Source organism: Chrysemys picta, chromosome 25 (assembly GCF_011386835.1).
Source record: "Chrysemys picta bellii isolate R12L10 chromosome 25, ASM1138683v2, whole genome shotgun sequence".
Lineage (NCBI taxonomy): Eukaryota > Metazoa > Chordata > Testudines > Emydidae > Chrysemys > Chrysemys picta.
Window position 1 is genome coordinate 2,662,891 of NC_088815.1, and position 116,098 is coordinate 2,778,988.

General features: G+C 49.3%; 2 protein-coding genes and 3 long non-coding RNA genes across 10 annotated transcripts; 3 read left to right on the forward strand and 2 right to left on the reverse strand.

The window, feature by feature from the left end:
* Positions 1 to 17,862: 17,862 nt before the first annotated feature.
* On the reverse strand, positions 17,863 to 92,560 carry MARCHF2 (membrane associated ring-CH-type finger 2). Of its 6 annotated transcripts, none has more exons than XM_065578275.1 (5): positions 92,401 to 92,559; positions 73,847 to 74,076; positions 55,895 to 56,090; positions 31,798 to 32,007; positions 17,863 to 21,528 (listed from the first exon to the last, which is right to left on the reverse strand). In XM_065578275.1, the coding sequence occupies exons 2-5, from the start codon at positions 74,020 to 74,022 to the stop codon at positions 21,370 to 21,372; spliced, it is 741 nt and encodes a 246-aa protein (XP_065434347.1). In that variant the 5' UTR covers positions 74,023 to 74,076; positions 92,401 to 92,559; the 3' UTR covers positions 17,863 to 21,369. The 6 variants fall into 6 exon arrangements, with proteins under 6 accessions (XP_065434347.1, XP_005283836.1, XP_042697320.2 ...); XM_005283779.5 differs by having other exon boundaries at positions 92,349 to 92,521; XM_042841386.2 differs by lacking the exon at positions 17,863 to 21,528 and adding an exon at positions 24,921 to 25,352 and having other exon boundaries at positions 92,401 to 92,560.
* On the forward strand, positions 21,528 to 23,850 carry LOC135977418 (uncharacterized). Its single transcript, XR_010594898.1, has 2 exons — positions 21,528 to 22,851; positions 23,570 to 23,850. It is a non-coding gene; the product is annotated as an uncharacterized LOC135977418 (long non-coding RNA).
* On the forward strand, positions 60,188 to 64,863 carry LOC135977419 (uncharacterized). The gene is made up of 2 exons (XR_010594900.1): positions 60,188 to 60,301; positions 63,746 to 64,863. It is a non-coding gene; the product is annotated as an uncharacterized LOC135977419 (long non-coding RNA).
* A 173-nt stretch (positions 92,561 to 92,733) lies between the features above and the next one.
* LOC112059968 (uncharacterized) lies at positions 92,734 to 101,335 on the forward strand. Its single transcript, XR_010594899.1, has 3 exons — positions 92,734 to 92,912; positions 98,467 to 100,026; positions 101,002 to 101,335. It is a non-coding gene; the product is annotated as an uncharacterized LOC112059968 (long non-coding RNA).
* LOC135977416 (uncharacterized) lies at positions 94,868 to 98,458 on the reverse strand. Its single transcript, XM_065578274.1, has 2 exons — positions 97,534 to 98,458; positions 94,868 to 96,942 (listed from the first exon to the last, which is right to left on the reverse strand). Exons 1-2 carry the CDS (start codon positions 98,075 to 98,077, stop codon positions 96,440 to 96,442), a joined length of 1,047 nt encoding a protein of 348 aa, XP_065434346.1. The 5' UTR covers positions 98,078 to 98,458; the 3' UTR covers positions 94,868 to 96,439.
* Positions 101,336 to 116,098: the final 14,763 nt, after the last annotated feature.

Below are 116,098 nucleotides of genomic sequence, written 5' to 3' on the forward strand. Positions count from 1 at the left end.
GTATTGTACAGTATTGTACAGTACAGTTCTGGGCGCCACATTTCAGGAAAGATGTGGACTAATTGGAAAAAGTCCAGAGAAGAGCAACAAAAGTGATTAAAGGCTTAGCAATCATGACCTATGAGGGAAAATTGAAAAAATTGGGTTTGTTTAGTCTGGAGAAGAGAAGACTGAGGGGGGACATGATAACGTTTTCAATTACATAAAAGGTTGTTACAAGGACGACAGAGAAAAAATGTTCTTCTTAACCTCTGAGGATAGGACAAGAAGCAGTGGGCTTAAATTGCAGCAAGGGCAGTTTAGGTTGGACATTAGGAAAAACTTCCTAACTGTCAGAGTGGTTAAGCACTGGATAAATTGCCTAGGGAGGTTGTGGAATCTCCATCATTGGGGATTTTTAAGATCAGGTTTGACAAACACCTGTCAGGGATGGTCTAGATAATACTTAGTCCTGCTTTGAGTGCCGGGGACTGGACTAGATGGCTTCCAGTTCTATGATTCTATGATAAAAGCCTTCTACTGAAACCAGTTACTCCATGAGCTCAAGACAACTGTGCTGTGGACCTACAGATCCCAGCCTGTTGGTGACACCCGGGGAGGGGTCAGTGTGGTTCCACGGGATGGAATTTTTGTATTTGTCAAATTCTACGGTTTTTAAAAGAATTAGGAAATCACATTTAAAAAAACTTAAAGGAATGTTAAGGTTGCAAAGTCAGGAACTCAAAAATAATGAAGTGCCAGATTAAGGATACCTGTTCAATCTTAATTCAGCCCCCTTGTGTGTATGCATTATGATACAGTCTGTAATTACATGGTCAAATGCTATACTTCCACTGGACCCTGCCTGCCTTGAACAGGCACGCAGCAGTGGGATTATGACTCCATGGGCTGCCGGATTTCAGGTTCCTGTCTGGTTCTCCTGTTCTCCCACATGCACACAATGTTGTCCTTCTCAGAGAATGCCAGGTCAGTGTCCCAGCTAGGGTTGCCAGGCATCTGGTTTTCGCCCAGAACACCTGGTCGACCAGGCCGTTAAAAGTCCAGTCAGCGGCGCTGCAGGGCTAAGGCAGGCTCCCTGGCTTTGTGCGGCTCTGGGAAGTGGCCACCAGGTCCCTGCGGCCTCTAGGCACGTGGACAGCCAGGGAGGCTCTGCGCGTTGCCCGCACCCCGAGTCATTCAGTCCTGGTGCAAATGGTGCCCCCCTCCACCTCATTCCCCAGCTGAATTTGGCCCATCACATTCAATTCCCGAGGAATGAAAAGCAGCCCAAAGCATTGCCTTGGGCTGGGTCGTGCCTCTCCCAGCTGGAACAGCAGAGCCCTGGGGGCATCAGCGCACTGGCACTAGCAGGCCCTGGTTTAACTGAGATGGGGCTGGAGGCAGGTAGAGTGACCAGATAGCAAGTGTAAAAAATCAGGACGGGGTGTGGGGTAATAGGAGCCTATATAAGAAAAAGCCCCAAATATCGTGACTGTCCCTATAAAACCAGGACATCTGGTCACCCTAGAGGCAGGACATACCCTCTGGAATGTGCTTCCTGCTCCGAATCTCCAAAACCTGGTGGGCAGAGGAATGAAAAACAAAATAGAAATAGGAGGAATAAAATTTGTGATTCAGCTCCATCAAGCTATGTTCGTCCCAAGCAGGGGGACACCCTAACCCGCTTGCCTCGCTTACCCACCCCCACTGCTGTCATAAATCAGGGCCTGACCCTGCAGAGACTTAGGGACTCCTCACGTGAGTAAAGCAATGTGCATGAGCCTTGTAGGATTGGGCCCTTGGGCTCTAAGGCCAGGAACTGTGGGCTGGATTCAAATGCAGAGACTTGAATCCAGCTCCCAGGTGAGTGCCCCTAGTCACTGGGTGACAGAGCCAGAGCCCAACTGTTTCATTATTCATGCCAAGAGGGATACCTACAACAGGAGAGACCGAACGAGAGCCAGCCCAGAACAACCACCAGGCCGGTTCAATCAACTGTGCTTGATTTGGAGCATGGATTGGAGCCCGGGTCCCCCCACTGGCCCCTGGGCAACGGGCCTGGGGCTCTCGCTCACTCTCTGGGTGTGAGATGGGGCTGACTTGGAGAGGGTTTGCGGCTGAGACTCCTGAGCAGATGGAGGCGCTTCTCTCAGGCCTGTGTGTCAGCTCCTCAGGTTGTGGTCAGTGGGAGTGAGGTGTCTAGGTCCCTTGGGGGATCTGGGCCCTAAGCCTCCCCCTGTCCTTGGCATTGCTCAGGCAGCTCCCAGCGCAGCGTGCTGGCTACTGAGAATCCCTTTCCTAGGCGCTGACTCTCCCCAGGCATCATACAGGGAGCCTAGGTGCCCACCTGGGGCTGGGAATCACACTGGGCAGCAGTAGGAGGGAGGTGACTTCTAACAGCGTCTAAGTCCCGTTGTGATTGTAGCTCCTGTCTTGCCATGCGTTCATACAGCATCTAGCGCAGTGACTTGGCCTGTGTGTCCCAGGCTCGTAGGGATGTCTTCCCCCAGGCTTTTCCTGGGAGAGGGATGAGCTGGGGGGAGCAGAGGGAGGGCTCTGGGTGGGCTCAGACTGGTGGGTCTCAATTCCCAGTGCAATGCTGGGATAGTCAGGCCCATTGATACCTGGTGACTGTCCCGGCTGCTCTCCTTGCTCAGCTCTTCCTCCCGCTCCCCCCGCCAAACGCCCCGCTGTCCTGACTCAGGCAGGAAGGAGACAGGGTTTTCTCTGGCTTTGTTATCTGCTGGAGTCAGGTGCCAGCCCAGCCCCGCTTCCTCCCTTGGTGCCTGGAGCGGCGGCTCAGCAGCCAGCGCCTGCTGTCTGTGCTCAGGCGTCACAGGTATCCGCATGGAGCAGATCCCTTCCTGCAGCTCTGGCTCAGGCTGACAGGACAGCGAGTCTTGCTGATGGGAGTGGTGCGTTCCCCAGGGCATGGGAACTGGTAACGGGGGTCCAGTTGCTATCCTCCCCAGGGATTATAACTAGAATCCCGGAATACTGGGGCCTCCAGGCAGGGACCTTTGACCCCGGGGCAGAAACCATCTGGGTGTGTGGCCATGTGCTGATGGGGGGATGTGATGGTACATGCCTAGTCCCACCACCCTGGGGACCCACAATACAGGGAAGCCAGTGAATGGGTGGCACACAGAGATGGGGGCATGCGCAGCTGGGCTAGGGGCACTGTGTAAGCACTGGCAGAGGGTCAGAGCTGGGGTCTGCATGGGGGAAGCTCCCCTCCCCAACCTGCTTTACCCAGGGTTAGCAGTAACTCTGCTGGTAGAGGTGCAGGCATGGGCCGTTCTCACCCTGGATCGGCAAAACAGTGGAGCAAACAGCTTCATTGGGTGTTGAGGTCAGGCAGGGGGAGGACGTCTCTGGTTTCGCTTTTTAGATCTTACTTCCAAAGCAGGACGAGTAGAGAAGAGCCCAGCCACGTCTCACTCCGCCCCTGAGAACGGGAATTCCCTGATGGCCAGGGAGCAGCAGACAATGAGCACATGGGCACACGAGAACCACCCAAATGCAAAGGAGAGCGATTGCGAGGCAGAGGCTGGCCAAAGGAAAAGACCCTCCTGAGCTACGGCAGGCCTGCCGGGGTGGAGGGGAGATGGGAAAGGTGCACTGGCTAAGAGGTAATGAGCAAGGGCGGGGACTGGGTAAGTCTTGCTGTTGGCCCCAGCACTGGCAGTCTCGTGCCTAGCACCGCTGATCCAGGCCATCTCCAGTAAGATGGACACGTGATGTGTGTGTATGGTGAGGGGGGGACACAGGTGTGTGTGTTTAACCGGAGTCAATGTACAGAGACATGTTGGATTTCAGGCTCGTAAAGTGCCCTCTGCATGGCTGGGTCCAGGCACAAGGTGCTGACACTGAAAGGGACGCAGGTTCTGGCCACCAGTAGCAGGAGGGTGGCATGCTCCATGCACCTGCTGCAGAGCTGGGCAAGAGGGGCCTAGGTGGCCCCTCAGGGGTGGCGAGTGAACAAGATGGCCCAGGGCCCCAGGGGGATGCTGGCACCTTCCTGGTCCCGGCAGTGCCAGGAGCTAGAAAAGCTGTTCAGCTGGGCAAAGCGCTGGGGGCCCTGGTTCTGAGGAAAGGCTGAAAGCTCTGACAGAGGGAGCTGCGGGACTGCAAGGGGGAGGAGGGGGAGCCACCTAAGAGGATCCCAGGGATTTGCAGGAGGATGGATTTGAGCTCAGCAGGGCAGGACAATACGTGGATGCCCTGGCAAGGTTTAGAAAGGCAAAGAAGCTGGCTGTGCGTTGCCCTGCAGAAGCCAATCCCCAGGCGCACGAATGCGTGGACAGTGGCATGGGCACCAGCGGCATCGGGGGCCCCAGCTGGGATTCAGAGACAAACGCTAGTGAGGGGCAGACTGCTCTCCACAGCCAGGCTCCACAAGGAATTTTCACCCATGACATGGGCAGGGCCATTGGCCCTGGTGCATGGGGCAGCGCTGGCAGAGAGGCCCCAGCCTGTGTCCCTGATATGTGGGGCAGCTCTGGGGGAGGGGCCCTGGCCCATGGGGCAGTGTTGGGGGAAGGTCCCTAGCCCGTATACCTGGCGCATGGCAACTCTGGGGGAGGGCCCAGCCCATATCCCAGGCACATGGAGCAGCGCTGCGGGAGGAGCCCTGTGATGGGGTAGCTGCCCCTCACTGGCAGAAAAGGGGTTAAAAGCAGCCCTAGGGAGGCCACGCCCCGGAGGCAGCCAATCAGAGAAAGGCTGAAGGGAGCAGCCAATCAGGTCAAGCAGGCCCTTATAAAAAGTCAAGCTTACTGGCCTGTAATTTCTGGGATCACCTCTGGAGCCCTTTTTAAAAATTGGCATCACATTAGCTATCCTCCAGTCACTGGTACAGAAGCGGATTTAAATGATTGGTTACAAACAACAGTCTCTCAGTCCCCACCTGTAGCCCCTTCCTGCTGACACTGAACTGGAGTCCCAACCCACAGCCCCTTTCTCTTCCTGATATGCTTAAGCTCAACCTGCAGCCCAAATCTTCTACTGATTCACCACAATCCACCTTTAAAAAGCGACAAGGGGTCCTGTGGCACCTTATAGACTAACAGACGTATTGGAGCATGAGCTTTCATGGGTGAATACCCACTTCATCATCCAGACTAACACGGCTACCCCTATGATACAATCCACCTTTAGTTTCTCTGCCCCTCACATGCCTCAATCCCAACATACAGCCCCTTAGTTCTTATGAAGTTACACACCAGCCCTGACAACTTGACCTCTGCCCTCTTTGAGCAGTGTCCCAGCCAGCCCCTGCCAGACATCACAGCACCTTATCTGCCTAAAAGATATACAGCACTGCAGGGATCTTTGACAATCCCCACCTGCCAGGGCTGCAGAGCTCCGTCCCTGGCAGAACTGGCTGGATTGGAATCATGGCCCTGTGCACAGGGGCTGTGCTGTGTCGCCGGCAGGTCTCTCGGTGCTGTCAGAGCTCTGGGATGCTGGAAGAGGCTCCTCTTGTTAGATACAGAATAAGTCAGAAAAGTTCAGTCAGGAACATTTCTACCTGGGCAATTCTCCATTGAGATCCCCAGAGATAGGAGGATTCTCTGTCATTCGGACTCTTTAAATCAAGACTAGACATTTCTCAAAAGATCTGCTCTAGCTCAACCACAAGCTATGGGCTTGGTACAGGCCCCCCTGGGTGAAACTCCATGGCAGCTGGTCAGAGTGGATGGTCATAACAGTCCTTCTGGCTCTTTGACTCATTGATCTAGGGAAAGGTGCAACATTTCTCCCTGGCTCTGCCTCGCCCAAGTTGTACTGGATAAAGTCATCCACAGCTGCCAGTTCTGCATGAACGAGCCACTGTCTGAGCAGCGGCCAGGGAGGGACCCTTCTCCGAGATGCACCAGCTCCCCACCGTGCTTGGCTCTGGCTGACAGGTAAAGGGTGGCAGCCAAACCATGTCATGTACACTGTGTTCACGCTGTAGCCACAGGGTGAGTTGAAACAGAGCCCTGGTAATGGGACAAACTGGGGGGGAAGCCATGTTTCATGCACAAGATTGAAGTGGGGGGTGGGGAGAGGCTTTAGACCAGAAGACTAAAGGCCAATTCTGGAAGTGGTCCCTGATTTAAAGTGCCTCAAGTTCTGGGCACCCAGGTGTCGTCGAGTCATTGCTTCCTAGCCAGGCAGGACCATTAGACCCTGTAGTCTGACCTCCAGCATCACACAGGCCAGAGACGTGCCAGTGCCAAGCCTGTGACTTTGGTGAATTGTAACTTCAGGAATAAACAATCTCCTGCTTTCCTGTCCTGGGCCGTCTCACTGACAGTTGGGGGGAGGGGAGGGTTGGAACCAGTGGCTGAATGGGGAGGCTTGTCTGCCGAGTAAAAGGCTTTTAGACAGTTTCGCTGAGTGTCCAAAGTTTCATCATATCCCTCCAGCTGCTCAGCAACATCCCATCATCCACAGCATCTGAGACCCAGGAGATGGTGACACTGACTTGCACAACAGGCAGTTTTCAAGGGCAAGAACAGGAAGAGGCTGCAGAAATTTGAGACTTTCCTTTAAACTAGACATGATTTTCCATCAGCGAAGCAGCTGGAGCCAGAACCCTGGTGCCGGAGAATGTTTTCCTAGCTGAGCTCGTAACCAGCCAGGGCTGCTTTTCAGGAAATGCCGGGAGCTGGGGCGGTGACTCACTTGTCCTGTCTATTCAGGGATTCATTAGCTGCAGAAGGGGAAAAAATATAAAACACCCGGCTGCAAACTGGGAAATTTCCTAATCAGCTGGTCCTTCCAGCTCCGTCTCTCCCCAGCTGCGTCTGCACTAGGCTGAAGTTGCCTGTGGTGTGAGTGCCTGCAGTGGGGGCCAGGTGCAGGAGCTTTGACTGCTGGGTTGTCTGGTTTAGTGGAGACGCACCCCTGGGCTGGCAAATGGCGCCATTTCAGCCGCTCAGACAAACTGTGACAACCACACTCAGTCCTCTCTCCTGCGATTGCAGTCCCAGTGCATTGTGGGACCTATTCCACAGAGGCACATTGCGGGACTACACAGGAGGGTCAGTGCAATGGTCCCCTCTGCAGGGGTCCTTTGGATCCTCATTAGAGCAGCACAACGCCCAGCACGGCACAGCTCCCAGGGAGGGAGCGGAGCCGGACTGCAATGGAACGGGCAGGCCCAGAGGCTCCCGGCTCAGTCTCTCCCCAGAGTAGGCTGATGCTTCCTGGGGGAAAGTCAGGAGTAGTACGGGAGGGATGTCTCTGAGGGAGGGACAAGACATGTCTGTACAATGGACCCCCAAGAATGGTGGCATCTGCAGTGTCAGTGATGCCCAGCAGGTGGTGCTGCAAGGCAGGCACTTGGATTCAATGTCTGTTCTGGGTCCCTCCCCCCGGCTAGTGCAGCTTCTGAGCCAGCTGGGAGAAGGCTCTGTCTGCACTTGACTTTAGTGGAAAACCCCACGGACTGCACTAGCTCCAGCACCTGCACAGCTGCAACTCCAGCTGGGGGCGCTAGTGTAGACAGGCTGCTGGCCTCATTGCACCACAGTAGATGCTGTTACAGGCTGCATGTGGCCAGGGGTGAAAGTAACTTAAAGGACTTGCCAGTACTCAGGAGTCCTGAGGAGGGGCGTGGCCTCCACCGGAAGAGGCGTGGCCTTTAAATCCCCAGGCCCTTTAAATCCAGATTTAAAGGGCCCAGGGCTAGGGCTGTGGTAGCAGCAGCTGGGAGCCCCAAGCCCTTTAAATCACCCCCTGAGCTCCCAGCTGCAGAGGTGGCTGGGAGCCCTGGGGTTCGGGGGTGATTTAAAGGGGGCAATTTAAAGGGCCCGGGGCTCTAGCTGCTGCTACTGCAGCGGAGCCCCAGGCACTTTAAATTGCCGACGGAGCCCCGGGGCTCCAGCAGCAGGGCCCGGGGCTCCGGCTGCCGCTACCCTCCAGGGCCCTTTAAATCGTCTCTGGAGCCCTGGGATAGCGGCGGCAGGGCTCCGGTGGCTATTGAAAGGGCCCGGGATGGTAGAGGCAGCGGGAGCCCCGAACCCTTTCAATAGCCACCAGGGCCCTGCCACTGCTACCCCAGGACTCCAGCAGGCTCCAGGGGTGATTTAAAGGGCCCAGGGCAGTAGCAGGAGTCTGGCCGCAATTTAAAGGACCCCGGGCTCCAGCCCTTTAAATTGCTGCCTCAGGAAGCCGGTCCATCCCAGTATGGCGCACCAGCTCTTGCCGGCAGGGGTGGCAGGTTTGTAGAAATTTTGGTGGTGCCCAGAACCTGCCCCTGCCCAAACTCCACCCCCCACCTGCCCAAGGCTCTGGGAGGAAGTTTGGGTGGGGGAGGAGGTCTGGGGTGCAGGCCCTGGGCTGGGGCAGGGGACTGGGGTGCAGGGTGTAGGCTCTGTGAGGGAGTTTGGAGATGGGAGGGGGTGCAGGGGTGAGGGCTGTGGGGTGAGGCTGGGGGTGGATTTGGGGTGTGGCTGGGGATGAGGTGTTTGGGGTGTGGGAGGGGACTCAGGGCTGAGGCAGAGGGTTAGGGTACCTGGGGATGAGGGCTCTGGCTGGGGCTGGAGATGAGGGGTTTGGGGTGTTGGAGAGGCTCAGGGGTAGGACAGAAGGTTAGGGTGCAGGGGGATGAGGGCTCTGGCTGGGGGTGTGGGCTCTGGGGTAGGACAGGGCTGGGGATGAGTTTGGGGTGCAGGCAGGCTGCCCTGGGACTGGAGCCAGAGAGGACTCCCCCCAGCCCTCTCCCTGCCGGCAGCAGCGAGCTCTGGGGTAGGGACCCCCTTCTCCCCCCCGGCAGCACACTCACTCCCACCACTGTCACTGCATGTGCTCAGAGGGCCCAGGTCCAGGAATCCCCCTCGCCTCCCCTGTGGTGGGTGCCATGCCAGGGGGGCTGCCATCACATGTGCGCCTCCTCCCCTGCTACTGCCCCTCACTGTAGCCTCACTGGGGGTGGGGGATGGGGCTGCCCCTTGCTCAGTGTGGAGAAAGAGCAGTGACTGCGGGCAGGGGGCGCGGCTGTACTGGTGGAGGGTCCCACCAGAAAATGAAAGGGGCTGGGGGGGAAGGGCAGCCTGCCCTGGCAGTAGTGGAGCGGGAGCACTAGGACCCTGTGGGGGCAGTTAATGCAGGCAGGCAGCATGGAGCTTCAGGGGAGAGAGACAGCCGAATCCAGGGAGGTGCATGGGGGCAGCAAAGGGGGGCCGGGGCACACTCAGGGGAGGCGCGGGGGGGCAGCAGGTGGGGCTAGGGGGGAAACCCGGCCCCAAACATTCGAGGAGCCGGGCCCCCAGACCCTCAATATTGCTGGAGCCAGGAGGAGGAGTCAGAGAGGGAGAGAATGCTCCATTTTTCTTACCGGTCCTCCATACCGGTACGGACCGGCTTACTTTCACCTCTGCACGCGGCCCTCACTCGCTCCCAGCCCTGGGGCTGTCCTGGCACTGGTGGAACAGCAGGCCAAGTCCCCAATCTGCCTGGGGTACCTACAGTCACAGAGGGCGCTGCAGGGAGCTTCCAGGGCATTTTGTTACCAGTGGCCGTAGTGTGAAGACCCCGTCTCTCTCCAGCTGCGTCTGCCCCAGGCTGAAGCTGCCTGTGGTGTGGGTGCCCGCAGGGGGGGCCAGACACAGGAGCTTTGACTGCTGGGTTGTCTGGTCTAGTGGAGACGCACCCCTGGGCTGGCAAATGGCGCCATTTCAGCCCCTCAGACAAACTGTGACAGCCACACTCAGTCCTCTCTCCAGCAATTGCAGCCCCAGTGCATTGTGGAACCTATTCCACAGAGGCACGTTGCGGGACTACACAGGAGGGTCAGTGCAATGGTCCCCTCTGCAGGCTACACTGGCCCTGCGTTGTGAAGGGGGCCCTGAGGGAGGATCCCGTCCTCGTGAGCCTTCCTCTAGGCACTGGCTATTACAGCAGGACAGGGTGGGGCACCACTGCGGGCGCTTGGGGGCGGGGGGGAAACGAGGGTGCCATAGGCGTGTCAGGAACCTCCCTCTGCCTTTCACATTATAAATGGGTTGGGGGTCCCGGCTAGGTCCTGGCAAGTCAGGAAGGGGCTCCAGGGACCCCGGGTGGAAAGCCTGGGTGGCAGCAGGATACTCTTAGCATGGAAAGACTGAGGAATGGCTGCCCCTCTGGACAAACACACCAAGAACCGCCCCAAGCAGCCAGCACGTCCCTCTGCGCTTGATGCTCCATCGCTGGGTGTGATTGTTACTAGATGTGACCGGAATGGAATGCTCCAGGGTCTCTGCTCCTTTGTGGGGTCAGCCGGATGCTGCGGGGCTGAAAGGCCCAGTCAGCGGCATCTCACTGCTGCTTCCTCCTGTAACTTCTGCTCTGCCAGCCAAATGTCGGTTTCTCTCTGTGCGGTAGGCTGCTGGGCCCTGCTGCTGCTTGGATCCACCTGGCACCTCAGTGTCTGGCGCTACCAAGCCAGCAGGAAACTGGCTTTTCTTGTTTTGTTTCTATGCAAGGTTGTTGTGGAGGGTCAATTGCAGAGAAGGGCCAGCATTACGGGGTGTGTTCACTCAGCTCTGTTCAGCTGCCAAAGCAGGATGTTGTGTGCGTCCCAGGCCATCCCCATGCTGCGATCACAGAACAGTGTTGCTCAGTGGTTAAAGGAAAGGCCTGGGAGCCAGGAGACCTGTGGACTAGTCCTCCTCCCTGGGCTGTGGTTTCCTTCTGGGGAAGTGGGGCAAACACCTGTCCCTCCTCATAAAGCCCTTTGAAACCTTGGAGGGACGGGGACTGCAAGCACCAACTGTTGCCAAGAACATACCGAGCATCAAAGAGGGACTGGACATTTACATGAAAAACAGGAATTGTCAGCATTATAATGGGTGACACTAAAACACAGAGCTTGGCAGGAGAGTGTCCACCTCTTGCTTAAGCCAGGCTCTAACTACTAGAGGCCAGATGAGACCTGCATCTTCCCCTGGGTCATCTGGTGTCAGTCACACAGACAGGACGCTGCACTCGGGGTCTGATCCAGCCTGGCAGCTCCTACCTTCTGAACCAGCGCTAGCACCACAACCCAGGTGCTCTCAGAGGTGAGGCAGGTGCTGGTGGGAGCAGGCCCAGGCCCCATGGCAAGGGCCAGAATCGACAAGCATTAGGTGAAATGTACAAGGAGGTCAGTATTTGCCACAAGGAAAGTGGATCAGTTTGGGAAGCTTGGTCCATTGGTTAAAGCTCAAGATTGGGAATCAGGAGAATAGGTCTATTCGCAGATCTGCCAGTGACTTGATGGGTAACCCTTCCGCCTCTCTGTGTCTCAGTTTCTCCACTTGTGTAATGGGGATGATGCTACCTCCCCACTTCACAGGGTTCTTCGTTCATGTTTGCAAAGGGCTGCAAGGTCCCTGCATGGATGGTGCTGGAGGAGGGCAGACCTTGTAGCTTCTCACTGAGGAGGCCAGCAACAGAAGCCGGTCAGAAAAGGGAACTGAGAATCATAGAATATCAGGTTTGGAAGGAACCTCAGGAGGTCATCTAGTCCAACCCTCTTCTCAAAGCACGACCAACCCCAATAAATCATCCCAGCCAGGGCTTTGTCAAGCCGGGCCTTAAAAACCTCTAAGGACAGAGATTCCACCACCTCCCTAGGTAACCCATTCCAGTGCTTCACCATCCTCCTAGGGAAATAGTGTTTCCTAATATCCAACTTAGACCTCCCCCACTGCAACTTGAGACCATTGCTTCTTGTTCTGTCATCTGCCACCACTGAGAACAGCTGAGCTCCATCCTCTTTGGACACCCCCCCCCCCCAGGTACTTGAAGGCTGCTATGAAATCCCCCCTCACTCTTCTCTTCTGCAGACTAAATAACCCCAGTTCCCTCAGCCTCTCCTCGTAAACCATGTGCCCCAGCCCCCTAATCATTTTTGTTGCCCTTTGCTAGACTCTCTCCAATTTGTTCACATCTCTTCTGTAGTGGGGGGACCAAAACTGGACACAATACTCCCGGTGTGGCCTCACCAGTGCCGAATAGAGGGGAATAATCACTTCCCTCGATCTGCTGGCAATGCTCCTACTAATACAGCCCAATATGCCATTGGCCTTCTTGGCAACAAGGGCACACTGCTGACTCATATCCAGCTTCTTGTTCACTGTAATCCCCAGGTCCTTTTCTGCAGAACTGCCACTTAGCCAGTCGGTCCCCAGCCTGTAGCAGTGCATGGGATTCTTCCTGCCTAAGTGCAGGTCTCTGCACTTGTCCTTGTTGAACCTAATCAGATTTCTTTTGGCCCAATCTTCCAATTTGTCTAGGTCACTCTGGACCCTATCCCTACCCTCCAGCATAGCTACCTTTCCCTCCAGCGAACTTGCTGAGGGTGTAATCCATCCCATCATCCAGATCATTAATGAAGAAGTTGAACAAAACCGGGCCCAGGATCGACCCCTGGGGCACATTGGTTGATACCAGCTGCCAATTAGACATTGAGCTATTGATCACTACCTGTTGAGCCCGATGATCTAACCAGCTTTCTTTCCACCTTATAGTCCATTCATCCAATCCATACTATCCACAGAGCCAGTTATCTCATCATAGAAGGCAATCAGGTTGGTCAGGCATGACTTGCTCTTAGTGAATCTATGCTGACTGTTCCTGATCATCTTCCTCTCCTCCAAGTGCTTCAAAATGGATTCCTTGATTTTTCCAGAGACTGAGGGATCTGCAGTTCCCCAGATTCTCCTTCTTCCCCTTTTTAAAGATGGGCACTATATTTGCCTTTTTCCAATCGGCGGGACCTCCCCCGATCGCCATGAGTTTTCAAAGATAATGGCCAATGACTCTCCAATCACATCAGTCAACTCCCTCAGCACCCTCGGATGCATTGCAACTGGCCCCATGGACTTGTGCATGTCCAACTTTTCTAAATAGTCCTTAACCTGTTCTTTCAGCACTGAGGGCTGCTCATCTCCTCCCCATACTGTGCTGCCCAGTGCAGCAGTCTGGGAGCTGACCTTGTCTGTGAAGACTGAGGCAAAAAAAGCATTGAGTACTTCAGCTTTTTCCACATCATCTGTCACTAGGTTGCCTCCCCGATTCAGTAAGGGTCCCACACTTTCCCTGACCACCTTTTTGCTACTAACATCCCGGTAGAAACCCTTCTTGATACCCTTCACATCCCTTGCTAGCTGCAACTCCAATTGTGCTTTGGCCTTCCTGATTACACCCCTGCATGCTTGAGCAATATTTTTAGACTCCGCCCTAGTCATCTGACCAAGTTTCCACTTCTTGTAAGTTTCCGTTTTGTGTTTAAGCTCACGGAAGATTTCTCTGTTAAGCCAAGCTGGTCGCCTGCCATATTTGCTATTCTTTCTGCACATTGGGATGGTTTGTTCCTGCGCCCTCAATAAGGTTTTTGTAAAATACAGCCAGCTCTCCTGGACTCCTTTTCCCCTCATATTAGCCTCCCAGGGGATCCTGCCCATCAGTTTCCTGAGGGAATCAAAGCCTGCTTTTCTGAAGTCCAGTGTCCGTATTCTCCTTTCTTCTTTTTGTCAGGATCCTGAACTCAACCATCTCATGGTCACTGCTGCCCAGGTTGCCACCCATTTCTACTTCCCCTACCAAATCTTCCCTGTTTGTGAGCAGCAGGTCAAGAGGACCATGGCCCCTAGTTGGTTCCTCCAGCACTTGCACCAGGAAGTTGGCAGAAACTTTAGAAAACTCAGGGAGATGGTAGGTAAGATCCCATGGGAAGCAAGTCTAAGGGGGAAAACAGTTCAAGAGAATTGGCAGTTTTTCAAAGAGACATTATTAAGGGCACAAGAGCAAACTATCCCACTGCATAGAAAAGATAGGAAGTATTGCAAGAGACCACCCTGGCTTAACCAGGAGATTTTCAATGATCTGAAACTCAAAAGAGAGTCCTACAAAAAGTGGAAACTTGGTCAAATTACAAAGGATGAATATAAACAAACAACACAAGTATGTAGGGACAGAATTAGAAAGGCCAAGGCACAAAACGAGATCAGAAACAACAAAACATTTTACAAATACATTAGAAGCAAGAGGAAGACAATGGACAAGGTAGGCCTGTTACTCAATGGGGAGGGCAGGGGGGAGAAACAATAATAGAAAATGTGGAAATTGGAGATGTGCTAAATGACTTTTTTGGTTTGGTTTTTCCACCACAAAGGTTAGTAGCAATTGGATGTCTAACATAATGAATGGCAGTGAAAATGAGGTCGGATCAGAGGCTAAAATAGGGAAAGAACAAGTTAAAAATTACTTAGACAAGTTAGATGTCTTCAAGTCACCAGGGCCTGATGAAATGCATCCTAGAATACTCAAGGAGCTGACCAAGGAGATATCTGAGCCATTAGTGATTATCTTCGAAAAGTCATGGAAGATGAGAGAGATTCCAGAGGCCTGGAAAAGGGCAAATATCCTACCCATCTATAAAAAGGGAAATAAGGACAACCCGGGGAATTACAGACCAGTCAGTTTAACTTCTGTACCGGAAAGATAATGGAGCAAATAATTAAGCAATCAATTTGCAAACACCGAGAAGATAATAAGGTGATAAATAAAAGCATGGATTTGTCAGGAACAAATCATGTCAAACCAACCTACTAGCTTTCTTTGGCAGGGTAACAAGCCTTATGGAAGGGGAGAAGTGGTAGATTTGATATATCTTGACTTTAGTAAAGCTTTTGATACTGTCTAGCATGAGCTTCTCATAAACAAACTTGGGAAATACAACCTAGATGGAGCTACTATAAGGTGGGTGCGGAACTGGTTGGAAAACTGCTGCCAGAGAGTAGTGATCAGTGGGTCACGGTCATGCTGGAAGGGCATAACGAGTGGGGTCCTCCGGGGATCAGTTCTGGGTCCAGTTCTGTTCAATATCTTCATTAATAATTTAACTAATGGCACAGAAAGTACACTTATAAAGTTTGCAGTTGATACCAAGCTGGCAAGGGTTGCAAGTGCTTGGAGGATAAGATTAACATTCAAAATGATCTGGACAAATTGGAGAAATGGTCTGAAGTAAATAAGATGAAATTCAATAAGGACAAATGCAAAATATTCCACTTAGGAAGGAACAATCAGTTGCACACATACAAAATGGGAAATGACTGCATAGGAAGGAGTATTGCAGAAAGGGATCTGCGGGACATTGTGGATCAATATCTACATATTAATCAACAATGTAACACTGTTTCAAGAAAAGCAAACATCATTCATAGCAGGACTGTTGTAAGCAAGACACAAGAAGTAATTCTTCCACTCTACTCTGCGCTGATTAGGCCTCAACTGAAGTATTGTGTCCAGTTCTGGGCACCACATTTCAGGAGGGATGTGGACAAATTGGAGAAGGTCCAGAGAAGAGCAACAAAAATTATTAAAGGTCTATAAAACATGACCTATGAGGGAAGATTGAAAAAAATTAGGTTTGTTTAGTCTGGAGAAGGCAGAGTGGGGATATGATAACAGTTTTTTCAAGTACATAAAAGGTTGTTACAAGGATGATGGAGAAAAATTGTTCTTCTTAACCTCTGAGGATAGGACAAGAAGCAATGGACTGAAATTGCAGTAAGGACAGTTTAGGTTGGACATTCGGAAAAACTTCTTGTCAGGGTAGTTAAGCACTGGAATAAATTGCCTAGGGAGTTGTGGAATCTCTGTCATTAGAGATTTTTAAAAGCAGGTTAGAGCAACACCTGTCAGGGATGGTTTAGATAATACTCAATCCTGCCTTGAGTGCAAGGGACTGGTTTAGATGACCTCTTGAGGTCCCTTTCAGTCCTACGATTCTATACATTCACATTTAGCCATAGTAAAACCCATATTATTTGGTTGCACCCAATTTCCAAGCAATCCAGATCGCTCTGAATCAGTGACTTGCTCTCTATTATTTGCCACTCCCCCAATTGTTGTGTCATCTGCAAACTTTATCAGTGTGATTTTATTTTCTTTCAGGTCGTTGCTAAAAATATTAAATAGCATACACAACCAAGAATTGATTGCTACAGGGCTCCACTGGAGAAACAGCCTCTCAATGATGACCTTGTTTACAAATACGTTTTGAGACCTATCAGTTAGCCAGTTTTTAATCTATTTAATGTGTACCATGTTAATTTTATATCACTCTAGTTTTTTAACCAAAACATTGAGCAGCCCCAAGTTAAATGCCTTGTAGGAGTCTAAGTATATTATGTCAACACTATTACCTTTATCAACCAAACTTTGTAATCCCATAAAAAAAGTATCAAGTAGTATGACCGAATCTATTTATTATAAACCCATGCTGATTTGCATTAATTACATTACCCTGCTTTACTTCTTTATTTATTGAGTCCTGTATCAGCTGCTCCATTATCTTGCCTGGAATCGACATCAGGTTGACAGGCCTATACCTACCCAGGTCATCCTGGTTACCCTTTTTAAAACCTGGCACAACATTAGCTTTCTTCCAGACTTCTGGAACTTCCCCAGTGCTCTAAGACTTACTGAAAATCAACATTAACAATCCAGTGAGCTCCTCCACAAGCTCTTTTAAAACGCCTGTGTGCAAGTTGTCTAGGCCTAGTGATTTAAAAATGTCTAACATCAGTAACTGCTGTTTAACATCCTCCAGAGATACTAGTGCAAGGGAAAGAGTGTTACCACCATATGATGAGACTATATCATGTTTTTCCCCCAGCTACAGAACAGAAATATTTATTGAAAATGTCTGCCTTTTCTGCATTATTGATAATTTTACCATTTCCACTAGTAATGGACCAATATAATTGCCAGGTTTCTTTTTGTTACTAATATATTTTAAAAACTCCTCCTTATTGTCCTTAACTCTCCTGGCCACAGATTTTTCTTTGTGTCCCTTTTCAGTCCTAACTTCTGATTTATAGATGCCAACTCTGCCCACATATCTACACCAGCAACACCATCACAGGACCTAACCAGATCAGCTACAACATCACCGGCTCATTCACCTGCACGTCCACCAATGTTATATATGCCATCATATGCCAGCAATGACCCTCTGCTATGTACATTGGCCAAACTGGACAGTCACTATGCAAGAGGATAAATGGACACAAGTCAGATATCAGGAATGGCAATATACAAAAACCTGTAGGAGAACACTTCAACCTCCCTGGCCACACAATAGCAGATGTAAAGGTAGCCATCTTACAGCAAAAATACTTCAGGACCAGACTCCAAAGAGAAACTGCTGAGCTCCAGTTCATTTGCAAATTTGACACCATCAGATCACGATTAAACAAAGACTGTGAATGGCTATCCAACTACAGAAGCAGTTTCTCCTCCCTTGGTGTTCACACCTCAACTGCTAGCAGAGCACCTCACCCTCCCTGATTGAACTAACCTCGTTATCTCCATACTGATTTATACCTGCCTCTGGAGATTTCCATTACTTGCCTCTGAAGAAGTGAGGTTCTTACCCATGAAAGCTTATGCTCCCAATACTTCTGTTAGTCTCAAAGGTGCCACAGGACCCTCTGTTGCTTTTTACAGATTCAGACTAACATGGCTACCCCTCTGATTTCTGATTTATAGTCATTACTATCAACTTTCCCTTTCTTCCATTTGTTATATCATTTTTTAATAGCTGCCATCACTTCAACCTGGTTTAGAAGAGGTTTTTTAACCAGTGCAGCCTTCTTCCTCAAGTGTGGTTTTGTGGGCTCTGACGCAGAGGAAGATGCTTGTATTTGCATGCCTTTAGCCAGAAGGCAGCTTTCAGCTCTGGCTTAGCAGCGCAGGTATCTAAACGCTGGGGCTTTACAGAAGCCGGGCTGCGACAATCTCTGCAGTACTCTATAATCATGGCCTGGCTAAGTGAGACTGGAAGGCTGTTTCTTTCCAGCAAGCATTTGTCCCTGAGCACATCCTGCCTCTTCCAATAACAACACAACCACCACAAAAGTTGTTTCACTTTTATTTACATAATCACACGGTGTATTTCCTCCGGGACACGAGAACGTGCGAGAGCAGAGACGCTGATTTTCCAGACTCCACAAGAGCTAAATGTCTCCGCTGGGAAGGAGGAGGCCCTAGAGGATTCAAAAGTGGGTAACACCATTTTACAGGGGCACATGCAACAACTCAGATTACTTGGAAAGTACTATAAATACAAGGATGCAGAGAGAAAATAAAGCTACACTGCCATGGGAGAGGATCAGCCACCCCTATCACCTGAGAGAGGGACTCCCAGGTTTCACAGTTGCAGATTTGTATCAACGCTGGGTTTCTATTTGAAAGACTGGTTACATTAGAGTCATTACTATTATCATGACTGCACATGACTATGGGCTGAATTTTGAGACTTAGGTCTGTGCTAGATGTGTCATAGGACCCACCTCCCAGGGGCTGGTTGGATCTGGGGAGGTCAAAGAAAAGGGAACACATTTGGAGAAAAATGCACCCAAGACATGGGTGTCTTCACAGTGAATGGCTGTAACCAGATCTCACACCCCGGGGAGGAATGGAGCAGCATGTGCGACACACAAATGCAGAAAACAGCAAGGAGTGGGCGGTAGCTTGTACTTAAGAGCAGTTAAGCCTAGAAGTGTGGCTGTGCTTTTCCAAGAACCCAGCAGCCAGTGTCAGGGAGTTCCGGTGGCTCTTGGAAAGCACTAGAGAGACCTGGCCAAACCTGTGGCGCAGCCTGCAGCTGCATTCAGGAGCTGCCAGGAGTCTGAATGGGCTCCTCGTGATTTCACACAAACGCTAACGGGATTTTGATTACTGTTGTGCAGCCACCCACTGGTCCCTCAGATTGCACCTCTGCTGAAGGAGCCTTTCATGTCTCACAAAGAAAAGGAGTGCATATAGAGTGCATCCGAAGAAGTGGGTTGTAGCCCACGAAAGCTTATGCTCTAATAAATTTGTTAGTCTCTAAGGTGCCACAAGTACTCCTTTTCTTTTTGCGGATACAGACTAACACGGCTGCTACCCTGAAACCTTTCATGTCTCACAGGGCTGGAAGGAATTCAGTAGGGGATGCCAGCCTCCTTGGAGAGTCTAGATTGAACTGAAGGGGTAAGGGAAGGCTGCTCCTAGAATGAAGGGTAACCAGCAGAAGGGAAGAGACAAGGGCCTTCCCAGGAAGTTGGGAAGAAAGGCAGCAGTGGGAAGAGGGGAGCAAACCCTCTGTCCTGTATGGATGTGACAAAGGAGAGAACTATTGTCCCAGGTACCCAGGAACAAGGCACACTTGCTCAGCTATCAGACAAGAGAAGAGACTTTCCCTCAATCAGTGATGGGAACATGCACAAACCCGCAGAGAACCCTCGGAGAAAAGAGTGAAAGACGTTCCACAGCAACCTATCGCCCAATCACAAATGAATAGTGCAAGGCAGACACAGGAGGGAAGCCTGCCACACAGCAACGCCCTGGCCACATGGAACCATCGACTCCAGTAGAGAGCGGAGCATTTCGCATGGTCAGTCAGGCCAGCATTGCCCATCAAGGATTTCTTTAATTTGATCCAAACCGAAAGGGAGGGGAGAGGGGCCGCTCTGGCGAAAGGATCCAGCTCAGCCAGGCAGGCGAGAACACGGAAAAGGGGAGGTTGGATTTAGAATCCAGCAATTTGGGAACTACGGGGCTAAGGCCCAGAACTCTGCTATCCCAGCTAAATCCCATCTCTGGGTTCAGCGACTCGAGTCCCAGAATCATGGTGCATGGATGCAAGTATAGGGCTACAATTCAAGCCTGCCTACTCTTTGTTATTTCCCTTAATAGTTGCAGTATTTGGATCTCAGAATATTGCTCTCCAAAATAGCTCTCTATAATTAGAGCACTTGCCAAGGCTGCATTCGCCTAGACCATGGTTACAGAACACCTGCCGACTAGATCTGTTCTGGGATGTGGAAGCAAAGCACTGTGTACAGTAGAATATTAAATAGAGGAGGGATTATTTGAGGGTCACAGAAGTGGGGGATGGAAGAGGATGAGGCAAGGACTGAAGGCCAAAGCCAGGAAGAGGAACTTTTACACTAGCTATTAAGGAAGAGTTGCTGGAAATCCCTTGGCAGATCTTCCACTGCAAGGTGTCAAGGGCCATTTGCTAAGCTTATTGCAGAGGCAACTGGATGCACCAGGTGGCAAGAAGAGGAACCCATGCCCTAGACCCATGGACTAGAGAGTGACCCAGGAGGCCATTCAGCCCTGAAAACCCAGGAAAATACCTGTGTTAGGGCCACCAATGGTCCAGGCAGCGATTTCAGTTACTCTCCAAATAGCAGCACCAGGGGCTGTGTGTACAGAAGGTCACTATGCAGGGAGTCCTAAGGCTTTCCCGACCTGCTGCTCGGGCTGCAGAACATGAACGTGTCCAGTAAGGTACATGCAGGAGCTAATGGTAGTGTATCTCCGACTTCTAGCAGGGTACATGTTGATCTTAGGGAACATGAACAGGATACATTAGCCAATGAGAACCCAACTCTGCTCTTTTGGGGGTGGCGACAGCTCCTCTCTTAGCCTTTAGTAGTTTTAAGCAAATAAGGGGCTGTCTCTGGCCCATGCAGTGATTTTTAGGATCATATCCTCTTAGCACCTAGAGTCAATCACTGTGTTATTTTTAGCGGGAATAATATTATACCAACAGCTGAACACAGCAGAGTCCTAGGGATAAAGTGATAATTTCATATTTTATGAGCTCACAGCTTCAAGTGAGAGTTTTCATATTCTGAAAGATTGAAATTTTCAAGATTACAGTATTTTACAATACAAAATGTCTCCATTCAGTATTATGTCATTTTACTCCTTCTGGGATTATAATAATTATTAAAAGCACACACAACCTTGTCAAAAGGACAACACCACCACTACAGAAAACAAAGGAGAAAACCTGCTGCGATGATCTCAAAATCCATGTAGTGCAAAGGAGACGGGAACTTTTAGCAATGTCCAGTGAGAAGTGTTCTTTATATGCTCATCTTGAGAAACAGCCCAGATTCAACCTCTGAGTGAGATCAGGCTGCCAGCTTCTATACTGAAGCTTAGAACAATGTCTATATCAACACAAAAAAGGACTGAAACACAATATGCATGGCCATTAAAAATAATATTTATATATAGCTATATAGAGGGATTTTTTCCACATAACGTATTTAGTTTTAAGAAAGAATTCTGGCAGATAAACACATATGGCTTTCTGTCTCTGTGGACTCAGCCCTTTGGGGCCATCTCACACAGCCAAATGTTTATCATCTGTTTGTTTGCCTCAAACTAAAGTACTGTACTCGCTGAGTGCAAAGTCCCTTTGGTTGGGATGACTGTTTTGCCAGGTCGCTGCAGCTTCCACACATCTTGTCCACAGAAAAAGATTCAATCCGCTTCTCTGCCGACATTCCTGCAAAAGCCGCTCTCGTCCTCTCCTTGCTCACAGCTGCCCCATTCGGAGGATACCTGGCATGGGATAACTCACACAGTTGTTTCATCTGCATTCTTCTTCATGAGCTTGGTGGAGAGCAGGGAATGCTGGACAGGATGAGGGCTCTTGGAGTCCGGAATCATTAAGCGGACTTTCTGATTTGTCCTTCTCCACTCCGAATACAGCTGGCAATGATAACGGAATGAAACCTGATGGACAACAAAGTATCAGTCTGATTACTGAGCTGCCTGGGCCTGCCACAGAATGGATGGGAGGTGAATGTCTGTGCCCAGTAGAGGACAATGCTGGGAACAGCTAGGGTGATACAATGGCAGCACTAGCTGCTTTCCTGAGCCCTGCAAAATGTATTCCTGCACTCTTTCCACAGCCCACTGAAGCTAAGGGAGACAAAGCTGTGCCTGAAGTGGCTGGGACACATCTCTTCAGGCCTTGAGCTTCAGGCCTTTGCTGAGGAATTTCACTGATTGTTTGTAAACTCAAGACCTTGATTTCTGTTGTTTTCTTATTTTAAGAAATTGTCCCTAACTAGTAATACAGACCAGCTGGATTTGCTGAGAGCACACATTCCTGGGCCAGAGTTTGCTTGATTTGGTTTACACCAGTCCCAGTGCCCTCTGGAGAGGATCTATGGAGATACCATGGAAGTACAGGGTGTCTCTGTAAGGGACTGCAACAGGAATCTTAGTCCTGTGCATGAGTTAGCCGGAGCGCCAGATCTGGGGTTAGAATAAACGTCCCACCAGGCATTCTGGGAGGAAACATTCAGCAAGGCGGGTCTATAGCAGGATCAGGAGAATGAGTGAATCTCATATGGTCAAATCCCTACAATTGGCAGGCGATGGTGGAGCTTGGCCCCAAGCTCTGTTTTTTGAAGTTCTTGCAGTAACTTGTTTTCCTGTCTGTAGTTACTACACTTCGGTTGCGCTTTCAGCCTTTCCTCATTTCCCTCTGAAAACATCCCTGCTCCCAGAGGGACCTGCATTTCCTCCCACAGCTGAGCCCATGACTCAGCCTGAACCAGAAACGAGGCAACTGAAGTTTGCCAGGCCATATGGCTGGATGGAACTAGAACCCCTGAAGCAGGCTGGGATGACGGACATGAGACTCCACAAACTGTTTCAAATCAGGACGCTGCAGCACAATTTGGGCTAAGTTTTCACACCAGACCTGGGGTTCCCAAAGCTGAAGGGGAGGGGAACACTCTTGTCGTGGCCTACCCACAGAGTTGTGAACCATCACCTGCCTATTTGCTCCCCACCTCCAATTTTCTCCCTTTCTGGCCATACGGCAGCAGAGACAGCGTGTGTGTGTTTGGGGAGTGGAAAAGGGATGGAGAGGGAGAATGAAAACAAAATAAAGAGCCACATCCACAAACCCACAGAGAAACTGGTCAGAAAACGGAGGAACCACAACACAGTGAGGGGCATAACACTGAAGAAAGGGGGCAACAATCTATGTGGGGAGGGGAAGGCTCCAACCAAAGAAGGCTGGGAACTATGCCCGAGACTTTGGTCAGTTCTTTGTGTTTCAGAAAGAGGGGTTGGGGGTGGGCACACAGATACAACATGACATGACACTGCCTTTAGCTGTCAAATTCAGACTGATTTTTCCCCTCTTTCAGGCCATGTGCTCCTGACTGACTTCTTCAACATGCCCTGGAGGTGGGCAAATGGGGAGCGTGCATGAAGAACCTGTTCCCAGTAACAATGCCCAGAGCATCCCATGCACAGCTGAGGCAGAGAGCCCAGAAACAATGTCAGTTACAGATTCCCAGTAGTCTATGGTGCCTTGTTAACTCCAAGGCAGTGACAGACAATTTTAAGGCAGTATTGCTAGGCTGCTCTGCTATAACAGAGAACACTGCGTACTGTGAGTAAGCAAAAACGGTTACTAACCTTTCGTAGCTGTTGTTCTTCGAGATGTGTTGCTCGTGTCCATTCCATGGTAGGTGTGTGTGCTCGCCACATGCACTGGTGCCGGTAGTTTTTTCCTCAGTGGTATCAGTAGGGGACTGGCTCTGGCGCCCTCTGGAGTGGCATGTGTATGCGCTGGTATAAGGGGCACTGCCGGCCCCCTCCCTCCCTCAGTTCCTTCTAGTCAGAACTCCGACAGCAGCGAAGGACTGTGGGTCATGGAATGGACATGAGCAATACATCTTGAAGAACAGTTATGAAAGATTAGTAACCGTTTTTTCTTCTTCAATGATTGCTCATGTCCATTCCATTGTAGGTGACTCCCAAGCAGTACCTCTGGAGGCGGGCAGGAGTTCATGGCCGTGTCGACTGCAACACAGCTTTGCCAAATCCAGCGTCATCTCTGGCCTGCTGGGTAATGGTGTAGTGCGTGGTGAACGTATGTACCGAAGATCATGTGGCAGCCCTGCAGATGTCCTGGATAGGATCATGCACCAGGAAGGCAGCCGAAGACACCTGAGCTCTAGGCGAATGAGTCTTCACTATCTGTGGAGGTACAGCCTGCGCCAACTCGCAACAAGTGCGGATGCAGGTGGTGATCCAGTTTGAAATCCTCTGAAAGGACACCAGACGACCCTTCCTCCTGTCAGCTATTGCAATAAAGAGCTGAGTTGATCTGTGGAAGGGCTGGATGCACTCAAAGTAGAAAGCCAGGGCACGCCTGACATCTAGAGCATGCAGGTGTCTGTCCTCGTTGGTCTTGTGAGGCTTGGGACAGGACACTGAGAGGAAGATATCCTGATTGACATGGAAGCGCGACGCCACCTTCGGCAGGATAGGGTTGCAGCTGCACCTTGTCCTTGTAGAACACCGATTACGAGGGCTCCGAAGTGAGGGCTTTAATCTCGGAGACTCGCCTCGCCGAAGGAATGCGACCTTCCATGACAGGTGTGAGAGAGAGAGAGAGCAAGAGGCTCGAATGGAGGACAAGTAAGCCTGGAAAGGACTAGATTGAGGTCCCATTGGGGAATCGGATCCCGGACCGGAGGAAACAGCCTCTTGAAACCCTTGAGGAACCCGATCATCTTATGTGAGCATACTGATCTTCCCTGGACGTGCGGATGAAAGGCTGATATGGCTGCCAAGTGCATCTTGATCGATGGCAAGGCCCTGGCGCTTTAGATGCAGGAGGTAGTCCAGGATGGATTGTAAAGAGACACTAACGGGAAATATTCCGCTCCAAAGCCTAGCAAGAGAAGTGTTCCCACTTCGCAAGGTAGTCAAGTATCAGAGGGGTAGCCATGTTAGTCTGAATCTGTAAAAAGCGACAGAGTGTCCTGTGGCACCTTATAGACTAACAGACATATTGGAGCATAAGCTGTCGTGGGTGAATATCCACTTTGTCGGATGCATGTGGTAGGTGGCTCTAGTGGAGGACTTTCTGCTTTCCAGAAGAACCTGATGGGAGCAGGCCTGCTCCTTGGGGCTCAGCCACGCAGCATTCATGCTGTGAGGTGGAGAGAAGTGAGGTTCGGGTGCAGCAACCGTCTGTGATCCTGAGAGAGCAGGTCCGGATGGCCAGGAAGAGTCCATGTGGCTGCCACTGCCAAGTCCATGACAGTGCCAAACCAATGCTCGCGAGGCCAGGCCGGTTCGATCATAATGACTTATGCCTGATCCCTCTTGATCTTGGAAAGGACCCTGCTGATTAGCAGGTCTGGTGGAAAGCCATACATGAGACCCTCTGACCATGACAGAAGGAAGGCACCCGACAGCGAACTGCTGTCGAGGCCTTGTAGTGAACAGAATTGGTGGCATTTGTACTGTCTGCTGGCAAACAGGTCCACTTGGGGAGCTCCCCATCTCTGGAAGAGCATCTGGGAAACCTCTGAGTGGAGGGACCACTCGTAGTGAGAGAAGAAGGACCTGCTGAGGCGATCCACCAGCGTGTTCCGGACACCAGGGAGGTTTGAGGCTTCCAGGTGGATAGTGTGCTGGATGCAGAAGTCCCACAGGCGAAGGGCTTCCTTGCTCCCCCTTTGTATGTTGACACAGAACATGGAGGCCGCGATGTCTGTCAGTACCTGCACCACACTCGACTTGGGATGTAAAATGTTACATGGTTAATCGATAACCATAATACCTTACCGATAAGACTGATGCTTAACGTTTAAACTGCTGCGGGACTCCACTGCTGGCCCCCAGCACCCTGGCTGTTGGCCTCCTGTGCCCAGAGTCTCAGCTGCCAACCTGTGCCCCAGCATCCTGGCTGCCGGCCCCGCGTCCAGGGCTCTGCGTGGGGGACGCGGCGCAACCAGGATCCCAGGTGCGTAGGACAGCAGCAGAGCCTAATGGTTAAACATTTAACTGGTACAATTTTAAAAGTTTAAACGTTTACTTTTTTTAACCACTATTTACATCGTTACACTCGACCAGATAGATGGGGGGGAGAAACACTTCACACACCAGGCAAATGGCCCTGAGCTTTCTGACCTTTATGTGAAGCGACAGCTCCTCCCATGACCATAGTCCTTGAGTTTTGAGGGCACCACGGTGCACTCCCCAGCCGAGGTTGGACGCATCCGACACCAGGGACACTGTGGGCCATGGAGCCACGAATGGAACCCCTTCCATCACCGGATTCGTGTTGCACCACCATTGGAGGGAGGTGAGTAACTGGGCCAGGATCATGAGGAACCCCTCCCAGGGGTGTCTGGCTGTGGAATGACAACCACATTTGAAGGGACTTCAGCCGCAGTCTTTGATGCTGGAGTATGTAGGTGCACGCAGCCATGTGCCCTAGGGGTCTGAGACAGACCTGAGCTGTGGTGACTGGGTGTGCGATGACTTGGGCAATCAGATCTGACATTGCTCTGAACCTGGCTTGTGGTAAGAACTTCTGGCTTGGGTAAAGTCAAGGACTGCTCCGATGAACTCTATCCTCTGAGCAGGGACCAATGTTGATTTTTGTTTGTTTATCAACAGGCCCAGGGCATGACAAGTGGCTTGCAACACCTCAATACTGCACTGCACCTGCTTGTGGGAGCAACCCTTAATGAGCCAGTCATCCAGCCAGGGATTGATCTGGACCCCCTGATGTCTGAGGTAAGCTGCAACCACTGCCATGCACTTTCTAAACACTCCTGGTGCTGTTACTAGGCCGAATGGGAGCACTGCGAACTGGTAATGTGTCTGACCGACCACAAAACGTAGAAATCTCTTGTGTCCGGGAAATTTTGAGATGTGAAAGTAAGTGTCTTTTCGGTCGAGGATGGCATACCAGTCTCCAGGATCCAGGGAGGGGATGATGGAGGCCAGGGAGACCATGCGAAACGTCAACTTCTTGAGATATTTGTTGAGGTCTCGCAGGTCCAGGATGGCCGTAGCCCTCCTTTGGCCTTCAAAATGGGAAAGTACCGGGAGTAAAAACCTTTCCCTCTTCATTCTGCTGGAACTGCCTCCACGGCGCCCAGACACAGGAGGGTTTGCATCTTCTAGGCGAGCAATTGCTCGTGAGATGGGTCCCTGAGAAGGGACGGGGAAGGGTGTTGGAAGGGGGGATAGAACCAAATTGGAGGATAGACCCCGCTGCCACTGTATTGAGGACCTAGCGGTCTGTAGTTATGGAGGTCCAAGCGGGAAGGAAAGATAACAAATGGTGGGAAAATAAAGGGTGAGACAGATCCTGGTTGCAGGCTGGGAGGTCGCCCTCGAACGTCCCCTCACAATGATTGCCTGTTTTTGTGAGGGGCACGGCTCGAGCCCAAATGCGGCCCCACTGCAGGTGACTGGCTTTGGCAACGCCTATATCCCCATCTCTTTCTGCAGTACGGTTCCACTCTGGTCTGGCCCATGAACCTCTGCATTTGCTGAGGTTTAAATCTCTTTCTAGCATGGGCCGGAGTGTACGGGCCCAGCGAGCAAAGAGTGGCCCTCGAGTCTTTTAGGCCGTGTAATCTGCTGTCCGTTTGTTCAGCAAACAGGGCCGAGCTGTTGAACGGGAGGTCCTGAATGGACTGTTGGACTTCTGCCAACAGACTGGATGATTGAAGACATTATGCCCTTCTCATGGCCACCACAGAGGCCATCGCTCTGGCTGCAGAGTCTGCCACATCTGAGGTGGCCTGGAGGGAGACTCTTGCAATTGCCCTGCCCTCCTCTAGTATGGCATCGAACTTCCATTTGGTGTCCTCCGGGAGTGAATCAGCAAACTTGGCCATGGACTGCCATACACTGAAGTGATACCTGCCGAGCAGAGCCTGGTGGTTTGCGATGCGAAGCTGTAGGCTGGCTGTTGAATAAATTTTCCTGCCCTACAGATCAAGTCGTTCGGCATCTTGATTTTTTTGGGTCGATCTGGGCTGCCCCTGCCTGTCGCGCTCGTTGGCAGCCGCGACCACCAGAGACCCGGGAGAGGGCTGTGTATATAGGTACTCAAACCCCTTTGCAGAAACGTAGTATTTGCACTCTGCCCTCTTAGAAATGGGTGGCAGGGATGATGGGGTCTACCCAGGGCCGGTGCAACCACTAGGCGAACTAGGTGGCTGCCTAGGGTGCCAAGTGGTTGGGGGCACCAAAAAGCATGCTGAGGGGAGGCGGTGGAGTGGAGGTGAGCTGGGGTAGGGGTAGCGGGGGGGGGGGCATGCAGGGGAACCGCTCCCCACCCCAGCTCACCTCCGCTCCGCCTTCTCCCCTGAGCACGCCACTCCCGCTCTAATTCTCCTCTCCTCCCAGGCTTGCCACGCCAATCAGGTGTTTGGCGCGGCAAGCCTGGAGACGGGAGAAGTGGAGCGGTGCTGGCGTGCTCAGGGGAGAAGGCAGAGCGGAGGTGAGCTGGGGCGGGGAGCTGCTACAGAGCTGCCCAGGCGGAGGGGAGGCGGGGGGGCGCTGCAGGGCGCTACCGCGGGGGGGCTCCCCGGGTGGAGGGGGGCACCGCAGGGCTGGGAGCTGCCGCAGGGGGGGCTCTCTGGCTCTTCCCCATAGCCCCGCCCCTGCTCCGCCCCAACCCCACCTCTTCCCGCCCCCACCCCCGCCCCCACTCCCCTGAAGATTGCAGCCAGGCCCGACCCTGCACTCACTGCATGGTAAGTGGAGCGACCCGGCCCCAGCCGCAAGTGCTGGGGGGGCGGTTCCCTCCTCCCCCCAAGCCTGGGAGCCAGGGGAGCAGAGCAGGCTGGGGGGCTGACTACTTCCTGGGAAGTGGAATGACCCGGCCCCAGCCTGCTCCGCTCCCCTGGCTCCCAGGCTTGGGGGGAGGGGGAACCACCCCCCTGCACTCGCATTCGGCACGGTTGGGAGGCAGGGGAGCGGAGCAGGCTGGGGCTGGGTCACTCCCTTTCCCACAGGAAGTGGCCAGCCCCACTCCCCCCCGTAGGCCTGGGACCAGCCCCCCCATCCTGTGGAGGCCTGGGACGGGGCCCCACACAGCCCCCCTGCAGAGGCCTGGGCTGTGTAGGGCACCAAAATAGCTAGGGCGGCCCTGGCTCCCTGGGCCGGAGGGGGGACGCAAGGTGGAAGTTTCATCTAGGGCACGAAATATCCTTGCACTGGCCCTGGGTCTGCCACAGGGCTTTTACGATTTTTTACTACCCCATCGTGCACGGATAGAGCCACCTTTTCCGGGGCTGCTGCCGCAAGACATCAAATAGGGAGTCCGTGGGTTCGGACATCTCCTCCGCCTGCAGTCCCAGGTTGGCTGCCACCCGTTTAAGCAGCTCCTGGTGGGCTTTGACGTCATCAGTCTGCAGTGGGCCAGCTACTGCCTCATCAAGCAATGAGGCGGCAGCGGCCAGCCCAGGAAGAGGGGCGGGGAACCCCCACTGCCTGGCGAACCACGTCCACTGGAGGAAGTAGCTCTTGGGCCCCTTGGACTGATGTGACATCCGAGCCCGTGGCCGGTCGAGACACTAAGGTTGAAGGTTCTTCCAGTGCCCCTGAGACTGAGCGCTGGGCCTGAGGTCCCCCAGCCTGGGGAACTGCCCATGTGTTATAGACTTGCCAGGGCCCAGGCCACTGACCCTGCGGCCGCATGCCTGGGAAGAACCCGCTTGCTGGGCAGGTGGCAGTTGGTCCCTTGGGGGCCATCAATTCCTTACTCTCATAGCCCAAGGAAGGAGGAACAGTCTTCCTCTGGTGACCACGGTGGCGCCACCGTAGGGTAGGCTTCCCCACTATGTCTGGCGGTCTTGTGCCTGCCAATTGGGCAGTGGTATCGGGACCCCACTGAGCTATGTCGCATATCCGGAAATCAGCAGCACTACTCATATGCCTGGTAATAATCTGGAGAACGACGCCACCCGCTTCCGGAATGGTGGGATCAGGAGCGCAGAGATTGTCTATGACGCTCCGGTGACTGACGTCTGGATTCCGGTGACCGGCAATGGTCCGGTGACTGGCGATGGGGCTCCGGTGACTGTGCCCGGGGCTGTGGAAACCAGTGTCTCTCCAAAGAGCGGTGTTGAGACTCCAGGTGGGGCTCTGGTGAGCGGCGCCTGTGAACCAGGGAGTGGCACCTTTCGGGTGACCGCTGCCGGAGTTCTGGGGACCGGTGGCGCACCTCTGTGGCCCAGTCCCGCAGATCTGGTGATCGATGTGTGGATCCCAGAGATTGGTGCCTGGAGCTCGGCGATCGCCGGGAACCTGCTGAGTTGTCGCGGGTCTGCAATCTGGTCCTGGCAAGTGGGCCGGGGTACGGTGCCGCGGGGGTGACTTCTGCAGGGGTGCCATTGAGGGCTTTCCCTCAGAAACGGGTGGGCAGGAGGGGTCCTTAAGCCTTTCTTCCTGAGGAATAGGCGGCACTTGGAGAGAGAAGATGTCTTTTGCTGCTTAAAAGGCTTCTGGGGTGGACGGAACCATGAGGTACCACACGCCTCTACCACTCCCTGGGGTAGGAGGCAGGTCACGGGATGGACTAAGCCCAATAGGCGAGGCTGCCACCTGGCTATGCTCCTGTGATGGCGAGATGGCCCAATTCGGTCCAGGCTCCTCTTTTCCCTTATCTTTACCCTTACGGGACCCTGCGGAGTGTCCCTTCCTTGTGCCTTTTGTCCCGTACCGGTAACAAGGACTGGGGTCGCGAGGCAGCCAGTGCTGGGGACACACTTCTTGTCGATGCCAAAGTACTGGCACCGAGTCCAGATGTGCAGGCTCCGAGGGTGGTGCAATAGCAGACCTCATGAGGAGTGCATGGAGCCTGATGTCTCTCTCCTTTCTGGTCCAAAGCTTGAATCCTTTGTAAATACAGCACTTTTCACGAATGTGGGACTCACCCAGACATTCAAACAACCAAGATGTGGATCTTTGATTGGCATAGGTTTCTTACAGTGATTGCACAGCTTGAAGCCCGGGGAGCGGCTCAGTCCCTCGGGGGACTATGAATAACTAAATACACTAACCCCTGTCTACAACTATTTACACAATAAAAGTTCAAACAACTACTGAAAGAGAGCAACTTGATAGAGCACAGGGAGCCACGGGGCACTGGCGGTAAGAAGGAACTGAGGGAGGGACGGGGCTGGCAGCGCCCCTTATACCAGTGCATATGCGCGCCACTCTAGAGGGTGCCAGAGCCGGTCCCCTACGGATACCAATGAGGAAAAAACTTCCAGCACCGGTGCATGTGGCGAGCACACACACCTACAATGGAAGAAGAAATGACTGCTCTGCTACAAGAGAGACTTACTGTTACAATTTTTCAAGTGAGAAGAGGAAGGCAGGTCTCCTCCAGCTTCGCTGGAGTCTGACTTTTAAACAGAGCACTTTGTGGCCCCTGGCCATTTTCTCAGAGCTTTTAAGAAATCCTTTTGATAGCTTCCTACTGGAATTTCAGTGACCCCAGCTGATCTCCAAGAGGAGTCCCACAAACCATTCTAAAGGCTAGTGCTCCTTTTCCCTCTTCGCCATAACAGTGCTGCTCTTGGACAGAGCCTGACTATACCTCACTGATATCTTTTATAGAGCCTTTGACCAGGCTGACAGGAGTGCAGATTCCTATGCTCTTTGGGTGGCTCAGACAATATTTTATCCACAGTATTGTTTTTACCATAGTGCCAAGATTCGGGGATTTTTATTTGAAAACAGGAAGACAAAGAACAGCTGGGCTTCTTACTCCTCTCCCCATGCTCGCTAACCACACCGGTCCCCATGCTAATGTCAGGCTTGGTCTGTCCACTTCTACATCCCACACTGCACACACTACACCAAAAGGGCATGTTGCCCTAATGTCCATCTGCAGACGTTCCTGATGATGTGCAGTGAGTTAGCATGCACGGGCAGAAACTCGTTTTCAAGTGTCATTGACCTCAGCAGGTTACATTTTAAACTTTCATTCATTTGTATTTAATGGGAACAACCAAATATTTGCCCCTTGGCAGCTATGGAGGAAGTGCAGACACAGCCATGACTGAGCTCTGGGAACATAAACCATCCTCCTGGGATACTCTGCTTTGAATTCCTGTAACTGAGAAACCCCTTTAAATGTAACAGGGCCCTGGGCTCAGGTACTGGGTGGCACTTGGCATCTATTGCATGTTGCTGTTCACTCACCAGTGTCCAAAGGACGTAGATAGTAAAAAGTGCAATAGTAAGTGCTATCAGTCCGATGGCTTCCAGCCGGCTGTTGAATTGCAAGTGATCCTGGGCACCACGAAGACACAGCCAGCCCGAGATTGCGGCCAGGGGAGTAATGAACAGAAAACACACCATGTCACAGAAGAGGGTCCTCTTCTCATTACGAGGGCCAGGATCCTTCAGCCACTACAGGAAGAAGAGGAAAGAGGTGATTAGGCAGTGGCACAAGAGCTAATACATACGCATGTGGGGGAGCGAAATAAGAGGCTATAGTGTGTTTGGCTTCTCATTATTTGCATCCTATAAATGCACCTGGTGCTTTATAACAATAACCCACAAGGCCTCATAAAAACTGGTTAAAAATGCAGAGCATGTTTTTTTAAACACTAACCAAGCATACGGGAGGTGCTAACACATCTGCATGGGCAGAGGGGAACACCTGGCTAAGAGCGCTCAAAGCAGGCTGCTGCTGGCAGACAAGGCATCGTAGATCTTGCTAAGCGATGCTTACTGTAATCGTACAATGCAAATGGGCCAGCCTGACAGTTTGTGCAGGATTCATTGCTTTAGCAGCGAGGATTCATCTCTTGTATTAAGAAGTTTTGTTTTAGGCCTGCAATCCAATCTAGCTGGCTCTGGGACCTGGGCAGGGAGCTGAGAGGAAGCAGGAGTTCCTGTTCACTCTGCCAGCAGGAGACATTTCTTTCACTGAATTAGAGAGAGCAAATACATCCTCCAAAGGTGCTGAATCTGAGTGATATCAAACATGCCACAACAGTCAAATCAGAGTAGAGCTGGTTAGAAAATTTCTGACAAAACCACGGACAGTTTGATTTTGCTGAAGGTTGGATGGAATTCGGGCAGGGCTCTGATGGAAACCTACCTGGTTTTCTGCCACTTGCCCACCTGGGTCCTCTGTAGCGTGCCTGGTGGGCTGTTGGGGACCCTGGGCTCCCAGGTCCACAGCCACCAGCCGGACAGCCCGGAGGTGGGGCACCATTCCCATCTGGAGAATCTAAACATTTTTGGGTTTTGTTCTTAATTAAACCAAATTTCGAAATCCTCCGTGAAATGGAATCGCCTTTCTAAAATGGAGAGATCTCCAAGACTTCGCTTCACCTTGGGCCTCTCCTAGGCCCTGCAGTCCAGTGCCCCCACCGATGCTTACCCAGACCCTTCTGTCTAGGGGATGATTAACTCCAAATAAGATATTCTCGATGCTGTCATCGCCTCAGAGATGGCAAACGGAGGGGTGGGGGGAGGGGGGAGGAGAGAGAGAGAGAATCCCTGCTGAATTAACTAAGTAGGAAATCAGGATGAGAAAAAAAAATCAGCACGCAGGATGTGGACTGAAAGCCTCTTGCCTGAACAGGGCAGGCTGGCTGCTGAGCATCAGAAAACCAAGTACAGTCAGGGGAAGGCGACTCAGACCCACCTTCTCTTATAGCGCATCCTGTGTCAAAAGCTCTGACTCAGCTGTAAAATGATCCTGTTTACTAGGGAAACCTTCCCCCCAAGGGACTCGACTACTCTTTCCTCCAGTCTCAGCCCAGCCACATAGGCCGGGGAAGGGATTTTGCTATTTGCACAAATAAACTTGTGGGCAAAGGAGCTGAAATCTTTGTTTCACCCTGACAAAGCTCAAAGTCAATGGCATTTCCATTGTGTGAGGAGCCATTGGCAGCTGCTTTGCACAACCATCCGGAAGACACTGTCAAAGCAAGGGCTACGGGCCACAAGACACTCACCAGCCAGATGCTCTTTGTCAGGACATTCTCCCTTCTTTACAGACTTGCTCCCTTTCTCCCTCTGTGCATTTGGTGATGCAGTGATTCCCCCCCACACAATGAACCCTTGCTCTGTGTTACGAGGGTGAGCCTCTGTAAATGTTCTCTTTCTAGTGTACCAATCAGAAGGTAGGAAGCTGTTTTAGTAAGAACCCAGCTCTTTCTCTCCCTCCAGACAGAGGGTGCTGACATCTCATTATTTGTTTCTTGCAGAATGGTCTTGATTTAGTAAAAGTGCTGGTTAATTTTTATGCTGGACACCAAGTTTTACAACAGGAGTTGCTCTCTTCCGAGGATTATACTATATTTAACCTTCTTTAAAGAAAAAAAGAAAAGAAAAGAAGGAAGGAATCTGTAGGTGCTAGCCATACCCAAGGTTTTTATGATGAGGTGTAATGCAGACCAAGCTTTTGGTTTCTTGCTTGGTCCATGCTCCAGAACTGTTGGGTTTCTTCTCATTCAAAAATGATTAAACAGACAACAAAACAAGAGACCAAACTAACAGATAAAGCACCACAGAGAGTGAGTCACAGTCCCGGGAAGGGAAGACACGCCAAGAGAGCCAGTGGCCATCCAGGCATAAGAACCGTACCAGAGAGAATTGCAGTGGGGTGAGTTCCATGGTAGGGTCACTGGGAATAAGAGAGTCCCAAAAACCAGTTATGCTGTAGGTGACTGTATAATTAAACACTGCAGGGTAATGGCAGCTTAAGCGAACGTAATCTCTGTCTCAGTGGGAGCTCCTTCCGCAATGGATTCCCTGGGTACCCACTGCTGCAGAGGCAGACTGAGGTGACAGCGCAGTGGTTAGGCACCCCACGTGTACAGGCTGAGGACCTTGCAAACAGGGCTGGCGATTTGCTCAGAGAAGGGGAAATGAGAGTGGAATTAATACGACAGAGCCACTTAAACCGACAGCTGCTTAGAGAAGTGGTTTGCACTAATCCATTTATGTCTCTGTTCTGAAGAAGTGGTTTAAGAGGATTACGGCTCAATAGACCACTCCTCACCCTGTCCATCACCACCACCCTGTAGGCCATCAGACACCCATGTGCTGCCGAGTTAGGGGAGGGCTGGTTGGAGGGGTCCTGGCACATCTCTTGGGCACTGGCATTGGTCAGAGAGCGGAGCCCCAGAAGCAGGCCTTTGTTCTGCCCTCTTGGAGCAGCTGTGCCACTGCTCTGGGCCGTGCGATAGCAGTGAGCCACAGCTCTCTGTCCCCTCCCTCTCATTGCTCGAGTACTCCGCCTGCAGCATGGCTACTCCCTCCACCTGGGCACTGCTTGGCCAGGCTCCGGCAGTGACACACTCATTCTTCCCTCTTCCTGGAGTATTTTGTTCCTCACCACGCTAGAGAAAGTGGGATCCTGCTCATTGCCCTCCTCCTTCGCAGTGTGCTTCACTGGGCCATACTGCAGCCACTGGCTTCCTTCAACACATTCCTTCACTGAGTGGCACCAAGCAATGCTCCAAGCCGCATTCCTATCATGTGGGTCTGGGTATTCCACTAGAGGAGACTGCAGTTTTGTTTCAATTCCAGCTGAGGGCATTTCCGCCTACTGGGGAGGGAGTAGCCATGCTGCAGGCGGAGTACTCGAGCAATGAGAGGGAGGGGACAGAGCTGTGGCTCACTGCTATCGCACGGCCCAGAGCAGTAGCACAGCTGCTCCAAGAGGGCAGAGCAAGGAAAGGCCTGCTTCTGGGGCTCCGCTCTCTGACCAATGCCAGTGCCCAAGAGATGTGCCAGGACCCCTCCAACCAGCCCTCCCCTAACTCGGCAGCACATGGGTGTCTGATGGCCTGCAGGGTGGTGGTGATGGACAGGGTGAGGAGTGGTCTATTGAGCCGTAATCCTCTTAAACCACTTCTGAAGAACAGAGACATAAAAGGATTAGTGCAAACCACTTCTCTAAGCAACTGTCGGTTTAAGTGGCTCTGTTGTATTAATTCCACTCTCATTTCCCCTTCTCTTAGCAAATCACCAGCCCTGTTTGCAAGGTCCTCAGCCTGTACACGTGGGGTGTCACCGCAGTCTGCCTCTGCAGCAGTAGGTACCCAGGGAATCCATTGCGGAAGGAGCTCCCATGGGAAACATGGGTTACACTAGAGATGCTAGGTAGGGTGGAGACAGGCCATGAAGGGCACTGAATGTGAAGACAAGCAGTTTATGTTTGATGTGATAGAGAAGGGGAAGACAATGGACGGATGCAAAAGGAGGAGAGACATAACCAAAGCAACAGTCTAGGAGAATGATCTTTGCAGCAGCATTCTGAAAGATATGAATGAGGCAAGATAGCATTTATCAAGGCCAGAGAAAAAGATGTTGCACTAGTCAAGATCACAGGGTATGTCTATACAGCAAAGAAAAGCCAGCGACTGGCCCGTGACAGCCGACTTGGGTGTGCAGGACTCTCATTGCTGTGTAGACTTAGAATCATAGGGTTAGAAGGGACCACAACTAGGGTGACCAGATGTCCCGATTTTATAGGGACAGTCCCGATTTTGGGGTCTTTTTCTTATATAGGCTCCTATTACCCTCCACCCCATCCCGATTTTTCACACTTGCTGTCTGGTCACCCTAACCACAATGGTCATCTAGTCTAAACCCCTTCCGAGATGCAGGATTTCTTGTGTCTAAACCATGCAAGGCAGATGGCTCCAGCCTCCTTTTGAAAACCGCCAGTGAAGGAGTGTCCACAGCCTCCCGAGGCATCTGTTCCATTGCCCTACTGTTCTGACAGGTAGGAAGCTTTCCCTGAGATTTAATCTAAATCTGCTGGGCTGTAGTTTGAACCTGTTGCCTCTTGTCCTGCCCTCTGTGGCAAAAGAGAAGAACGTTTCTCCATCTTTTTTATGGCAGCCTGTCACAAAAGACAGCTATCATGTCCCCCCTCCCTCTCCTCTTTTCCAAACTAAACATACCCATTTCCTTCAGCCTTTGCTCGTATGGCTGCATTCCATCCCTTTGATCATATTGGTTGCTCACCTCTGGATCCTTTCCAATTTCTCCACATCCTTTCTATACATTGGTGACCAAAATTGGACACATTCTTCAGCTGAAGCCTAACCAGCACCAAGTAGAGCGGTACGATCACCTCCCGTGACTTTCATGCTATGCCTCTGTTCATGCAACCTAAAATTGCATTTGCTTTTTTTTTTTTTTGGCAACAGCATCAAACTGCTGATTCATGTTGAGGTTGTGATTCACCACAACTCCCAGATCCTTCTCAACAGTGCTACTGCCAAGCCAGTTATCCCCACTCTGTATTGGTGCATTTGTTTTTTCTTCTCAAAGTGTAGCACCTTACATTTGTTGAATTTCATTTTGTTGTCTATAGCTCAGTTCTCCAATTTATCAAGAACGCTTTGTATTTTAGATCTATCCTCCAAAGTGCTGGCAGCCCCGCCCAGCTTTGTGTCATCTGCAAACTTGATCAAGATGCTTTCTGTTCCTACATCCAGGTCTTTAATAAAGATGTTAAATAACATCGGACCCAGAACAGATCCCTGTAAAACCGCACCTGAGACCTCCCTCCAATCTGACATCATTCCATTAATAGTTACTCCTTGTTTGCAGTTTTTTAACTAGTTATGAATCCACCTAATGGTAGTTCTGCCAAGCTCACATTTCCCCAGCTTACTTATCAGAATGTCATATAGGACTGTGTCAAAAGCCTTGCTGAAGTCCACATTCCCCCATTCTCCAAACCAGTTACCCTGTCAAGGAAAGAAATCAAGCTGGTTTGGCATGATTTGTTCGTGGTAAATCCATACTAGCTGCTAGTGATTACCCCCTTCATTCTCCAGGTATTCACAAATGTAAAGTTTTACGCATTGCTCTAGTACAGGGTTTCTCAAACTGTGGGTCAGGACCCCAAAGTGGGTCGCGATCCCATTTTAACGGGATCGCCAAGGCGGGTGTTAGACTTGCTGGGGCCTAGGGCCCAAACCCAAGCCCAAGCCCCACCGCCCGGGGCTGAAGCCGAAGCCAAAGCCAAAGCCAAAGTCCCACTGCTTGGGGCTGAAGCCTGAGAGCTTCAGCTCTGGGAAGGGGGGCTAAAGTTACATGCCCCCTGCCCAGGGCAGAAGCCCTTGGGCTTTAGCTTTGGCCCTCTCCCGCACCCAGGGCGCCAGGGCTGGGGTGGGCTTAGGTCTCCCCTCCTGGGGTCATGTAGTAATTTCTGTTGTCAGAAGGGGGTTCACGGTGCAAGAAGTTTGAGAACTGCTGCTCTAGTAGCTTCAAAGTCAGGCTGACTGGTCTATAGGTCCCTGGCTCCTCCTTTTCCCCCTTTTTAAAGATGGGCACTGTGTTAGCCCTCCTCCAGTCTTCCAAGACCTCTCTTGGAAGGGCTCAGGCTGGAGCCCAAGCTCTTGGACCCTTCCATCCCGCAAGATCTAGAGCCCAGGCTCCAGCCTGAGCCTAGAAGTCTACACAACAATGAAACAGCCCTGCACCCCTCCCGAGCCCTGAGAGCCTGAGTGGGATAGCACAAGCCAGCTGTGAGTGTCTAGTTGCTGTGTAGACATACCCCAAGATGATGAGTGTTTGGGTCAGATGGAGGGGAAAGATCGGTGGCACTGGAACAGGGAGGGGCTGGAGGGCAGGGAGGGGCTTGGCCCATCCTCTTTTCACCAGAGTGGACATTGCCTCCTTCCCCTCCTCTTCACCCCAAGGCCACACCCCCTGGCCAGGCTAGCAGCTGGTGGAGCCCAGCCTGGGAGCCTGGGCAGTTGTGGGAGTCGCAGGGACACCCTATTGGGGGAAGGGGTAGGGTCTAAATCAGCCCCTTGCCCATGTCCCTGCCTCCCAGGCTTGGGCAGGTGCAGGATCCAGACACTGATTCCCCACAGCTGCCCACATAGCTCTTATCCTGACCCAGTTTCGGCCAAGGGGCAGGGCCTCAGAGCTGCAGCCAGGCCATGGTAAGAGCCACACAGGCAGCTGTGGGGAGCTGCAGGAGACCCTCCACCTGCTCATGGTGTGGGGAGCCCAAGCAGCCTCCCCAGCCCATGTCCCCATCCCGGGCAGGTGGAGGGTCCACACCGTGGCCCCCTATAGCTGCCCGTGTGGCTCTTACCATGGCTGGCTGCAGCTCTGAGGCCCTGCCCCTCGGCCAAAACTGGGTCGGGATAAGAGCTGTGGGGAGCCTGTGCCCCTCCACCTGGGTACAGAGCCTGGGGGGCAAGGACAGGGGGCTGCTTTTGGCCCCACCCTGGGCAGACTCCTCATCTCCTCTTGGCTTCCAGCTTGGCTGGGGGCAGGGCCTTGGGGAAGGGGCAGGGGTGGGACCACAGGGGGTGGCCCATTGGTCCCCCCACTTTTTGGAACGCTCTGCCGCCCTTGGGAAAGGCTGTATCTTAGAGATATTATGAAGAAAAAATCAGCAAGCTTTAGACGTAACCTGGGTGTGAGGATCTAGAGAGAGGTCTGAGTCAAAGATGACACCCAGGTTAGAGGTCTGAGTGACAGGCAGGATGGTGTTTTTTTTTTTTTTTTTTTAACAGTGATCAAGAAAGGAGAGACTGGGGAGTGGTGGGGAGATTAGATGCTCTGTTTTAGCCATGTTGAGCTTGAATGATGGCTAGACATTCAGGAGATATCAGTGAGAGACTGAGATTTGGGTTTGGACAGAAGGAGACAGGTCTTACGTAGAGAGGTAGATTTGCATATCATCAGCATAGAGATGGTAACTGAATTTGTATTGGTGGATGAGATTGTCCAGAGATAAGGTGTAGAGAGAAGAGAAGGGGACCAAGGACAGAGCCCGGTTGCATCCCCCCTAGAAAGTTGTGATGGTGGTGAGGAGAAAGATGACGTGATTCACAGATTGCAAGGCCAGAAGGGACCATTATGATCATCTAGTCTAATCTCTTGTACAGCACAGGCCAGAGAATGTCCCCAAAATAATTCCTAGAGAAGATCTTTAAGAAAAACATCCAATCTTGATTTAAAAATTGGCAGTAATGGAGGATCCGCCATGATCTTTGGCAGGTTGTTCCAATGGTTAATTACTCTGTTAAAAATCCTTAAAAAGATGTTTCAGAGGACACACTAAAGGAGCAGCGAGAGGCAGAAGGAGCACTAGGAGAGGACAGAGTCACAGAAGCCATGTGAGAACAAGATTTCAAGAAGAGGAGCATGGCTGACGGTGTCATAGTCAGCGGCCAGGTCAAGGAGGATGAGGATGAAGTACTGGTTCTGAACTTTAGGTTGGAAGTGATTATCATAGATTTTTGGTAAGAGCTATTTCAGTGGAACAGATTGGAGAGGAATTGGAAGAGAGGCAACAATTATCAAGTGTGTTCAAAGGGCTTAGAGATGAAAGGGAGAAGGAAGATGGAGAGGCAAGTAGGGTCAAGCGAGAGATTTTTGTTTTGTTTTTTGGGAGAGACTAAAGCATACTTGTATTGTGAGGGGAAAGAGGCAGAAGAGAGAGAGAGGCCCAGGAGGAGAGTAAGGGGGTGGATGAGAATGGGTGCAAGGATGATCAGGAGATGGGATGGGAGAGGTCACTGGGGCAAGTGGAGGGGCTAGAGGAGGACAGCAGACAAGAAACATCGGCATCTGTGGAGGATGACTGAATTGTAGGACAGGAAGGTCACATTGTATTTTGTTAATTTTCTCTTGGAAGAAGTCAGCAAGAACTGGAAAGGAACATGGCAGAGAACCAGAGGAGGAGGCTGCAGTGTTTCCAAACCTCACTGGAAGCTACTGACATTAAAAAGAAAATAAGAGAATGTAAAATCCTCCATCTGTTGTTACAGTTCCAGTACAGCGCTCCCACTTGGCCGCTCCCCAGACTGCGGTGAGGGGATTCAGCTGCTGGATCCCAGGGTGTTTTAAGCTTTCAGAGTCTCAGCAGAGTCCCGGTACTGCCCCTGTCTTGAGATCTCTAGGCACAATCGGGGTGCAGAACCTCTCTCTAGCACCCTCTCCTGAGAACTGTGCCAAGTGGCCCATTGCCCAGCCCTGGACCAGTGATGAGCGTTCAGACACCCCCCTCCCCCCCCCCATAGTTTAAACACATCGTCTTCTAGAGTTTCAGCCATGTGGGTATTCTGGGTCTTTAAGGGGCACATGGCAGGTATAATGCATGAAATGCACAGCCACTCTGCACAGGAGTCTAATACTGTCCTTTAATCACATGAGAAATGCACCAATCTGTACAAAAATAAACTGCCTGCATTTCTCTGCCTCCTTTTCCTCACCGCTCCAGAACATTCATTGGGCTGGGGCCAGAGTCAGCTGGGGCAACCAGGATCCTCTGCTGCAGTGCATGGCTTGTGTTTTCAAACATGGAGCCTTCTCTCCCCAGCCCACCTTCTCTGACCTTGGCTGATCTGTCCCCTTCCTCTCTCCTGCCCAAAACTCCCTGCATGGCTCTGTCTTCCCCCTGTGATTCCTTTATAAACCCCTGCTTTGTCACCTCTGTCTGCTTTATTTGGGAGCTGTCCACTGATGTCAGCCCCCAGCAGACAAGCCGCAGGAAGTGGCTTCTCCCTGAATAGGAGGCTGCTGGATTCTAAGGACCTACCACTGTGCCAGGTCTGAGGAAGGACTGCTTAAAGCAGGGGTGGACAAACTACGGCCTGGGGACCGCATCTGGCCCTCGAGCTCCTGCCGGGGAGCAGGGTCGGGGGCTTGCTCCATGTGGCTCCTGGAAGCAGCGGCACGTTCCCCCTCCAGCTCCTATGCGTAGGGGCAGCCAGGGGGCTCCGCACGCTGCTTCTGCCCCTAGCACCGCCCCCGTAGCTCCTATTGACCAGCGAACGGGGCCAATGGGAGCTGTACGGGCGGCGCCTGCAGACAGGGCAGCGTGTAGAGCCACCTGGCGCGCCTCTGTGTAGGAGGCAGAAGGGGGACATGCCGCTGCTTCCAGGAGCTGCTTGAGGTAAGCCTCGCCTGGAGCCTGCACCCCTGACTCTCCTTCCGTGCCCCAACCCCTTGCCCCAGCCCTGATCCCCCTCCCGGCCTCCGAACCAGTCGATCCCACCCTCCTGCACCCCAGAGCCTGCATCCGCAGCTGAAGCTCTCACCCCCCCCACCCGCACCCCAACACCCTGCCCCAGCCTGAAGCCCCCTCCTGTACCCTGAACTCCTCATTTCTGGCTCCACCCCAGAGCCCGCACTCCCAGCTGGAGCCCTCACCTCCTTCCATACCCCAACCCCCAATTTTGTGAGCATTTTTGGCCCATCATACAATTTCCATACCCAGATATGGCCCTCGGGCCAAAAAGTTTGCCCACCCCCTGGGTTAAAGCCTTGTCAGCAGTGGGGGACACACAGACAGAGGCACTCCAAGATACAGCAATTTCATAGCTCCACAACACTGAACAGAATTTATCAGTTGTAGAGATTCCCCAAATCACCACCGTTGGCAGGCCCATGCAACACACTGCAACTGGAGCAGAAAGGGGAATGAAACCGCAAGACGAACTCATTTAAAAACGTCAAAAATACTGAGATTCATGCAAAACCACTGACCTTCATAAAATAACTAAATTAGGTGAATCTGATCAGTTAACAGGACTAATTAAAGACTGAATTATTTGTAGTATAACTGATAACCAAAGTCAAAGTAAGATTATTTCAAAGTTAAGTTAATTTCTTGCAAAGTACAGCAGATAATTGCAGGGTGTGTGAAAACTGTGCTTCCTAACCGTTTACATACAGTGAAAAAAAATCAGAGTGCATTTAATTTAAAATGGATGCTATGGCATAAAGACAGAATGGAAAGGTACACAAACTGCAAACCCAGATTTGTATGTAACAAACATGGAAGCAAGTCCAACATGGTGCAAAGTGACCAGTCCAAAGGTTACAGTGTCATGAATGCAATAAAAGCAATCATTTTGCAGTGAAATAGAAGAACATACAATAATAGACATACAGCTGGAGGACAAAACTGATGATGATGATGATGATACAGAAACAGAGCTCGTTTTTGGATCGCTTCATACATTTCAACGCAATGATTTACAAGAGATTAGTTTGCAATGTTGTAAATACGTGAACAAGGTATGAATGTCAAAATATTGGGTGACTGGCAAGAGAAAAACTTTTTGGAATTTAAAATGGTTATTGAAACACACATATTGAAATATTTGGATTTAACAAAGACCCTAAGACCTTAGTTGGGCTGGGGAAAGACCAGAGATGGTTCAGGGTGGATTTTATCACCCAAACAGGATACCTTTAGGTAGCTGTTTTTAGTAAAGTTATGGCCCTTCAGCATGAGTCACAAAAGTGTGTGCCCATTCTTTCACTGGCCCTGATCTTCACATGATTTCTCTCTCTAGGTTCTTAGATAACATGTGCTGCTCTTTCAGTTGGACTGATCTGTCATTGGGCTTGTTAACAGCTGCTGCTGTGAAGTCAACAGCACATCTGCCAAACCCAGGAACGAGAGTAGGAAATCAGTTCAGACACCAGTTTTGTTCCCCCTGGAAACCTTGATTACTCGGGCCTGGTCTACACTACGAGTTTAGGTCGAATTTAGCAGCGTTAAATCGAATTAAGCCTGGACACGTCCACACGACAAAGCTCTTTTTTTCCAACTTAAAGGGCCCTTTAAACCGGTTTCTTTACTCCACCTCCGACGAGGGGATTAGCGCTGAAATTGGCCTTTGCGGGTCAGAATTGGGGTAGTGTGGATGGAATTTGATGGTATTGGCCTCCGGGAGCTATCCCAGAGTGCTTCATTGTGACCGCTCTGGACAGCACTCTCAACGCAGATGCACTGACCAGGTAGACAGGAAAAGCCCCGCGAACTTTTGAATTTCATTTCCTGTTTGCCCAGCATGGAGAGCACAGGTGACCATGCAGAGCTCATCAGCACAGGTAACCAAGATGGAGTCCCAGGATCGCAAAAGAGCTCCAGCATGGACCGAACAGGAGGTACGGGATCTGCTCGCCATATGGGGAGATGAATCAGTGCTAGCTGAACTCCGCAGCAGTAAACGAAATGGCAAAATATTAGAAAAAGTCTCAAAGGCCATGAAGGACAGAGGCCATAACAGGGATGCACAGCAGTGCCGCGTGAAAATTAAGGAGCTAAGGCAAGCCTACCACAAAGCCAGAAAGGCAAACGGAAGGTCCGGGACAGAGCCGCAGACATGCTGCTTCTACGCGGAGCTGCATGCCATGCTAGGGGGTGCAGCCACCACTACCCCAACCCTGTGCTTTGACTCCATCGATGGAGAATCACCAACAGGGAAGCGGGTTCAGGGTACGAGGAGGAGGATGAAGACAATGAAGATAGCTCACAGCAAAGAAGCGGAGAAACCGGTTTCCCCAACAGCCAGGATATGTTTATCACCCTGGACCTGGAGCCAGTAACCCCCAAACTCACCCAAGGCGTGCTCCCGGACGCTGAGGGCGCACAAGGGACCTCTGGTGAGTGTACCTTTGTAAATATTACCCATGATTTAAAAGCAAGCGTGTTTAATGATTAATTTGCCCTGGCAATCACGGCCAGTACAGCTACTGGAAAAGTCTGTTAACGTGTATGGGGATGGAGCGGAAATCCTCCAGGGACATCTCCAGAAAGCTCTCCTTGATGTACTCCCAAAGCCTTTGAAAAAGGTTTCTGAGGAGGGCTGCCTTATCCCGTCCGCCATGGTAGGACACTTTACCACGCCAGGCCAGTAGCACGTAGTCTGGAATCATTGCATAACAAAGCATGGCAGCATATGGTCCCGGTGTTTGCTGGCATGCAGACAACATCCATTCCTTATCTCTCTTTGTTATCCTATGGAGAGTGATCTCATTCACGGTCACCTGGTTGAAATGGGGTGATTTTATTAAGGGAACATTCAGAGGTGCCTGTTCCTGCTCGGCTGAACAGAAATGTTCCCCACTGTTAGCCACGCAGTGGGGGGGGAGGGGTGAAGTGATCATCCCAGAGAATTGGGTGTGTGTGGGGGGGAGGTGGGTTAGTTGGGTTTGTGCTGCATGTTAACCCGGAAACCGCAGCCCCTCCTTTTACATTGCAAACCCGTTTTAAATGGCCAACCCAATGGGTGCTTGCTATGAGAAATGAGGGCGCTGCTGTTTGAAACCATTCCCACATGTTATGAAGGTTAAAAAAGCCAAAAGACTGTGGCTTACCATGGCTGCCTGCAAGCCGAATTCTGTTGCTTGGCACTGCGTGAGTGATCTCTCACACCAAACCAGCGGGCCCTCAATATAAGAGGAAAAATGCGACCTTGTAACGAAAGCACATGTGCTGTGTAATGTGAACAGCAAAATTTAACGTGAAAGAATGTACCCGTTCTCTAAAATGTGTCTTTTTAACCACCTCTCCCTTCTCCTCCACCAGCTGCAAATGTTTCTCCTTTGCAGAGGCTAGTGAAGATTAGAAGGAGAAAACGGCGGACTCGGGATGATACGTTCTTGAGCTCCAGATGTCCTCCCACGCTGACAGAGCACAGCAGAATGCGTGGAGGCAGTCAATGTCAGAGTGCAGAAAAGCACAATATGAATGAGAGGAGAGGTGGCGGGCTGAATCGCGGGCTGAAGAGAGCAAGTGGCGGGCTGAAGAGGATAGGTGGCGTCAGACTGCCGACAGAAGGCAACAGTCGATGCTCCGGCTGCTGGTTATGCATACTGATATGCTCCAGCATATGGTTGAGCTGCAGGAAAGGCAGCAGGAGCAGAGACCGCCGCTACAGCCCCTGTGTAACCAACAGCCCGCCTCCCCAAGTTCCATAACCTCCTCACCCAGACGCCCAAGAACGCGGTGGGGGGGCCTCTGGCCACCCAGCCACTCCACCCCAGATGATTGCCCAAGCATCAGAAGGCTGGCCTTCAATAAGAGTTAAAGTTTTAAAGTTTTAAACTGCAGTGTGTCCTTGTCCTTCACTCCTCCCCCACCCCTCCCGGGCTACCTTGGCAGTTATCCCCCTAGTTGTGTGATGAATTAATAAAGAATGCATGAATTTGAAGTAACAATGACTTTATTGCCTCTGCAAGCGGTGCTCAAAGGGGGGAGGGGAGGGTGGTTAGCTTACAGGGAAATATAGTGAACCGGGGGGGAGGGTGGTTATCAAGGAGAAACAAACAGAAGTTTCACACCGTAGCCTGGCCAGTCACAAAACTGGTTTTCAAAGCTTCTCTGATGCGCACTGCACCCTACTGTACTCTTCTAACTGCCCTGGTCTCTGGCTGTGCGTAATCAGCGGCCAGGCGATTTGCCTCAACCTCCCACCCCACCATAAATGTCTCCCCCTTACTCTCACAGATATTGTGGAGCGCACAGCAAGCAGCAATAACAATGGGGATATTGGTTTCGCTGAGGTCTATCCGAGTCAGTAAACTGCGCCAGTGCGCTTTTAAACGTCCAAATGCACATTCTACCACCATTCTGCACTTGCTCAGCCTATAGTTGAACAGGTCCTGACTACTGTCCAGGCTGCCTGTGTACGGCTTCATGAGCCATGGTATTAAGGGGTAGGCTGGGTCCCCAAGGATAACTATAGGCATTTCAACATCCCCAATGGTTATTTTCTGGTCCCGGAAGAAAGTCCCTTCCTCCAGCTTTTGAAACAGACCAGAGTTCCTGAAGATGCGAGCATCATGTACCTTTCCCGGCCATCCCACGTTGATGTTAGTGAAACGTCCCTTGTGATCCACCAGGGCTTGCAGCAGCATTGAGAAGTACCCTTTTCGGTTTATGTACTCGGTGGCTTGGTGCTCCAGTGACAAGATAGGGATATGGGTTCCATCTATCGCCCCACCACAGTTAGGGAATCCCATTGCAGCAAAGCCATCCACTATGACCTGCATGTTTCCCAGAGTCACTACCCTTGATATCAGCAGGGCTTTGATTGGGTTGGCTACTTGGATCACAGTAGCCCCCACAGTAGATTTGCCCACTTCAAATTGATTCCCGACTGACCGATAGCTGTCTGGTGTTGCAAGCTTCCACAGGGCTATCGCCACTTGCTTCTCAACTGTGAGGGCTGCTCTCATCCTGGTATTCTGGCGGTTCAGGGCAGGGGAAAGCAAGTCACAAAGTTCCATGAAAGTGCCCTTACGCATGCGAAAGTTTCACAGCCACTGGGAATCATCCCACACACTGCAACACGATGCGGTCCCACCAGTCTATGCTTGTTTCCCGGGCCCAGAATCAGCGTTCCACGGCATGAACCTGCCCCAGTAACACCATTGCTGGGGCCTGTACTTTGTGAGAGGTCTATGTCCATGTCAATTTCTTCATCACTCTCATCGCCGCGCTGCAATCACCTCCTCGCCTGGCTTTGCTTTGGCATGTTCTGGCTCTGCATATACTCCAGGACAATGCGCATGGTGTTCACAGTGCTCATAATTGCCATGGTGAACTGAGCGGGCTCCATGATCCCAGTGCTATGGCGTCTGGGCTGAAAAAAGGCGCAAAACTATTGTCTGACAGAGGGAGGGAGAGATGAGTGACGACATGGCTTACAGGGAATTAAAATCAACAAAGGTGGATGTGCATCTGGGAGAAACACAAACAACTGTCACACAGAATGGCCCCCCCAAAGACTGGACTCAAAACCCTGGGTTTAGCAGGCTGTTGATTTCACAGAGGAAGGGGGAAGCAAATGAATACAGAACAAATCTGGTCCATCTATCTTTTACATCTTAGGCTGGCAGCAGACGATGCAGCATGACTGATAGCCATCGGCATCTTCTGGGTGCTTGGCAGAAGATGCTGCATTATGATTGCTAGCCATCATCATCAAGGCAGTGCAGTAGGACTGCCGGCAGGACTGAGTCTCCAGGAGACAAAACATGTCTGCCCAGGTGCCTCTGACCGAACTCACTGAGGAGTACAACGATGATGGATACCAATCGTAATACACCATCTACTGCCAAAAGGCAAGGAGCTGCTGCTGTATAGCAATGCAATCCCACGTCTGCCGGCACCCAGATGACATATGGTGACGGTGAGCTGAGCTGAGTGGGCTCCATGCTTGCCGTGGTATGTTGTCTGCACAGGTAACCCAGGAAAAAAGGCACGAAACGATTGTCTGCCACTGCTCTCATGGAGGGGGGGGAGCCTGACGACATGTACCCAGAGTCCCCCGCAACACTGTTTTTGCCTCATCAGGCAGTGGGATCTCAACCCAGAATTCCAATGGGTGGCAGAGACTGCGGGAACTGTGGGATAGCTACCCACAGTGCAACGCTCTGGAAGTCGATACTAGCCTTGGTACTGTGGACGCGGTCCGCCAACTTAATGCACTTAGAGCATTTTATGTGGGGACACACACAATTGACTGTATAAAACCGATTTCTATAAAACCGGCTTCTATAAATTCGATCTAATTTCGTAGTGTAGACATACCCTCAGTGCAGATCAGCATTACCAGGAGCACGAGCTTCCCAATGACAGGAGTGAGTTGTTATATTTAGGCAGCACTTACAACTGCTGGGAGCTTCTGGGGCTGCAGCTTGTACCAAAGGAGACTGGAAATTATCCATTCCTGGATCAGGATGCTGGCAGCCAATGGCAGTCTCTCACTGACTCAGGTATCGACTGGGTGGCATGTCCTATTAATAAGCAGGTAGCTAGGCACAGTTTCTAGTTAGCCCATTTACAACATTGCAGCAGAGGACAGGAAAGGGTTAAAATGATTTAAAATGTTTAAATTAATAGTTAAAATAAAGAGGAGCGAATTAGCCCTATAAATAGCCTCCAACAGGAAACCAGCAAAGGGCTCCAAACTAGGGATGTAAATATTATTTTAAAAAGTTAACCATTTAAAGGATTAAAATTATATCGTTTAATCAGCAACAGAGGGTCCTGTCATGCTTGCATCTGAAGAAGTGAGGTTCTTACCCATGAAAGTTTATGCTCCCAATACTTCTGTTAGTCTCAAAGGTGCCACAGGACCCTCTGTTGCTTTTTACAGATTCAGACTAACACGGCTACCCCTCTGATCGTTTAATCAGTTAACTGCCAGGGCTGGGGCTGCTCTGGCCGGCCCGGGCTGGGGTTGCTCTGGCTGCCTGGCCGCCGGCCAGCGTGGCTGGGGTTAACAGTTAGGGGGGTTAACCGGTAAGACTAATGCTTACCAGTTAACCAGTTACTATTTTACATTCCTACACCAAACACAAGAGAAATCACAGACAGTTACACACTCAGTGACAATCTGAGAGCCAGGAAGGGCAAATGGGCAAATGGGGAAAACAGACAAAACTTAAAACCATTTACAAAAAGAGAAAAATAGGTATCAAAGGATTTTGGTGGATCCTTTCCACCTTGCCCCCCCCAACCCCCCAGCCAGAAAAGGGGAGAGCGACACAGGGAGGGGTGAATGCAGAGGGAAGTACCAAAGCATTTAACAGACCACTCAGTGCTTTGGCAGTAAGCAGCAGCCAGAGAGATTAATGAAGTCCATGCAGAACAGTGATATTTTCCCAGAAAAGGCGGCCCGTGTCAATAGAAACAGAGACCCAGCAGCATCTTGAAAAACAGCCCCTAGGGAGAAAGGAAGCGTAGACTCAGCAATGAATGACTCAGCTCACATAGTTCTGCCTGAAGGTCTAAAAGAGAGAGCTTCGACAGCTGTCACAGTGCGTCCCAAAAGAGCAAACGGACTCCACGAGCAGCAGATCTAGAAACAGACTAACTGATGTACTGGGTTACTACAAGTGATCAGACCGAAGACTTCTTTTGTTCATAAGCAGCAAACCTCTGGAATGAAGGAGTTTCCTAGTTATTGCAAAACCTCTCTGAACACCTGAAATATGAGATGTGTTTTCTAAGATGAATCCTACGGCGTAATTATGCCTTTTGTTTGCACTTGACATGGTTTTACTAAAGTAGCAACATCTGGTTCAAAGGAATTCTCTGCACTTTTACTTCTTATAGTCAGGGGTCTATTCTTAAAGGCTCTAAAGACTGAAAGCCCTTGAACAACACTGGCTGGAAACCAGTATGCTCAGATCACAACTATAATCATACAAAACACTATGTTTAAAGATCACTCATGTAGCAAAGGCAAGCAAACATTAGGAAATGCCAGATTGCCCCTACAACCTTAATTCACTCCCACTCTGTGTATATGTATTAAGATATAGCATGTGATCATGTAATTGAAATCTTTCTTCCACAGAACCCCTGCCTCATTTAGGGCATAGGCCAGATGCTGTTCACTTAATGAGAAGGTATTCAATATTTTGTTTTATCATCATTTTTCAGTGTGTGATTCCAGGGCTTCTATCTGTACACTATTCAAATCCTGCTCTGAACAGACAATTATTAATTTCCTCAAGGGCTTTTTCATGGTGCTCCTCACTACAGTATCTGAGGGATTCACAAATATTAATCTAGTTACTTTCGCAACACTCCTGGGAGATGATTGGATATTATCTCCATTTTACAGATCAACTGAGGCACAGAGAGGTGAAAAGTTTTGGGTGTCCAATTTGAGATGCTTAGAACCCGATTCTTCATAGTTCTTAGCATCGTACAGCTCTGTATATGTTCAAAGCCCAGCTCCCGTTGATTTCAGTTGCAGCTGTGAGCACTCAGCACTTCAGCAAATCAGACCACAAGGTTCCAAGTCAGGCACGCAGAAAACTAGGAGAACACAATTGGTGATCCACTGGTGAAAAATCTGGTTGAAGTGACTTGCCCAGCATTGCACAGGAACTCTGTGACAGAGGCAGGGATAGAATCCAATTCTCCAGGGCAGCATTCGACTGCCTAAACCATGAGACCATCCTTTCTCTTCCTGCAATCCTCTGCCTCATTCACTGCATACTTTCCAATACTCAACTGTGGCCTGGGCTTAGTGGTTCCTCCCTCTTTGGTGAGGGGTAGGCCTTTAGTTTTGGGCAGGTCTCTTGCCTGTCCCAGTTCTGCAAATAGCAACATTTTCCAACTTCTGCAACAAATAAACAAGGTAGAGGACCTATACACAGCCAACAGGCTCCTTCATTATCCAACCCTGATTCACTCACCAGAGCAAGTCCTTCCTGTGCACTCAGTGAAGTGGGGCATGCGGAAAAAAACAATATGTGATCATGTAATTAAAGACTAAATCATAATGGTAAGAGGGAAAACAGCACAATGAAGATAATGGATTTCAGGGAGGCAGACTTTAGCAAACTCAGGGAGTTGGTAGGTAAGATCCCATGGGAAGCAAGTCTAAGGGGAAAAACAGTTCAAGAGAGTTTGAAAAACTGCCAAGAGAAATTATTAAGGGCACAAGAGCAAACTATCCCACCGTGTAGGAAAGATGGGAAGTATGACAAGAGACCACCCTGGCTTAACCAGGAGATCTTCAGTGAGCTGAAACTCTGAAAAAGAGTCCCACAAAAAGTGAAAACTAGGTCAAATTACAAAGGATGAAAATAAATAAATACCACAAGTATTTAGGGATAAAATTAGAAAGGCCAAGGCACAAAACAAGATTAAACTAGCTAGATACATAAAAGGGTAACAAGCAAACATTCTACAAATACATTAGAAGCAAGAGGAAGACCATGGACAGGATAGGCCCGCTGCTCAATGAGGGGGGAATAACAATAACAGAAAATGTGGAAATGGCAGAGGTGCTAAATGACTTTTTTGTTTTGGCTTTCCCCCCAAAAGGTTAGTAGTGATTGGACATCTAATATAGTAAATGCCAGTGAAAATGTGGTAGGCTCAGAGGCTAAAATAGGGAAAGAACAAGTTAAAAATTACTTAGACAAACTAGATGTCTTCAAAGTCACCAGGGCCTGATGAAATACATCAAAGGGTACGTCTATACGACCCGCCGGATCGTGTTCGATGTATCAGGGATCGATTTATCGTGTCTCGTCTAGACGTGATAAATCGATCCCCGAATCGACGCCTGTACTCCATCTTGGCAGGAGGAGTAAGCGGAGTTGACGGGGGAGCCGTGGTGGTTGACTTGTCGCCGTGAGGACGGCCAGGTAAGTCGAACTAAGATACTGCGACTTCAGCTACGCTAGTGTAGTCCAGGCCCTAGAATACTCAAGAAGCTAACCAAGGAGATATCTGAGCCATTAGCGATTATCTTTGGAATCTCTCCTGTCTTCCATGAGTTTTCAGAGGACTGGAAAAGGGCAACTATAGCGCCAGTCTATAAAAAGGGAAATAAGGACAACCCGGGGAATTACGGACCAGTCAGTTTAACTTCTATACTTGGAAAGATAATGGAGCAAATAATTAAGCAATCAGTTTGCAGACACCTAGAAGATAATAAGGTGATAAGTAACAGCATGGATTTGTCAAGAACAAATCATGTCAAAGAGGAAGTCATTCTACAAGCAGGTAACAAGATTAGCTAACACACATGAGCAAATATTAATGGGACATTTTAACTTCCCTTATATCTGTTGGAAGACTATTACAGCAAATATGTCCTGCAAATTCTGAAAATGTGAAGGAAACAAGTAGAGGGTCATCCATTGTGGTTCTGGTTTTGATGAACAGGGACAAATTAGTTGCAAATGTGAAGGTGGTCAGGAATTTGGGAAGAAGTGATCATGCTCTGATGAATTCAAGATCCTATGGAAAGGAGGACATGAGAACAGCAAAACAAGGACACTAGACTTCAGAAATGTGGATTTCAACCAATTCAGTGAAATGGTAGGCACCATCTCATGGAAAGACCAATTAGGAAGAAAAGGAGCCGAAGGGGGCTGGCAGTTCCTGAAAGATGTAATACTGGAGGCTCATCATCAAGCTATGATAGCACAGAGAAAAGGTAAGACGAGCCAGAGGAGCCAACGTGGCTGCACAAGGAGCTTTTTAACAATCTAAAAACCAAAATGGATACATACAGGAAATGGAAGGAGGGGCATTTCACCCAGGAAGTATACATGGGAATGGTACGAGTGTGTAGGGACAAAAATCAGAAAGCCCAGGCAAAGAATGAGTTACAGCTGGCAAGGAATGTTAGAGACAACAAGAAGAGGTTCTTCAAATATGTCAGGATGGTGTAGATCTGCTGCTCAATGGAGAAGGTGAGCTGATAACGGAAGATGATAGGAAGGCAGAGCTGCTTAATGCTTACTTAGCTTCAGTCTTCTCACAGAAAATAACATGTGACCAGACGACCATGGTGAACTTACCATAGACAATAAGGGGGAAGGGATGCAGATCTGGATAAGCAAAGAACACTTCAGAGATCTTCTGACCAATTTGAATGAATTCAAATCTGTGGGGCCAGAAGCTATGCACCCAAGGATACTGAAGGAATTAGCTGAAGAAATCTCGGAGCCACTGGCAATAATATTTGCAAACGCATGGACGACAGTAGAGGTCCCAGAAGACTGGAGAAGGGCTAATGTAGCGCCCATTTTTTAAAAGGGGGGAAAAGGAGGAGCCAGGGAACTACAGACCAGTCTGCCTAACCTTCAATTGTTGGGAAGCTACTAGAGCAATGTATAAAACATTCAATTTGCGAATACCTGGAGGATGAAGGGCGTAACACTAGCAGCCAGCATGGATTCACCAAAAACAAATCATGCCAAACCAGCTTGATTTACTTTTCTGACGGGATAACTGGGTTGGTGGATAGGGGGAATGCAGTGGACATAATATACCTGGACTTCAGCAAGGCTTTTGGCACAGTCCCACATGATATTCTGATAGGTAAGCTGGAGAAATGTGAGCTTGGCAGAACTACACCACTACCCCGATATAATGCGACCCGATATAACACTAATTCTGATATAACGTGGTAAAGCAGTGCTCCGGGGGGGGGCGGGGCTGCGCACTCCGGCGGATCAAAGCAAGTTCGATATAACACGGTTTCACCTATAACGCAGTAAGATTTTTTGGCTCCCGAGGACAGCGTTATATCGAGGTAGAGGTGTACCATTAGGTGGATACATAATTGGTTAAACAACTGCAAACAAAGAGTAACTATTAGTGGAATTAAGTCAGATTGGAGGGAGGTTTCAAGTGAGGTTCCACAGGGGTCTGTTCTGGCTCCGGTGATGTTTAACATCTTTATTAATGACCAGTTGCAGTGGGGGAGGTCCAGGTTGGATATTAGGAAAAACTATTTCACTAGGAGGGTGGTGAAACACTGGAATGCGTTACCTAGGGAGGTGGTGGAGTCTCCTTCCTTGGAGGTTTATAAGGCCCGGCTTGACAAAGCCCTGGCTGGGATGATTTAGTTGGGAATTGGTCCTGCTTTGAGCAGGGGGTTGGACTAGATGACCTCCTGAGGTCTCTTCCAACCCTAGTCTTCTATGATTCTATGATTCTAATAGAGAGCATTCTGATAGATTGGCAGATGACACAAAGCTAGGGGGGCTGCCAACACTTTGGAGGACAGAGCTAAAATACAAAGGGATCTTGACAAATTGGAGAACTGAGCTATAGACAACAAAATAAAATTCAACAAAGACAAATGTAAGGTGCTACACTTAAGAGAAGAAAAACCAAATGCACAAAGTGTGGGATAACTGACTTGGAAGCAGCACTGTTGAGAAGGATCTGGGAGTTGTGGTGGATCACAGCCTCAACGTGAGTCAGAATGAGATGCTGTTGCAAAAAAAGCAAATGCAATTGAGTATGCGTCCAGTTTGGTCACCAATGTATAGAAAGAATATGGAGAAACTGGAAAGGATCCAGAGGTGAGCAACTTCAAATATTTGAAAGGCTGCCATAAAAAAGATGGAGCAAAGTTGTTCTCTCTTGTCACAGAGGGCAGGACAAGAGGCAATGGATTCAAACTTCAGCATAGCAGATTTAGATTAAATCTCAGGAAAAACTTCCTAACTGTTAGGACAATGGAACAGACTGCCTAGGGAGGTTGTGGAAGGTGCTTTGCTGGAGGTTTTCAAAAGGAGGCTGGAGCCATCTGTCTGGGATGGTTTAGACACAACAAATCCTGCATCTTGACAGGGGGGTAGACTAGATGAACCTTGTGGTCCCTTCTACCCCTGTGATTCTAACAAATTTCAAATCTATTTAGCTTTGAAACCTCATCAGGCCTATTTAGTAAAACCTTGTTTTCTGATTAACTCAGCTACTGCCCCCTTGCACTGTAACTCACAATTTATTTATTCATCCCAGGGAAAACACATCTGCAAGCTCAGTGATGTTTTAGATATGCTCACCCTAAGCAGGAGACCCAAGCTCTTCAGCAGGTATAGTATAGTAGCTGCACAATAATTTGACAAGTCTGAAAGATCAGTTGGTCAAAGATATCTTCCTCTCCTGTATGGAATGACCTCTACAACGAGCAGGAGATGTGACACTACAAACAACCAGAGCAGACCTATCTAAAGAGGGGAAGGAACCGAACTTTCTGACCTACAAACCAAATGCTTTCATGTGTGTCAGGGTCACTCACCAAGGACTGGGTCCATGACACATAGCATCAAAAGTATACCATGCCTCATACACCATACATGCAAGACACAGCAAGGAAATTAAATGCAAGAGAGCTACGTTAATGAAACATTGAGATATTAGATGTCAAAATACTGGGGAGAATAGGGAAGGAAAAATGACACTTCTCGAAGCCACATTACACATTAATATTAAGTTAATAAAGGGGACACCACATACAACAAGACAGAATTCTACCTATGTATGGACAACAGGGCAAATGAAAACAACAATTCTGCATTTCCACAGTGTTTTTGTTTGCAGTCTCAATCATAAAGGTAAATTTATAGTTCTCTGGCCTCCTCATTCACCCAATTTTGTCTGCCTCTAAGGAGGCTAACAACAAATATCCTAACCTCCTAACCCCTACTCTCCAACTCTCCTCTAGGGGATACACCTGACTCTCAGCCAACACCCAGTCAGACCAAAGGCATGAACTCTGCTCTTCCACAGATTTCTTACACCTCAAGTTATTATGTCAGGGTATTTTTATAATGCATCATATATACTCCTCACATTATATTAGTTTTATTAAAATTGAGGAAAAAATACTATTTCCCAGTAATTTTTTTAACCATTGCTGATTATAGTGCATTAAAAGGACATGATCAAATTGTCTATGTCCAAAACAAAGTTCTGGTTAAGAATGATCCACCGTGTGACTCTGGGAGACTATTTCATCTATATGTAGGGCCCAAAGTAAGTTATGCAACTTTTAAAAATAAACTATGCAAGTTCAATTTTTAAAAAACACTGAAGGAAGGAGATGGTTCATGTTTTGCTAAATACACAGCTTTACAGACAGGCTGAATGCAGGGCCCAAGGGACCCGATGGTACCCCAGAGTACTGAATTAAAAACTGTTACATCAGTCATTTTCCTTCAAAGGTAAAGAAAACAACATATGAAAAGCCAAGCAGGAAGAAAGTGGTACCTCTGTGAGGGGCCTTGGTCTTCTCTCTACGACAAACTCAGTGTGGCAGAGCTCACAGTAACTAGTGTTGGAGGAGGAGAGCCATTTTTCCAGGCAGCTCTTGTGCACGGTCCCCAGTGTTCCTGTGCAGTCGCAGGGAGAAAGCAGCCCCTCCCCATTTCCACCTTCATGGCAGATTCGACAGATGGGACCATCACTAAAGAAAGAGGCAAATAATGGGATGAAATTGCTGTCAGACTAGGAAGAATGGCACAGCCATGTCCAGAGAACATTGAGAGACATCTCACCATGCCCTGCAAGGGCATGCTAATGCTAGACAAGGTGCTGCATTGTGCTGGAGATTGGGGGACTCTTCAAAGCAAACTGCTGTGGCAGCAGCAGAAATAGCTTCAAAAAGACACACAGTAAATGACGGCATGTGGGCCATGTCAATAACTGCAAGGGCATTACTAAGAGTTACATCTTAGTCTACATTAGTACGTAATGAGGGAGCAAAAATTACAGTGGACGAGAGTCCAGAATGGCTACCTGTACTGCTGGGGAGGCTTCTAAAAAGCACCAGATTAAGATACTATGGATCGATTCAGAGTCTTTATTTTCAAGTGTACGCTGTAAACAGAAATATCTCACTAAAGAGCTTAGGGTCTCAGCTCTACGGCATACACAGCAATCGTGCATATCCAAGTCATGAAATCGCAATGTTAAAAATCAGATAGTCTCAATTATCGTTTGCTTTCCCCCTCCCACCTACTCACATTCGGATGTGATTTTGGCAGCTGCTGTCTCAAAACCAGCTAGAACTAAAGACCAAGGTTGCATTCGAAATAAAAACAGATCAGAAGCCATGCTCCCAAAAGGCATATCATGTGCTAATAAATAAAAGACCACCCAGCAAAATTAGTGGCATACTAAGCTTCTCTGTCCACCACACTGCAACCAACTCCACCCTCCATTTGTACATGGTCCGTGTATAGTATCCGCTCTGCAGGGCTAGGGGCCTATTTCTTCCTACATGTCTATAGAGGCCGGGCCTAGCACACAGATTGCACTTTAGTAATAATACAATGCATGAATCATTCCCCTAGTGGTTTGAAATCTCACATAAAACAGACATATTGGAATCAAGTGTGGAGGAAGCCAACACAGTAATCAGAGAGATTTGATTTTAAAGGTCAAATATCTTCTGACCTGCCAGGACTAGAAAAGCTTTGGAAGACTAGTACAAATACTTTCAGGGCCTTTTAAGTTTTCCAAGCAATGGTCCTGGGTTGTTGATCGAAATGAAAATAGTTCAGTCTGTTCATATATTCCTAAGGGTACCTTTCCCTGGGTCTTTCTGGAATTATGTTATTGTGCATTGTTAGCACTGTCCAAGGCTGCTCACCACAGGGTCACTGTCCAAGTAGCTCATAAGAGCATTTACAATTACAGAAAGAGAGACAGAGAAGCACAAAGGACTGGGTTGTGACAACAAAATCTACAGAGAACTCTGGCAAAATGAGAATTTCTGCCTCAAAGATTCACATCGGTTAGGTGGAATTTGCATTTTCAGTGATGAATCAATGCAATGCATAAAATTAAATTGCATGGAAGTGAAATGTCAGTTCCAGAATGCAAATAATCTGTCTTCAAGGAGTCTGGCCTGGTCATGCTGACTGCCTGGTTACGTTGGATCTAGTCTTACATTTAAGTGTTAATTGTTATATTGCCAAGTGTTTAAATTCAATGTAAATATAAGAAGTGTTTTAGGGATCAGTGTGCCAGAAACAGAAAAAGACATAGTGGAATCCCCCCAGGCGCCTCTCCACAGCACCAGGAAAACACTGCAGTGAAACTGCAACAGAAAGGTCATGTTGGGAGAAGTGCCAAGGAGCAGAGGGCGGGGCAACATGGCAGGAAAGTCCCATTCAGGAAAGTTTTCAGAGTAGCAGCTGTGTTAGTCTGTATCCGCAAAAAGAACAGGAGTACTTGTGGCATCTTAGAGGCTAACCAATTTATTAGAGCATAAGCTTTCGAGGGCTACAGCCCACTTCATCGGATGCATTGAATGGAACATATAGTGAGGAGATATATATACACACAGAGAACATGAAAAGGTGGGAGTTGTCTTACCAACTCTAAGAGGCTAATTAATTAAGAGAAAAAAATCTTTTGTTGTGATAATCAAGATAGCCCATTCCAGACAGTTTGACAAGAGGTGTGAGAATACTTAACATGGGGAAATAGATTCAATGTGTGTAATGACTCAGCCATTCCCAGTCTCTATTCAAGCCTAAATTGATAGTGTCTAATTTGCATATTATTTCAAGTTCAGTAGTTTCTCGTTAGAGTCTGTTTTTGAAGCTTTTCTGCTGCAAAAAAAAACCAGGAGTACTTAGAGACTAACAAATTTATTTGAGCATTTGTCCGGACAGTCTCTATGCAAAAGAATAAATGGACACAAATCTGACATCAGGAATCATAACATTCAAAAACCAGTAGGAGAACACTTCAATCTCTCTGGCCACTCAGTAACAGACCTAAAGGTGGCAATTTTGCAACAGAAAAGCTTCAAAAACAGACTTCAATGAGAAACTGCTGAACTTGAATTAATATGCAAATTAGATAGTGGGTGTCCTAAAATACCCAAGATAGACAGGAGCTGGGACAGGGAGTGGGGAGAGCAGGAAGCAGCAGGTGCCACCCTGCACCCAGCTTCTCTACTAGAGAGAGGGTAGGTCAGGGCCTTTGGCTGACACTAGCAGGGATTGGGGAGGTTCAGCACCACTCTCCCACAGCTGCCAGTGGGTAGAACTGAGGAGGTGCAGCTCTGTCCGACCCACTCTGTGCTCGCACTGAAGGACGTCTCCCTTCCCCCATACTGCTAAGCCCTGGCTCATGCCATAGTTCGCTCATTGGGACTACCATCAGCTGCTCCTCTCGGGCCTTGTTGACTATCCAGTCTTCATGCCATGCAACGGTCATGTACAGTGACCCCGCTTCCCTGCAACTTTGACCACATTGCCACACCCTGGCATCACTTCACCAACCCGTCACCTTCCACGTCAAGTTCAGAGCTCCCCGGGGCACTGAACGTTCCATAGTATACACATCCCCCCACTGTATTCTGCCCATTCTCACTTCCTTGCTCCATCTACTCCCCATACTCTCACCGCCTTCTGCCTCCTGCTTCTGGAACCCTCTGCCAGTGTGCCACAAACCCTCACTCGCTTTCAAATCCCACTTGACACTGCTTGACTCCGTTCCTGGGCCAGCTACTCCTCTTTGCTTGCCCTAGCCAGGCCTTGGATGAAAAAAACAGAACACCATAGCTTAGAAGCTTCATGCAAAACATAAAAGTATCTTTGCTCTCCCTACTTCTGCTCCTTTCTTTTGATCCACAGTGTAATTCTTCAGGGCCTGGGGCAGCGTCTTATTTCAGTCAAGCACCAAGTCCAGTTATGGTGCTATATAAATATGGCTCAGATAAACTATACGCAGCATTAACAACTGAGGTAGTTTAAAAAAAAACCAAAAAAACAAAACACACCCCAAATCTCAAATATTCTCATGCTTCTCTGTTATTTGCTAAGAACTGCATCTGTGAGATATTTTATCTACTCTCTTGCTGTTTGAGAAGTCTCAGATTTCCAGTGTCCTAATATAACCTTGGCTACCAATAAGCAATCCAGTGGATAACATCTGAAAAGCTTTCAAAATAAAAAGGCAAAATTTTGCTGGAACGACAAAGGAAATATTTCAAATGTGACTCCATTTTGTGGAGAGATTCCAACCCTGACCTAGCCCCTGTCTCTCTGTCTCTCACGGTTTTAAGATCAGTCACGCTGTTCCTGGTATTGTTTGGTTTCATGAGATCTTGAGGTCAGTTACTGTGGCAGGACACAGTCTATAGTATCAGTAGTATTGTTCCTTCCCTCTCTTCCTATTTTGCTTTCAACAACTCTTTCATTTCACATCCTTATCTGAGCCAAATAAATAAAGCAGCAGTACTAAGTACAGCAGAAGCTCAGAGTTACGGACACCTCGGGAATGGACGTTGTTCATAACTCTGAACAAGCTGTTGTGGGATGCTCCTCAGGGCAGACTGCTCGGCGCAAGGGCTCAGAGTTCTGCCTGGTGAGTGGGGGTGGGGACAGATAGCTGGTTCTAGCCCCCTGGCTACAAAGTTGATGAGTGAGGCACCTGGTCCTTTAAAACTGAGCTGCTCCTCCAGAGTGCAGTGTGCAGGCAGGAACTCTGGCTCCGGCTCCAGCAGCTTATACTCCAGGCCACGTTTCAGTAGCAGCTCGGAAAGTTTCTTTCCCAGACTCTGAGCTTGCAAGCTTGTTCCCCTCCCAGCCAAGGGGGAGGGAGAGGGGAAAACAGCATTCACCACCTCCTACCTGTAAGGGGCTGCCCCAACCCATGGTAAGCAGGGAGTGGGGACGGGGACAGGCAGTCCAGATGTGCCTACCTTTAAAATGCAATACAGGCACCGTACAATACTGTATTTGCTGGTTTGTTTGTGGGGTTTTGGGGGGGGGAAGGGGGGTTGGTCTCCATTGCTACTTGATAGCTTATTTCCGGTTCCCCATGGTGTCCAGTTGACCGGTCAGTCTGTAACTCTGGTGTTGGTATCATTGAGGTTCTCCTGTATTTCACTTGGTTCTGTGGTTACTTTGCTCTCGGTTTGGCTATGTTCACAATCAGGTTCAGCCACATGGCTCTGTTTGACTTCACCAACACCTTAAGTTAGGTGACCAGATGTCCCGATTTTATAGGGACAGTCCCAATATTTGGGACTTTGTCTTATATAGAGTCCTATTACCCTCTACCCCCGTCCCGATTTTTCTCACTTGCTGTCTGGTCACCCTAACCTTAAGTAGTTGTGAAAATGCAGAGATTTGAAATAGTGATGCCTGAGTAGGATTCCATTACAGCCATATAGACACCCTCACACCAAGAGCCCTAAAAGCAGCACAGTTTACAGATACTACTGCTTTTTTATGCTCTGGAATTCCAGACAGAGTTTGCTTAACTGATCCTCATTCCCCCACCTAATTTAAAGGCATGAGCTTCCCACCCAGTAGGATGTCCCAAGTCTTGAATCCAGGCTTGGGAGTTCCCAGTCAGCTGCCACATCCTGGCATCCACCCAATGGCTACTGAAACTGGATGGGCTCAGAAGCTAGGGCTATAGCACCAGCCGAGACACTAGCCATGGGAGCTCTGATTGGAGGATTGCCTAACTCTATCAATTGGTCCAGCTATGCTATTTAAACCAGGAGGAAGAACAGGAAGTTTGTACCACCAACAAGGTGGTTTCCTGTTGTGGCTGCATTGGACCCTGCTTGTGCCTGCTTCCTACACCCAACCCTGTGCCTGCTCTGCTCCTGGCTCCTGTCTTACCCCCGCCTTCACTCCCGTTCCCACTGTACTCCTGCTCAGTGCTTGATCCTTGCCTCTCCTCCTGCCCTTATGCTTCACCTCCAATACAGTCCTGGCTCCAGCCTGGCCTCCAACTTCTGACCCTGACTCCCATCCAGTTTGACCCTTGGCTCTGGCAGTTAGCATCTGACATCTGCTTTGACCTTCAGCTTCGATTCCTGGTTCTGATACTGGCTTGATCCCTGGCTCTAGAAACTTGCAGTTGACTCTGGTGCTGCTTGGCTTCCTGCCCCACCCTGTATGTCTGCTCCACCCATTAGACCTGTCTCCTGCACTACTGGGCCACACTGCCTGAATCCCAGTCCATAACAGCTTGCTCAGACTGCTTCTCAGGGAGGACCCAGCAGAATGGAATCAGCAAGGCTCACTCTTTCTTCGCAAAGGGAACTGGAGAACTGAGTGGGTACCCCACCTCCAGGCAGACTACCAGGCAACACAGGCCCATCTTGCTCAGTTTACTGAGGAGAATCAGACACTACACTAACAGGCTCTTCAACTCCACGCCAAAAACACTGACCTCAGGGTCCCACTTGCTGTGCCACCCCTCGCACAAGGGCCTGTGACTCCATTGCTAGAACATTTCAATGGGCACCATGGAAAGTTCCAAGGGTTTATAAATCAATGTCGCCTCCAGTTCCGACATTAGCTGCAAATGTACTCTTCCGACCAGGCCAAGGTAGGCCTGGTAGTCAGCCTGCTAACGGGGGGAGGCACTGGACTGGACCTCCCCACTATTAGAGGGCATTAGTCCAGTACTAACCTGTTGGGACACCTTCCTACAGGCACTGTTGAACCCCAACATGCTCGAATGGTGAGGATGCCCAGCAGAGGCAGGGTACTGCTGCCCACATATGCAGCCCACTTTTGCCAACTGGCATCAGACACAGAGTGGAATGAGGTGGCCCACCTATTCCACTTCCAATGGGGTCTGAGTGAGGAGCTCAAGGACACTCTGGCCCCAGCGGAAACCCCAGCAGGCCTGGATACCTTTATAGAGCTGACTATACAATTTGACAACCAGTTGTGGGAAAGGCGTGAGAAGAGAAGTGAGAGTTGCCACTTACCCTGCACGCACCTGCTACAACCACCAAACTATTCAGCACGCCAAGCAGATGCAGATAGACTCTGCCCGCTGGCAACTTAACCCTGAAGAAACCTCCAGGTTTGGGAGTCCCCAGACAGCTGCCACATCCTGGCCTCCACCCAATGGCCAACACCTCAATCTATGCTTCTATTATGGCCAGCCAGGCCACTTCGTCTCCACCTGCCTGGCCTGAAAGCTGACTCAAAAGGGTCTGGAGAACAAGCCAACCCAGTCCTGGTCTGAGCTGGGCACAAAGGCAAGATATAACCCTAAGTCCCAAGGCTGAGTCCTGAAGGGATCATGAACCGAATCCCACCAGGTGGGGCCACAACTCCAAGTGCCTGCTAGGCTAAGAATCCTGCACCAGACTTGGCAACTCCCTGTGCATAAGGCCCTCATCAATTCAGGCACCACAGAAAACTTTATGGACGAGACAACAGACCAGACCCTTATAGTCCAAGTCTGCCTGATAGAAACCATTGATTCCCCCCCCCCCCCCCCCCAATATCCTCAGGGCCTGTAGTCACTGAAACCATCCCCCTGAAGGTCACAATCTGGGGGCCTCAAGAGACACTGCAATTTGGTGTAATGCTCCCCACATTTCTCCCGATTCTGGGTATCTCCTGGCTAATCCATCACAATCCCCTCATTCACTTGCAGGAATCATGAGTCTCTCTATCCTCAAAGTTCTGTCAACAGCACTGCTGGGATCTGATGGATGCGAAACACCCAGAAGACACCCAGGCCCCACGGGAGGTAGTGATTGGCCTACAGAAATAGGAGGTGGAATCCTTGATTAACTCCCCACCAAATACAGTGATTTTGCTAATGTATGCGGACTCCCTACCTCCCCATCGGGACTACGATTGTCCTATAAACTTACAGCCCGGAGATCCAGTCCCATTTGGCCAGCTTTATGCCATGTCTGAACCTGAGCTAGCAACCTTATATGCATACCTCCAGGAGAATTTGGCCAAGGGTTTCATCCATAAATCCACCTCACCTGCTGGGGTGCCTTTTCTCTTGATGAAGAAAGATGGCAGCCTCCATCTCTCTGTAGATTACCAGGCCTTGAACCAGATATCAGTGAGAAATCGGTACCTGCTCGAATATTCACAAAACTAGACCTTCAGAGCGCATATAACCTTGTGCGCATTAGGCATGGAGACGAGTAGACGACCATCTTTTGGACACGCTATGGCCATTTTGAATATTTGGTGATGCCACTGGGCTGACAAATGCCCCCTCTACGTTCTATTACTTCATTAATGAGTTATTCTGGGACATCCTAGATCAATAAATACGTAGTAATGTATCCTGATGATATACTTATTTTTTCAGACCGTTCCAAACAGCATACAACTCACGTTCACACCATCTTGGAGAGGCTTCGCCAACATGGATTGTATGCCAAGTTGGAAAAAATGTGCCTTCAACTGTGTTTCTACTGACTTCTTGGGATTAATCCTGTCCCTGGAAGGAGTTCAAATTGATCCAGAAAAGGTAAAGGCAGCACCTCGGAACATCCACAAAGTTCGGCGTTTCCTGGACTTCATGAATTTCTACTGCGGTTCATCTTGAAATTCTCAGAGCAGACTGCCCCTCTGACCACTTTACTCCATAAGAACATCCAGTTCAGTTGGACTCTGGAGGCCCAATGTGCCTTCGAGCACCTAAAACTTGCATTTACTAGCCCACCCTGATATTACACAAGCCTTCATTGTGGAAGCGGACTCTTTTAATGTAGCAACTGGAGCAGTGTTCTCCCAGAGGCATGGGTGCCAGCAAGTGATGCATCCGCATGCTGTTTATTCTAGAAAGCTCACTCCCGCCAAGCAAAACTATGAAATCCTAGACCATGAACTCATGGCTATCAAGCCAACTTTCAAGCAGTGGCGACACTACCTTGAAGGGGCCCGACAGCCGGTCCAAGTATACACAGACTATAAGAATTTGGAATATTTATAGCAAGTCAAAGCCCTCTGTGACGTCGTGCAGTCTATATGGTTTTATAAAAACTTGATAATAAGTCAATATAATGTAACTGGGATAGTTTTAGAGAAAATACGGTAATAAGTGAATGTAAGTAACTGGGATATGCCTCATGCAAAAGGTCTCTTGTAAGGTATCATTACAAAGCTTATAATCTACTGAGTATGATCATCTGATTTGTATAAATGTACCACTCTTGTATCTAAAACTAGAAATATAAAATGTAACTCTGAGGGCCTATTGTAATTGTGTAAAGTGTGGACCATTAATGATGGTTTGGAATCTTGATGACTCCCATTGTCTGCAGATGGCTGTAGTTACCTGTGAGTCTCCCTGTATATGTGTGTGCTGGCAAGTGAGTAATGAAGTCTTGCAGGGACATGTGATCATGTCACCTGAACTGGAATCCATCTTTAACCTGGTGCTTTTCCAGTGAGGGGGGGTGGAAACCCAGAGAGACAAAGAGTTCCCGCCTTATGCAAAAGATATATAAAGGGGGGAAGAGAAGAGAGAAGGAGAGAAGCCATCATGAAGAATCCCCTAGCTACCACCTGAGCTGCAACAAGAGCTGTACCAGGGGAAAGAATTGTGCCCAGGCCTGGAAGGTGTCCAGTCTGAGAAAAAACTTACTGAAACATCTCTGAGGGTGAGATTATCTGTATTCAGTTTGATTAGGCATAAATTTGCGCATTTTATTTTATTTTGCTTGGTGACTTACTTTGTTCTGTCTGTTACTACTTTGAACCACTTAAATCCTACCGTCTGTATTTAATAAAATCACTTTTTATTTAGTAATTCACTCAGAGTATGTATTAATACCTGGGGGAGCAAACAGCTGTGCATCTCTCTCTATCAGTGTTATAGAGGGCGAACAATTTATGAGTTTGCCCTGCATAAGCTTTATACAGGGTAAAACGGATTTATCGGGGTTTAGACCCCATTGGGAGTTGGGCATCTGAGTGCTAAAGACAAGCACGCTACTGCGAGCTGTTTTCAGGTAAACTTGCAGCTTTGGGACAAGTGATTCAGACCCTGGGTCTGTGTCTGGAGCCAGACGGGAGTGTCTGGCTCAGCAAGACAGGGTGCTGGAGTCCTGAGCTGGCAGGGAAAACAGAAGCAGGGGTAGTCTTTGCACATCGGGTGGCAGCTCCCAAGGGGGTTTCTGTGATCCAACCCGTCACATCCTCAATCACAGACAGCTCCGATGGGTCCTGTTCTTCTTCCATTTTAATTTTACAATCTCCTATCATGCAGGTGGTAGGAATGGCAAAGCAGATGCCCTGTCCCAAAAAGGTGGAGTACTATGCTGGCCAGAAGAAACCCAACCAAGAGACTCCTATATCCTAAAGTCCCATAACTTCCTCAGTGTGACAATGCTCCCGGACCAGTTTGTCCTAATCTGCTCAGCCTCTGCCAAGGGGACTTCCCTCGACGATCAAGAAGCCATCGACCAGGAAGTGCATGAGCTCCAAGACAGACTGACCTTTGTGAAGGGACACATATATGTTCCCCCTGGCAGTCCCCATGTGGCAGCCCTGCAGATGTACCACGATTCCCCCTAGGTGGGGCTGTTCCAAAATGTAGCACCTGGCCTCCTATTTCTTTTGGTGGCCTCACAAGCATATGTAGCCTCCTGTGACTTACGTGTCTGCACTAAGGTGCCACACAACAAACCTTGTGGGCTCGCCCTTGCCCATCTCACTAGACTTAATTGTGGAGCTACCTGAGTACAATAGAAATATAGCCATCTTAACTATTGTCAATCACCTTGTCAAGGCAGATTCCCCACTCTGGCACTTCAAGTGCAGAAGGTGGGGACCCGCAAGGATTCTAAAAATTAATACTGGCCACTCCAGGCTTGTATTAAAATGTTAAAGTTACAGTTTTTCTCTGATCTTAAATGGGTAGATGCTGCCACCACCCAAGTGCAAAACTCCTTTGAGAACCCAGAAAGATGCACTTGGAATTCCTTCCTGTTGGGTACCCTCAAGCCCTTTCACCCCCGCTCTGGGAAGAGCTGAGGGGAGAAAAAAAAAAAAAAGGAAGTCAGCTGTTGCCACCAGCTAATTAAAAACACGTGCACAAACCTCTTAAGAGACAGAACTCCAATCCTGTTCTTAAAAAAAGGTAAATTTTATTAAGAAAGAAAGAAAGAAAGAAAGAAAGAAAATACATTGGAAAACTCAGGCTATTGCTAGATTTAAAAAGAGCAAATACAAGAATTAAGCATCAAGAATAGCTTTCTTGAGGTGCAGCTTAAAGGTTACAAGCAAAACAAAAGCACCTGGGGTTAGCACAGAGGAATCCACAAGCCATAAAGAAATAAAGATAAACCTAATCGCTTCTTCCTAGACATTTCCTGATCTACTTACATATCTGGGCGCTCTCTGGCACGTTTATCATACCAGGCCTTTTGCTCTTGTTAAGCATCCTGTAGGTTTTCTTGAGCAAGGGCTGGAGAGTCCTTGAGGGCGTTTTGCAGGTTGGTTACAAAGTCCAAAATGTTAGTTTCTGGAGAAGAATGATTTAGTTGGTGTTGGTCTGCTTTGAGCAAGGGGTTGGACTAGATGACTTCCTGAGGTCTCTTCCAACCCTAATCTTCTATGATTCTAAGATGTAACCCCCTGCCCCCGCCCCCATTGCTGCTTCACCAACTGTAATGGCCCCTTAATTTTGTGGCCATAAATGAGTTCTAAGGGTGAAAATCCCAAACTGGGATGTGGTACGGCCCTGTAGGCCCTGAAAAGAGCAACTGCTGCAACACTAGGTCCCGATCATTGGCGTGCTTATTCACGAATTTATGTATCATGGCCCCCAAAGTCCCATTAAACTTCTGCACTAGGCCATTTGTTTGATGGTGGTAAGGGGTGGCAACCAAGTGCTTCACCCCATGAGCTTCCCAAAGACATTTCATGGTCCCTGCCAGGAAGTTAGTTCCCGAATCCGTAAGGATGTCTGAGGGCCAACCTATCCTGGCAAAAATGTCTGCCAATGCCTGGCTCATGCTTTTAGCTCTGGTGTTGCTTAGAGCTACTGTTTCCAGCCATCGGGTGGCAAAATTCATGAAGGTCAGTATGTAAGCTTTCCTCTGGGTGTTTTCTTAGGGAAAGGACCCAGAATATTCACAGTTACACCTGAAATGGAACCTCAATTATGGGGAGTGACTGGAGAGGGGCCGTGACCTGGTCTTGGCTTTTCCACCCTCTGGCACACCTTACAAGACCAGACATAGGTAGAAACGTCCTTGCCCAAATGGTCTTTGGTCCTGTTCACCCCAGCATGGCCACTAGGGTGATCGTGGGCTAAGCGCAAGAGCGTTTTCCTATACTTAGTTGGAACTACCAACTGTCTCTAAGGATGCCAGTCCTCCTTGTGCCCACCAGAAAGGGTTACTTTGTATAACAGTCCTCCTTCTACAACAAACCTGGACCTATCGGAAGAGCTGAGAGGCAGTGGGTCACTCCGTGCCACCGTCCAAGCTCCATTGAGGCTTTCATCTGCTTCCTGCTCTGCCTGGAACTGCTCCCTTGATGCTGGAGACATCAGCTCCTCGCTGCATTGTGGACTTGGACCCACTGGAAGCAATGCAGGTGATGGGGGTGTTTCCATCGATTGTGAACCGCTTTCCACTGGTGCACTAGGTTGTATTTCAGGCTCTGGTTGAGCTTCTTGTGCTGGTTTAGCTGCTGCTGCTGTTGCTGCTGCAGGTGCAGGCTCTGTGGCGCCCTTTGGTTCTGGCTCCCCTGACTCTGGTGCGGTTGCAAGCACGGGCTCTGGTACTGACTGCTCCGCCGGTTCCGATCCTTGGGCTGGTTCTGGCTGGGTCCCAGGAACTGGATCTACAACCGCTGTCAGACTCTGGTCTGGGGTCTGGTTCCACCACCTCTGGCTGGGTCCCCGGGCCTGCGGTATCAGGGGACACAGAGTGGGTTCTTGTAGGAGGCTCAGGAATGGGATTATGTGTGGAGGCCTGTTTAGCCTGGCTGCGGGAGACCATCCCCACCCTTTTCGTTAGCCTCGCATGGTTGGCTAAGTCTTCTCCCAGCAGCATGGGAATGGGATAATCGTCAGACTGCAAAAGTCCATAATCCTGACCAGTCCTTGTACTGGACAGGCAACTTGGCTGTAGGCAAATTAAAAGAATTGGCCTTAAAGGGTTGCACTGTCACTTGGGCCTTTGGGTCGACGAATTTGGGGTCCACTAGGGACTGATACCTGTGCTCCAGTGTCTCTCCACGCAGTAATCTTCCTCCCGCCCACACTCACAGCTTCCCTTTGCTCTGGGGGTATTTGCGAGGCTCTCAGTGGGACCTCGGGGTGATGAGTTGCAGTCAGCCTTCATATGCCCCAGCTCATTACATTTAAAGCATCGCCCAGCTGACTGTGGGCTTGGGCGAGGTGGATGGTTGGAGAGTAGGGTGGTAGGATGAGAGGGCATCTGGGGTTTTCCTGGCTGGGTGGAGGGCTCCTCCTTGTGAGGTGGGGCCTTGGGCTGACTGATGGTTGGGTGTTATTTCGGGTTGCCCCTTCTGGTATCCGCACCAACTGCTACTAGCTTTCTTCTCCACCATCTCCACTCATTTGGCTCCGATCTCCCCCCCTCAATTACAGTTTTGGGCTTCCCATCTAGGATGCACTTTTCTATTTCCTCAGGAACACCCTCTAAGAACTGCTCCATTTGTATTAGGAGAGACAGATATTCCAGAGACTTAACATTTGCTCCCAATATCCAGGCATCCCAATTTTTTCAATGTGGTAGGCATGTCAGGAAAATGTCACATCTGGTTTCCACCTTAGGGCTCTGAACCGCCGACGGGCATGCTTGGCCCCATCCTAATTCTGGTCTTTTGTTTAAAAAGTTCGTACTCGTTCATGTGTTCTTTAGGTATTTCAGCTGCCACCTCTGCTAAGGGTCCACTGAGTTGTGGCCTCAGCTTCACCATATACTGGTCTGGAGAGATGTTGTACCCAAGGCAGGATCTTTCAAAATTTTCTAAGGCGGCCTTTGCATCATTGCCTACCTTGTATGTGGGGAATTTCTTGGAATGGGGAACGGTACCTGGAGGAGGATTGCTAGGGCTACCTGGTTGACCCAGCTTAGCCTTTTCCAGCTCTAAGCGCTTCAGCTGCAGTTCCGCCTCCAAGCACTTCATCTCTTTCCTTTCCTCCACTTCCAAGCACTTCTCCTCCGCTTCAGCCTCCAAGCACTTCATCTCTAGGAAGAAATTCCTGTCTTCCACAGTTAGAACTCGGCCTGGGTTAAGGGCATCCCTCCATCCTGGCACTGGGATCTTGGGTTGGGGAGGGCTGACCCTTTCCTCCTGGGAAATTCCCGGTCCCCCATCCCCTCCGTGCATTTCTGTCATGGAGCTGGATGTCTGGGCTTGATCTGGGTTGGTCTTCTCCGTGGCGTACCACTTTCGGAAGACTGGTTGCTCTAGGGTTTTGGTGCCTGGCCACAACCTCATGCACAGGGCTGCCCTGTTGCCACAAAGCTAGAAAAAAAAATAAACTGCTTGTTGGGCTCCCTGGCTTAGTAGGCTGAACCCTTTGCATGCCTGTTCCCCCTCAGCCAGCAAAGAAAAGAAAGAGGGAAAAAAACAAAACCCTCTCAGGCTTTGCAGGCTGCCAAAAGGAAAAATGTGTCCTTTTAAAATCCCGAGGTCTTTGCTTCTGGTTCAAAATGATCCCACTGCTCTGCCACCATGTCAAGGCTGATTCCCCACTCTGGCTCTTCAAGTGCAGAAGGTGGGGGCCCGCAAGGATTCTAAAAATTAATGCTGGCCACTCCAGGCTTGTATTAAACTCCCAACGTTACAGTTTTTCTCTGACCTTGGATTGGTAGATGCTGCCACCACCGAAGTGCAAAACTCCTTTGAGAACCCAGGGAGGCATACTTGAGAATTCCTTCCTGTGGGGTACCCTCAAGCCCTTTCACCCGCCCTCCGGGAAAGAGCTGGGGGAAAAAACCCAAGGAAATCAGCTGTTGCCACCAGCTAATTAAAAAAAGCATGTGCACAAACCTCTTAAGAGACAGAACTCCAATCCTGTTCTTAAAAAAGGTAAATTTTATTAAGAAAGAACGAAAGAAAGAAAATAAATAAATACATAGAGTTAAAAAGAGCAAATACAAGAATTAAGCATCAAGAATAGCTTTCTTGAGGTGCAGGTTAAAGGTTACAAGCAAAACAAAAGCACCTGGGGGTTAGCACAGAGGAATCCACAAGCCATAAAGAAATAAAGATAAACCTAATCGCGCCTTTCTAGACATTTCCTGATCTAATTACATCTCTGGGGTTTTAAATAAGTAGTTTTTAGGTATGATACAAATGATTTTTCATACCTGGCCCAAAGCTTCTTACAGTATTGCTGCTCTGTCCCCCTCTCCCCAGGAGAGCAACCACAGACAGACAAAGGGGAAGTTTTTTTCTCAATTTTAAAAAGTTCTAGCCTTCCCATTGGCTCTATTGGTCAGGTGCCCACTCACTTCCTTTTAACCTATGCAAAGCAGTAATACTTTTTAACTCTTTATAGGTAAAGCAGGTAGAGAACAGCTAGTAAGAGGGATTTTATGGCTAACTGGCTGGCTGGATGTCCATAACAGGGAGCTACCCCCATCCCCCACATGCCTTCATTTATCACACTCCTCATGAACGTGGCCCACTTTGTGCCTTGTACCTGGTTACCTTCCTTCAAGGAGACCACCCAGCTACAGGGAAACCAGGTCATCCGCCTTCTGGACTCCCTGAGTGCACTATTTCTGACCTGCTCAGTTAATTACTTGCTTCCGGCGGGAGGCCCTCCGATTGCTGGGAGTACACTCTTGTCTTTCTTCATCTTATCACCCGCAAACGAATGGCCAGACAGAAAGGGTGAACCAAATCCTGGAGCAGTATCTCCAGAGCTACAGCAACCGCCATCAGAATGACTGGTCTTCACTGTTATCCTAAGCAGAGTTCACATATAACAACACTGAACACACTTCCACAGGACGAAGCCCTTTTATTGCAAACTACATGTTCCATCCCCAATTCCATCCTTAACTACCCCCAACCTCCCCTACTCCAACCACTTCAGATTGGGTACAACTGATCCATCGTACCCAGGGGGAGCTAAAAACCCGCCTGAGGAAGCCAAACAGGACAACAAGCGATATGAGCATCAATGGCAACAAAAAGGCCCGAATTTCACTGTAGGCCATAAAGTATGGCACTCAGCAGAGCTCCTCCATACCAACAAACCATCCCATAAACTCAATCAGGGCTGCCCAATTCCTTGGCCTACCATCCACTAACAGATCAACCTTGTTACCTTCAAACTCTACCTGCCTTTTTCCTTCAAAATCCACCCAGCATTTCATGCATCCCTGTTGAAGCCATATGTGGCTAACCCTTTTTCCCCACCGGATCCAGCCACCCCCCCATTCTGATGTGTGTGCAGGACCATGAAGAGTATATCGTCCATGAAGTCCTCAATTCTAAAACCAAGTAGGATAAGCTGTGGCATTTGATTGATTGGGAGGGTTACAGGCCTGAGGGGCGTTCCTGGGAGCCTGCTGAACATGTCCAGGCCCCCGAATTTGTAAGAACATTCCACAAGAACCATCTTGAAAAGCCCATCCCATTGCTGCCATAAGAAGGGGGGTGATGTGATGTCCCAGATCTTGAACCCAGGCCTGGGAGTCCCCAGACAACTGTCACATCCTAGCCTCCGCCCAATGACTACTGAAACTAGGTGGGTTGAGAAGCTACTAGGGCAATAGCCCCAGTCAAGGCACCACCCATGGGAGCTCTGATTGGAGGACTGCCGGGCTCCACTGATTGATCCAATTACGCTATTTAAACCAGGAGGAGGAATAGGAAGTTTGTCCAAGCAACAAAGTAGTTTCCTGTTGTGGCTGCACTGGACCTTGCGTGTGCCTGCTTCCTGCACCTAATCCTGTTCCTGCTCTGCTCCTGCCTTACCCAACCTTCGTTCCTGTTCCCACTGTGCTCCTACTCCATGCTTGATTCTTGCCTCTCTTCCTGTTCCTGGCTCCTCCCTGCCTCACCTCCAAGCCTCACTGACCAGTCCTGGCTCCAACTCCAGCTTGACCCTTGGCTCTGACCCTCAGCTTCGATTCCTGATTCTGACTCTGGCTTGACCCATGGCTCTAGTAACTGGCAGTTGACTCTGATGCTGACCCTTGACTTCCTTCCCCACCCTGGACACCTGCTCTGCCCACTAGAGCTTATTCCTTCTCTATTAGGCCAGACTTCCTACATCTGGGTTTTATGGGCCGGGATAGTCTGTTTGCAGAGAGGAACATGAACTCCCATTGCAGTCCCCAATAAAAGAAATTCAAGTCTCACTTCCACCATTCTGCTCCAGGTTTGTTAGACAAAGCATTCGGTTTTGCCTTTGTCAATGTCTGTGTCTAGCTCTGCCTTCCACATATTCATAGAGTCACCATTTTCCACACTTCATCAATTCTTTATTTGTAGTTTATGGATAGATTTGAAATGGAATAGAATAACTGACACTCAGGTAGGATTTGAAACGAAGTTCTCTGACCAACTCACTAGCTGAGTTGAATGTGAGGCCAGTGTTCTCTGCAGAGGGAGACTGCCCAGCTTATCTGAGCTTTTTTTAAACCAAAAAAGTTTCAGCACATTTCGCTGCCATTTGCTTGTTGAATCAACAATCCTGGAGGTCTACTAAGACACAGTCTAGTCGGCAGAGGACAAAACTGGAAGTCAGATATGGAAAAAAATATTGGCAAATGCTCTATAAAGATACAGCTTTAAATTTTACTAGCTTGGTTAGATTCTATCCAGACACATGAAGGGACTCAACTGACACACATCACCCTCTATGACTCCCAGGCACATCATACCGACCCTCTGTTCTGCCTGCCCATTTTTGTGAGTAGCTGGGATATTCAAATATACAAGAATCCTACACTAGTTATATTTGGACACCATGATTTCTTCAAATATATGTGCCCTGCTGTTCCAGTATGCTGGGGAGAAAGGGCATTGTACAGTCGGCATGTGCACTTTTTACATCACAAGCTTGTTGGAGCAAGGATTGTATTTTGTCTTATGTCTTTGGTGCTTAAATAATCATCACAGTAAGCCTAGTCCCTGGCTTTTTTGGTGGTGGATGTCTCACCTTCACTGCAGCCCCAGCTGATGCCAGTTGTAGCACACAGGGCCTAGGCGTGGTCAGTGCTAGGTAGTCTGGTTAGGATGCAATGGACATTTGAGAGCCTAATTAATTGTATGTATTCGATTAGTATTTGGTTCCATTTTAGGGTCTATTTCCCTGGACAGGTCTGGCTAAACAGATATCATCATCTCCAATGTTAGTTTACCATGAAGCTCCTGGGCAAATGGGCTGGGATATAGTAATAGCGAAGAGCAAAAGGCTGATGCAGCCCAGCGCAAGCAGTGAGCAATGTTCCTTTACCTTTGTGCTCCCAGTGCTTTGATCACTGTTGAGAGCAGCCGGCCATCTTTTGCAGTCACTTGGGTGACATACTGTGGTTGCCCGATGTCGGAGTCCTCCACTGACTTAGACAAAGCAGCACTTCCTGGACAGTCACACAATGAGCCAGGTAGGTGGCAGCAGTCGCCTGTCGTCATGGCAACAAAGAGCACCTACTCCTTCAGAGACTGAATCTCACAGTCATGATAGGCCTGGAACAAAACGAGACAAAGCCGATGAAGAGGTTTCTAAGCCATTTCACTCCTTGTTCAAGCTCCAGCTAGCTTCTCGCACAATCAGTCTCTCCCCCTTCTCCTGAGGCATATAGCACCCATGCCATCAGACTCTCCTTCCCGCAGTGTGCTATTTCTTACACTGCTCTACAAGTCTGTCACACAGAATTAGTTACCTGCAGTCAGTGGGCAAAGGTGGGGGAGGGGGGGAAAGCCTGACTCCAAGTCATTTAGGATCCTGCTCTGGCCTCGGCATCACTAACTGTGCTATTGTTACCTTGTCCTCCTACATACATGGGAACTGGAACCCTAAACAAAGCCTTGCACACTTGTCCTTACTGGCCCAGGCACAAAACTGACTTGTCCACCCTTGTGATAAAAAAAAACAAAAACAAAACCATTAATGATATTTTACTAGCCTGTACTTGTCCTTGAGATGTAGAAGTAGAATTTTGTGAGGCTGCCTTAACATAAAATTGAGGTTCCAGATGAAGTGGCCTTTTCATCCATTTTGGGGAGGATGTTATGTATTTTGCTCCCCCAGGGAGAGTTCACAGTACCCGCAATTAGAATAGCCATCCTAGCTTGTAAAACTGAGCACACTGAATGTGGAAATGATGGGACATTGACCAGGGAGCCCCATGGGACCATTTTGGCCTTGTCTAGACTAGGATTTAAGGTGTGATGCTAGCATGTGTTAGCTAACATATTTGAAAAGTCTAATGTAGACAAGGCACACTAACATACATTATTGTCTAATTAAAGCCCCCCTCCTCCCATTCTACCCCCAGACTTTAAGTGGACCATCCCCTCAGTGTTTGAACATTTCAGGGTCAAAACTCAAGGTGATACACACATGCAAAAACATGTTACCCCTCTGGCTTCTTGGAGGGCACTCCTTCGCCCCTGCTAATCCCTGCAAAGGGGGAGCTGCCATTCTACCTCTCCTTTATCACTACTCCGTCCCCCTTCCTGTCTTCCTCTCCAGCCCACCCAGTCTTCTTCTTTACTCACATCCCCCTCCCTGACAGTGTCCTGCCTCTAGTCTATATTTACCTGCCCCCACATTTTCACTCCCTTTCCCTTTACAATACTGCACCTTTCACATTTTCCACCTGTCACCCCTATTCCTCTGCACCTCCTAAGTCATATTCTGCTCCTTTTCAGTCTGCCTTCCAAAACCCCTAGATCTCCACACCCCTGCACTCCTTCAGTTTCCTCCATAGCTGTCAAGTTTTGTTCTGCTCCATGTGTGTCACTGTGTGCAAATAAATTGCTTATAACAAGCTTTTGGTCAATAAACCCTGCCCCAAGCACTGGCAGGTTAGGACACGGAATAGCATAAAATGTGTCAGGCATGGCTGGTGTAGATGAGAGGTTGCTCAAAGGGGTGGGTGGTTGCTGGGACAAGTCAGTGTTTGGCAGCTGACTGGCATATCCAGGAAGGGCTCTGGACCTATGGGAGATCCTGAAATAACGGATTACACTGAAGTGAAATTGTTTTGTTTTTAAATCTCTGCACTATGGAAGTCAGCCAGGACCATGAACCAGCATAGTTTATCAGTCACAGCTGGGCCTAAATCAGACTAAAACAGACAAAGAAATAATAGAGAGGCTGTTCCCTGGTTACATGCTTGGCTGGACATGCAGAGAAAAGATGAGAGCACGACTATTAAGGAGATTCTAAGAAGACTTATTCAGAAGATTAAAAATGGAAGAACTTGTTTGGATAAACTTTCCTTATCAGGAATTTACAACAACTTTAGTGAGTCCTGCACACTGGAAAACCGTATCTTTCAGAATGGCTCTCTTGCCTTTGAACAGATCCAGGAGCGAATCTGCATCTCTACCTGACTTCCCTTTGGTAGGCAACAACAGTTGGCAAAGAGCTCCCTCAATTCACAGAAAGTCTTATGTGTTAATCATATTCTGAGTAATTCATAAATAATTCATTTACTCACTGTACCCCCTGTCCCCATAAACACACACACCTCTGGTTTACTGATCACTCTACAAGAACCTCATTTGAGCGTTACTGGAAAATGTCGGACACTAAAGGCCCTCAATAGGGAACTCATGAACAGTTTTCAAAGGTTTCTGATTTGAATTGTTTAGCAAAACTATTTTTGGACAGCTATCTAGAGACCTTTCTCCACATCCTCACAGGAATCTTCCTGCCCCACTGCCCAACCAGTTCCCACTGAATTCAACAGGAGCCTTTTCGTTGACTTTAATGTGAACTGGATTTGGCTATCTGGCTTTCACTCAACTCACCTCTACCTCTTGGCAGACTGCGTCTGGGACTAGAAGTACATGTTTGTAACGTTCTCTTGCTCTCTCTTTCTTTTAAAAGAGACACAAGATCTCCCAGAGTCTAAAGAAGCAAAAAGTAAATCCCATCATAGATAATATCATTTACATGATTATCAAACTAGCTGTTTTGCAAATAATGAAAATGCATTCTTAAGTTTTTAAAATCTATTTTACCTAATGGGTGAAAAATATATGCTCTTACTGGAAAGGTCAGTTAGAGTTGCTCAGCCAAAACATGTGTTTCTTTGTTTTAAATCAGGAGAAAAAGGCCCCTTTGTGCATTTGCACAAGATCCTGTACTCCCTCCTCACATCCTGAGGATATTTAACACTGCATTACTTCATGTTATGCATCTTGCTGAAATACATGCAGCACAGAATCTTCCCCATCCCCCGCCTCTATTCAGTGCTGCAGGGGAATCGACACATAATACAGTCTGTCAGGAAATGGGTGGTCGGTTACAAATTATTGGGGATTTTCCCGGCATGGTCCATGGCAGGGTGTAGCCTGAAGTCACTGCTTTAATATGTATCTGACTATTGCCGTCCAATAAATGCAAAGGAAAAGCAGTTAGTATTTCACAGTTACGGTTAGTGGGGAAATAACTGAAGTCCAAAGATAACATCTCTAGTGCACTCCAGTTCCAATTTCATACCCAGGTGAACATGTTGCATACAAAGCCAAGTTTATCCCTTTCCTGACTTCCTAAGGACCTCAACCTCCTCTACACACGCTCTCCTCAAGAATTTCCACAGCTCTTCATACCCAACCCAATCCTATCATGGGAACACCAAGGAGCAAGAGCCAGGGGTGGGTGACAAGTGCTGTTTTCAAAAAACACACCCTTCTTTTCAGTCACCCATAGCTTTCTCTAACAGCCCTTAGCAGCTGAAATTTGCCATGCTCAATGTCTGCCCGGAGTTTTTTTTTAAGTTTACAAAATAAGATCTCCTCAGCTGTTCTGTGAGGGTGACTAAAGGTCTCCACAATGTTACAGATGGGAGTTTCGCACACTCAACACCTAAATGGATCTGCAGCAAAAATGGCTTGGTTTGTAGAGCTCCCTCAGATTTTAAAAGGGCTAAACCACGTGTGTTAGAAATTCAGCTCAGCAGTGCGAATTATGGCTAGGATATCTGGATAGTTTTGAAGTTAAACCATAACTGGATTTCCTGATGCTTGCTTTTTGGAATAATTACAACTAACCTGTGATTTTTTTTTTACCCTAAAATACTGGTAATTTCATAAAACTCTGCTCTCAACCTTAAACTCCATCTTAACACGGTTTTATTCAAGAATACACTAGAAAGGGCTGCACTCTTTGCTGCAGTGTAACAGTAAGAGCACTACACACACAGGCTACAGAAAGTCAAATTCTGGAGAGTCTTCCACAGACCCCTGTGCCTTTGGGTTTCTGAAGAGGGGAAGGCTGTTTTGAAATGGTCATCACCACCTCCCACCCTGTGCAACTGATGGAGCTGGGGTAGTTCCAGACAGGTGCTCACAAAATCATGTTTCTGCAGATTCCTATAGTGCCCTGTTGCCATGTGCATTCTGGGGTGAGGAGGTTTTGGTTCATTCCTCCCCCTTATTCCAGCATGTGCACATGTGTGTATTTCCAGACACTCCCATGGTCACAAAGCTTCTGAATTGGTTTAACTCAACTACGAACAGTGGTCCCAAACTGCTGCAGAGAGTTTTATGGGCTGTGATTAATGATTCAGGGGCATAGCTTCAAAAAGCTGTTCTCGTGCTTCAGCAACATGACTCATCTGGCTTAACCTACCACATCATACTCTGAAAGCATCTGAAGAGATAGCTGGCCGGGCCCCACACACATTTATATATAAATAATTTTAATACGTCTTTTAGACTTTGTTACAAACATGTACTCAGTAACACACACAAAAGGAGGGATCCCCATCAGGAATTACTACAGTGAAATAAAAATGGAAGTTGCAGGAAAATACATCTGGAATTTTCAGGTCCCCAGATACTGGTTAACTCATAAGACTAGTATGGACCCGGAATGAGCATGCAATTGAGGAGAGCCCTTTCAGTATGAAGATAATAGTTCTATAGTGCTTTATGACATCAATCCAGCCAATCAAGCTCAGGACAATAACTTACATTTGTACAGCAGTTCTCAGCCTGAAGGATCTCAAAGCATTTTACAAGTTCTGTAGAGCACATCCATGGGGTAATCACTCACCAGGCCACTTCTGGATTTCCTGGCTTGTGTTTATTTAATGCAACATTAAGGTTGAGAATCTAAATGCACGAGAATCAGAACCTTTACAGAGTTAAGATTCCCGTCATTAACTCACCTCTTTAGGCACTGCTTCATAGCAATAAGTCACAGAAGGATAGAGCTGATCCAAAGATCTCTGAAGCCAAGGGAACAAGTCTCCCACTGACTCAGTACACTTTTTATCAAGCCTTAGCTAAGGAAGAGGTTGTGCCAGCACACCTTGCAGGCTCGAAAGGCAATGCCCACAGACTTAATGCCATAAGCTACGATATTTTTTTCAGCAAGGACTATTTGCCTCACTCATGGAGTGAAATTTCAAATATTCATAACAAATTACTCCAGAATCAGCTACATGATCTTCTAAAGAGATAGCAAGCACTTTAGGGCAGGAACTGTCACTTTCTATGTGTTTGTATATCGCCTAACAATCTGGCCTGGCTGGCTTCTAGAGCTGCCACAGTGTTAGTGTTAAATAGGAATAAAATTAGGCCTGCCTATCTTGCAGCGGGGACAGATGACTACAACCTGTAGTTCCTAGACAGGCCACTTTAGAGAGATGTTCCAGAGAATGTTTGAAGACTTGGTTTATTTATATTGTGGTCAGGCTTTAAATGAGCTTGTTTTCCAAACACAGATGAAGACAGTCTTCCATAGACAGTACAGTCTTAAAAAGATTAGAAAAACTAACTTGTCAAGCTCAAGGCTTGGCAGGATTTGATTTGTATTGTATTTCAGTTTTTATAGGCAATATTGATCATTTATAAGCAATACATTTTGTTACCAAACAATCTGAAAGGTACATTTAGATATTATTTTCCAAATTTCTCTAATTTCAGTCTATTTCATTTACTTGATTTCAATTGTCTTTGTTTCTGGAAACTAGCAGCTGCCTGCGGGTTGCAGTGTATTTTACCACTGCACTGGCACAGAGCTTGTAGTGCATATTTACACACAGCGCTCTCTTTTGCTCTTCAGTTTGGAGCCGGCTGTGTATTCACACCGTGTACGCTTCTTCCATAGAGGGAAGAGATTTTCTTGAAATCACCTTATATTAATATTGGTGGATATAGCATAACCCTATCCCTGGATCCATTTTTTGGGGTGGAGTCCAAATTGATAAATACTTACATTTACTAATTAAAACTGCACCAAATGGAAACTGTCTCACCACAAGAACTATGCTGTCATTACTATGGTTCCATAATAATTTCAAAACAGTTACAGTTAACTAAGTATTTTAAGTGAACCAGACCTATGGTCTTCTCTTTGCATAACACTATTTAGATGCTGATAGGCCTTCATCGTCATAAAATATGAGCAGAGTATTGTTCAGTTGTCCAATCACGTTCACACACCTGTAGTTAATATTTTTACATTTTCCCAACATAGCAACACATATTCATCTGTTACTGATCCTAGCTAGAAATACAGAATGTTTAGGAACCATTAGGAAAGGGACAGATAAGACGACAGAAAATATCATAATCATAGGTGCCGACTTCCCCCCTTTCCCATGGGTGCTCGACCCGCCTCTGCCTCCGCCCCCGCCCCCACTCCACCCCTTTCATGAGGCCCTACCCCTACCCCTGCCCTGCCCCCATTCCAACCCCTTCCCCAAAGTTCCCACCCCAACTCCGCCCCCTCCCTGCCCCTATTCCAACTCCTTCCCCAAATCCCTGCTCCGGCCCTGCCTCTTCTCCACCTCCTCCCCTGAGCACACCACATTCCCGCTCCTTCCCTCCCTCCTGGAGTGTGCGAATGTTGCCAAACAGCTGTTTGGCGGCGGCCGGGCGGGCAGCGCTGGGAGGTAGCTGGAGGAGCGGGGACACAGTGTGCTCAGGGGAGGGGGAGGAGGTGGGGCAGGGCGTGAGGGGAGCTTGGCTGCCGGTGGGTGTAGAGCACCCACTAATTTTTCTCATGGGTGCTCCAGCCCCAGAGCACCCACAGAGTCCGCACCTATCATCATAGTGCCTCAATATAAATCCATGGTATGCCCACATCTTGAATACTGAGTGCAGCTGTGGTCACCACATCTCAAAAAAAGATGCATTAGAATTGGAAAAGGTACAGAGAAGGGCAACAAACATTAGGGGTATGGAACAGCTTCTGTATGAGGAGAGATTAAAAAGTTTGGGACTGTTCAGCTTGAAAAAGAGATGACTAAGAGGGGATATGATAGAGATCTATAAAATCACGACAGGTGTGGAGAAAGTTAAATAAGGAAATGTTATTTACTCCTTCACATAACACAAGAACTAGGGGTCACTCAATGAAATTAAAAGGCAGCAGGTTTAAAACAAACAAAAGGAAGTACTTCTTCACACAATGCACATTCAACCTATGGAAACTCATTGCCAGAGGATGTTCTGAAGGTCAAAACTATAACAGGGTTCCAAAAAGAACTAGATAAGTTCATGGAGGACAGGTCCATCAGTGGCTATTAGCCAGGATGGCCAGGAATGCAACACCAAGCTCTGAGTGTCCCTAGCTTCTGATTCCCAGAAACTGGGAGTAGATGACAGGGGATGGATCACTTGATGATTGACTGTTCTGCTCATTCTCTCTGAAACACTTGGCATTGGCCACTGGTGGAAGACAAGATACTGGGCTAGATGGACCAAAAGTCATAACAATTGTTGGACAGACAATGACTGAGCCATATTTGCACCTGAAATTTGTCTCAGACATGGCTTTTTCATACATGGTCCATGTGTTGCAAAAGTTAAAATACCAGTTATGAACAAAGGTGTTTGTTTGCCCAGGCAAACAAACAAACAAACAAAAAGATTGGAAGTGTCACTGTTCTGTCACAGGAAAAATAGAGTCGTGTGTTAGTTAAAAATGGGGAAGGCGTGGCTCAACAGTATTTTAATTTTATATTGTTTTCCATGGAAAATTCTGAAGAAAGTCATTTATTCATGAGACTCCAGTCAATAGGAGTAGCTACAGAAGCAACCAAACCAGGACTGTTGCACTGGGGTAGACAGAGGAGAGGAGGGCAAAATGGAGTCTAGACAGGATCACTCTTCCTCTGACCCACAACTGTACAGGGGAGACGGTCATACTCTGGAGGCACTAGGCCCCAGGTGGTTCTTAGTTGGGCGAAAAACTGCAGAGAGGAACCAACCAGCCAGAGGTTCTATCTGGAAGGAGCAGAAGCTGCCATAGCAGGGACAATTGGGGCAGTAAAGAACTTTCTACTGCCCTGTGCTGACAGGCTATTTGCTCCAAGCCTTCCCCTCCCTCACAGTCACTTCACCTCAGCTTCACTGCACCCCTGCGCCTCTTCCCCTAACCCCTCCATCTCGTTTGCCTTCCCATTTAGCTGACCCCTTCCTAACTAAATCCACCCCCCCAAAAAATATGGAACTAACATGCCATTTGATGCCCTCATGTTGTTCCCTCTGCTGGTCCCCACCCTGTCTCTCTCTCTCTGGTCTATTTAAATTGTCACCTCTTCCGGGCAGAAACTGTCTATTGCTTTGTTGGAACAGCACCTTGCACAATGGGAGCCATTCTTGGTTGGTCCGTAGGCACTACTGTAATAAACATGATTAATATTTTACAAAAAACATAGTTTAAACCACTTTCATAGTCTTTATGAGTTAAAACTATTAAAAATCCCATGCACCACCTCAGACGATACTGGGTAAAAGCTGTAACTAATAGAGACATCTTGCCCAGCAGTAAGCTGGATGGGGTAACAAGGGTCAGCACTTTTTATAACAAAATCCTAAGAGTCAGAGGCCTATATTGATAGAAGTGGGTAGTGATTTTGGATGCCCCCAACACTGAAGCACCCATAATCACTAGTCAATTTTGAAAACATAGGCCATTTTTTTTTGCCAGAGAAGTCATTGCTGTGACAGTCATTCAACTTTACTTAGGAGTATCTGAAACTGTCCAGGCCCATCTGCAGAAGAAAATCATGTTTCAGTTTATTATTTGTAGTATGGTAGCACTTAAAAGACCCAGCCAAGGTCAGGACCCTATTGTGCTAGATGCTGTACAAACATACAGTGACAGATTGTCCCTGCCCCAAAGAGTTTATAATCCATGGTGGTATAAGCTTCCGCATGCTACCTGGCTCACCCATGTAGCAGCAGGATCTTCCCATGCAAACATCAGAACTTTCACCTCCAATTCCACACCCCACCGCACCTAGAGGAAAGTGGCATAATTATCACACCCACCGGAGGCATATTTATTATTCGTGTTGCAGTAGAACCAGGAGCACCAGTCGGACTAGGGCCCAGAATACTATGCTCTGTACAGACACAGAACAAAGAATATGGGGGCATCTTCCCCCAGATAACAGAACTGCTTTGATCTAAGTGAGGATAGAGGAGGAGAGGTAAGTGATGCAGAATCATGGAACCCAACTTTGAGCTCATTACCATGTGCCAATATGTGTACAATCAATTGCACAATGCATCAAGTGGCCTGACTGCCTCTACTTCTGGGGGTGCTTTCAGAGCTCCTGCATGACTTTCCAAGGCCACACAGACCTTGATACCTTCCCATGTCTATGAGTCACAGCCAGTTTTCCTGATTATCTGCTGCCTACTTCCTAGCTCCCACACCAGATTGGCCTCCTTTCAGATTTTTAAAGGGGTCACAGGAGCTGCTCTGGACCTTACAAGATCCATATTTGATGGTGTGTGCTGCACTAATAAGAATAGCCCTTCTGGATCAGACCAAAGGTCCATCTAGCCCAGTATCCTGTCTTCCAACAGTGGCCAGTGCCAGATGCTCCAGAGGGAATGAACAGAACAGGTAATCATCAAGTGATCCATCCCCTGTCACCCATTCCCAGCTTCTGGCAAACAGAGGCTATGGACACCATTTATTGCACTAATGTCCACTGCAATTCCTCTGGTCTTCAGAAAGTCCATGGGAATTCAAAGCTGAGAGGTGGAGTTGGAATCATGGTCTGAAACTTTGGGAGCAGGCAGGGGCGGCTCCAGGCACCAGCGCAGCAAGCACGTGCTTGGAGTGACAAGCCGCGGGGGGCGCCTGCCAGTCGCTGTGAGGGCAGCAGCAGTCAGGAGGCCTTCAGCAGCATGCCTGCGGGAGATCCGCCGGTCCTGTGGCAAATCGGCGGTGGATCCGCTGAAGCCGCGGGACTGGCAGATCACCCGCAGAAACACAGCTGAATCCGCGTAACCACGGACCGCCGAAGGCCGCCTGACTGCCGTGCTTGGGGCGGCAAAAAAACAGAGCCGCCCTGGGATCAGGGTAGTAGCAGGAAGTCATCTTGTGGCAGATTTTTTGGGAGCCAGGGGGCCATGTGGAGCTCCTGAATGGAAATTCACTCATTACTCCAAGAGTAAGTGCTATGAGCTTGGGATGGTTATACTGTATTTTTCACACATAAAGAAGTTGAATCACAGATATTAAATGCAAAAAACTCAGTTCAACCTTATCTTTATAATGTAACTATACATTCACACACACTTTAACCCTGCAACCTTAACAGTGCATAACAAATTTATATCTTGAAGAGTTAATATTAAGATTGTCCAGACAAACCTTACCTCAGTTCCACTTTGTGCTTGTATCATGATACAAACTGCATGATCACATATTAGTTCTCAGAGTCAATATTTCCTATATTTTCTTTAAATACACTCGTATAGCATCTTGTACTACCCATCTATGCCAGACTCACTGAAGGTAATTTAAAATGATGAGTACACAGAAAAACATAAGTCACGCTACATCTGCTGTATAAGAAGCAGCAAACAGTATTAAGTGTTAGCATACACAGGAAACTACCATTAACTTACAATATTAACACTTTTCATAAGCCGTGTACCAATCATCTTTCATTAACACATCAGTCTTCACACAACTACTATTTAATATAGTAACCAAAGGAAAACAATTTTATGTCAGAACTTTTTTGGAAGGAATTTAGTTTTCAATTTATTTACATCTGTCCTCTTAAGAATATGCCAATGATATTAAATCAGTAGCAAGTGGACCATATTCTACAGTACAAGGTCCCTTTGCCAGGGCACCCCCGGGGCTGAGCACTAGCATTCTGCGCTGGGGGTACGTGGCTGTTCCTGTACACCTGCCCAGTCTCAAGAGGCTCAGGCGGAGGGCTGAGCCCCAGATAGTCCATCCCTTCCAGGGGTTGTCAATAAACACAAACCAATTGCCCCTCAGATGTGGTAAAGTTCTCTTCTGTAAAGCTGGGGGCCCAACTAGGTTCACTGGCTAGTGTAAAGGCATCACAAGTGGATCCACAACAGGTCCTCCCTTTCTCCCTCCTGGCAGGGGTCACCAGGCAGTGATCAGCTGAGCAGTTTTTATTTTTAGTTAGCTGAAGACTGGAGACCTACTCTTCTCACAAGTGTGCCACTGACTGGGCTGGGCTTCTCACTTTTAAGCTCTTCCTTCTAATTCTGACATCTCTCACAGGTGTGCTGGTAGGGCAGGGTACTCTTAGCCATGGACGGTGCATGAGCCCCTGCTTCGGGGAGACTAGCCATGCGGCCCCATCCCTTCCATCCAAGCCCGTTCCCCCCAAAGCCTGCCAGAGCCCCGAGCCCACGGCTGGAGGAGTCCCGGCCGCACAGCCCTGGTCTGCTCGCTGGCCCCAACCACCTGCTGGTATCTGGCTGGAGCTGAGCTGGCACCAGCTTTGGTGAGAGGGCAGAGTGGGCAGGGCCAGGGCTTAGCTTAGGATAGGCTTAGCCTCCCTTGGCCTATTATACCTGATGCCCATGCCCTGAGCTCACATTAGCTTGTGAACTCTGTGTTGCCCAGTGGAGGGGTTGTACACTCCACCACACCTAGCAATGAGATCACCTATTGGGACTGACCAGGTGGTCACCTGACAAAGGGCCTGGAAGGTTAAAAAAGGACAGGACGCTCCTTCAGCTTTAGCTGGTGAAAATGGCTGAAGAGATGAGCTGCATGTAGGGCCCAAAGCGGAAGCCTGCTCCTCTGAATAAAGAGGACCTCCAAGGACTCCCAAGGGAAGGGTGAGCTAGCCAGGGGCACTGCATTTAGTATGTTTGAGGTTTTCTAAATGATCTGTACTCTCTTATGCTTTATTTGTTAATTAAAGAGCAATGGTGTTAGACACTTTTATACAGAATTTTGTGCGTGTTAAGTGTTACACTTACCACCAGCCCCCCTGAAGAGGAGAGACAGAAGGCTCACACCTTTGGGTGGTGTTCTCCTATAGCTTAAATACAGCCTCTCCCAGAAGTCTGAGGCATCAGCACTGGTTCCAGGGACTGGACAGAGAAACCGCATGGTCTAAGCTCTCCGAATGGGCACTAGACAAGGGATGTGCCCCGAGACTCAAGACTCAATGCCTGGGCTCTGTTCACACTCCAGATGCTAAAAACACATGGGTATTCAATGGTGGATCCCTTCACAGCAATCTGGAGGGCTGCCAGCAAGGGGAACCCGATTTGATCTGTGGCATCTTTTCTACAAACTTAGATAAACGTGTATGATAGTATAAAGATAGAACATGAGATCATGCAACTGAAGATTGTTACAATGTACATGCACAACAGAGGGCTACAGTTTCATGTTCAACCTTAACATTAGCACTTCCTGAAACGAGTTCTGAACTGTGCAACACTAGTGTTCATTAACAGGCTTGTTTTACATTTAATTAATCTGAGGATGCTCCCATGAACCGGGTAACAGCCAACCTCATTCTCTGAGCTTGTTCAGCCAAGGAGCATACTGATTCTTTACAAAAAAGGAAAGCCCCTCAAGTATACTTTTTTAAAAAAAGCTTAGCCACACAGACAGTTACCCAAGCATGTACATGCATGTTGTGACATCTGGATTAGGAGACACATAAATGGCATGTATCCTAAAGATGGCTTAGCCGTCTCCTGCACCTACAGGAATCAGAGACTCCTTTCATCATTTGTACCTGCTGTGGCTCCCTTTGACAGCCACGGCTCCATCTCTCCAGTGTTATTCCAGTTCAGTCCACTGTGTCCAATGGACCCAAGATCAGAGGAGTCTGGGGGAGAAGAATCCATCACATCTCTACTATGGTATCTATACTGTAGAGTCTGCATGTCACATGTGTCTGAATTAATAAAATTCTGGTAAAGTGGTCTTCTGCTCTGGTAGTCATTAGAAAGTCCATAACCCGTAAGTGTATAATAAGAGTTGCTGGAGAGAAGTTGGAAAGGTGTTCAGATTAACAGGCCTCAAAAAACAGTTGCAATCCTCTTATGTTGCAGTCTCCCCACCCAATAACCAATGTGTTCATATGACACCATCAGCTGTCCTGTGAGGAAGAAGTGCCTCTGATGTGTCAAACCCATCATCCAGCTGTAAGTCTGTCACTGGAGCAAGGGACACAGAAGAGGAGAAGGAGCAGAGGACAGTGGTGATGGACAGCAATACTAAACAAGTTCTCTTGGGATGGTGTACCTGCTAATCTTACAACATGAATTTACAGAGTCCAAGTGTATGAACAATCAGCTGTATAAAGGGAAGACTTAACTATTCATGATGGTTCTGAGCTAGGGCTGTTATGAACTTGTGACCACAGAAAAAGCCCTTTGCAGGAACTTGTAATAGGATTGTCGGTGGGCTGGGAGGCCTAGTGGTTAGCGTCCAGTCAGTTGTGGAGCAGTGGTAGGGGAGCCCAGGCCCACCCACTCCACTGGACTCCAAACCAGGGCCTTAGGAGGGTCGGCAGCATTCGACCTCTGGGAACACCCTCTAAGTTACCTTCCCTGAGTCACTTCCTACTGCTGCTTCTCTCCACTTCTGGTCGCAAATAGGAAAAAGAAAAATGAAGAGGAAACCAAACAGTCAGCCCCAGCCAGGCTCAGCATACAGTCCTGGTACTTCAAGGAGGCTTCTCCAGACCCTTTTTGGCAGGGACCTTCAGGGTAGGTCTGTACTCCTCCCCTGCCTCCAGAGCTTTCTGAGGTAGCTTGCTGCTTCCTTTTCAACCCTGTCTGCAGCTGGAGTGTGCCCTGCACAGTTGGAGGGGCAAGGCTAGTGGGGCCCAGTATTATTCTTTAACCCCTTCTGTCCCAGTGTGGGGTTTGTATACCCCATCACAGGCCTGAAGGACTGACGCCTAACAGAGCCCTTGATGGAGTTGGGGGATAATCTCTGGTAAATTTATGAACATCGGTGTGGTTTCTTTTAGTGTTTTTAATAGGTTTTCACTGCAATGCTTTCATTTTAAGAATAAATGTGATTGCTTACAAAGAGCTGTATGGTAACTTGTGATGCTGGCAGCTAAAGCTGATCATAGCCTTCAGACAGAAAGCAAGGCATAGATGCTGGATTGTTTAAGCAGTCTGGCTTGCTGGGGAAATTACAATCTAGGCAGGGAACTGTGCAGCCTGGAAATACCTTTGTCAGGAGAGAGCAAGAGAGAGATGTCTCTGCCCAAGAGAGGTGATGGCTGAGAAGCTGGGAGCCCTCCAGGGACCACAATAGGGGGAACATAGGTGCAATTGTACTCAGACTTTAAGGTCAGAAGGGACCATCATGATCATCTAGTCTGACCTCCTGCACATTGCAAGGCACAGAACCTCACCTGCCCACTCCTGTAATAGACTTATAACCTCTGTCTGAGTTACTGAAGTCCTCAAATCGTGGTTAAAAGACTTCAAGCTACAGAAAATCTGCCATTTACACTAGTCTAAACCTGCAAGTGACCGTGTCCTATGTTGCAGAGGAAGGCGAAACTGAGCCGTGACAGGTAGTTCTACAAACAAGCATGTGTGTTTCTGCACTTTCGTAAGCTTGACCAATTAGTCAACAGCAACACAGTCTGACAAATGAGATTCAGTATGAGTCCACAAAGACAAGAGGAGACAACAGGCATACAAAACCAATTATAAGAAAAATCCTTTCAAATACAAACATAATATTTATGTCTGCATAAATTAAAGAACAAAGAATGAGTTTCCAAGTTCTTTCTTTGTTCAAAAAATGAGTATGATGCAGTGACACCAGACTGAAAAAGAAGAGGAGGATGTTATACTATCTTCCAAAACCTTTGTTACATATAGTATCAACGTTAAATCATTAAGAGCCCACTTGTGTAATGTGCTGAAAGCCTCCTGGAAAGAGATGAGCACCCTCAACTCCCACTGACTTCAATGGGAATTGAAGATTCTCAACACTTTTAAGGAGTAGGCCCTAGATATGCTTAAAAATATAGTGTAGGTTACAGAATGTTTGATTCTTGTTTTCAAAAGCTAAGCTAATTAACCTGGTGTTAAACATGGTGTGTATGAGGGCCCAGATTTTAAGAGTTCATACACTGCTGAAGAAGTGTAACATAAAACTTCCTAGGAGGGGCTAAAAATTGTTAGAATTATGATAATTCTGGAAAAGCTACATTTTGAACAAAAACATGTAATCTCCATTTCCCTACAAGAGGCTAACAGCATTTGGTCATAAGTGCCCCTCTCTGTAGGATGTTTACATGAAAGATTTGTGTGTGGGGGGGGGGGGAAAGAGTCCACTTGATTCATAGTTAAAGCTTAAGGAAGGGAGATTGCCTGACTACACAGTTATACTAACAAGTAGTAGATTATCGTCAGTCACAATACTTTGCACTTGTATCACTTTTCTGAAGACCACAAACATTAAGTTTCTGAACAGCCCAAGTGGTAGATGACCCTTTTTTGCATATGAGAAGACTGAGCCACAGAGGGCTAAGTCAGTGACAGAACCCCAGGATTTCCAACTCTCTGTTCAGATTGCTAGACTACACACCACTGCGGGCTCAACTGTCTTTTCTAGCAGATAAGTCTTCCAGCATGTGGTCTACAACACAAGAGGTCCCAATGTTTGTTTTCAATAAAATGCTCATTACAACAAGCATAGAATCATAGACGTGTAGGACTGGAAGGGACCTCAACAGATCATCTAGTCCAATCCCCTACACTCAAGGCAGGACTAAGTAATAATAGACCATTCCTGACAGGAGTTTGTCTAACCTGATCTTAAAAGCCTCCCATGACGGAGATTCCACAACCTCCCTCGACCATTTGTTCCAGTGCTTAACTACCCTGACAGTTAGGAAGTTTTTCCTACCATCCAACCTAAACCTCCCTTGCTGCAATTTAAGACCACTGCTTCCTGTCCTATCCTGAGAGGTTAAGGGGGAAAATTTTTTACCCTCCTCCTTGTAACAACCTTTTATATACTTGAAAACTGTTATGTCCCCCCTAATATTAAATTGTCCTCCAGAATCTCAGATTTTATTTGAGAAAAGTGGTGGGCTACACTGAAAAGTTACATTAGCTTAGCTAGGTCTCTCAGGGGAGTGAAAATTCCACACCCCTGAGCAACATAAGTTAAAGTGTGGCAGTCTTCTTCCAAGCTCTGCCCATCCGAGATGCCAAAATAAGACACCACTCAGTATAAAGTGAGCAAATGCTAAAATATGATTGTGCTGCTCTCTGAGCTCCCCTGGACTCCTTAAACTGGATTCTTCTTTGGCCAGGCTTCAATACACCCATGCGCTTTGCTGGCCCCTTGAAACTTGTTGATCGGGGCGTTTTTTTTTCCACACCCCCAACCAACAAAAGATTTGCCGACAAAAGCGCTAGTGTAGACAAAGTCTTAACTACATCGCTCAGGGGGTTGGATTTTTTAAATCTGAGATTTTGGAGGACAAGATAAGAGGATCAGACCAGGATATAGAGCAATATCCATCCTGACAATTCTGAATGAACTCAGTACCACTATACATATACATATATTAGGTTGCTCTGAAACACATCTGGACACTATTTCTGAAGGAGATCCTTGCCTCTTCTAAGTAGGAAGGTCAGTGAACAACAATGGAGCCATACAATGGAAATTACAACTCCTTTAGAGAAGGCAACCTACCAGGCCCCTGGAGAATGCAACAGTCCACAAGGTCTTAAGAAGCCAATCCTGTCTCCACACTTCCCTGTCTCCAACCTTCCCCATTGAGCCATGCTGACATGGACTCTCCACAATCAGGTTTCAATCCATGATGTGACACAGAGACAAGCCCTAACTAGTCAACAACCTCTTTATGGCAACTGAAAAAGAACAAACCTCAGCACTGATACTATTCAGTCTCTTTGCAGTGTTCAAGGTAGTCAATTACAAGATACTGCTGACCTTACAAGACCTATCCTGAGTGGATGGTGCAGCATGGTCATTGATGCAATAATTTCTCCTGAACTGGCCTGAGAGCATAGCTGCTCCCCAACCTCAAGAGCATTCACATGCACAGATCTGCAGATATCAGTGCTGCTCCTGCCTCTTTCCCTTCAATATGAGAACTCATGGATAAGTTGCAAGTAACATAGGCTCAATTGCCAACAACATACCAACACCACCCAGCCTTGCATCTCCTCAGCAAACTTTATTGACTGGACACTACCAGGTGTCACACTGCCTATGTGAAATCAACACCTGGACAAAGGGAAGCTTGCTCACACTGACCCCAGACTAGAGCTGAAGAGCAGAGTCCACTATGGAGAACTCAAGATGAATCTTACTGTATTTGGTGACAGAACCCCAGAGAAGTTTGTGAGAGCACTCAATTGAATTCTGACTATTCTGGAGTTCACAGAGTGCTAAAAAAAGAAGGTCCTACCCCCCATCTGTCCTAGAATAAAAACAAACAAACAAAAAACCAGAAAGACAACACAACACTGGATGACAGAGATCAAAAGGTCTAATCTAAATGTGAAGCTTGGAGAAACCTATGGCTTTTACTTCCCTACCTCACAGGGGTATTGGTAGGAGAAATACATTAAGGACTGTAAAGTGCTTTGAGAGCTAATGAAAAAGGAAATTAAGAGCTAAGCATTATTATATTACATATTTTAATCATGGAACTAAATATACTTAAGACATCCCACTATTTACTTTGCAGATGTTTGGAAGAGGAAAGGTGTGAAAGCTTATCCAGCGTGGCAAAGGTGGGCACGTTAAAATCAGACCAAGTACCATTGTCAGCATTAAAGACAAAAGACCAAAACCTGAAATGGATGGGGGAACAACTACAGCTAGAAAGCAACAATTTAACAGGCAGATAGGAATCCCAAATTTCACTGGGCAACTGGACAGACCGACAGCCTAGCAGCCTCAGGGCAATGCTGGCACAACCAGCTCCTGTCCCTTGCCCCAGAGAACCTGCCTCAGCCTAGGGGGGTTCAGGGCAAGAAGTATCTAGCTTAGACACAAACTGACTTGACATTGTCTCTCCCAGCTACCCTGGGCCAGCACAGCACATCAGGCAGTGTGTGGAATGGGAGTAGCTTCTCCAGCACCAGTTTGGGGCTCCAGAGCCCCTGAGACCAGCCCTCCTCCAGCTAGCCCTTGCCACCACTATTTCCTAACTACGCAGGGAAGATGGTCCCGAGCAGAGGCAAGCCCTCTTCCTATGAGGGCAGATGTTATCTCCCTATGCCCCCAGATCCCGCTCAGTTCCACCCAGGAGGACTCCACCCCTGCTTTCCCTGTCCCCCAGGCTTCCCTCAGCTCCTTCCCCCCGATCCCTGTCATTCCTTCCCCTGCTCCCCAGAATCCCCTCCGCTCCCCACCCATGCCAGGTCCCCCTCAGCTCCAATCACCCATCCCCAGGCTCCCCTCAGCTCTCCCCCCATCCCAGTCACCCCAGCTCCCTCCGCCCATCGCAGTCACGCACAGCCCGCCTGTAGGTCCCCCTCACCGTCCCAGTAGCACCCAGGGCCTATCACACGACGCCCGCCGGGCACGACTACCTGCCGGTCCCGGTGCCCCAGGCTGAATCTCAGTGGGGCCTGGGCCGCCCCATATCCCGGCTCCAGCGGCCGCCGGGCGCCGCCTACTGCCTCCCTCCTGCTGTCACGGCGGATGGAGCAGTGCCCGCGGATAGCCCCGCCCACACCCATACCAGCCAATCAGCGCACGGGACTACACAGAAGGGTAGATATATCGCCCAATCGTCTGCCAGAACCGACTCTAGACGTCATGGTATTACCTTGATGGACATAGCCACTAACTACTAGCAGCCTGGGGAAGAGCGTAATCTGGCCACAGACGCGCAGGATGCCGAGTGGCGGGGACAGGTCAGGCTCGGCCCTGTACCGGGCTGGAGGAGGCGGGGCCTAGAGCAGGGGCAGGGCTTGAGCCCCTCCCTTCCCTCCTCCCCCTAGCCCCGCCCCGCTGGGAGAGGGGCTGCCTCAGGGAGCCGTTGCGAGGCGCGCGCCAGAACTCAGGGCGAGGCCGGTGCGAGCGGGGCCTTTCTCTCAGGGTACGTCTACACTACGAAATTAGTTCGAATTTATAGAAGCCGGTTTTATTGAAATCGGTTGTATACAGCCGATTGTGTGTGTCCACACAATAAAATGCTCTAGGTGCTCTAGTCGGCGGACCGCGTCCACAGTACAAGGCTAGCGTCGACTTCCAGAGCATTGCACTATGGGTAGCTATCCCACAGCTATCCCACAGTTCCCGCAGTCTCCGCCGCCCCTTTGAATTCTGGGTTGAGATCCCAATGCCCGGATGATGCAAAACAGTGTCGCGGGCGGTTCTGGGTACATGTCGTCAGGCCCCTCCCCCCCCCGTCACAGCAACGGCAGACAATAGATTCGCGCCTCTTTACCTGGGTTACCTGAGTTACCTGTGCAGACAACATGGAGCCCGCTCAGCTGAGCTCACCGTCACCATATGTCCTCTGGGTGTCGGCAGACGTGGGACTGCATTGCTGCACAGCAGCAGCTGCTAACTGCCTTTTGGCGGTAGACGGTGCAGTAGACTGGTAGCCTTCATCGGCGATCTGGGTGCTGGCAGCCGTGGGGCTTGCCTTTTGGCAGTAAATGGTGTATTACGACTATTAGCCGTCCTATTACAAGTCGGGTCATCGCACATTAGCAGAGTCTTCCCCGAGCAGCCGATTGTGCAATAGGCCTGAAGACCATCGTCATACGCCGCCCCGTATTTGCTGCCAAGCACCCAGAAAGATGCCGAGGGCTATCAGTCACGCTGCACCGTCGTCTTAAGATGTAAAAAATAGATTTGCTCTGTATTCATTTGCTTCCCCCTCCCTCCGTCAAATCAACGGCCTGCTAAGCCCAGGGTTTTCAGTTTAATCTTTGGGGGGAACATTCTGTGTGACAGTTGTTTGTGTTTCTCCCTGATGCACAGCCACCGTTCTTGATTTTAATTCCCTGTGCCTGTACGCCATGTCGTCACTCGGCCCCCCTCCCTCCTTCCCCTAGTCCGTCAGATACTACGTTTGCGCCACAGCTCAGAGAGCCGAGAAGCGGTTCGCGCCTTTTCTTTGAATTCTGGGTTGAGATCCCAATGCCCGGATGATGCAAAACAGTGTCGCGGGCGGTTCTGGGTACATGTCGTCAGGCCCCTCCCCCCTCGTCACAGCAACGCAGACAATAGATTCGCGCCTTTTTACCTGGGTTACCTGTGCAGACAACATATCACGGCAAGCATGGAGCCCGCTCAGCTCAGCTGAGCTCACCGTCACCATATGTCCTCTGGGTGCTGGCAGACGTGGGACTGCATTGCTACACAGCAGCAGCTGCTAACTGCCTTTTGGCGGTAGACGGTGTAGCATGAGTGATAGCCATGGGGCTGGCAGCCGTAGGGCTGCATTGCACCAGCCCCTTGCCAGGCGATGGTATATTATGACTGGTATCCGTCGTCATCGTATTGGTGTGGCTGTCAATCATGGCCACCTGGGCAGACATGCTACTGTTTCGATGATGATGGCTACCAGTCGTAATATACTATTTTCTGCCAATTGCCCAGTATTGTCTGCTAAGCACCCAGAAGAGGCCGAGGGCGATGCTGGGTGCTGGCGGACGTGGGGCTGGCAGACGTGGGGCTGCATTGCTACACAGCAGCAGCCCCTTGCCTTTTGGCAGATGATGGTATTTTATGATTGGTATCCGTCATCGTCGTACTGGTATGGCTGTCACTCATGCTGCACCGTCGGCTGCCACCTTAAGATGTAAAAAATAGATTTGTTCTGTATTCATATGCTTCCCCTTCCTCCGTGAAATCAATGGCCTGCTAAGCCCAGGGTTTTCATTTTAATCTTTGGGGGGACCATTCTGTGTGACAGTTGTTTGTGTTTCTCCCTGTTCCTGTACCTGTACGCCATGTCGTCACTCGGCCCTCCCTCCCTCCCGCCCTCCCTCCTTCTCCTGGTCCATCAGATACTACTTTCGCGCCTTTTTTCTGACCAGGCGCCATAGCTAGCACTGGGATCATGGAGCCCGCTCAGATCACCGCGGCAATTATGAGCACTATGAACACCACGCGCATTGTCCTGGAGTATATGCAGAGCCAGGACATGCCAAGGCGAAACCCGGACCAGGCGAGGAGGCGATTGCAGCGCGGCGACGAGAGTGATGAGGAAATTGACATGGACATAGACCTCTCACAAGGCACAGGCACCAGCAATGTGGAAATCATGGTGTCACTGGGGCAGGTTGATGCCGTGGAACGCCGATTCTGGGCCCGGGAAACAAGCACAGACTGGTGGGACCGCATCGTGCTGCAGGTATGGGACGATTCCCAGTGGCTGCGAAACTTTCGCATGCGTAAGGGCACTTTCATGGAACTTTGTGACTTGCTGTCCCCTGCCCTGAAACGCCAGGATACCAAGATGAGAGCAGCCCTCACAGTTGAGAAGCGAGTGGCGATAGCCCTGTGGAAGCTTGCAACGCCAGACAGCTACCGGTCAGTCGGGAATCAATTTGGAGTGGGCAAATCTACAGTGGGGGCTGCTGTGATCCAATTTGCCAGGGCAATGAAAGACCTGGTGATAGCAAGGGTAGTGACTCTGGGCAACGTGCAGTCAATAGTGGATGGTTTTGCTGAAATGGGATTCCCAAACTGTGGCGGGGCCATAGACGGAACCCATATCCCTATCTTGTCACCGGAGCACCAAGCCACCGACTACATAAACCGCAAGGGGTACTTTTCAATGCTGCTGCAAGCCCTGGTGGATCACAAGGGACGTTTCACCAACATCAACGTGGGATGGCCGGGAAAGGTACATGATGCTCGCGTCTTCAGGAACTCTGCTCTGTTTCGAAAGCTGGAGGAAGGGACTTTCTTCCCGGACCAGAAAGTGACCATTGGGGATGTTGAAATGCCTATCGTGATCCTTGGGGACCCAGCCTACCCCTTAATGCCATGGCTCATGAAGCCGTACACAGGCAGCCTGGACAGGAGTCAGGACCTGTTCAACTACAGGCTGAGCAAGTGCCGAATGGTGGTGGAATGTGCATTTGGACGTTTAAAAGCGCGCTGGCGCAGCTTACTGACTCGCTCAGACCTCAGCGAAAAGAATATCCCCATTGTTATTGCTACTTGCTGTGCGCTCCACAATATCTGTGAGAGTAAGGGGGAGACCTTTATGGCGGGGTGGGAGGTTGAGGCAACTCGCCTGGCCGCTGATTACGCGCAGCCAGACACCAGGGCGGTTAGAGGAGCACAGCAGGGCGCGGTGCGCATCAGAGAAGCTTTGAAAACGAGTTTTGTGACTGGCCAGGCTACTGTGTGAAACTTCTGTTTGTTTCTCCTTGATGAACCCTCCAAACCCCCCCCACCGACCCGGTTCACTCTACTTCCCTGTAAACCAACCACCCCACCCCACCCTCCCCTCCCGCTTGCAGAGGCAATAAAGTCATTTTTTTTTAACATTCATGCATTCTTTATTAGTTCCTTACAGAGGTAGGGGGATAATTGCCAAGGTAGCCTGGGATGGGTGGGGGAGGAGGGATGGAAAAGGACACACTGCATTTTAAAACTTTAACTCTTATTGAAGGCCAGCCTTCTGATGCTTGGGCGATCATCTGGGGTGGAGTGACTGGGTGGACGGAGGCCCCCCCACCGTGTTCTTGGGCGTCTGGGTGAGGAGGCTATGGAACTTGGGGAGGAGGGCTGTTGGTTACACAGGGGCTGTAGCGGCGGTCTCTGCTCCTGCTGCCTTTCCTGCAACTCAACCATACGCTCGAGCATATCAGTTTGATGCTCCAGCAGACGGAGCATTGCCTCTTGCCGTCTGTCTGCAAGCTGACGCCACCTATCGTCTTCAGCCCGCCACTTGCTCTGTTCTTCCCGCGATTCAGCCCGCCACCTCTCCTCTCGTTCATATTGGGCTTTTCTCATCTCCGTCATTGACTGCCTCCACGCATTCTGCTGTGCTCTATCAGCCTGGGCGGACATCTGCAGCTCCGTGAACATCTCGTCCCTCGTCCTACGTTTTCTCTTTCTAATGTTCACGAGCCTCTGCGAAGGAGAAACATTTGCAGCTGGCGGAGGAGAAGGGAGAGGTGGTTAAAAAAGACACATTTTAGAGAACAATGGGTACACTCTTTCATTACAAGGTCGCATATTTCGGCTTGCAGGCAGCCATCGTAGGCCACAGTGTTTTGGCTTTTTTAACCTTCTTAACATGCGGGAAAGGTTGCAAACAGCAGCGCATTTCCCATATCAAGGATGAATTGGGTTGTCCATTTAAAATGGGGTTTCAATGTAAAAGGAGTGGCTGCGGTTTCCCGGTTAACATGCGGCACAAACACAAGTAAACCCCCCCGCCCCACACACACGATTCTCTGGGATGATCACTTCACCCCTCCCCCCACCGCGTGGTTAACAGCGGGGAACATTTCTGGTCAGAAGAGCAGGAACGGGCGCCTCTGAATGTCCCCTTAATAAAATCACCCCATTTCAACCAGGAGAGCTTTCTGGAGATGTCCCTGGAGGATTTCCGCTCCATCCCCATACACGTTAACAGACTTTTCCAGTAGATGTACTGGCCGCGATTGCCAGGGCAAAGTAATCATTAAACACGCTTGCTTTTTTTTTGTAATGTTTACAAATAGTTACAAAGTTACACTCACCAGAGGTCTCCTGTGTGCCCTGAGGGTCTTGGGTGAGTTCGGGGGTTACTGGTTCCAGGTCCAGGGTCACAAACATATCCTGGCTGTTGGGGAAACCGGTTTCTCCGCTTCCTTGCTGCTGTGAGCTACCTACAGTACCTCCATCGTCATCATCCTCCTCGTTCCCCGAACCGTCTTCCCTGTGTGTTTCTCCAGTGAGAGAGTCATAGCACACGGTTGGGGTAGTGGTGGCTGCACCCCCTAGGATCGCATGCAGCTCCGCGTAGTAGCGGCAAGTTTGCGGCTCTGCCCCGGACCTTCCGTTTGCTTCTCTGGCTTTGTGGTAAGCTTGCCGTAGCTCCTTAATTTTCACGCGGCACTGCTGTGTGTCCCTGTTATGGCCTCGGTCCTTCATGGCCTTGGAGATCTTTTCTAATACTTTTCCATTTCTTTTACTGCTACGGAGTTCAGCTATCACTGCTTCATCTCCCCATATGGCGAGCAGATCTCGTACCTCCCGTTCGGTCCATGCTGGAGCTCTTTTGCGATCCTGGGAGGACTCCATCACGGTTACCTGTGCTGATGAGCTCTGCGGGGTCACCTGTGCTCTCCACGCTGGGCAAACAGGAAATGAAATTCAAACCTTCGCGGGTCTTTTCCTGTCTACCTGGTCAGTGCATCTGAGTTGAGAGTGCTGTCCAGAGCGGTCACAATGAAGCACTGTGGGATAGCTCCCGGAGGCCAATAACGTCGAATTCCGTCCACACTACCCCAATTCCGACCCGCAAAGACCGGTTTTATCGCTAATCCCCTCGTCAGAGGTGGTGTAAAGAAACCGGTTTAAAGGACCCTTTAAGTCGAAAGAAAGGGCTTCGTTGTGTGGACGTGTCCAGGCTTAATTCGGTTTAACGCCGCTAAAGTCGACCTAAACCCGTAGTGTAGACCAGGCCTCAGCCTCACAGTGCCTGGGGGCCGCAGGCCCTGGCTAGGCCCCCGCCTGGGCCCTCGGGCTGCAGCCAGGCCGGCCTTGAGCGCCAGGCAATGCGGTCCAGCTGCGGCTGAGCTGTCACCTCCCCCGTGGCCTCCGCCAGCCCCCACACCCATGGACGGTTTGGGGTCGCAAAACTTACCCACAATAGAACATTTCCGTCTGGACAAGAGAACGGACCGAATGTTTAAATCTGTGCCCGAGGGCTTCTGAGGAGCTGGGATGGTTCAGGGTGCCTGAAGGGATGACTGAGAAGGTTTTGCCACATAGAGGTGAAGGAGGTCCAGCTACTGCACTTTTTTTGGCCATTAAGCTGCTATGAGGTTAACACTTGCTCCTTGTCTCAGTCTAAGCACAGTTTTGAAGATTAGAGGTATAGGTGGGTACGTGTAGAGCGGAGCCAGGATATTAGCGGAACATCTCCTGAGGAGTTGTAGCCACATCCTCAGTTGGAGCAGAGAACTGACTGAATGTTAGCAGAATAGTTTAACTGTTTCTCATTGGTTGATGTTGCAAAGAGGTATACATGTGTGAGGCTCCGGGTTTGGTAGATGCTCTGGGGATAGTCATTGAGCTCCACTCGTGGTCCTGATGGAAGTGCCTGCTCTTGCAATCCATAATTGTGTTCTGAAAGCTGGGTAGATGATCAATGTGATGAGGGATGCATGAGTTCCATAGTCTCACTCTCAGTGACTCTATGCATAGGACTGAAAGATCTTGCTCCCTTTTGACAGTTTATGTAGTACATAGCTTCCTCGTTGTCCAGCCAGAGTGGCCCTGTATGTCATGAAGGAAGTGCTGACAGGTGTAGTGGACTGCCATTAGTTCTAGGATGCTGTTATGGAACAGTCTCTTTTGGGGGACCATTTGCCATCTGCTGTGACCTCTTGTTGACTGGCCCACCCACCCTGAAGAGAGGCATCTGTCATGAGAATTTTTGAAGTTGGAGGATGTGAGAATGGGCTCCCACCCAAACCTTCAGTGGGTCTTTCCACTACCTGAGAGAGTCTAGTACCAGTTGAGGCTCTGTGATTAGTTTGGAAAGGCCCTGCCTATTTGGGGTCTACATAGTCCTTACCCCAGCCTGAAGACATCTGAGGCGCAGTCTCACATGCGGTGTAACAAATATGGATGACAACATGTGGCCCAGGAGTTCTAGCCAGGTCCTTGCAGTTGTTTGAGGGCTGTGCTTTAGAGTAGAGATCAGGCTGGTCATAGTGAGGAATCTTTCCTTGGGGAGATGAGCCTGGTGGATGGGGAGTCTAGTGTGGCTCTGATGAAGTCTATCCACTGGACTGGGATTAGTGTAGACTTCCTTAGATTGATGCGGAAGCCCAGGGACTGAAATAGGGCTAGGGCCTTGGTGGTTGCTGGCTGAGTCTACTGGGTGGAGCAGCCCCAGAGGAGTGAGCCATCCAGATATGGAAAGACTGTGATGCCCCACTGATGCAAGTGAGCCACTACCCATGAGAGGACCTTCATGAAAACCCTTACCACAGAGCGCCCAAAGGGGAGAACAAATATTGGTAATATTCCGAGCCTATGACAAAGCATAGAAAGTGTTTGGGAGAGGACACTAGCAATATGAAAGTAGATGTCCTGGAGGTTGAAGGAGACAAACCAATCCCCTGGATCTGGGGATGAGATTATGGTGGCTAGCGTTACCATCCTGAAGTGCTGGAATAGGACATAGGTAATGATTGTGTCCTACCACAAACCGGAGGAAGCACCTGTGCCCCTCGAATATGTGGATGTGGAAGTACGCGTCCTGTAGATCAAGGGCAGCATACCAGTCCCCGGGATCCAGGGAGGGGATGATGGAGGCCAGGGAGACCATGCGGAATTTGAGCTTCACCATGTGCTGGTTTAGGCCCCGTAGGTCCAGTACGGGTCTGAGCCCCCCTTTGGCCTTCGGGATAAGAAAGTAACAGGAGTAGTACCCCTTGCCTGTGAACTCCTTGGGCACCGCCTCTATCGCTCCTAGTTCCAGGAGCCGCCCCACATCCTGCTTGAGCAGGGCTTTGTGTGAGGGGTCCCTCAGGAGGGACGGGGTGGGGGGGTGGTTGGGCGGGGAGGAGGTAAACTGGAGGGTGTAACCCTGGGAGACGGTGTTGAGGACCCATTGGTCCGAGGTGATCCACGACCATTCCAGGAGGAAAGCACACAATTGGTTGGCAAAGGGAAGCTTTATTGGGGTTGGATCCATGACGAGGACTGGCGGGATGCCCCCAAGCGTCCCGTCAAAAATGCCTTTTCCCTGCCTGTTTGCCCTTAGAGGGTCCAGGCTGGGGGGCAGGTCAAGACTGCCTATGAGGGCATCTCTTATAGTCCCACTGCTTCTTATGGGCGTCCTTTTACTTTAGGAGGGCAGCCAGGGTAGAAGTCTGCTGCAGCTTAAATTTAGGTTTTGCCGGAGCCGGGACATATAGACCCAGTGTCTGGAGGGTCATGCGGGAGTCCTTCATGCTATGCAGCCTTGTATCTATTTCCTCTGCAAACAGAGCTTTCCCATCAAATGGGAGGTCCTGCATGGAAGACTGCGCCTCACTGGACATCCCAGAGAGCAAGAGCTATGACGCCCGTCTCAAGGACACTGCTGAGGCCATCGACCGCGCAGCCGTGTCCGCAGCATCTGAGGCAGCCTGCAGGGAAGCTTGAGCTGCCGATGTCCCTTCCTCCACGAGCGTCCTGAACTCCTTATCACGCTCCTGGAGGGAGTCCTCAAACTTGGGCAGGGAGCCCCACAGACTGAATTTGTACCGGCCCAGGAGAGCCTGATGGTTTGCCACTCGTAACTGGAAGCTCGAAGACTAATAAATTTTCCTACCGAAAGAGTCCAGTCTCCGAGAGTCTTTGTTCTTTGGGGTCGGGTCTGGCTGACCTTGTTGTTCCCAGTGGTTGACCAACTCGACCACCAGGGAGTTGGGTACATAGGTACTCATGCCCCTTAGCGAGTATGAAGTACTTTCACTCAGCCTTTTTTGATATAGGGGCCAATGAGGCCGGTGTTTGCCACAGGGTATTCGAAATCTTAGCCACCCCTTCATGGCTTGGCCAGACCACCCTACCCGGTGCTGATGGGGACAACACGTTGAACAGGGAGCCTGCGGGCTCTTCCATCTCCTCTGCCTGGAGGTAGAGGCTTGCTGCTACCCACTTTAAGAGGTTTTGGTGGGCCCTGACGTCCTCCTGCGGGATGGAGGGGGGCGGGGCTGCAATCGCCTCATCCGGGCAGGGTGAAGAGGCTGGCACGGTGCTCAGGGTGTCATCTGGCACCGGAGGATCCACCACCTGGTCGGACTCCGGGCACGGTGCCGAGGACGTGCGTCCCACCGACTCCTTTGTTGGGGGTCTGGAGATGGAGGCCGACGGCGCCTCCAAAGCTCCACCCACTGAGCGAGCTCCCACCAGCAGCTGTGCCGGAGGCCACTGTGCCCACTGGTATCACTAGGCTGGCCACAACACTCGGTGCCGCTGCACTTGCTGTGGCACTGGCAGAGCCGGCTGTATGGGTTGGCCGGTCTGGTTCGTTGAAGGGCAACTATGAATGGAGACCTGGATGGCGTAGGATCCGCTGCTATCTCTCGACTGAGAGGAGCGGCGGTGCCAGGATCTGCAATGGTCACAGGACTGCGATCTCGATGTGGAGGACCGGTGCCGAGGTAATAGCTGCTCTGCGAATGGCCTTGACGGACGGACCCGTGACGGTGAGATGCTGGCGATCGACACTCGGAGCGGGAGTCCAAGCGGGAACGGTGTCGATGATTGTGCCGTGACTGACTGCGGTACCCTCTCCGGGACAAGACCGACGACTATGTCCTCTGCAGTCCCATCGATATCTGCTCTCTGAGGAGGACCGGTGCCACAAGTCCCAGACGGACCGAACCCAGCCCGACAGTCTAGTCGGCGTCAGGGGTGATCCATGTGGACTCTGCCCCGAGCGGACACTGGGTGGTAACATTCCCTTGAACGAGACCAGTACCGAGCTGGGGGCGATTGCGGAGATCCCAGCTGCGGCTTGCCTCTGGAGCACGGGGCCGAGCTTGGTGGAGCCCAGGGCACCAGCATGGACATGACGTCCTGGGCCGCCTGGAGGGCTTCAAGTGTGGAAGGCATCTGGACATCCAGAGAGGCCTGTTCTGAAGGGGCCGAGCTACTCCGCTCTACGTGAGTCGGAGGACTGGGACCCGATTGGGATCGAGGACTGCCTGACATGGGCCTAGCCTCTTTCCCAGACTTCCCTCGGTGCCGTTGCGAGGGGGGAGTCATCTTGGTCCTCTTGGCGTGTCCCGTGGACAGGGAGTGGCGCTGACTGGTCGATGGCGCCGGCTGATTGCCGCGTACCAACACCACGGTGCGCGGTACCGGCTCGGAGCAGCGTGCCGGGGTCAGCGCCGACGCCATCAGAATGGCCTGGAGCCTAATGTCTCATTCCCTTTCAGTCCGGGGCTTAAACGATTTGCAAATTTTGCACCTTTCGCTGATATGGGTTTCTCCCAAACAGCACAAACAGTTTGTGTGCAGGTCGCTTCTTGGCATAGAATGCTGACAAGAACCGCACGACTTAAATCCCAGGGCTCGGGGCATGCCCCAGCCCGGGCTCGCTGACTAACTAAAACTAACTACTCCGCTAACTAACTACAGGTACTAAACAAACGAACAGTTCTGGGGACAAGCTACAGCGAAGCTGGAGCAGGGCTGTTCCAACCCACCTTCACTGGCGGCAAGAAAGAATTGAGGGTGGGGGAGCACACAGCTCCCCTTATACCGCGCCAGGCAAGCGCCACTCCAGGTGTCGCAGCGGGCGCTCTCCCCCTACGGGTACTGCTAGGGGAAAAACTTCCGGCACCGGTGCACGTGGCGAGCATGCACACCTACTGTGGAATACACATGAGCAATCACTCAAAGAAGAAGGGGCCCTTGTGGTGCTCCTTAGAAGAAAGGACTCTGGTTCCTCCAAGATGAGGTTATCCTCAGGGGAAAAGAATCTGAAGGGTGCTGGAGAACTATGGTAGCTTACAGTTCTAGCCTGAATTGGTAAAGGGACCTGGAATGAGGATCAGTGCAGAGCTGCAGTAGATGCTGCATGTGCTACTGGAGCTGCTGATGAGTCCAAGACTCTGAGCTTGGAGCATTGATGCTCCAAGGATTGTACTGGGCGGGGGGGGCGGGGAGCCAAGTGCCAGTCTGGATGGTCTCCAGTTTTAGATGCATCTTGGTGCCAAAAGATTAGATGCTACTGAGATAGGGGCTTCTTGGTGCTGCTTAGCTGAAGGCTTCTCTGGTTAGGACTTCTTAGGTGGTACAAAAACTTCGGTACTGGCATCAGCTGGAGCCTCAGTGGGAAACCTCACATCCCATAATGGGTCCCAAGAGTCAGCTCGATGAGGTGACGTATCCCACTTTCTAGAGTCTCTGGTAGATGAGACGGGCTTCTTCCTTTTAGAGTTCTTCATCTCTGGAACCACCTCTGAGGCTCCAGAAGTCAGCAGAGTAGCCTGAGAGATTGAGGCCAATGTTTGGGGGTGCAAGTGAGTGGCCCCTACTGGACTAGGGAGTGTTCCACTAAGAGGAGCTTCAACCTAACCTCTCTATCTTTACAAGACCTGCCTTTGAACCCCACGCAGACTTTACACTTCAACGGGATGTGAGTGTTTCAGACACTGGAGACAACTAGAGTGCCAGGCATAACTGGACACTGCAAGACAGAGGTTCCTAGGATAGTGTCATTCGGTTGCAAGTACCAGGGAGCAGTTTATATGCCAGAAGCTGTACGTGAACAGCCCAGGAGAGGGGGTTCTCACAGCAGAGCAGGGTAAGGCTGGCTCCCAGAGTCAAGGATTGGAGTGACCTATCAGATCACTGGTCCAGATAACGCCAGAGGGGAACGTCACAACTTCCCAGTTCCAAATTTCCCCTAAATCATCTGCCCAGTAGTGTCAGCTGTCTTGCTGAATGCTTAGAGAAGTTATTTATTTGTTATTCCCTTAAAGAGACAGTACCTAGCAACTTATTACCTTAAGGCCTGGTCTACACTATGAGTTTAGTTCGAATTTAGCAGCGTTAAATCGAATTAACCCTGCACCCGTCCACACAACAAAGCCATTTACTTCGACATAAAGGGCTCTTAAAATCGATTTCTGTACTCCTCCCCGACAAGGGGAGTAGCGCTGAAATTGGTATTGCTATTTCGAATTAGGGTTAGTGTGGCTGCAATTCAACGGTATTGGCCTCAGGAAGCTATCCCACAGTGCACCATTGTGACCGCTCTGGACAGCAATCTGAATTTGGATGCACTGGCCAGACAGGAAAAGCCCCGTGAACTTTTGAATTTAATTTCCTGTTTGCCCAGCATGGAGAGCACAGGTAACCACGCAGAGCTCATCAGCACAGGTAACCATGCAGTCCGAGAATCGAAAAAGAGCACCAGCATGGACCATACGGGAGGTACTGGATCTGATCGCTATATGGGGAGAAGATTCCGTGCTAGCAGAACTACGTTCCAAAAGATGAAATGCCAAAACATTTGAAAAAATCTCCAAGGGCATGATGGAGAGAGGCCACAATAGGGACTCATATCAGTGCCGCGTGAAAGTTAAGGAGCTCAGACAAGCATACCAAAGAAGCAAACGGCAGGTCTGGGTCAGAGCCACAGACATGCCGCTTCTACACTGAGCTGCATGCAATTCTAGAGGGGGCCGCCACCACTACCCCACCCCTGACCGTGGATTCCGAGGAGGGGGTAATCTCAGCCATGCCTGAGGATTCTGCGGACGGGGAAGATGATGAGGAGGACGACGACGACGAGCTTGCGGAGAGCACACAGCACTCTGTTCTCCCTAACAGCCAGGATCTTTTTCTCAGCCTGACTGAAGTACCCTCCCAACACTCCCAAGGCATTATCCCAGACCATGAAGCCATGGAAGGGATCTCTGGTGAGCGTACCTTTGTAAATATAAAACATGGTTTAAAAGCAAGCTTTTTTAAATGATTAATTTGCCCTGAGGACTTGGGATGCATTTGCGGCCAGTACAGCTACTGGAAAAGTCTGTTAACATGTCTGGGGATGGAGTGGAAATCCTCCAGGGACATCTCCATGAAGCTCTCCTGGAGGTACTCCAAAAGCCTTTGCAGAAGGTTTCTGGGCAGTGCAGCCTTACTTCGTCCTCCATGGTAGGACACTTGATCATGCCGTGCTAGTAGCAAGTAACCTGTTATCATTGCATGACAAAGCCTGGCAGCGTATGGTCCAGGTGTTTGCTGGCATTCAAGCAACATCCATTCTTTATCTCGCTGTGTTATCCTCAGGAGAGTGATATTGTTCACGGTAACCTGGTTGAAATACGGGGATTTAATTAAGGGGACAGAGCTGGCCGTTCCTGCTGGGCTGTTTGCCTGTGGCTGAAAGAAATCCTTCCTTGCAGTTAGCCAAGCCGGGGGGGGGGGGGGGGGTCATTGGCACTGAGCTTTTCGTGTTTGGCTAGTAGGGATCTTCCCTGATACCAGCCACGCGGTGTGGGGAGGGATAAAGCGATCATCCCAGAGAATTGGATGGGGTGGGGGGGTTAGTTTGGTTTCTGCTGCTGCACGTTAACAGGAAAACCGCAGCATTCAACGGGCTTTGCTTAGTATGTAGGAAAGGAGGGTGCTGCTTTTATCAAGGCTGCAGAAGCGAAAGACAATGGCTTACCATGGCTGCATGCAACCCGAATTCTGTTGCCTGGACCTGCGTCTGTGATCTCTAACACCAAAGCCGCAGGCACTCAATATTAAGATGCAAAATGCAACCTTGTACCGAAATCACATGTGCTGTGTAATGTGAATAGTGTTGTTCACCGTGAAAGAGTATAAGCATTGTTCTGTAAAATGTATCTTTTTAAATACTTTTCTCCCTTTTTTCCCCTCCCTCCCGCAGCTGCAAATTTTTCAAGCCTCCCTCTTCCGTCCCGAAGGCTATCTCAGTTAAGGTGGCGAAAAAAATGGACGTGAGACGACACGTTCTCGGAAATCATGCAATCGACCCGCGATGAAAGAGCTCATCTGAATGAGTGTAAGGACACGGTATCAAAGTACAGAAAAGATGGCAGTGAACTTGAGGACAGGAGGGACCAACGTGAGGACAGGAGGGATGCTCGAGATGAGAGGTGGCAGGATGTAACACTGATGCTGCTGCGTGAGCAAACGGACATGCTCCAGCGTCTGGTGGAGCTTCAGGAATGGCAGCAGGATCACAAAGTGCCGCTGCAGCCCCTGTATAACCACCCTCCCCCCTCACCAAGTTCCATAGCCTCCTCACCCAGACATGTAAAAACGCGGGGGGGGGGGGGAGGAGGCTCCGTGCACCCTCCCACTCCACCCCAGTGGACAGCCCAAGCAAAAGGCAGTCATTTGAACATTTTTTAGTGGCCTTTTCCTTCCCTTCAGACTTCAGAAAAGCAGACTTTGACTCCCTCAGGGAACAGATGGGCAGGATCCCCTGGGAGAATAACATGAAGGGCAAAGGGGTCCAGGAGAGCTGGCTGTATTTTAAAGAATCCTTATTGCGGTTGCAGGAACAAACCATCCTGATGTGTAGAAAGAATAGTAAATATGGCAGGTGACCAGCTTGGCTAAACAGTGAAATCCTTGCTGATCTTAAACACAAAAAAGAAGTTTACAAGAAGTGGAAGATTGGACAAATGACCAGGGAGGAGTATAAAACTATTGTTCAGGCATGCAGGAGTGAAATCAGGAAGGCCAAATCACACTTGGAGTTGCAGCTAGCAAGAGATGTTAAGAGTAACAAGAAGGGTTTCTTCAGGTATGTTAGCAACAAGAAGAAAGTCAAGGAAAGGAGAAAAAGGAGCGTCCATGCACCAGCAATGGAGATACAGGTGAGCAATCGTTTCCATGTTTTCTCTACAGGTACTAATGCGGAGAGTGGACTAGATGACCCATCTAAGGGAAGGGAGCAGAAGGGCACTCCACCCATTGGAAGGCAAAAGATGCACTGTCCTAGGGATGGGGGTTCCATGACCACCACTCCCAAGAGGAGGAGGAGGGAGGTGGTGGTCGGGGACTCCCTCCTCAGGGGGACTGAGTCATCTATCTGCCGCCCCGACCGGGAAAACCGAGAGGTCTGCTGCTTGCCAGGAGCTAGGATACACGATGTGATGGAGAGACTGCCGAGACTCATCAAGCCCTCGGATCGCTACCCCTTCCTGCTTCTCCACGTGGGCACCAATGATACTGCCAAGAATGACCTTGAGCGGATCACTGCAGACTATGTGGCTCTGGGAAGAAGGATAAAGGAGTTTGAGGCGCAAGTGGTGTTCTCGTCCATCCTCCCTGTGCAAGGAAAAAGCCTGGGTAGAGACCGTTGAATCGTGGAAGTCAATGAATGGCTATGCAGGTGGTGTCGGAGAGAAGGCTTTGGATTCTTCGACCATGGGATGGTGTTCCAAGAAGGAGTGCTAGGCAGAGACGGGCTCCACCTAACGAAGAGAGGGAAGAGCATTTTCGCCAGCAGGCTGGCTAACCTAGTGAGGAGGGCTTTAAACTAGGTTCACCGGGGGAAGGAGACCAAAACCCTGAGGTAAGTGGGGAAATGGGATCCTGAGAGTAAGCACAAGCAGGAGAGTGCAAGAGGGGAGGACTCCTGTCTCATGCTGAGAAAGAGGGACGATTGATGAGTTATCTTAAGTGCCTATACACAAATGCAAGAAGCCTGGGAAACAAGCAGGGAGAACTGGAAGTCCTGGCACAGTCAGGGAACTATGATGCGATTGGAATAACAGAGACTTGGTGGGATAACTCACATGACTGGAGTACTGTCATGGATGGATATAAACTGTTCAGGAAGGACAGGCAGGGCAGAAAAGGTGGGGGAGTTGCGTTGTATGTAAGAGAGGAGTATGACTGCTCAGAGCTCCGCTATGAAACTGCAGAAAAACCTGAGAGTCTCTGGATAAAGTTGAGAAGTGTGAGCAACAAGGGTGATGTCGTGGTTGGAGTCTGCTATAGACCACCAGACCAGAGGGATGAGGTGGATGAGGCTTTCTTCTGGCAACTAGCAGAAGTTGCTAGATCGCAGGCCCTGGTTCTCATGGGAGACTTTAATCACCCTGATATCTGCTGGGAGAGCAATACAGCGGTGCACAGACAGTCCAGGAAGTTTTTGGAAAGTGTAGGGGACAATTTCCTGGTGCAAGTGCTGGAGGAACCAACTAGGGGCAGAGCTTTTCTTGACCTGCTGCTCACAAACAGGGAAGAATTGGTAGGGGAAGCAAAAGTGGATGGGAACCTGGGAGGCAGTGACCATGAGATGGTCGAGTTCAGGATCCTGACACAAGGAAGAAAGGAGAGAAGCAGAATACGGACCCTGGACTTCAGAAAAGCAGACTTTGACTCCCTCAGGGAACAGATGGGCAGGATCCCCTGGGAGAATAACATGAAGGGCAAAGGGGTCCAGGAGAGCTGGCTGTATTTTAAAGAATCCTTATTGCGGTTGCAGGAACAAACCATCCCAGTGTGTAGAAAGAATAGTAAATATGGCAGGTGATCAGCTTGGCTAAACAGTGAAATCCTTGCTGATCTTAAACGCAAAAAAGAAGTTTACAAGAAGTGAAAGATGGGACAAATGACCAGGGAGGAGTATAAAACTATTGCTCAGGCATGCAGGAGTGAAATCAGGAAGGCCAAATCACACTTGGAGTTGCAGCTAGCAAGAGATGTTAAGAGGAACAAGAAGGGTTTCTTCAGGTATGTTAGCAACAAGAAGAAAGTCAAGGAAAGTGTGGGCCCCTTACTGAATGAGGGAGGCAACCTAGTGACTGAGGATGTGCAAAAAAGCTAATGTACTCAATGCTTTTTTTGCCTCTGTCTTCACGAACAAGGTCAGCTCCCAGACTGCTGCACTGGGCAGCACAATATGGGGAGAAGGTGACCAGCCCTATGTGGAGAAAGAAGTGGTTCGGGACTATTTGGAAAAACTGGACGTGCACAAGTCCATGGGGCCGGATGCGCTGCATCCGAGGGTGCTAAAGGAGGTGGCGGATGAGATTGCAGAGCCCTTGGCCATTATTTTTGAAAACTCATGGCGATCGGGGGAGGTCCCAGATGACTGGAAAAAGGCTAATGTAGTGCCCGTCTTTAAAAAAGGGAAGAAGGATGATCCGGGGAACTACAGGCCAGTCAGCCTCACCTCAGTCCCTGGAAAAATCATGGAGCAGGTCCTCAAGGAATCAATTATGAAACACTTAGAGGAGAGGAAAGTGATCAGGAACAGTCAGCATGGATTCACGAAGGGGAAGTCGTGCCTGACTAACCTAATTGCCTTCTATGATGAGATAACTGGCTCTGTGGATGAGGGGAAAGCAGTGGATGTGTTATTCCTTGACTTTAGTAAAGCTTTTGATACTGTCTCCCACAGTATTCTTGCCGCCAAGTTAAAGAAGTATGGGCTGGATGAATGGACTATAAGGTGGATAGAAAGCTGGCTAGATCGTCGGGCTCAACGGATAGTGATCAATGGCTCCATGTCTACTTGGCAGCCGGTTTCAAGCGGAGTGCCCCAAGGGTCGGTCCTGGGGCCGGTTTTGTTTAATATCTTTATTAATGATCTGGAGGATGGTGTGGACTGCACTCTCAGCAAGTTTGCAGATGACACTAAACTAGGAGGCGTGGTAGATACACTAGAGGGTAGGGATTGGATACAGAGGGACCTAGACAAATTAGAGGATTGGGCCAAAAAAACCTGATGAGGTTCACCAAGGACAAGTGCGGAGTTCTGCACTTAGGACAGAAGAATCCCATGCACTGCTACAGACTAGGGACTGAATGGCTAGGTAGCAGTTCTGCAGAAAAGGACCTAGGGCTCACAGTGGACGAGAAGCTGGATATGAGTCAACAGTGTGCTCTTGTTGCCAAGAAGGCTAACGGCATTTTGGGTTGTATAAGTAGGGGCATTGCCAGCAGATCGAGGAACGTGATCGTTCCCCTTTATTCGACATTGGTGAGGCCTCATCTGGAATACTGTGTCCAGTTTTGGGCCCCACACTACAAGAAGGATGTGGAAAAATTGGAAAGAGTCCAGCGGAGGGCAGCAAAAGTGATTAGGGGGCTGGAGCACATGACTTATGAGGAGAGGCTGAGGGAACTGGGATTGTTTAGTCTCCAGAGGAGAAGAATGAGGGGGGATTTGATAGCAGCCTTCAACTATCTGAAGGGGGGTTCCAAAGAGGATGGAGCTCGGCTGTTCTCAGTGGTGGCAGATGACAGAACGAGGAGCAATGGTCTCAAGTTGCAGTGGGGGAGGTCCAGGTTGGATATTAGGAAACACTATTTCACTAGGAGGGTGGTGAAGCACTGGAATGCGTTACCTAGGGAGGCGGTGGAGTCTCCTTCCTTGGAGGTTTTTAAGGCCTGGCTTGACAAAGCCCTGGCTGGGATGATTTAGTTGGGAATTGGTCCTGCTTTGAGCAAGGGCTTGGACTAGATGACCTCCTGAGGTCTCTTCCAACCCTGATATTCTATGATTCTATCCTCTTCCCAAACCCCACCCAGGCTACCTTGTCCGTTCTCTCCCTTTTTTTATAATCAATTAATAAGAATACATGATTTTTAAATGATAGTGACTTTATTTCCTTTGAAAGCAAGCTGTGATCGAAGGGGGAGGGTGGGTTGCTTACAGAGAATGAATCAATCACTGGGGGCAGGTTTCCATCAAGGAGAAACAAACAGAACTTTCACACTATAGTCTGGCCAGTCATGAAACTGGTTTTCAAAGCTTCTCTGATGCGCAGCGCTTCCTGATGTGCTTTTCTAATCACCCTGGTGTCTGGCTGTGCATAATCAGCGACCAGGTGATTTGCCTCAGCTTCCTACCCCGCCATAAAGGTCTCCCCCGTACTCTCACAGAGATTGTGGAGCACACAGCAATAACAATGGGAATATTGGTTTGGCTGAGGTCTGAGTGAGTCAGTAAAGTGTGCCAGCGCCCCTTTAAATGTCCAAATGCACATTCTACCACCATTCTGTAGTAGTTGAACAGCTCCTGACTACTGTCCAAGCTGCCTGTGTATGGCTTCATGAGCCATGGCATTAAGGGGTAGGCTGGGTCCCCAAGGATAACTATAGGCATTTCAACATCCCCAACAGTTATTTTCTGGTCTGGGAAGTAAATCCCTTGCTGCAGCCGTTTAAACAGACCAGAGTTCCTGAACATGTGAGCGTCATCAATCCTTTCCGGCCATCCCACGTTGATGTTATGAAACATCCCTTGTGATCCACCAGTGCTTGCAGCACCATTGAAAAGTAGCCCTTGCGATTTATATACTGGCTGCCCTGGCGTTCCGGTGCCAAGTTAGGGATATGGGTTCCATCTATCGCCCCACCACAGTTAGGGAATCCCATCGCAGCAAAGCCATCCACTATGACCTGCACATTTCCCAGAGTCACTACCTTTGGTAGCAGTAACTCAGTGATTGCTTTGGCTACTTGCATCACAGCAGCCCCCACAGTAGATTTGCCCACTCCAAATTGATTCCCGACTGACCAGTAGCTGTCTGGAGTTGCAAGCTTCCACAGGGCTATCGCCACTCGCTTCTCAAATGTGAGGGCTGCTCTCATCTTGGTATTCTGGTGCTTCAGGGCAGGGGAAAGCAAGTCACAAAGTTCCATGGAAGTGCCCTTACGCATGAGAAAGTTACACAGCCACTTGTACTCGTCCCACACCTGCAATACTATGCGGTCCCTCCAGTCTGTGCTTGTTCCCTGGGCCTAGAATCAGTGTTCCACAGCTAGAACCTGCCCCATTAACACCATTATCTCCAAAGCACCGGGGCCCACAGTTTGAGAGAATTCTGTGTCCATGTCCTCATCACTCTCATCGCCACGCTGCCGTAGCCGCCGCCACCTCGCCTGGTTTTTCAGGTCCTGGTTCAACATAAACGGCACGATAATGCACGAGGTGTTTACAATGTTCATTACTGCTATCTTGAGTTGACTGGGCTCCATGCTTGCTGTGGTATGGCGTCTGCATAGTTCACCCAGGAAAAAAGGCGCGAAACGGTTGTCTGCTGTTGCTTTAACGGAGGGAGGGGGAGGATATACCCAGAACCACCCACAACAATGTTTTTTGCCCCATCAGGCATTGGGATCTCAACCCAGAATTCCAATGGGCAGGGGAGACTGCGGGAACTATGGAATAGCTACCCACAGTGCAACGCTCCGGAAGTCGACGCTAGCCTTGGTACATGGATGCACACCGCTGAATTAATGTGCTTAGTGTGGCCGCATGCACTCGACTTTATACAATTGGTTGACCAAAATCGAATTCTGTAAATTCGGAGTAATTCCGTAGTGTAGACATACCCAAAGTGGCATTAATACGCATTCTACTATAAATCAGTTCAGTGCTTTGATTAAAAGAAAACAAATGTATTAAACAAAAAGTGAAAGGTTTGTGATACCAGGTATAAGGAATGAAGATAGAAAGGGTGACAAGAAAATGAAAGTAAAAATACACCGCTAAGACTAAACTCCAATATAACGAACTAATCTCTTGCTCAAATATATTTCTCACTAAGTCTTTTCCAGCCTGGCTGACTAGACTCTGGCCCTGGCCCTCCACAGAGCTCTAAGTGCTGGGTGCCTTTGTCTCCTCCGCTGAAGGCTACAATTCCCCCCCCCCCCATGTATCTTTCCAAAATCATTGACTCTGCCTCAAAGGGCAGGAAGGCTTCCTCAGGGTGGAGTTTCCATCCCTCATTGAGATTGTTAAGCGGTCATCTTTCCCCACCTGCTCTCCTGATGACTTTGTTTCTCTTGCATGTAAATGTGCTTTTCTTGATCACACTTTTCTTAATTTATATCAGAAACTCATTCAAGCAGGTGGAACTACGCTCCTTTCTCAGGAACAGGCATGTGCTGGGGACTGCTTGCCAAATACATTTTGATAACATTTCCAGCATATATTTAGGTCCTTTGGGTTACCATATTTACACCATGAGAGAATATTAATTACCAGTGAGTTATTAGTTTTCCAGTGATATATACCCAAAAGGTGGCATGTAATAGCAAGAAAACTGTGTGCCAACTGATACTGGGGTGCTTTGAGGATCACAGCAGCAGACAATGTAATTGCTCCATCTTGAGCCACAGCTGGTTGAGAAGGAACTGGAGGGGCAGAAGCTCCATGCTTCTTATGTTCTTGCATGGGAGCATAAGGTGCTGCTCTACAGAGGTATAGATGCTGCTGTTTACAATCTCCAGTTGAGAGCACAGGAGCACATACACAGCCTATGGTAGGACAAAAAGAAGAACAGGAGTACTTGTGGCACCTTAGAGACTAACAAATTTATTAGAGCATAAGCTTTCGTGGACTACAGCCCACTTCTTCGGATGCATATAGAATGGAACATATATTGAGGAGATATATATACACACATACAGAGAGCATAAACAGGTGGGAGTATGCTCTCTGTATGTGTGTATATATATCTCCTCAATATATGTTCCATTCTATATGCATCCGAAGAAGTGGGCTGTAGTCCACGAAAGCTTATGCTCTAATAAATTTGTTAGTCTCTAAGGTGCCACAAGTACTCCTGTTCTTCTTTTTGCAGATACAGACTAACACGGCTGCTACTCTGAAACCTATGGTAGGACATATACTTGAAGGAGGGGACTGTTGCAATTGCATGATTTTACCTTTCTCCTTTAAAAGAAGGGTGGGTTGAGGAGAGAAGTAGGAAATTACATACGTTTTGCCCTGTTGTGTGTATGCATTGTGATACAGTCCTTCAGTTACATGATCACATACTTCCCCCTGTACCCCACTGCCTCATTCAGGGCACAAGATGGATACATAAGGGGGCATTTCTAGTACAGGGCAAGTGGCAAGGTAGGGATTTATGAACCCTATTCAAATCAGTTGGAACTGAACATAGCTTTAGCTCTACACCAATTACAATTTAGAACAGCCCTGGGCAGCTCAGATGCTATGGCTGACTGTCGCTACATTAGCTAGCCATGCAACTCAGATCAGGAGCGGTGGAAGCTCCCTAAAAGTGGGGAGGTCACCAGTGCCTGCACCATAGTCCTGTTCCCCCTGCACCACCCCTTCCCCAGAGGCCCTGCCCCCATCGCTCACCCTTACGGCTGGTAAAAAGCGTGAGGGCATAGCCCCCTCTTTTAAAAGTGATGAGGCTATGGCTCCCTTTTCCCCTGCCCCTGACTAAGATCCTACTACAGCTACTGCTAATCTCTCTTCTGCCCCAGACCTTCAGTTTTGAACTGACACATTCCTAATGTAAGATTTCACTTAACCATATGCAAGATGACAACAATTTTTGCTAAGAAATTAGCTTGCAACAAAATGATAGAAACAATCTTTTTATTAACATAGAGACTATCCAGCTTCTGAGTTTCCAGTTTTGTTGTAACAAGGGAATTGGAAAAGGAAAGATGCTCAGGGAAATTTAAATTACTTTGGTCTTAAAGCCATGAAGGAAGAATAGCAGTTAAAGGGACTTTGTGCACTCAGAATGCAGCAAGATATGGAATTCTTTATCGTTGACTCTTGTGATTTTGGCCCCTACTGCAGTCTGTCTTGTGCCTCAAAGAGCTCCAGCCCTTCCTGCAGATTTCAGACTTGCCCAGGGGAACCACCTCTGGTGGGCTGGCCTCCCTACTTTCAGAGGAAGAGCAGCCAATGGCAGTTACTGCCTGAGCCCAATAGAGCCTGCCCCCTCAGGGGCCCACAGAAATTTCGTACAGGGGAGGGGAAAGCACAGCCAACGCCACTTTCAGAAAGGGGAAGCAGCAACCGCTAGAAGCTGGCAGCTCTCTTCCCTCACTGCATGGGACCAGGCCTGGGAGGCTGAAGACACAGCCCCCGATTAGAGCTGACCCTCACCTCAGATCTTGGAGACCTGCCCAAGGAACCCTGAAACTGCCCCCACCCTCACAGAGAGTGAAGGATCTTCACAGCTGCTGGAAGCATACAGGTGTGCTTGAGGGCAACAGCTTAGATAGCAGGGATGTACATGCACACAAAGTTGACATGGGACTGGGGGGGGTACCCTTGATGATGGTCTGGGGCAAATGAGAGGACCGGAAGGACAAAGCTAATTGATGTGGAGTTTGGGGTGCATAACTACTGGGGAATGAGGCTGGATAGAGGGCAGGAGCAGAGAATTCATTAACTGGCATTTTGAGGACAAACTGGGAGCCCTCCACTACATCGGGCAGCACTTCATAAAGATCTACCCAAATTTGTATACGTTAAAGGTCTGTTTTTAGCCACAAGATATTGACACACACAGATTTTGGAGAAGCAAAGTGCTAGGATCAATGTGTGTGTGACAATACCCTCGCTCAAAACAAGCCCCAAAAGGCTCCAAGCTTTCAGACCCTCTTTATCCATCTTAAAAAAAAAAAAAAAAAAAGAGGGGGAGGGTAGAAAAGAGCATAAAATCCCCAGGCAGGTCATGGTAGATTCTCACTGACACTACAGTAGCTCTGTCTAAAATACACACAGTGAGTGTGAAATCATACCTGCTGCTGCAGAACCAACTAAAAACTAACCCCAAGATTGAATTACTTGATCTGAACAAG

Bases quoted from the DNA above. Each gene is read 5' to 3' on its own strand.
- MARCHF2 (XM_042841386.2), bottom strand. From the start codon at position 74,022: ATGACGACAGGCGACTGCTGCCACCTACCTGGCTCATTGTGTGACTGT. The intron at 32,008-55,894 runs GTACCACTTTCT...TTCTTCCTGTAG, and splicing joins GACCAAGGCCCCTCACAGAG to TGGCTGAAGGATCCTGGCCC. The intron at 25,353-31,797 runs GTGAGTGAACAG...TTACATCCCAAG, and splicing joins TCTACGTCCTTTGGACACTG to TCGAGTGTGGTGCAGGTACT.
- LOC135977416 (XM_065578274.1), bottom strand. From the start codon at position 98,077: ATGGAGTCCTCCCAGGATCGCAAAAGAGCTCCAGCATGGACCGAACGG. The intron at 96,943-97,533 runs GTGAGTGTAACT...CTCCTCCGCCAG, and splicing joins GGGCACACAGGAGACCTCTG to CTGCAAATGTTTCTCCTTCG.